The following is a 136,714-nucleotide window of genomic DNA, read 5'->3' on the forward strand; positions in this document are numbered from 1 at the left end:
GTGCATGACAGAGGATATTAAAAGGTGAGAGGGACAGAGATGGGGCGTCAGAATAATATGTAAGAGTCCCTGTAACCAGTACACCTGCTTCAGTGGTTAAAGCTGCCCACAACATCACATCATCAGTCAGCGTGCACCTGTTCTTACACGCATACACACACACAGCCCTAAAGACAGATACACACACACAGCGAGTGGTGGCAGCTAGGCGACGTCTAGGCCATGTAGGGTCAGTCATTAATAAAGTGCACCAGATGGTTTGTCTGGAACACAACTGTGTTGAATAGCCACAGGAGGGATGGATGGGGAGCTAGATGGAGTAGGAAGCCGAGACAGAAAGAGGTCTGAGAGAGAGAGAGAGAGAGAGAGAGAGAGAAAATAAGGAAGAGCAAGCATGTATCACAAGTATGATTGGGGATGCAATCTTATTTGACAACCATTTTTCGTCAACTTGTTGTTATTTAGTTAATGTATTTATCATTTTTGTCATATATATTTTTTATGTATGTTCATTTATTTTTGTGGAGGAAGTGAAATGTTGTGTGATGTTGACATGTTTCATGTAGTGTATTCAAACCGCTACTCCCACTAACACACACAACACAATAAGGAAAGTAACAGCTACATGGATGTGTTCATTGTGGGCCCTGGAGGGGAACCACACCCATTATAAATGATATTGGCCCCTATGAGCACTCACCTACCAAATGTATCAGCTGATGGGACTGAGGATTTCAATCTCCCCATTTTGCTGTAGGGAAGCTTGTGGTGTTTGCCTATGGTTTGAATTAACCTTACATCAGTAGCACACTGCCCTTTAAAAAGCAAGAGCAGATATTTACCCTTTCTTATCAGAGTGGGACGCAGACATGACAGTTTTCCTTTTCCACTCTTTGCCTCATGATTAATGGGATGCGAAGCAGATTTTTAGACAAACCTAATCTCATTCTAGAAGATTGTGGTACCAACATACTGTTTTCAGTGATTTACTGCCTCTCAATGTAACAGCCCTTGCAGGAAAGATGGATGTACTGTAAGGTGGTTTTGGACATACAAGCAGGTGCAGGTCACTATTGCTACCATCTAGAGCTGGTCATTTGGTAGGAGGTGGTGAGGCATGTCCACGGGATCTAGTGGTTTCTGACAGCGGCAGAAATTCTGTATGAGGGGTTTGTTAATTAAACTGTCAATACACCACATTCACCAGAATACAAAGAGTCACACCGTTTCACGAGTGAATTGTCAAAGTGTGTGTGTTCAGGGTAATAGGAGAGAATAGATAATGGGAATTGAAGGAGGTTGGTTTGAGAAAGGTTGCCTTGGATATACTGGAAAATGTTATTCGTATTGAGTAGTTTCTTATTTTCAACATTCTGTGGCATTTCACAATATAGCTTTCAACAAATGCAGGAAATTAGCTCAAAAATAGAAACTGAGGATGGCAAAGAGTACTATTTTTTATGTAAAAGTGACTGTAAAGGGCAGACTCTTCAGACTCTGTTAGTGTTGACAAGTTGTTTTTCACATGTAGTCTCTTTTGTTGCTTGGACACCGAGTTGGCTAGTGAAGTAGCAACATGACACTATTCCTTAAAAAGTGCATGTTCAAAAGATAATTTATTAAATCATAGATTTGATCATATACCTTTATTTTAATTTGATTATGTAGCACTAAGAAATGTAAATGTGTTCTATTGCTGTCTGATTTACAGCCATAACACACGGATAGATTGATCTCATTGTGTGGAGCAGACACCCTATAGAGCTGCAGAGTTTCCAGCTGCGATGTGGTCCAGGTGTTTTGTTTTGTATCTGTAGATCTAACTTATTAACTATTGTAATAAATGATATATGAGTTTGGGCAGATGGAAAGAATAGGAGACCACAGGGATGGAGGGAGAGAAGGGAGCATGTTGAGAATAAAAGGATGTGAATGCTATTAGCTTGGATCTCCATAATCATCCCCAGGTGACTAGAACTTAGCCTTGATAAATGGACTTGCTGAGTGGAAGGTGTGTGTGTGTGTGTTTGGATGTCCATTTGTATGCAAGGAGGAGTTGAGAGTGAGCAGCTGCTGGAGCAAAAGGGATTGAAAAAAGTGATAGAGAGGGAGATTAGCTATTCTAGTGGGACACTGTTTTTAATTTCCCCAGGTTGTAATTGGTTAAGAACTCCATTACCCACAAGGCAGCAGTGAGGCAGCTGTCAAAGTGAAGCAGCTGGCCAGCCCCTAGTAGCTCCATCTCCTAGCTTCAGTATCATTTATCTACGCCTGGACACCAGGCAAACACTTGCGTAAACACACACAAACATACGATACTTTCTCTTCTCTCAAATGCAGATACTAATTGTCCCACACACATATCAGGGGAGATAATAACACTCCACTAAAGGCAGTAGAACATGTATTAAGGTTGAGTTAATGGTTAAGTTTCTGTCTGGGGCAGGTATGTCTGCAGGTGATTAATGAGGACCTAGTTCACGAATAAAAAAAGGGATAACACATTGCATTTTAATGATCACAGTTTTTGCTTGCCATACTCAAATGCACGCAACCTCAATAGGTCACCACCAGTAGGGATGGACAGTAATAATGTTGTGCTGGATGTAAAAAAACAAAGATAACCAGTGGGCATCAGAATCAAAAAAGTCAATTGGTGTAGATTGTATAAAGACAGACTGTTGCCTAAGGGGGAATTCGGTTGATGCTGCAGATAGGAAATAGTTGTTACAATGCACACATAAAATATACAGTGGGGCAAAAAAGTCAGCCACCAATTGTGCAAGTTCTCCCACTTAAAAAGATGAGAGAGGCCTGTAATTTTCATTCTAGGTATACCTCAACTATGAGAGACAAAATGAGAAAAATTAAATCCAGAAAATCACATTGTCTGATTTTTAAAGAATTTATTTGCAAATTATGGTGGAAAATAAGTATTTGGTCACCTACAAACAAACAAGATTGCTGGCTCTCACAGACCTGTAACTTCTTCTTTAAGAGCCTCCTCTGTCCTCCACTTGTTAACTGTATTAATGGCACCTGTTTGAACTCGTTATCAGTATAAAAGACACCTGTCCACAACCTCAAACAGTCACACTCCAAACTCCACTATGGCCAAGACCAAAGAGCTGTCAAAGGACACCAGGAACAAAATTGTAGACCTGCACCAGGCTGGGAAGATGAATCTGCAATAGAGAACCGCAGTGACGCGTCGTAAAACCCGGAAGTAAGTTAGCATTTTTTAGCACTTCCGGTTCCTTCCTCAAAAAGCAATGCATTTTTTCCATAGGGTTTTGGAAAATAGCTCGAATTAAGGTCTGTGGTTGACACAAATTTAAGAGATAAATCACGTTTTGTTCTACGACATTAAATACATCAGCAGTGACCCCACTGGGGATTTTTGAAGAGTTTGCGTGTCTGAAAAACGATGGTTGTTACCGAATGGCTGAATAGGACTACAGAAATTGTCGAGGCCGTTGTACGTCATTATGCCGAACACGTAAACACTCCCGCTAAGTTTTCCCCCCCCTGTGTTCTGCTTGAAAGCAAGTACCGGTACCTGCCTATCTTTAGTATCTCTATATCTATATCTGACCATTAGAATCTGTATTTTTGAAATTGTCGTTTTTAACACCGTAGTTTTACAAATGATAGAATAATTAATTACCAGTGTTTTCCAATTTTACTCGGCAGTTCGTTTCGTTAGCTAACGTTAGCTAAAGCTAGCGCTACTAGTTAGCTACGCAATGGTTTGTTGCTTTGCTCCGGGTTGCAGCCACAGGTCTTCGCATGAAACGTGCTTGTTCTATCGTTTCCCGGCCAATGTTTTCCAAAGGAGAGTCTGGATTCGTGCCATGAGGTAAGCTGACGTTACATTTTTGTCCATGTCACGGTGAAATGTAAATGATGGATAGTGACTGTATCGCCGTTTTAGAGATGGCGCTGCTGAAAAGACCGCAACATAAGTAAAGATAATGAATACATCCTATTAAAACCTGTGTGGCTTATATGATAAGTCTTATTAGTACAAGCAGCATAACGTTTCACCATGTAACTAAAGATTGTAGCCAGGGAAATCAGTTTGACATATTGAATTAATAACAAATCACCTCTGGCTGGCAGAGAACTCTCGGCTCCATAGCTTCTCTTGGACGTAAAATCACATGTACATTTTACATTTATATTCAATTTAATATTCCATCCCTCACATACTTTTGTATATATAATAACTTATATTTTGTTTTTCTTGTTATGCTGCTGCAACACAAACATTTCCCAAATTGGGATCAATACAGTCATATCTTATCTTAATTAATTAAGAAATATAACTATTATAATTAGTATAGCAGCTGACACCTATTTTCAATATGGATTAATCTACCATTTATTTCTTTAGTTCAATCAAAGTGCAAGGTTATATCTTTAGATGTTTTGTTTTAGCCTATGTACTGTATGTCTTAATGCTCTTACAGTATATGTGACTTCCATGAAACTAATATTTGATATCTTCCCAACAGACAAGCTGACAGGAAACCTAACACTCTAACAACCACAACATTGCAAAGGCGAGTAAATGTAAATTAAAAACAATTCACAATTTTTGTATTTCTTCTTCCTTGCACTGAGGTGAAGCTGACCTTGCACTTGGTGCCAGTAAGGATGTTCCTCACGCAGGCTGAATGTTTCTCCTTCCTTACTGACACAGAAGCCCTTGATTTGCAATGCTTCACTAATTGTCATTTCCCTTGCTCCGTAGGGACACTTTACCTCCAGCACAGCGGAAGACCCTACCAGACCATCTGGAGATGCCCCCAACATTCCTGATAGGGAGAGCCACAAATCTGACTCATGGACCTGCATCTGGGTTGCAGTGGTGAATGCCCTGACGCCCTCACATTCATTCATAGTCCCCCACTGTAAAGACAAAACACCATCAAGGGCCTGTTGTTGCCCTAGCACCCTGGCAATAAAGGAAGCAGTCACACGCTTTGACCTCAGGAACGCTCCAAAGTTGCTGGCAGTCAACCTTCCTTTCCTGAACAAATGCCAGCTTGGGTTGGTTCGCTGACCAGTGGTAGCCACCTGAATTGCCCTCTGTTGCTCTTCAGACAATGCCATGCTTGCCACAATTGCTTCAGGTCCCTGATGCCCAACAGATTTGATCATTTCAGGAACAGTAAGTGTTTCCAAGCTGTAGTGTTCCTCTTCTGGCTCGGGGGAGAGAAGCCAAGAAATTCCTGAGAACCTGCCTCCGAGTCTGTCCCTCAGTCAGTCACGATCTTCGGAGGTGGGCTCTCTTGTCAGCGGGTTAAAGAGGATCACATCACTCCAGTTCTGAAGTCTTTACACTGGCTTCCTGTGTGTCAAAGAATAGATTTCAAAATACTGCTGCTGTTTATAAAGCACTGAATGGTTTAGGACCAAAATGCATTTCTGACCTCCTGCTAAATTATGAACCATCCAGATCTCTCAGGTCTTCAGGGACGGGTCAGCTTTCTGTCCCCAGAGTCAGAACTAAACATGGAGAAGCAGCGTTCAGTTCTTATGCTCCAAATATCTGGAACAAACTCCCAGAAACCTGCAGGTCCGCTGCAACTCTTACTACTTTTAAATCCAGGCTGAAGACTTTTCTTTTTGTCGCTGCTTTTAATTGAACTATTCATATCTTAGACGGCACTGTAACTTTTATCCATGTATTTTTTCTTTTAATGTTTATTTTATGAGCTTTTCTTTTTAATGACTGATTTTAAATGCCATTTTCTTAATGTCTTTCATTTTTTGTAAAGCACTTTGAATTGCCTTGTGTTGAAAAGTGCTATATAAATAAACTTGCCTTGCCTTGCCTAATAAAGATTTCATGTGACGCATACAATTGATTTGTTGATGGGAATTAATGTGAATAAATTAACTCTAGGTTAACGGTACTCTTGCTATCACTACTCACCTATAAACCTTGTCCCTCATGCTAGCCCTGACAACACCGGTAAGCACACCTCCATCTAGGCTGCACTGTAACGTGTCCTGACTTGTAGTGGTTCTCTCCTCTATCTACACTCTTCTTGTCATCTTTGTAAAACGATATCAGACTGGTAATTGACATAGCCATGACTTCTAGTTAAATTCAGTGTGGCTAAAATGAAAATCTTTGTTAAAATATGCAAGCACACGAAAGTCAAATTCAGCTTTATTGTCAAAAATTCTACATGTGTTATACATCCAGAAATATCGAAATATCGTTTCCCACAGTGTGACATGTATACATAAAACAAAAAGGGCCTAGATAAACGTGGTATACATTAAACAAAACGGGCTTAGATAACCGGGGTATACAGTTTAAAATGTTAATATATTTAAAGTGTTCAAAGTGCAGTTTCAGTGCAAGTCAGTTGAAACGATCTTAAGTTGGCGTGACGTTGAAGTCGTGCGACCCTGCTGCTGTACTGGCTTGTAGTTCGTTTATAGCATAACGTTAGCATTTCGCTTTTGGCGACTAGATTTATGATTCAAAAATTATAAAAGTAGGGTTGACATGTGGAGATTATCCGGCTGAACAAAACGTGATCCCTCTCTTAAATGTGTGTCAACCACAGACCTTATTTCGAGCTATTTTCCAAAATCCTATGGAGAATTTGCATTGGTTTTTCAAGAAGGAACCGGAAGAAGTTTACTTCCGGGTTTTACGATGCGTCACTGCGGTTCTCTATAGGTAAGAAGCTTGGTGTGAAGAAATCAACTGTGGGAGCAATTATTAGAAAATGGAAGACATACAAGACCACTGATAATCTCCCTCGGTCTGGGGCTCCATGCAAGATCTCACCCCGTGGGGTCAAAATGATCACAAAAATCCTGGAACCACACGGGGGGACCGAGTCAATGACCTGCAGAGAGCTGGGACCAAAGTAACAAAGGCTACCATCAGTAACACACTACGCCGCCAGGGACTCAAATCCTGCAGTGCCAGACGTGTCCCCCTGCTTAAGCCAGTACATGTCCAGGCCCGTCTGAAGTTTGCTAGAGAGCATTTAGATGATCCAGAAAAGGATTGGGAGAATGTCATATGGTCAGATGAAACCAAAATAGAACTTTTTTGGTAAAAACTCAACTAGATGTGTTTGGAGGAGAAAGAATGCTGAGTTGCATCCAAAGAACACCATACCTACTGTGAAACATGGTGGTGGAAACATCATGCTTTGGGGCTGTTTTTCTGCAAAGGGACCAGGATGACTGATCCGTGTAAAGGAAATAATGAATGGGGCCATGTATCGTGAGATTTTGAGTGACAACCTCCTTCCATCAGCAAGGGCATTGAAGATGAAACATGGCTGGGTCTTTCAGCATGACAATGATCCCAAACACACCACCCGGGCAACGAAGGAGTGGCTTCGTAAGAAGCATTTCAAGGTCCTGGAGTGGCCTAGCCAGTCTCCAGATCTCAACCCCATAGAAAATCTTTGGAGGGAGTTGAAAGTCTGTGTTGCCCAGCGACAGCCCCAAAACATCACTGCTCTCGAGGAGATCTGCATGGAGGAATGGGCCAAAATACCAGCAACAGTGTGTGAAAACCTTGTGAAGACTTAAAGAAAACGTTTGACCTCTGTCATTGCCAACAAAAGGTATATAACAAAGTATTGAGATGAACTTTTGTTATTGACCAAATACTTATTTTCCACCATAATTTGCAAATAAATTCTTTAAAAATCAGACAATGTGATTTTCTGGATTTCTTTTCTCATTTTGTCTCTCATAGTTGAGGTATACCTAGGATGACAATTACAGGCCTCTCTCATCTTTTTAAGTGGGAGAACTTGCACAATTGGTGGCTGACTAAATAATTTTTTGCCCCACTGTACGTACATATATATATTAGGGCCGGGACTCGATTAAAAAAATTAATCTAATTAATTACAGGCTTTGTAATAAATTAATCGCAATTAATCGCATTTTTAATCGCATATAAATATTTGACCTGAGAACAGTGAGAAGCAATTTTTTTTCACATGGATTTTAGTATACCATTGAATAATGACTGAATACATAAGCTTGAGCAACAAAACATTGTTTATTTTTTTCAAGATGGTACTTAACCAAGACCAACGGAAAAGTGCAATTTTTGCCATAAAGTGTAGCAATAGCATATTTAGGAATATAGTACATTTCAGAGATTCAGGTAGCCTATAGGTAGGTAGACCTTCTGTAAACTATAACACTTTGTTTTTTAAGTAAAACACAATACTTTCAAGTACATTCAGAACATTGGAAACCCTGACTATTAGAAAACATCTTTCTGTTGCTTCAGAGGCCATAACAGACTTTGTTGATTTACCAACAGTTGATTTAAGAAATCTAATACATTTCAGTCCAACTCTCTCAATAACCTTGGCCAAAACAATAAACAGTTCAACATAAAGTGCCAGTTGCACCAACAACATAATAAATAGTTCAACATAAAGTGTACTGTACCATTTAAAATAAAATAAAAAAGTGCCAGTGATTGACCTCAATCCCTCCTATTCTTCCAATATCCTGATGAAAAATAAAATCTCTCTGTTGCATAGGCCACTGTTTGATCAACGCGAATTGGGTGTGGGTCCTTGTACTCCGAGTCGGGCTAACGTCCACGCTAGCTTCCACGCTAGCTGCTATAGGTTTTGCATTGAGGTGATACTTGAGGCTTGATGTGCTGCGGTGATATGCGAATTCCTTTTTGCATAATTTGCAAACAACCGTGCTCTTATTGACGCTTCCATCCGTCCGTTTTTTAAAACAAAATGTCCCATTCACGGGGCCAACCAAAGCGGTCTCATCAGCTTCTTCGTTCACGTTTGACTATTGTTCACTGTGGTTTGTTGTTGTCTGAAGTAATGAACGTTAGTTGGTGCTCCAGTATAATCGGTACCCCTGAAACTCATCCAGTGAGAAACGTTCCGCGGTGCAAAAATAAGTGCAATTAAAATGCGTACATTTTTTTAACGCGTTAATTTGTGTGTAATTAATTAATCTTAATTAACGCGTTAAAGTCCCGGCCGTAATATATATATATTTTTAAAAAAATCTTAATAGATTACCAATAACCAGTGTATGGCTTATGTGAACCTTGAACAGTACATGTAGCAGATCTAACACAAGCTAATATCTGGAACATTATAATCATGTGTCCTCTGTAGAGAGAGAAAAGGTCACCACTCATTGTGATGCTTGAGGAAGTGTTAATACTTTGCTGAGAGGCAAAACCACACACAGGTTGTGCATAAAGTTTCTTTTTTTAGGAATACAACACACATACACGCCGTGGGCATAGGCTCTATAGCACTAACATCTGTCTGTCATCAGGGAAAGACAAACGGGCACATACTGGTGAACCAGAAGCTCTTACAGTGCAGTCTAAGGCAAGATCACTGTTACCTTGCCCCATAACACATTCCCACTCAACTCATACTGACATACATGTACCGGCTCATAGAGACACACTCAAAACCACAAACACACACAATTCAATGTCTCGTGTCAGGGAGTCATGCATTAAGCATTTTATCTAACATACGCTAACATTAAACCAATAGCATGACCTTCCTGGTTGTGTTGGAATACACAAATGACTATGTAATAAAAAATATTTTGGATCCATTTGAAAATGCCTTGGCATCTCATCTTATAATTCAGTACATTTATTTATTTTAATGTCAGAGAGATCATTGAGGGCAGGAGTCAGATAAAGTAAACAAAGTCAAACAATGATATACTGTAGAAGAATTCAAACAAAGTAAAATACAAATAAAACAAAGATAAGAACAATAAAATCAGCCTATGCCATTACACACTTACGGCCCGTCCACACAGCAGCGTTAAAAAAATCTTCCAACGTTTCTGCCCATTCACTTTGAATGGGGTGACGTCACTTGGCCTGACTTTTCGCCGAACTGCATTGCGGGAAGCAAAGCGGAGATTTCCAGGCATCTCAGGATTCAAAAGTTGAGCAATGTTCAACTTTTGAATCTTCTGAAGCTTCGGTGGAAGCGTCAGCCAATCAAATCATATGCCAGTACAAGCTCTAGCCAATCAAACCGCTACTTGTGTGTCAGGGGCGGGAGATTCATATGATTGGTTGTTGGTCGTGCTTCAGACACGCCCGCCGGCAAGCTTTTTCCAAAGCCGCTTTGTGGACGTACCGTTAGACACAGGACCATGACCCTGATCTGGACAGTTTTGATTCCTTTTAGTCCGTTGGTCTTTATTTGCTGGTTATTTTGACCAACATATTACTTTTTAAAAGTTTCTAGTAATTGTATCCATTCATTAGGTCAGGATAATTGCACCGAAGAATTGCATATTTTGCCTAAAACTGCAGCGTTGTGCCAATATTTTTACAAAAAAAAGATTTATGTTGAACAGCAGTGTTTTAATGAAGCCTGTGAGTTTACGTGTGTTGTTGGCAGCAGAGTGTGTGCTCCTGGGTTCACCGCTCCTGCATGTGTTTGGAGTCTGCGTCTGACTACAAGTGTACACATCCATGTAATGTCACTTCCCGTTAGACGCAGCATCCGTCTCTGGTGGCAACAACAGATGGACGTAATGGTAACAACCATCGTTCATCATCACTGCAGTGACACGTACAAACACACACACTCACACACATAGTGGCTCTGAATTTCTGGGATGTCACTAACACAACCCCAATGGCATGCTAGATTAACTTTTCGGGTTGATTAACCACATGTAGGCACGCTCACACATTTATACCTGTATACATATACTTTATTATGCAGCAAGCTAATAAAGCTCTTTCATTTTAAAATAAAATGGAATAGGAAAGAAAACACAGACTCACTGGTGTCATCACAATGTACCTTTTACAGGGTGTTTTTAGATAACTTAAGTGCTGCAATGTTTTTGATAGGTCTTTATTTGTGGCAGCTTGGATTTTTTTATTCAAATTATAGAAATTATGCATTTTGTTTTAATGTAGTATTATTTTTTTAATGGAAATATTGTATGAAAAGTGAAAGTTCATTGACCAATTCCGTGCTTTGTATGTGCGACAAAGGGATTATTGATATAGTTTTAACTACAGTAATCCAGGTTTACGCAATCAATTGAAGGAAAAAGCTGTTCAAACTTTAATAACGTACACATCTCTGTCGTCCAGTGGAGGCTTCTGCCACTGGCTACTGATTAATTCCACAGGTGCATGGGTGGTGTTTTGTAGATGAGAACATTTCCTTTCACTTCCACCCAGCCACCTTTTTCCATTTCAAATGTCCACCTCTTAACCTCCATGTAGAAAGGTGGCCACATCACTTCCTCTTTCATTCAGTCCTGCTATGTTCCTGTCTCTCACCATCGTGTGTTATCCTTTTGTTCTATCGGTCTTCTTTTTTTAAATTGAATATGCTGCTCCTATTTTCACATTGGCATTGATATTACCTTGTATCCGGCATGTTTTCACACATTTGTCCTTTTTGTACAGCATGTGTTTGTGTGAGTCAGTGTGGGAGCCAACATTGGTGAGTGTGCCTGTAGTGTGTGTGTTTTTGTAGGCGTGCGTGTATGTGTGTGTGATGGCTAAATTCTACTGGGAGCTCATCGGTGCCTGAAAAAATATTTCCTGTATTTCTGCCTTACAGTAACACACACACACACACACACACACACACACACACACACACACACACACACACACACACACACACACACACACACACACACACACACACACACACACACACACACACACACACACACACACACACACACACACACACAGTTGAGCATCAAAGTATACTGGATGATGGTGAGAGTGATGAAGGGATGGAAGGAGGAAGAGAATGGTGTTGAGGAGCAGTGATAAGAGAGATTCTCTCACCTAAGGTGCTCCAGGCAGAGAGAGAATGTGGAGGGACATACTTATAAGGGGGAGGATGGGTGAGAGAGTGGAGAATGATTAGTGAGAGTTTTCCCTCACCGGAGAGAAGCACAGGGAGCGAGGGAGAGCCCGGAGGGATAAGCGGAAAGGCAAAGAAAATGAGAGAAAAGAGGATTTTGAGATTCTGGAGAGCCTTTTGGCAAAGAGAGCAAGAGGGAATCAGGTGAAAACAAGAAGAGGATGGTAGACGGACAGGGCCGATGATTACAGGATTGTGTGGATCACAAGGGCCCTGGTTGAACAGAGAAAGGAGTAAGATGCGTAGAAAAGGGGGGGAAGAAAAAAATGTGAAGCAGTACAAAGACGGAGGGAATAGAGAGGAGGGTGAGGAGCGATGAGAAGTGTGTTCTCACTACTAGAGACGAAGAACAACTGAGAAAGTCAAAGTGGAAGTTGGCCGAGGGCAAAGAGTCTACTCTCCACCATTACACACTTCTACACCAATATGTTTTTTACTGTCTTTTCCTCATGTTTCTCCATTATTATTTATGTATATGTTATTCTCTTACCCGCTACTCTGTGGCACTTTTTTTTGTACCTTATCCTTTCCACTTTTACTGTTGAACGACACTAGCACAGCCTGTCGTGTCATTTTTCGTTAACCTTTGAAACTATGTCCATCTTTTCCAGCTTGGCCACACGCCTCTATGTATTAATAGATATTTCCATCCTTTTCTTTTTAACATCCTCTATCTGCATTTGACTGTCAAGCTATAATGATGCCTGAGTGTGATAGCAGAGCGACTTGTAGATTGTCTGCTCCATATGTACAGATCTGGCCTGAGGACATTGAATGTCGCTCTTTGCATACACTGAAAAGAGGGAGAGAACAGAGCATAGCAATGAATGCACAGTCCCTTTAGCTACAGTAGCGTATACATATATCCTTCCCCCTTAGCCAGACATGGCCTAATCAGCAAGCTAATTAGCACTCTTTGTAACTGCATCGGCCCCATGTAACTGATTGCATTAACAACTGCCACACATCAAACAGTCATGTCTCACTTGTGCATATCATTACACATTAAGGACACTCAAGGTTAAGGCCAGACTTTGAGCGGGAGTCAAAGGAGAAAACTATAAATATATTGTGACACACCGGGTGGGCATATACATTTTTTGTTCCCTCGGCTCTTCCATATTTGATAGATTTAATGAATACTTGTAGGCATTATTCTCAGCAATAGTGATTTTTTCCCCTTCTGTTTAAGTGACCTAAAAACTGTGTGGTGTGTCCATATGTATAACTATGTATTGTTTATTTATTAATCATATCTGCAAGACATGAAAGAGGAAATGCCAAGCAACAAAAATAGCTAAAAAAGGCTTAATCCTAGTCAAACAATTGCTGATGGGTTTAAGTATTTTCATCAGTGATGTAGGAAAATGTTTGGAAAAAATAGATATATAAACTATTTCAATTCTGATCAAGGTCTCTGACAGGTTATTTGTTTCTCCCATGCTCCACCGTGCAATACAGGAATACATTTAAATTAGATAGCGTAGCCATACTGAATGAATGCTATGAATGAATTACCTTGTTAGGGAGGGTTACTAAATATATCTTGATGTTACAACATTTCTGATACTAAAACAACTACTCAGGTCAAGTGTTATGTACAGGGTCTGAATATGAAGAAGTCACATTCTCAATGCCGAGCAGATTGTGTCATCACTTACTGTATGAATGGAATACTTTCCCAATCCAGATTAATTCGATTTGGGTATTTGTATTTATACTTCATCTACATCAAGCACCAGCTTTTTACATTGTTATTTAAACTGTAATATACATACATTATATGTTTTTGTATTTATTACATTTCTATTTCTCTCTTTGTTGTCAACAGAAAAAGCAGAGGACTAAAGAGCTGTCTCAACTCTTCCACTCTTACAACCCCTACGACCACGAGGTAAGACATGTTTCAGTATCTGCCTTCCTCAGTTTGGCTCTTCAATGTTTTTCTTTGCATTTGTTCATTTGTTAATGGGGGGAGCTTTAAGTATTCAGCCTCCTTCACCTCTTGAGCAAAAGCCTTCACTTGACTTTAAAGGAGTTGTAGGTCAGCATCATCATATTGTATTTATAGCTGTGATGAGTCTGTTGTCTCCTCAAGACGGACACCTCTTGTCGGCAATCGAGTGGATGAGGACAGCTCAAGTGTTTGTCACTGATTACATTGTGAAAATGTGTGTGTCTGAGAGAGAGAGATTGAATTCTGAAGTCAAAAATAAATCTCCTCTTATATATATATATATTTATAAAACGGACAAGTGAAATCAAGCAATCTGATTGGTTCTTAGCCATGTTATACTGAGCGTATACCACGGGTAGAATTGTAAGTTACTTTTCACAACAAGTCAGTATCCCTCCGCGTCTGAGAAAAACAGTATACCGTTGGGCTGAAAAGCAAACTGCCTGCATTCAAAAGCTTTCTGATGCGGGTCTTGAAACAAAGCAGAGAAATTATGACCGTTAGTGGCCACAGGTGCGAAAGCTCTCTCCAGAGCTACTGGAAGCCCAATCTCGGGGACCGGAGAAAGTGGAGCAATATTCTCGCCACGCCGAACCACGCCCCTTAGCTGTGATATAACGAGCATATACCACGGCCTGTCGTGAGCTATTGCTTAAATATATATATATATATCAGGGTTTCCGCTAGGACTTTTTGTTGCCGGTCAAATGTCCGGAAATTTTTATTTTAACGGACACATTTTAAACTTACCGGTCACGTTTCAAGAATAATAAGAATAAGAATGGTGTAGAAGAGTTTCCGTTAGCAGGTAATCACCGGACTATGACCGGATATGCTGATGTTTAAAACTCAGTTAATGGGGCTCATTTTTATATTGCTTCAGTTTATAATCGTAACAGATCGAAAAGTTCAGATTCACTTTTCATAAATGATGCGCTTCTCCAAACAACAAACAGCATAATTATTGCATTCAAAGAAACTATGTATAGTAGATAAAGTACATTACTCAACAGTTTACATTAACTTTGGATAATAACACGGGATAAACGGATCCTCTCTTTTCCCCTCTCCCTCCCTCCTGACAGCCCGTCAGTTTCTCATGCAGTCCGCTAAACAGTGGGCGGGGCTTCAGGTGATCATGCAGAGCTGCTTGTCTCCGTCAGACTCAGCAGCTGATCAGATCTCTCTCTCTCGTCCGGTTATACTTCACTCGCGTTTATGTCCATATCGATCAGATCCAGCTCTCCTGATCGGCCTTTATAGAGAGCACCGATCAAACTATTAAGAGTGAATATTGGCCTATAATGATCGGCGGCCAATCGATCGGAGCATCCCTCATTTCAAACCTTTATTTAATCAGATTGGTCCCATTGAGATCATAGATCTCTTTTTCAAGGGAGGCCCTAATTATTACCGGACATTTTGACCGGCAGGTTTTGAATTTACCGGTTTTTAATAAATGTTACCAGCTAAAAACAGGTAATTACCGGCTAACGGAAACCCTGATATATATGTGTGTGTGTGTGTGTATGAGCTCATACTGTATGAGGTTAACATCTGACAGCAGACTGAACATGCCTCTCTTCAGGCATGCTTATGATGATGAGACCCTTTTGACAGCAATGTGTGTGTGAGTTCTTATATAAAGATCTCCTTCCGAAAGTGACAAGCTCATGACAACAGCTGTCACCACGTTACTTTACCGTCATGCAAAGAAATATTATATTTTGACATATAGACTAGGAGATCATGTGTCTTAGCATATGGCTACCCACGTCCAAAAATATGTCCCTCTTACTTTTTTTGCTTTGTAAATAACAATGGTGAGTGATGTGTTTTGCCCAATGTCTGAGCAGTGGTGTGAAAAGCAGTTGTTACTTTCCTTTCCGGATTTGATGAAAAGCAGAATAGTGTAGAAAAAATGCTTCTACTGCAGAGTGACTGTTGTTAACAAGATGTTGATTGAAGCACACCTATCATTTGTCACACTGTCATTAAGCAAAGTTTTAGCTTGGTCAAGTCTCTTTTGCAGAGTTTATACCTCTGGGGGGGTTGTGCCTCTGCTGCTGTGGTTATATGTTACACTCTAATTAAAAGGATATGAGAGTGATCACGTTTCAACTGTGGCATGGACCTCTGCCTCCCACTCTTGGAAGCAAACACACACACACACACACACACACACACACACACACACACACACACACACACACACACACACACACACACACACACACACACACACACACACACACACACACACACACACACACACACACACACACACACACACACACACACACACACACACACACACACACACATAATAGTATTGCACATGAAACACAGATGCACATAAGTTAATGCCTACGCTCACAAACAAGGAATAGATCAAAGTTACCAGAGAATATATTTATAGTACATTGACCAGTTTGCATCAAATCAGATACTTCCTGTAGTATTTGTGAACATGCTCTCTACTCAAGTATGATTCCCAGAAGGAATTGCTTGTTTTTTGAAAGTGCACCGAGCGTGCTTTGCTGAGCTTCCCCAACCAACAAACTTTGTTGTAATCACTGGTTTGCGTGTGCTTTGTCACCATGCTGATTCATAAAGGCTTTGATCGGTTACCAATAGGTATTATAAAAAATAATAATAATTTGAACATTATGTTTTTAACAGTTGATTACCCTGAAGTTTAAGTACAATTCAACTGAACAACCAATACAAAAATTAGATTATAAATGTATATCTACATTTAAATAAATCATATCAAAATAATAAATACCAATAAAGAAGATAAACAAATATTTTGAAGCGCACTTCCACAACCTACTAAGCATATACAGTGGGGCAAAAAAGTATTTAGTCAGCTACCAATTGTGCAAGTTCTCCCACTTAAAAAGATGAGAGAGGCCTGTTATGTTCATCCTAGGTATACCTCAACTATGAGAGACAAAGTGAGAAAAAAAAATCCAGAAAATCACATTATCTGATTTTTAAAGAATTCATTTGCAAATTATGGTGGAAAATAAGTATTTGGTCAATAACAAAAGTTCATCTCAATACTTTGATATATACCCTTTTTTGGCAATGACAGAGGTCAAACGTTTTTTGTAAGTCTTCACAAGGTTTTCACACACTGTTGCTGGTATTTTGGCCCATTCCTCCATGCAGATCTCCTCTAGAGCAGTGATGTTTTGGGGCTGTCGCTGGGCAACACGGACTTTCAACTCCCTCCACAGATTTTCTATGGGGTTGAGATCTGGAGACTGGCTAGGCCACTCCAGGACCTTGAAATGCTTCTTACGAAGCCACTCCTTTGTTGCCCGGGCGGTGTGTTTGGGATCATTGTCATGCTGAAAGACCCAGCCACGTTTCATCTTCAATGCCCTTGCTGATGGAAGGAGGTTGTCACTCAAAATCTCACGATATATGGCCCCATTCATTCTTTCCTTTACACGGATCAGTCGTCCTGGTCCCTTTGCAGAAAAACAGCCCCAAAGCATGATGTTTCCACCCCCATGTTTCACAGTAGGTATGGTGTTCTTTGGATGCAACTCAGCATTTTTTCTCCTCCAAACACGTCTAGTTGAGTTTTTACCAAAAAGTTATATTTTGGTTTCATCTGACCATATGACATTCTCCCAATCCTCTTCTGGATCATCAAAACGCTCTCTAGCAAACTTCAGACGGGCCTGGACATGTACTGGCTTAAGCAGGGGGACACGTCTGGCACTGCAGGATTTGAGTCCCTGGCGGCGTAGTTACTGATGGTAGCCTTTGTTACTTTGGTCCCAGCTCTCTGCAGGTCATTGACTAGGTCCCCCTGTGTGGTTCTGGGATTTTTGCTAACCGTTCTTGTGATCATTTTGACCCCACGGGGTGAGATCTTGCGTGGAGCCCCGGATCAAGGGAGATTATCAGTGGTCTTGTATGTCTGACTAAATACTTTTTTGCCCCACTGTACCTGTCATGTTTAATTATACTGCTACACGCAGTACTCTTATTTTGATAATCCCTTATCGTGAAACAGGAAATAGCGAGCTAAGAGGCTCCGGCTTGATAAGTCAGTAAAAGTTTGACTGACTCTGTACGCTAGAGACCGGAGAATACATACACGGCAACTAAAGCTTCCCTTGTAACGTGTTTATATGGATTTATTAAACAGACTGCAAGTCACAACACAACCTGGCCGAGAGGGCTTTTAGGGAGGGGCAAAAGCGCACGCGCGGTCAGGATATATAACGCAAGACAAATTGAGAGCATCATTAAAGCCCCTGTCACACTGTCCCGAAATTGACACCAGATGGACACACACATATGGAATTGTGAATTTCACACGAAGATGGCCCCGAACTTGGTCAACAGCCAAGCAACAGCCAAAGCAAGTACGATGCCTACAGAAGGCCACACGATGGCACCCGAACCACACACGAAAATATGGTCGTAGACTTTACTGATGAGTTAGAATGTATCCAGACTCAACGTAAGAGATTGTGCCTCTTCGGGGGGGTGCTAACATTTAAACATAGACTTTATTCTTTACTTTCTCCGTCTTTATATGTAGATTAGAAGATATTACTTATCTTCGTCATGTTGTTTCCATAGCAACAACATCTTCCTGTCAACAGCATAAACAATCGGGCAGCTTCTTGTTTCCTTCGTATGGCACCGATGATCACACGAAGTAAAGACGAAGATGACAAGATTTGACAAGATGCCCTCACGCTGGACTTACAAAGGGCAAAATGGACACACAAATTCAACACGAAAATGAACCTTCAAAAGGTCCTTCAGCAATCTTTTGGCATGCCAAAGATTTTTCCACCGCTCACGAAGTTGCTGCCGGAGCCTGAGAAACTCCACCGACGGTCATACGATGGCTCACGAATGGCCCGATGTTGTTACGATCAGAACCGAATTTGAACATTTCCTTTATCATGTGTCCATCTGGTGTCAATTTCGGGACAGTGTGACAGGGGCTTTAGAAAAGGAATGCAGCAAAATAATCGTTTTATTTCGATTACGTTGCTTTCATAGTCGTTGCAAGCCAAAATTGTAGTCAAGATTAAAATACGATTAATTGCACAGCCCTAGTTACCACTCCCAATTGCAAGTTAGAGTTTTAAGGTAAAGGCTAGATTATGTCCCTGAATGTGTTGCCCATTACAAACCACTTCTAAAATCCACTTGCTCAAAGTTCATGCGTATATGTATGTGTGTAAAAAATAAAGAGCATAAAGGGGGTGAGTGTTTCATTCTAAGAAGACGGATTTTGTATGAAGTAACACTTAAAAGGCACTGTGTCTCTCACAGTTCTTAAACCCCTAACATCACTCTGAGCTGGTGTGAAGTTTGAGATCCTCTGGGATGAAGCCCCTGTCCATTTCAAAGTTGAGGCTAAAGATGAAACATGGCTGCAGTCAGAGCCCCAAACCTTCTGACTGTACTCTCAATACATATTATTTACACATCTTGTCTTATGAAAGGAACATTCTGTCTTGTTTTCATACTGTAGAGAACATGCTTTAAACAGTTATGTTGTAATATAAAATACAAATAAAGTTACTAATATAATTGCTACTAATACAAATAATTCCACTGCATTGTATATGCCGTATTTATGACTGCTACACAACATCATATGTTTTTAATCCCCAGCAGGGTAAATTGTCATCTAACCTTCTGACAACCTTGCCTATTTTATTTCCCTATATTTTGTGGATAAAATGTGTCAAAACTAATCCTGCCCTATTATATGGTATCTGTTAGCCTTCATACATAAATATTTCTAACATGTCAAGCAAGTTTCTTGTAAATCTTCCATGCAGCACAACTTACAGCAATGCTCCTCGAGGTCCTTTTTCCATAGATTGTGTAGATGTGCAAATAAATCCCCTTGCATTACATACCCAGATAGCCGTGAGATATGATTTAATGATAATAAATCTAATGTCAAGCATGTTTCCTCCCAGATCAGTCTCGTTTCTGGCTGTCCTTGCCCATGTCCACACACCGTGGAAATGTTGAGGCAAATCAGCTTGTATTAAGCCCATATAGCCGTTAGATAGAAATAAATGAAGTCTGATAATGTTCCTCATTTACATTAAATTCCCTTGGGTGTCTGGCCTTTCAGTTTACGGTTTATGTAATGATATAATGTGTTTACTAACATGCCCCAATCTGTGTGTGTGCCACGTAAAGAGAGATAAAGAGAGAGAGAGAGAGAGAGAGAGAGAGAGAGAGAAAGACAGCGCACAGACTTGGAGGGAAGGGAGAAATTGGTGTCTTAAAAGCCTTTATTGTTACTACTTGTCCTCCTATAGGTGTGAAAAGGTCATTAATAAAGACTGAGTCAGGGAAGGGGTGCTGGGTTAGTGTGGCTTTATTGTTCCATAGCTCAAGGCTACCAACCAAATGAAACAATGTTTTTAAATGGAATAATTGTTGAGTTTTTTTTAAACCATGCTTGTTTTCTAATCTCCCGTGGCTAGCTCGGAATCACAAATGTGGAAAATGGCTAGCTGAAGCGCAATTGAAATTACCTGTCAATTAGAATCATTTTTCTTTCTTTTGGTCCCATTGCCTTTTTTGTTCTCTTTGCCTATGTAAATTAAACTGCACTGTAACTATAAATATGTCTGAGGTAGATGTTGTCTTTTGTGTTCATTTACATGTAGACAATTATACTCATCTGGGGAGTGTATGTTTACTGAGACAAAAGTGTGTGTGTGTGTGTGTGCGCGTGCGTGCGCACGTGCGCGTTCCTGATGATTAATGTGAAATATCCTATAGCCAGATGGTGCTGAACAAGGCCCATCCGTCAGCAATGAAAAGACCAGTGGGCAGAAAGCTGGCGGAGCACTTTGTCTAGGGCCAATGCCCCGCACCGGACACACATACATACACACACTCAGACTCTCTAAGGCCTTGACTGTGTAATGCACTGAGCCATGTTGGAGCCTTGTGTTTTGTTTTGGAGTACAGGTTCATGCTTGTTTTTTTTGCTTCCTGTGTCCCAGTTGAGTGGTGCTGCCTCACCCTTAAAACAGCGCTGGTAAAGTTTTGACATGTACTGGCCTGCATCCTATTTTGGTCCCGAGACAGAGTTTGAAGCCCAAATAAATGCATTTGGTACCATTCTAGTTCATGATTTCTGTTTGGGTTTAAGAGTAAGAAATCTTTAACATCAATCAGTCACCTGAAAACCGCATCAAATTACAATTGACTAAGAATATACTTCTCCCAGATCTGCCTTCTTCACTTACACGTATTTGTTTAAGCCATAGCTTGGCTTGCTGTTTAAAACACCTTTTTTTGTATCCATATCTCTCGCTAGAATCTCCCACCATCCAACTAACAACAACAACGTCAAGCCTTTGGGCTCTGAAACTACGGGGCGGGACGAGGACAAATACACATGCGTTAATTTCACGTTAAAATAATTAGTGTCGTTAAAAAATGTTTGCGTTAGCGCGTTATCAACGCAACCACAACTGAGTTTTAGGCAGTCACAGAAGGGCCAGTGTTTCCCCTAGGATGGAGCCATAGCAGTGGTGCTAAGGCAGGTGGGCCCAGCATAATGTGAGCGTGGAGCGCGTGGAATTTTTTAGTGTGTGCTCGTGCGAAGTGCGCCCCGCCAATTTGTTTCTATGTGTCAGCACAAGAAAGGCTCTTGAGGCCTAGTACCGGGGCCGGTTCTAGACAATTTGCTGCCCTTGGGGAGATTTTAGGCGACATTTTATGTGGAAAGAATAAATGAAAAATCTCTACAAAAGACAAATACACTGCAAAAACAGAAACTTATTGACATAGGTAATAGACGTCAAAATGGCTTCAAATATATTCAGTATTGTATGAACCTGTTTGAATTGGGGGGTGGACGTCACATCCTCTAGGGGTGTTCGGGGGTATGCCCCCCCGGGAAGATTTTGTTTTGAACATTTTACAGTAAAATGCTTCAATCTGGTGCACTTTGAGCACAGACTTACTAGAAACCTGATCTAGGGGGCACAACTCTAAAACGCCCATATGAAAAAGATCAGTTTACATTTTAATAATCAAATAAGTATGTGAACATAACCAATAACCTACCAATAACAAATAAATGTAGCTTATTTTAATTTTGTTGTTCATTCATATCTTATTTTACCTAGTTAACCTAGCGCCCACCGTACAGGGCAAATTAAACGTGTAACCGGGGTGAAAAGGGTGTTACATTTACTTAATTATGAATGTTGTTACATCAAGGCCGAACATTTGGATGAGCGCCAACGTTCAAAAATGTTTTTTCCCTCCCAGAGCTACCAGCGCAGCGCCCCCCAGATCTGGCGTCCTAGGCGACCGCCTATGTCGCCTATGCCAGTAACACAAATACTACAAATCAACATAACAAACAATCAAAAATGAAAAATGGTCGCCACTTATTATTATTTTAAGAAAAAAGTTTTAAAAAAGTTTTTTTTTTTTTTGGGTACCTGGCTGGCGCCCCCTAGCATCGGCGCTCATATTTCAGCAGCGGCGCTGCGCCGCCAGTATTTGTATATAGGGGAAACACTGAGGGCTATTCCCCATTTAATTAGATAATTTTAAGCTGGCAACTTAACGGTCTGAGGCCTTGTTTCTCTCACCCCTGTTGTCTCTGTTCACATTACAACTAATTATTATGTTTATATCCATCAATGAGAGGAATTTGGACATTGCAACTGGCAAGCTTTCCTTTGTTTGTGTAGAGTGACCACTGTTTATTCGCTTGTGCAAAGGTGTGCATGTGTGTAGTTGGAAAGAGAACACACTGCACACTCACAGAGTCTCCTGTCCCTTTACTGCATCACCATGTCATCTGGTCTAAAGTTTTGCTCCCTGAGGGCTCTGGCCTTTCGGGTTGAGGTTGCGAAAGTCCCATCACGCTTTAGTCATTCTCAGCAAACGTGTGTGTGAGTGTCCGTGCATTCAGCTGTTTCTGGCAGAGATAATAAAGCCTCTCTCCCCTGTCTCCTCTCACCCCACACTGTCACAGTCTCCCGAGAGCACACACAGACACATACATACATTCTCCACGCTGTGTTCATAGGCCTGAATGACGGGGGTGACAGTTTTCCTCGCGGCAAGAGAGGAGGGACAAGCTGTCAACATGGCCCGCTGCACCTGCCCAGCCACACAGGCCGAGAGGGAGAGAAAACGTAATGTTGTAAACACAGGAAGATGTTGAGGTAGTTAAATCAAAGGCTTATGATGAAAGACAGAATTTGCAGAAAATAAAACACTTAATTACACTTAATAAACTTCCTCCCTTCAGTTATCCTGAAATCCCAGTTTGGCTCGTAGAAGTTGACATAATTATTTATCTTTTTTTTTAATTAGTCCAACAATTCTCTCTCCCCCCAACAGATCTTTTTTTCCCTCCTATTTTCCACTCTTTGCTAAACTGAGCAATTAGTATTCAGCTTTCTTTCCCTTTTGGCCATTTTAATTACTTTTATTTTGTAGAATGAGGTTTTTTTTTAAGCGGCTGTTGTTTTGCGTTGTTGTGAAGAGCTAAACTCCATCTTTGTGGAACTTGACATTTGGTTGCCACGCGTTTTCTCTCCTCTTCTGTTAATTAACTGACTATTTAGGGCAGGGAATTGTAAATTGTAAAAGATGACAGAAATGTTGGTTATGGTGATTTATCTTCTCGCCATGCTCTCCTAACTTGTCTTTCCACCTATCTGTCTCTTTCAGTCTATTCTGTGAAAGCCATTCTTTTTTCTAGCTGTCTTTAGGTTCAGCGTGGCTCTCACATAGTCTGGAAATGTCTTGAATGTGAAGGTATTTAAAGTCTTTAGTACTGTTAGTTGAGTTCTTTTGTTGTCACCATTCAAAGGCGGTTGATTAGGTTGCCATTATTTTCATGCTGATATCTACAACCATTCAGCCATCTCTAATTTGACAATTATGCTGGACTCTGCAATTCATGAAAATGTTATTATTGCAGTTGTTTTGAATGGCAATTAAGAATGCATTTTTAGACACAGATAAAACATCCTCCCTCTTAGTATCTCAGCACATCACTCCATTGTATCTCTTTCTCTCTTTGCTAATCAGGGGTAGACATTAAGGGTAAAATTCCACTCCGGGCCGGTGGAATTGCATTATCACTGGCCCCACCATTGTAACCACTGGCCCGGAGCATTCGTCCTAAAAAGATCGACTAATAATGAAGAAAATTAACACATTTGTTGCAATAGTAATTTATGCACTAACTACATTACTACTTGTACTACAACATTTGAATCATCAGTTCTTCCTCATTTTCCTCAATTGTTCATATTTGGTTTATTAAAATAATTATATTGTGGTCATTGTTAAAAAATGTTTGCTATTATCCATCCATCCATCCATCTTCTCCCGCTTATCCGTGGTCGGGTCGCGGAGGTAGCAGTTCCAGCAGAGAGCCCCAAACTTTCTTTTCCCTGGCCACATCAACCAGCTCTGACTGGGGGATCCCAAGGCGCTCCCAGGCCAGCAAAGAGATATAATCCCTCCATCTGGTTCTAGGTCTACCCCTTGGTCTCTTCCCAGCTCGACGTGCCTGGAACACCTCCCTAGGGAGGCGCCCAGGTGGCATCCTAACTAGGTGCCCGAACGACCTCAACTGGCTCCTTTCGACGCGAAGGAGGAGCGGTTCAACTCCGAGTCCCTCCCGGATGACCGAACTTCTCACCTTATCCCTAAGGGAGACACCAGCCATCCTGCGGAGAAAAACCATCTCGGCCGCTTGTACCCGCGATCTCGTTCTTTCGGTCATGACCCATCCTTCATGACCATAGTTTGCTATTATTATGAGTATTATTATTTTTATAATGCACTTTCTGCCTTCCTGTCATTAGGAGTTAGAAATGTAATGGCTATGTAATAGGTTAGATTATAACCTTCATTATCCTAGACTGCTTGGAAATTTCCCTATAGCCAATACATTTATATTTTTCTACTCTTCACTTACTTGTAGCATAGGTCGGCATTGATGTACAGAGCCGACAGAAGACCTTGTTTATATTGGCATCATATTGAGAGGTGCAGCCAGTGACGCGTCATAAAACCAAGCTGCTGGTTCCCTCGACAAAAAGCAATCGGTTCTATTTCGTCCCTACTGACCGTCAGAGGCGGTGCTTTTAGCACTGGATATGTCCATCGCACGCATGCGCAGTTCGAGTACCTAATAACAACAAAGTCACCTGTGACCCACGGGACTACGGCTACATAGACCGGCGTCATTAGTGGATCGGTTCCTGACTGACAGTCGGAGCTACGGGTTGTTAACGCGTCCTCCAGGAGCTGTGGCCGGCTGTGCGCTGTGCAGATCCTCAACGGACAGGTTTGTGTCAACTTGTTGCTGGTGATGGCTGTGTCCCCGCACCCTCTCCCAGCTAAATTGTCCTGATTGCTGTCTTATTTATTGTTTGGCTTATACTTTCTGGTGACAACAGTGTTCCCGCTTCCTCTCCCATAAAGTTGCCCTTATTATGCTCTTTTTGAAAGTTCTGCTTGTGGCGTTGTGCCCGAGCTATCATTAGCATTTGAGTCCCAGCTTTAGCTGCGTCTCTCATTCAATTTAGTATGGAAAGCCCAGTGTGCCATTATATTGCCCATTTTTTGTTTAGAGAGTAAGGTAAGTACTGGCCATAGTTAACTTACTACTGTAACTACGGTCCTAGGCCATGTAAGCACTGGCCATGGTTACTAATGTGACCATGGCCTACGGTTTTATGCGGGCTGTTCTATTCCATAGAAGCTAATTATCTGGTCTTAACATTTGTGTTTTGACTTGGTTGCTTGATTGTTAGCAGCAGCCGCTTGGCTAACACCTTGCATGTACTGTTAAGTATCATTATTTAACTCAGCCGGTGAGGGCAGTGCTCTTGCTCCCGCTCCCGGTAACATATGGTTTTGATTGCAGTAGCGCTATATCGTTGTATTTACTGCTCCTAGTACTAGACTAGCACTAGGATGATATGCAGAGAACAATCTTCACTGTGTGTGCTGTGTGCTCTGCATGTGTGGCCATTAAAGAGGATTTCATCCTCCCAATATTATATTATCTAGTGTGCAGCCGTTTGGCTGACACTTTTAGACACCGGCCACAGTTAGTACTGTAACTACGGTTCTAAGCCGTGTAAGTACTGGCCATGGTTACTGCTGTAACTACGGCTCTGTGCTGTTCTCTTCTTTAGAAGCTAGTTATCTGGTCTTAAACATTTGTGTTTGACTTGATCTTGCTTGATTGTTAGCAGCAGCCGTTTGGCTAACGTCTTGCGTGTACTGTTAAGCTTCATTATTTAACTCAGCTGGTGAAGGCAGTGCTCTCGCTCCCGCTCCCGGTAACGTATTGTTTTGATTGTTAGCAGCAGCCGCTTGGCTAACATCTTGCATGTTTTGTTAAAGCTTCTTTATTTAAGCTCAGCTGTTGAAGGCAGTGCTCACGCTCCTGGTAAAGGTATTGTTTTGATTGTTAGCAGCAGCCGCTTGGCTGACGTCTTACGTGTATTGTTAAGCTTCATTATTTAACTCAGCCAGTGAAGGCAGTGCTCTCGCTACCGCTACCGGTAACGTATTGTTTTGATTGTTAGCAGCAGCCGCTTGGCTAACATCTTGCATGTTTTGTTAAAGCTTCTTAATTTAACTCACCTGGTGAAGGCAGTGTTCTCGCTCCCGCTCCCTGTAACGTATTGCTCGATTCTTGGCAGCAGCCGCCTGGCTAAGCTGCCCCGTTAAGCTTCTTTTATTTAATCCAGCTAGGTGAAGGCAGTGCTCTCGCTCTCGCTCCCGCTCCCTCTGCCGGTAACGTGGGTGTAGTTACATTCCTCTTTGTGTTCGGCGAGTAGGAGCATTGCTCTACTATTTCCTTTCAGCAGGTAGCTGGGGAAGGCTGTGTTCTCGCGCCCACTCCCGGCTACGCTGCATCTGGCTACCTACAGACTGGCTCATTCATGTAGCGCCTGTATGGCTTCTCTTGAGCCCGAGGACGGCCATGACCGCTGCTCCCCTCTGCCTTGGCCTCAAGCATTTGAGGGAGGGTCTCACGCAAAGCGCCTGCATGAGCTGTAGATTCATGCCTCGGGCGCTCAGAGTGGCAAGAGTTGCAGAGGTGGTACCTCTCCTTGTCACAACTTCCTCCAGCTCAGTCTGGCCGTTCCCAGCGACTTGATGGAGGAATGGCTATGGGTTCACCCCCCAGGTAGAGGGCTAGAAACAGGCTGTCCTCTAAGGTGGGTCGGTTAGATGCCGTCATGGAGCAGACGGTGTGGGGGCCACTAGCTTGCCGCCTGGCCCTCCTTCGGTTGCCACACCTCTGCTTGAGGATGCCATGTCGCTGATGGCTCCGGATAAACCTCTTCTAACCCGCTCACCCCCGAGGAGACTTCCCACTCCTCTGCTCAGAGCTCTCTGCAGGGCACGGAGGACGCCTCCATGGCGGCCATTATTCATGCGGCCCTGGTACGCTTGCAGCTTCAGGTTCCGCAGGCCGACTCGGCTCAGGCTAGCGCCTTCTTCAGGCATAACCCTGCCCTCTTTTCACTCCCACTGTTCCTCCTTTAGAGGAGTACCCGAGGGAGCTCCATGCATGCTGGAGAGACACCAGGGCCCTCTCCCACTCTGCTGCCATGCAGGATCCGGCGAGGGTGGGGCTGGGTCGCTTGCCATCCATTGACCCTGCCATCGCCTCCCCGATTCTGGCTCCTGATGCCAGGTGCCCTCGGCCTCACTGCAGGGTCACAAACGAGCTGCTCTGTAGGGCCTATGACACAGCGGCACGGGAACTCCCTCTCCCATCTGATACTGGCTGTCTCTACCTCTCTGCAGCAGGTTCCGGCTGATCCTTCTTTGCTGGGCCTCAGTGAGGCATCACTGTAAGCCTTTGCCCTAATGTCTAGGGAATGGGGATGAATTATGTCCTTATTGGTGCAGAATCATCGCCAGGTTTGACCTGCTCAGTCACCACTACGGAGACATGTCCCCCGTAGTGTGCCAGTCGAGCCAGGGGAGCTGTTTGGGGCAGCTGCCCTGTAGCTAGGCAGCCCACTCCCAGCAGGCCCAGGGGCCCCTCTAGCAGCCGCTCTCAGCCACCAGCTTACAGTGGTGGTCTGCGCAGGTCCCAGCGGCCCACTCATCCACCTCCCAGGGGCTTTCGTGCCGCCGGCCTTCTAGGCGGCCTCGGGCCTTAGAGCCTTACCAGCTCCCCCCAGGGGGCTCCGGAGGCCGGGGGGTTAGGCCCCAAGACTCTCGGCAGCAGCTCATTTACTGGGCTGTCTGTACTTCCGGCCCTTGGGTGGTTTTCACCTTAACCCAGGGGTACGAACCGCAGTTCCGGCCACTAGCCTTCGGCCGGGCCAAAATGACAGTCGTCAGCGATCCGGCAGAGGCCCTAGCTCTGGCCCAAGAGTTGTCCGTCCTTTTGTCCAAGGAAGCAATCAAGCCAGTAGACCCTCTGCTTAGCCCAGGGGGTTCTACTCGGCGTACCTTCTCGTGAGCAAGAAAGTCGGCGGATTTCGCCAGATCTTGGACCTCAGAGGAATCAACAGATTCCTGAAGGTGCTGCCATTCTATATGCTGACCACAGCACATGCACAGGCGAAGTGGTTCTCAACCGTGGACTTGAGGGATGCCTACTTCCACGTTGGCAACATGGTGCCTTGTATTCAGTTCCTCCGGCCCTTGGGCAGACTGACGGCTGCCTCGGCCGTTGTCCCCTTAGGCCCGCTGTCATTGCGCCCCATGCAGATGTGGCTGAACAGCCTTCACTTGGACGCCAAGTGGCACAGTCACAGGAAAGTCAGGGCGTCGCAGCGCTGCCTCCACTCTCTGTCACACTGGAGGGGCAGGGCCCATCTCCTGATGACAGGAGACCGTCACCATAGGTGCAGGTCTCTCAGGGTGGGGTGCAGTACGACAGGGCAGGACCGTTCAGGGTCAGTGGTCTGCCCAGGAGGGTGCACGCCATGTCAACGTGCTAGAGCTTTGGGCTGTGCAGCTTGTACTCACGCACTTTCTACCCCACCTGGGGGGCAAGAATGTGCGTGTTCCTTGGGACAGCATGTACGCTGTTGCCCAGACAGCAGTCCCTTCTAGATAGTGGGCGTTCTCACTCCACTCTGAATTTATGTGGCTGCTATTTCTGCCCGACATATTCGGGTCGACGGCGCCACGGCAGGGTGCCACAGGTCGGTGTCCCTCTTCCTGAGAGGGGCTTTATGGCACCATCCCCCTAGCACCCCGAAGGCTCCGGCTTGGGACCTGCCCCTGCTGCCGGATGCCCTATCATCTCCTCCCTTCGAGCCCCTGGCCCAGGTGGAGCTTAAGTGGCTGTCCTTAAAGGCAGCATTTCTGCTTGCCATGAACTTAGGGAAACGAGTTGGAGAGCTACGTGCCCTCTCCATGAGCGATACATGCTTGAGGTGGAACTCCGATGGCTCGGGTGTTGCCTTCTGGCCGAACGTGGCGTTCCTGCCCAAGGTGCTTCCACTAGCCCACTCCAATCGGCCTATCCAGCTGGCGCGCTTTAACGTCCCACAGAAGAACGGCACGCCTGACTTGCTGTGCCCTGTGCGTGCCCTAGAGGCTACGCCCCATATACGACAGTCAGAGCAGCTCTTCATTTGCCATGGCGGCACGAGAAGGGGCTGCGCTCTCTCCAAGCCGCGGCTGTCCCACTGGGTTGTGGATACAATCTCACATGCCTATGGGGCCAGTGGCCGCCCCCCGCCGTCAGGGGTGAGATGTCACTCTACAAGGAGCATCTCAACGTCTTGGGCTGCCCTGAGAGGGGTGTCCCTGGAGACCATCTGCGCCGCGGCATCGTGGGCATCGTCTGGCACATTCTCTAGGTTCTACCGGGTCAATGTCGCCACTCCCCATCCTTTGGGCGTGGTCCTGTTGCCGAGCTCCGCTGCTTCCAGCTAGGTAAGCAAGTGTTCTGATTCTTCATGACATGGTTGGTATAGTCATCCAGTGCTAAAAGCACCGCCTCTAGCGGTCAGTAGGGACTAAATAGAACGATAGTTAAGGCTGTAACTACGGTTCTATGAGTCCCGGATGACCGCCAGAGTTTCCGGTCACTCAGAACTCTTGTGTGCTCGCGAGAAGATTCTGGGAACCGATCCACTAATGACGCCGGCCTATGTAGCCGTAGTCACGTGGGTCACAGGTGACTTTGTTGTTATTAGGTACTCGAACTGCGCATGCGTGCAATGGAAATATCAAGTGCTAAAAGCACCGCCTCTGGCGGTCATCCGGGACTCATAGAACCGTAGTTACAGCCGTAACTATCGATTTCTCCACAGGGTTTTGGAAAATAGCTGGAAATAAGGTCTGTGGAAAACAAACCTGTTTGATAAATGCACGTTTTGTTCGGCGCTTGGCCGGTTACCGCTGGTATTAAAAACATGTTGGCGAATGGTTAGGTGGCGCGATATTCTGTAGGGAACGAGCGCGCTCACAGGAGCCTGCTCACGCTGCGCTCCGCAGCAAACAGCTGTTTGCTTTTCACCCAACAAGGACAACCGACTCACAAAACGCTATGTTGTAGCGGAAACTAAACAATTTAACAAAATTGCTAGTCAAAATACCAATACCACAGGATTTTTTTTTTTTTTTAAACCAATATTTTTAGTGGCCCGAGCGGGCAAGTGGAAAGTACGTTATGCTGGCCCGGTGTGTCTAAATAGTGCTTCCGGGCAAGCGGGCCATTTATAATGTCGAGCCCTGCTAACGCTCTTGCTTTGTAACCTTACTCGGGGAAAAAGCACACACTTTCGTCGATAAGTGACGAGAAGCAGCAGATTTATACAGGAAAGCAATGTTGTTACTCGATGATATGAAAGTCTGACTTAAATGTACTAATCTTACAGGAATTATCAATCTGTTTAAAATTACATTTCTATTTTCCAAAGTTCCAATGACCCCACTTACAAATCATATAACATCAAGACAGAATTCATCCCTAAAGGATAGCTAAATCTAGAATGATATAATATTGCCCCACATGTATTTCACCTAAGTCATAAAGCTAAAAACAATCAAATGAAGTAGATGTGGAACAGACATGGATATTACAAAATTGGAATGCCTCTTGCTCAAGTCCAAAACTCTCTAGCATCCTGGTACAACTTCTTTTTGCCAGCACTTTAGTAACTACCACCATCTGTTTTCACTTTCAAGCCCTATTTTCTCTGTTAGATACGGAATTGGAGTAACAATTCATTTCCTGGGATCTGCAGGCGTTTATCTCCGGTATTTTATTTAAAAAATATGTCTGTTGTCTAATGAGTGTCTGTATTATTTAAAGGTTTTTATCTGCTCCTAAGTTTATAGACAAAACTATTTGGTTTTACATCTAAGTATTTCCTCCATGGCTTCAGATAGGCTATGATATTTATAGGGTAAAGCAGGGGTGCCCAACCTTTTTTGAACCGAGAGCTACTTTTAAAGTTGCCAGTCTGCCGAGATCTACCAGTCCAAATAGAGAGGCGTAGCCATTACTGACAGCCTACTACCAGGTAAATACACACTTCTACTTGTATAAAACTGACCTTTGTACGATGAATACTTCATAAAATACTGCAGATCCTTTATCTTACCTCTTTCTAATCTACACACATACAAGTATTTAACTGAAGCTACACAACAGTGTTGTTGATACAGAGTTGGAGTTTATTCACACGTCAAATACTACAGTGGGTAATGTTTTCAAGAAACATTGAACAGTGCTGCCACATATGACACAGGAAAAAAAGAAAAGACTCTGAACCCTTTCTTTGCCATTATATAAAAATAGTGTTGCTACAAAAGTATAAATTAGGCTTACTAATAAGACAACTCAGATCTGAAGCTACACAGGAATCCGCTGCCAAAGTGCAATAAAAACGACAAAATTAATAGAATCAAACCCTTTTTTTTGTAGTATAAAAAGAAATAAGATGCAAGCAACACTAGTTTCTTAACCTGAATTTATAATAGACTATAATCAATTTAAACAGAACAGATCTTGTTTGCAATCTTATACCATTTTGTACAATAATTATAATGAATAAGTTCAAACAAACTAAAACTTACAGCTGATTAAAAGCGGTATCTAACTTGAGTTTTTATTATATCAAAATCCTGTTGAAATGCTACTGTTATTTTTACTGTCCTCAAAAATCGCGTCGGGAGCCTCCAGGAATGCTTGATCGCCATCGACTGGTTGGGCACCCCTGGGCTAAAAGGTGAAATGTAGCCCCTTCTTGATCAAAGGCAACATAAATTGGAACAAATGTAATGAGGCCTCTGTATGAGTGAACACACTGATATTCCACCCACATGACAATGCTGGCTGACACATGGACACGGAAGACATGGTTTTTCTTTGGCTTCTGTACAGTACAGCACTATAGCCATGTATACATGCTCTCAATCTGTCAATGTTAGACAATACATACAGATGTGCGGTCCAACAAAAATGCAAACACATTGTGAGCCCCCATAATTACTCAGTCCATTTGGTGCCAAACAAACATTTGCCTTTGAAATATTGTCAGGTTCTTTATTTGTCTAGTGCCTCAGAAAAGTTGTACGAATTTACTTAGTAAAACTAGAAAAAAGGGATTAAAAAAATGGCTCAGTTGGCATGCTTGTTTGAAATAATTTGTTCTCCTTTAATAATAAATCTCAAGGAAATATCTGCTGTTTCACCCCATCTCTCTCTCACTTGCACTTCTCAAACTGACACAGTCTGTGCTGTAATGGCTTGTTGATTGCTTGATTTGTTGGGCCAAACGCATCAGCCTGTGAGTTATTCACACACATCAATTCAGACAAGTTCACACACACACACATACACACACACACACACACACACACACACACACACACACACACACACACACACACACACACACACACACACACACACACACACACACACCATGGGTCTGCAGCAACTTGTTTTTTTCAGTCATCTGTGACTGACATCTGAATGGAGGGGTGGCAGTAGGGAGTGTGTGTGGGGACGGAGAGGGAGAAAGGGACAGAGAACTGAGTGAAGGAGGGGTATTAAGCCTGTGTTGCTAAATGGTTTCCTAGACAGGAGTGTGAATGCTTCCTGATTCAGTCAATAGGCCTCCAATTCTACCAGCCTCATTCAGAAAGGTGAGTGGTTGTGTTTGTATTACCTTCTTTATCCTGCAGCTGCTCGGCTGGCTAAGTGGATTCTCTCCCTTTAAAGTAAATCAACCATATGGTTTGATTCAGTATGACATGCTCTGCTAACAGGAGGAGTGGGAGCAACTAGTATTGATTGAGTTGTGAAAATGTTTCCAATTACTTTTTCTTTTAAGGACCAAAATCAGGTTATGGTACCAGAGGAGATGTAAAAACAACTTGAAAACACTGTATTTATATTCAGTTGACACTCTTCTATCAGTGTCACTTCACTTATTGTAACATTTACGCTAGCCTTCTCTGTCATTTGCGTATCTATGTACTGAGCATTTCTATGTTTTTAAATAATATATAGAAAAGTGTTTTTTGGAACTTAGACCTCCTTGCACAAATGTATTAACTCAAAGTATTGCTTTGAAGTGAAAGTATTGCTCCTCCCTGATTGCCTGGGCCATTAACATGGGTCATCATTAATGAAGGCCATTCTGTAGCAGCTCACAGCTCAGCGTCATCACAGCTGATTATAGAGATTCTGTGTAACTGTGTCTTTTCGTTTGTTCGGGTACCCTGATTGTATACATTTTTTAAGTGTTTCGACTATCATTAAACTTCACTGTGTGTGAGCACGCTAATGTTGGAAACAAATGTTTTTAGGTATGCATTTATGCAGGCTTACCATTCCTAGTAATTGTTTGCCTGTGCCTGATTGCTAACATAGCCTGTCATTAGAAAATATTAAAAGTCTGATTCAACGAAATCTACTACACTCTATATGGAAATTTGATAAGCATGTGTTCAGGCTACAGGCTAAACTTGTCTTTCTTTGCCTTTATGCCTTCTTTTATTCTTTACTGGCAAAGTGGGTATCTACGTTTCTCGGTGTTGTGCTATGTTCAGTGGTTCAGTCCAAAGGCACCAAGGAAAGATGGTGATATTTAGGTACCAACAATAATGATTTAGTGTGTGAAAGTTATGTGTGTTTTAAATTGGCAATTGCATTCCCCCCTCCCATTTTAAATCACAGCTTATCACAGTATCACACATTCACAGTTGCACACATTTTGTCAATAAAGAGGACTAACTCAGCCAATGTCTTCAGGATGAATTAACTTTGCCTTGATTCATGCTAACTACATCAGGCCCTTTGTTAGCTATTTTAGCTTTTCATTTAACAAGCTGTGGCGAGCTTATCTTCCGTTGTAAATTACATGTTAACACTCATTGAAATCTTGTGTTTACTTATTGATTTATGTGGAAGTTGCACAGCCTTTATCTTGACCAATGTAAGTTTACAAGTTATCGACTTGCTCCATCCAAAACAAATCTTTTTAGTTTAATGTTCCTTTGTCAAGTTACCTTCATTGAATACCTTTATGACCTTAATATCTTAAAGGCATTATTAGACATTTTGCTGAACGTGTATTTTTGCCTATATAGCTTTACTGAACAATGAGAGCTGTCTTTAGAGCTGTTTTTTTCCATCGTGTCATCCATTTCCTAAAGACATTTAAGAGACAATTCACAAGTAACTTTCTTGTTTTCAGTCCCATTATTATTTTAAAAAGCAGACCACCGCCAGTTGGTTGTCAGTAAGGTATCCATTTTTCTCTTTCTTCCTGAAAACTCAACTTTTTACACAGGCAAACTTCCTTCAAAGTAGGTTATTAAGACGAGTTATTAAACCCTGCCCTTGCCATTCTTTTCAAGGTAAAGAGGTTTAGTGCCCGTTTGGTAGACCAATCTATATTTTTATCAGTGTGGGAAACCAACATAATCACCTAAGGCTGATAATATCAGTCTGACTTTCACTCCACATCTCCCAAGTCCACAGTCACAAATTAACCACGCCCGACCACGCGCACATCCAGGAGCTCAGAAAGATATAGGGACTATTTGCATTATGTATGTTTGTACTAGGATTGGGTTTTTTAAGTTACACATTTATTAGATTGTAAGATTTTTTTAGCAATTTACTTATTGGTACTGCCAACTATAGGTTGCACAGCTTCATTTGACTTTTCAACAAAAAAGATAGAGAGGTTATTTTAAGGCCCTGAAGCAAGAATGACTGACCAACATGACTGAATGTAAACATGAGTTTTACGTGAACATGTTATTTAAATTCTTGCTGGAAGGTGTGTGTGTTTGTAAGACTTGGACACACACACACACACACACACACACACACACACACACACACACACACACACACACACACACACACACACACACACACACACACACACACACACACACACACACACACACACTGTAAACATGGCCCTATAAATGAGCTGTGTGTATTGGGCCAAATGTGAAACCACTACTCCAAAGGCTTTATTCTCATTATAACCGAGTTACAAAAACTGGGGCACAGCAGGGGGGGAAAGTGATGCATTAACTGACTGCTGCAGTGTGTGTGTGTGTGTGTGTGTGTGTGTGTGTGTGTGTGTGTGTGTGTGTGTGTGTGTGTGTGTGTGTGTGTGTGTGTGTGTGTGTGTGTGTGTGTGTGTGTGTGTGTGTGTGTGTGTGTGTGTGTGTGTGTGTGTGTGTGTGTGTGTGTGTGTGTGTGTGTGTGTGTGTGTGTGTGTGTGTGTGTGTGTGTGTGTGTGTGTGTGTGTGTGTGTGTGTGTGTGTGTGTGTGTGTGGTAGAAATAATTTATAGAGTTTATATAAAGGCAGTCAAAATAGTGACAGCAAGTGTGTTTACTGTGCTTTTAAGCCTTGTTATGTTCTTTGTATGTGTTTGTGCGACACCGATTATTACCAAGTCTTCTCATCCTGACATCTTTAAGGAACTAAAGTATTTATTTTTAACCATAAATAGTAAGAATAACTTTTTTCCAGTTTCTGATCATTTTGAATCCCTTTTTCCAGCCCTACCCTGTATTTTTGATGTGATTTGATTGAGTCGTACTGTAAAGGCTGTTTTGTGGTTCAAAATAATATCATTGTACTGCAGGTGTGTGTGAAGTAGGGATGTGCATCTCCATCACTGATGCCGATGAGATGCACATCTCGATACTTGCCAACGATACGATACATTAACAATACATTTAAAACACCAGGCGATGCCATACGATACGATTCACCCCTGTTGTGATAAAGTTTGATACGATTTGATTCAACATTATGCGATTCGGGGTGATACGATGCGATTCAACACAATGCAAAATAATGATACTTCCATATGGTACGACAGAGGATTTTAGTTTTATTCCTTATATGCAGCAAATCATACATTAACAAAAAGGTGCTTTACATATTTGGTACTGCACATCCCATCATGCTGTTTCTTTTTTACCTTTTTGACCTTAAAAAACTCTCCAGAGTACAGTACAATTGTATAACACCTCACAGTTAAACAATGTTGTAAGGATGCATTGCCCATGATTAACAATGTGCAAATAATAACTACCATAGTGCAATGACCATACAGCTGCCAGCCTGATGTGCTTAACACTCATTCATAGGCTCACCAGTGAGCAGAAAGCAGTAGTTTCTATATGAACAATAACAAATACAAATAACCTTTCACAAACAGCTCGATCATAACTGCTTACAGTAAGGAAGACATTTAAACTATTATTGGCAGTCACAGGCTGCTGTAAGCTAAACACCACTCTCTCTGACATAACGGAGCTTACACACGGCGGCTTCTGCCCATTCACTTTGACTGAGGTGACGTCACGCTTCGCCGAACTGCATTGTGGGAGCAAAGCGTAGCTTTTGCTCGCTTCAAAAGTAGAGCAATGTTCTACTTTTGAAGCTTCAACGGAAGCGTCAGCCAATCGAATCATATGCCAGTACAAGCTCTAGCCAATCAAACTGCTGCTTGTGTGGCTTTCCGGGGGCGGGAGATTTAGGTGATTGGTTGTTGGTCTAGCTTCAGACATGCCCGCCGGCAAGCTTCAACGCACGCCGCCGTGTGTAAGCTCCGTAACACCTCACGGAGTGATTTAACTCATATGTCTAACTTTCAGGTTTTTCTTTTCAGCCGCAGACCCCATGTCTCCTCTTTATGTGCATCGCTAAGTTCCTCGTGTACTTTAAAGCGGCACGGCATTGTTTAGAATTTGCGAGCGATTTTTCAAGTTGTTTCTTGAAAAATCCGAAGTGTTGCCAAATGTTTCATTTCTAGGTATTTTTGGGTGCGCTGTGTTTGTCTTTCTCCTCGACTTCCAAGTGTGTTGATAACTGAAACTCTCGGCCTCCGTAGTGGCGAAGAAAAGATCAAAGATCGTCTCTGCTGAGTGCTGACAGGATGAGAGGATATTATTTGAACGCATCGTTTTTTTACGATGCAAAGACGCTACAATCGATGCATCGCGAGTTCAACCCAAACTATAGCCGATGTGCACTCTTTCAACCGGTGCACTCGCATCTTGAACGTTTATGCCGGTGCACCGATGCGAATCGGTGAATATTAACATCCCTAGTTTGTAGGGCAGGAGCTTCTTCAGTGGTCTCACAGACCATTTTCTTTTCTGAAACAAATTATATATTGTATTAATCAAATCAATGTCAAGTTCCATAGGATCTGCAATAAAACAATTAAAAAAGCCTCACTGCCCGCAACACTTAGATAGATGGTCTAGAGATGCACCACCAATAACACTTCTGCAGAACTGTAAATCTGCTGCTGACATAAAATCAATGAATCCGCTTGTACACAACAACATTTAGGTGCAACATACAGCTGCATTCAACAATGCTGAAGCATTGACCAAGCATGACCAAACCACATATCTGTTGGTAATCAACCAACAGATATGGTTGGTTGTTATTATTGTGATAACAATCACAATTGTTATCACAATAATAACAATTGTGATTGTTATTATTGTATTGACTCTTTAAAATTCAAAACAGTAGAAAATTGTTCCTAGACATTCATGTCATTTGTCAGAATGTAATGTACTGTAACTATGTCAAACAGCAAGGAACCCCTAAACCTATTCAACAAATCACCAAGGCATTTAGAAATACCTATTTCTCTGCCCTTTCATTTAATAATTATTCTTCCCCTTGAGTCACATTTGTTTTAATGTAAGTGCTTATTTTCTGCACAAAGATGTCTGCTGTTTTGTCAAGTGTATGTTCCTACCATAGCTCTGCTGTAAGAGTGATAATAACAAACCAACATCATTACTCACTGCTCTCTCAAAACACGTTGGACAGATGTGGAGAATAAAGAAGAGAATCCCTGAAAGATAAAGGGAAACAAATAGAAAGCACCTCAACGCATTGAAGGAGAGAAAGTGAAACAAAAGAACCTGAACAAACACCTCAGGATAAAAGGATGAACTGAATATTCATGGCATCAAACCAGAGAAAAGAAAACCCAACTTTGACACCTGTTCACATCTGTGGCCACCGTTTCATTTTTTTCTTGTAATCATAGGTAGAGCCATCTTTCAATGTGTTGCGTATAGATTAGTGTGTTTGCTTGTTGTGCTGAAGGCCTGTTAATTGGCTGTTTGGGGCTAATAAATAGCTGTAATTAACAGGCGTCGTTAGGTGAGGCAGGGGGGGGGGGGAAAGCTGTGGCAAACCAGTTATGGGAAAACAATGAAAAACAATGTGGAAAGGTTCACCTGGAACCGTGGTTCGTGTGGACCTTTATAATAAATGGGTAGCCCCACCTATGTGCTTGTAAGACATTCCTAATGATAGAACTAATAAATGTCATAAATCTCTTTTTTTCTTATTTATATGATAGATATATAGATGGGCCCCCCATCCCGTATCAAAGACATCCAGAATTTCAACTTCACCATTCACAGCCACACTCTATCTCCCCCCCTCACATCCGCAACCTCGGAGTCATTTTCGACAGTCAGCTCAAATTCAACCACCACATAAATCACATCACCAGGACCGCCTTTTTCCACCTCAAAAACATTGCCCGTGTCCGCCCATCACTCTCCTCCTCTGCTGCTGAAACCCTGATTCATGCATTCATCACTTCACGACTCGACTACTGCAATAGCATCCTCTATGGCATACCATCCAACCTCCTCAATAAACTCCAACATATCCAGAACTCTGGTGCCCGCCTCCTCACCCACACCCCGCTCCCGAGACCACATCACTCCCATCCTCCAGAACCTCCACTGGCTCCCCGTCCGTCAAAGAATCCACTTCAAAGTCCTCCTCATTACTCACAAAGCCCTCAACAACCAGGCCCCCCCCTACCTCACAGACCTGCTGCACCACCACACCCCTTCCCGCTGCCTCCGCTCATCAGAAGCCAACCTCCTATCCATCCCCACCCGCACCAATCACCGGACCTGGGGGGACAGAGCCTTCTCCGTTGCTGCCCCCTCCCTCTGGAACTCACTCCCACAACCCATCAGAGACTGCACCGACCTCACCACCTTCAAAAAACTCACAAAAACTCACCTCTTCAATCTGGCTTTTCATGTGTGATTGTTTTTGTATTATTTGACTTTAACTTTAACTATATATGTATTTGTTGTTCCTTTCTTCTCTTTTCTTTTCTCTTCACTATTATCTGTAAAGCGTCTTTGAGCACCTGTAAAAGTGCTAACAAATTAAATCTATTATTATTATTATTATTTATTATTATATACCACTTTTAAATCAGTATCACATAAGGAAGAAGTACAAAGTGAGACTGACCTAAAACTAATTTAGCCATCTTTTTGGCTAAAATTCCATGTTTGATGAGACATCATGGAATGTTAGGTCACGACAATTTCATGCCAATGTTAATTTGGCGTCATCACTTTGATTCTTAATCCTTTGACAGTGTGGTTATATCATTTTTAATTATCCACAATTACATCACAGTTGAAGTGTAGAATCGCTGCATAGCGGTATGTTATGTATCGTCGGCTATGACCAATGCGTCCGCTTCTTTGAAGATATATAGACAGCGTGTTGCAAGAACACAAGCTGTGGTGAAAACATACACAGGATACATGTAGTGGAAAGCAGATGGGCCAATCAATTTAAAGAGCAGTCAAATGCTTTTTCACACAGATGTTGAACTTTGCAGTAATCCAGTAAGAGCAGCTGATGGGCCCTGTTTTTTGTTATTCTTCAGCAGTGTCTCTCTTTCTCACATTTCTCCCGATGAAATATTCAAAAGTCTTCACATTCTGGCTGATTTCATGATAGGCCGTGTATGCTGTCCCGATTGGAAACAAAAACAAACGCTCTTCTAACTGCCATTTCTTGCTGATTCAACTTTTCCTCACTAAGCCTTTTTCTTTCTTTCTTTTTTCTTTCTTTTTTCATTTTCTTTCTTTCTTTCTTACTTGCATTCTTGCTTTGGCTTTCACTGCTACTCTCTGTTAGTGTTGATATATGAGAGCCCAGACTTGTCACAGCGAGTTTTTAGTTGTTTGAAGTCTCGCCAGGGGAAAAGTGGCCCATTAGACGGCACAAAAAGCCATCAGGGATTTTCTCTTTCTTTTGACTTCAGTGCCGTGGTTGTATTTCATGCCTTCAAAAAAGCTAATAAAAAGTGAATGGGCGCAGGTGAGGCTCAAACTCTTTCTTCGTCACATCCACTTATTTGATGGGTTATTGTTCCTGGTCTGATTTTGTTTTGATTGATCAGCAAAAATAATATGTTTCACTTCTAAATACGTTCTGTAGTCCACACTGTATTTTGTAGCACAAACGGAGCATCTGATCGGCTAGAAATACATTCTATCATTTAAGCCCTACTGAGAATCTCTGTGGCTTAACCACTGAAAGTCATTTTAATGAGCCTTGAGAATCTGCATTTCAATCATTCCCAAAACTTAACAAAAACGTGCGTGGTCACTTCATGGGTCGAAGCAGTGGAAGCTTGCTCTCTGTAAGTGAGTAAATTTACTGGTCCCTCTGACCAGGATTGAAGGTTTCTCTAAACATGTTCCTCCCTCAGGTTACTCTCTTTACCTAATTACCATAGCCATTGTACATACATTTACATAATTTGCATAAATCAACTATCAGAAGCATAGCAGACCCACGCACCCAATTAAAAAGAAAATGACCTAGACTTCTGTATCTCTCTCTCTCTCTACCTCCCTCCCCCTCTCTCCCCCTCTTCTTGATAACTTCCTTTATCATCTATCTCTATCCGTCACATGTATTTCTGTCATGTTGTAAAAATAAGTCCAGCTATGAAAGGAAGAAGAGGTGCCCTGAGGGCTTGTCAGACAACTCGATGACACGATGCTTCTGTTGAAAGAAAGCAGGGAGGATCAAATGCTTAATGGCCACCTGTGTGCGTGCGTGTCCGTGTGTGCGTGCGTGTGTTTTTGTTAAACATACGCTATTTGTTTGAAGTTGTCCCAAGTAGACTTGTAATGTAATGATATGTCCATAATGTGTAGAGCACTTAATGTACATTCCCAGGGTGCTTTGCAGGTTGATTAAGCATTAGATAAACAGATGAAAACAAAGTATCGGAGAGTAGCACAGCGTTTGGTAACAGTCAGTGTGGTCAACTTTGTAGTGCAGATGAAAATAATGTGAATCTTCAATAAGCCCTCCTTTGAAAAGCATTCAGTGATAAATAATTAGAAAACTATAAAGAGAAAGAACAATAATCAAGTGAGATGAAAGCTTTCCTCTTAGAGGACCCAAGACTGATAACACGGTATTTATCAGAGCACATGCATTATAGTATAGTATCTGCATTCATAGCAGATTAGATAATGTCTTTCTTAACAGGTTTTTCTCAAACCCACAATGCCGCAGGCCATGATGGTAATGCTCCAGTGAACCCTTTTTGACCCAAACTGTGTGTTTTGTAGCTGTACCATTGCTGACTCTATCTGTTTGCTGGTGATTCCCATGGCATCTGGCCTCAATTCCCATATATAATTAGCTTTTATTTATACATACATTATTTGTATAGCTTGTTGGAGTGTCTGTTTGTCCTCCCTTTCTCTTAGTCCATGCATTCCCTTAGAGATTTAGCAACTCATTTGTCAAGAGGGCCAGAGAATTGAAAGATGTTAAATAAAAGGGAAAGAGATAAACAGAGGCTCCAGTTTGAAGCGTCGTATATGGGCAATGACAACAAATACAAACAAGAGCCAGAAGAGACTGAAAGAAAGAGAGAAGCAGACCAGTTCCAGTCATCTCCTCTCATGCAGAAGTGATGCGCTGCCTTGAGCACGTTTTTTTCCAGGAACCCCAGCATAAACAAATTAAGTCAAAGTATCCCTACAGCTCTTTGTGTCTGCGCGTATCTGGAGATGTATGTGCATCTTTTTGTGTGTGTTCTGGATTCTGTGTGTGTCAGAGTGTATGTTAAGTAAACTATCACTGTGTGTGTGTGGTTGATATGCCTTTCCACGTGCATGTGTGTGAGTATTTAGTGCGTTTTGACTGCCGTACTCTGAGGCGGTATGTGTACAAGTCACTGCAAGGCCACATTGTAATCACATTGTTCGGAGAGTGTTTTTTCATCAGGAAAACACATGTAGTGACAACAAGTCCTCAAGCCGACAGTTGAAGTAAGACACAACCGGTGCATTAAATTCCCCATCGGCAAAAATAACAGTATAGACTATAGGGTAACTGTGTCCTCTGATAAGTGTTACCTTTTACACATTTGGCACCAGTGTTTTTTCTCTTTTTTTTTTCACTTGTATTTTCATTACACAGTACAGGTACTATGTAACAAAATGGTTTCTCTGCATTTGACCCATCCTAGTGTTAGGAGCAGTGGGCTGCCATTATGAACGACGCCCAGGGAGGAGCAGTGTAGGGAACGGTGCCTTGCTCAGGGACACCTCGGTAGCACTCGGTCTTGCCGGGACTTGAACTGGTGACCTTCCAGTTGCCGAGCCAAGTCCCTATGGACTTAGCCACCACTATGATCATTCATAGCATTAAGGCCACAATTATTTACTTAGTCTTGGCTAAATTGTCAGTTGTGTTTGGCTTATGATATATAGTAGATAATATAAACAAACTTTGTTATTTGTAGGGTGTTGATAACTATGCTTTTGGACTTCTCATAGTTTGTGTATCTACTGTAATGTAGCTTACATAATAAGTGAATAACCCTAGTTTGCATTGACTCACTGCTTAAGGCTTTTTTTGACCATGTGTGCCTGATTTCTTTAGTGTATCACATAGAAAGACGTAGCCATGACTGAATCCCTACAGTAATTGCATCGTTGCTGAACCGCTGATGAACTTTTAACCCACTTTTGTGTACTGGTTCCCTTGTGTAACATTAAAGATCTATGTATGCACTATTTATAGTGACTTACCTGGCTGTGCATCAGTAAAGCTTGGATATGAGTTGTTTACTAGTGCATTCCTAGGGTGAATTATACCTTTATGTAACCCCCTCTGCTTCATTGAAATGAGAACATTCCAGTTTGTGTCTTTGTCTGAATTGCTATACTGTTATCACTGTTGTAACAAGTTCTTAACATACTGTGGGAAAACCTTTAGCGTTGGCTAGGACTTTTGTAATGGTATTACGTTACAGGCATATGTTCTTTTTAATTTAAGTTATGTTTTTCCCTTTGGCCAAGAACACTGCCTACACTAAAGTTGTACCTGATAGGCCTCGGCCAGCTGTGCTTCAGGCTCTTACAGAATATGCAGTATGTTTTCTGTTTTTGTTCTCATGATTTTGATTATTTGTTTTTCGGCCCTTAGAAAAGTCAAAAGTCATTCAGCAGAAATGTATGTGATATGATAGCTTATTTCATGAGTAAATAACACTTTGCAGAGTAGAACATGGAATGCCCCTGGCCTTTATTGAGGACACAAGTTGTTTATGTATCTAATGTACCATATATGAGTGAATAACCTTTGCTGCCAAGTATGGATCGAAGTGAGAACTGTTTGGAGGGGTGTTGGAGGACAGAGGCTAGTTTACTAATCAAATGAAGTATGGCATCATTTTCACTTGCTTTGACCTGTTTATGGGTAAATGCTTGTTGACATTAGAGCATGGCCGTGTGTGCCCATTAGCAGCCTGGTATATGGAGTGGGCAACTGCCATAGGCTTTATTGGGTACATACAGTGGTGTTGTTTGTGTATCATGTTCACCACAGGCCAATATGCCAGTTGATATTTTGTTATCCAGGCCTTTTAACGGATGTGAGTAGAGGCAGAAATGTATTTGTTCTGACAAACAAGGTCACAGTAACAACGTATGAAGGCATTAAAAGGTCCTTTATATTGTTTTAAACTGTTGTGTATGCAATCAGTGAAACTTAGTCATGCTAACATGTTACAAAATATGTTTTGAAGAGGAATATGAGTAACATTTCTATTACATGCATCAACTCTACGTGCATGTCATGGTGACCAAAAATACATTTCCTACAGTCTTGTCCTGTGTCTCAAAAAAAGGTTAAAAGGTCACAGATTTGTTCTTTGTAATGTAATTTGGGTGGGCGGGCGGGCGGGCGGGCGGGCGTGGGTCGGTGGGGCAAAAAAAGTATTTAGTCACCCACCAATTGTGCAAATTCCCCCACTTAAAAAGATGAGAGAGGCCTGTAATTTTCATCCTAGGTATACCTCAACTATGAGAGACAAAATGAGAAAAAAAAATCCAGAAAATCACATTGTCTGATTTTTAAATAATTTATTTGCAAATTATGGTGTAAAATAAGTATTTGGTCACCTACAAACAAACAAGATTTCTGGCTCTCACAGACCTGTAACTCCTTCTTTAAGAGCCTCCTCTGTCGTCCACTTGTTAACTGTATTAATGGCACCTGTTTGAACTCGTTATCAGTATAAAAGACACCTGTCCACAACCTCAAACAGTCACACTCCAAACTCCACTATGGCCAAGACCAAAGAGCTGTCAAAGGACACCAGAAACAAAATTGTAGCCCTGCACCAGGCTGGGAAGACGGAATCTGCAATAGGTAAGCAGTTTGGTGTGAAGAAATCAACTGTGGGAGCAATTATTAGAAAATGGAAGACATACAAGACCACTGATAATCTCCCTCGATCTGGGGCTCCGCGCAAGATCTCACCCCGTGGGGTCAAAATGATCACAAGAACGGTGAGCAAAAATCCCAGAACCACACGGGGGGACGTAGTCAATGACCTGCAGAGAGCTGGGACCAAAGTAACAAAGGCTACCAGCAGTAACACACTACGCCGCCAGGGACTCAAATCCTGCAGTGCCAGACGTGTCCCCCTGCTTAAGCCAGTACATGTCCAGGCCCGTCTGAAGTTTGCTAGAGAGCATTTAGATGATCCAGAAGAGGATTGGGAGAATGTCATATGGTCAGATGAAACCAAAATAGAACTTTTTGGTAAAAACTCAACTAGACGTGTTTGGAGGAGAAAGAATGCTGAGTTGCATCCAAAGAACATCATACCTACTGTGAAACATGGGGGTGGAAACATCATGCTTTGGGGCTGTTTTCCTGCTAAAGGACCAGGGCGACTGATCCGTGTAAAGGAAAGAATGAATGGAGCAAAGGCATTGAAGATGAAACGTGGATGGGTCTTTCAGCATGACAATGATCCCAAACACACCGCCCGGGCAACAAAGGAGTGGCTTCTTAAGAAGCATCTCAAGGTCCTGGAGTGGCCTAGCCAGTCTCCAGATCTCAACCCCATAGAAAATCTTTGGAGGGAGTTGAAAGTCTGTGTTGCCCAACGACAGCCCCAAAACATCACTGCTCTAGAGGAGATCTGCATGGAGGAATGGGCCAAAATACCAGCAACAGTGTGTGAAAACCTTGTGAAGACTTACAGAAAACGTTTGACCTCTGTCCTTGCCAACAAAGGGTATATAACAAAGTATTGAGAGGAACTTTTGTTATTGACCAAATACTTATTTTCCACCATAATTTGCAAATAAAGTCTTTAAAAATCAGACAATGTGATTTTCTGGAATTTATTTTCTCATTTTGTCTCTCATAGTTGAGGTATACCTAGGATGAAAATTGGTGGCTGACTAAATACTTTTTTGCCACACTGTGTGTGTGTGCGTGCGTGCGTGCGTGCGTGCGTGTGTGTGTGTGTCAAATGAATAAAGAGAGATTAATTGGAATCTTACTCAGGCCCCAGTCGTGTGGCTTGTACCACAAATGGAAACACACATCACTGGCTCTTTGATAGCCTAGTCACTCAGCCATATGCCACCCAAGGGCCCCTTCATCTTCAACACAAACACAGAGTAATAAGAGACACACCAAAGTGATCACTTTTTCCTGTGTTGCACACAACTACATTTGCTTAAATGCACAAAGAGATAAAACAGACACTCTATGAAGTTCCCTCCCTCTTTACAGTACCTGCCATTTGAAAAGCTCATTGTGTATTTAAACAGTAGACAACATGCATATAGACCTGGCATATTGGTCCCTGGATCCCGGTTTGTTCAGAGAGCAAATCAGAGCTTACTATGCAAACTCAGCCTCTCTAAGAAGCACATTCAGGGAGGCAAAGTCAGTGGCAGAGACAATGCACCTAAAGTCAGACAGCACATACACACACCCATTTATGAACACATGCGAGTCAAATTCAAAACCGTACACAAAGACAGGGAGAAAGACACAGGCTGGTATAATGCATATTCAAATGATGTTAAAGCCATTTAGATTGGCCCCTCATTTGCATTGTTGCTATTAACTCACAATATGAGCTGGCTCTGCCTGCCAACATGCCCCCTGCCTCATCGACACACCACTTGGTCGATTTTGTGTCTGTGCTAGAATTCAAACTCATTCATTGACTACTTTCTTCACCTTTGTGATTCTGTTCTATGACCCTAATTACTGCAGAAACTGATACTTGTATAAATAACAATACAGACGGAAGCCAGGTTACCAAATGATACTGCTGTTAGTCGACACATCTCGATGGCCATTAAAACACTGCAGCCTTCGCTATAACTATTAATCAACCTAATTGCAATATACTAAGGAACCTAATTGCAATATACTAAGCGTGCTTTTGAAGTGGTTTAATAGGAACGGTAAACAAGATTGCTATTATGAGTGCATCCTGGGTTCCTAGCTGCATGTGAGCTTTGACTTGCCGTGATTGAATGCTGAGGGATTGAGCTTTTTGTCCTTCTGTCTGCTTCTGATGACTGTTGCTTTGAATGGCACAGCTGTGCACTAGCAGGCTAGCCTCTCAAAGCTCCGTCTGATTATTACCTGCTCCCTTTGATTAATGTTCATTATGTCTGAGTGTGCGTGTGCCTGTCCCCCCCCACCATAAATCAATCAACACCATTGAAGTGCTAATATTGCCCCCTTTTGTGAGCCATTTGCCTATTCAAGCCTCATCTTGCTAAAGCCAATCTGACTTTAAATTTATTTTGACTTATCTGTTTTGATTTTTGTTTCATTTGCTTTTTATATATTTAAATGATATTTTTCAACTGTCATATTTAATCTACAGTTGCAAGAAAAAGTATGTGAACCCTTTGGAATTACCTGGATTTCTGCATTAGTTGGTCATAAAATGTGTTCTGATCTGCACGTTTGAAGTTTGCAAAAGAGCACCTGGATGTTCCACAGCACTACTGGCAAAATATTCTGTGGACAGATGAAACCAAAGTTGAGTTGTTTGGAAGGAACACACAACGCTATGTGTGGAGAAAAAAAGGCACAGCACACCAACATCAAAACCTCATCCCAACTGTGAAGTATGGTGGAGGGAGCATCATGGTTTGGGGCTGCTTTGCTGCCTCAGGGCCTGGACAGATTGCCATCATCAACGGAAAAATGAATTCTCAAGTTTATCAAGACATTTTGCTGGAGAACTTAAGGCCATCTGTCCACCAATTGAAGCTCAACAGAAGATGGGTGATGCAACAGGACAACGACCCAAAGCACAGAAGTAAATCAACAACAGAATGGCTTCAACAGAAGAAAATACGCCTTCTAGAGTGGCCCAGTCAGAGTCCTGACCTCAACCCAATTGAGATGCTTTGGCATGACCTCAAGAGAGTGATTCACACCAGACATCCCAAGAATATTGCTGAACTGAAACAGTTTTGTAAAGAGGAATGGTCCAACATTCCTCCTGACCGTTGTGCAGGTCTGATATGCAACTATAGGAAACGTTTGGTTGAGGTTATTACTGCCAAAGAAGGGTCAACCAGTTATTAAATCCAAGGGATCCCATACTTTTTCCACCCTGCACTGTGAATGTTTACATGGTGTGTTCAATAAAAACATAAAAACATATAATTGTTTGTGTGGTTTTAGCTTAAGCAGACTGTGTTTGTCTATTGTTGTGACTTAGATGAAGATCAGAACACATTTTATGACCAATTCATGCAGAAATCCAGGTAGTTCCAAAGGGTTCACATACTTTTTCTTGCAACTGTATAGTGTGTTTGGAAAGATGGATAGACTGGTTAGTATTGTACTAATGTACCTTCTCTTGTTGATGTCTCCTCACAATCTGCCTATCTATATCTATACCGGGTCCATTTATCAGAACATTTTAATAATTTGGGACTTCTTTTTTTTGTGATCAAATGTTTTATTTATTTAAGCAGAAACACAGAAAAACATGGTACAAAACACATACGTAAAATGTGAAAGAACATACAAACAGTTAAATCCGGACGGTTTTGATGTAAGAATACATATTTATTGCCAGGAATACACGAATAAATGTAATGGAGTTTTGGCGATTAGGCCCCGTGGTGCGGGAGTATCATTCGGGAGGGGAGAACCGATCCGATGAAATCCCCCGGGGTCTAGACACTGGTGGTGGTGAATGGATAGTTGGGGTCGGTCTGAAGAGGAGTGGTTTAGCTTAAGCCTGGATTCAGAGGGGAAAAGGGGTGGAGGAGGGTTGCGTCGAGTCACCTGAAATGACAGCTGTCGGAGGGGAGAGCATATTTAAAAGGTTTAGTGGAGCGCTATGATAGGCTTGTGAGAATAGAGCGAAGTGATTGGTTAAGCTGGGGAGTGACGCCCCCAATCACTTATTGAGAGGAGAGAGAGTAGTAACATAGAAATAGTAAATGGATTAGTAAAGACGGTCTTCCTGGTTGAACTTGCACTGAGCTTCATTTCCCTTAAAAAACAAACAAAAATAAAATCCCCACCCTCCCAGGACCCCCGTGGGCTGGATCAAGTGTAAACAGGCAACACGTAGCGTCAAATGGCATATGTACATACAAAAAAGGGAGAGAATAAGGAATCAGAGCCGACTTTTCAATGACTCAGCCGCTGCAGGCCACACACCCACATCATCCTGTTTCGCCCCATTATAATTTGGGCCTTCTTTAAATCTTTTCAATCTAGGTAGACCAAATATAAACGACACTGCTGAGGCAAACGTCTAGATATTATAAGGAAAAATGCCATTTCAAAACATCTAAAGTGTCTGGTCTGAGGATGTTTGACTGAAGTTGGTGAAGTCAGAATTTGCCTGCCGGCCCTGGGTTTGCACTTCAGATCTTTCTGATCTATATTGCCTGTCTTCCTTCTTTTCTATGTGAGTTATACATTATTTGTGCCTGTATTCTCTCCAGATGTCCAGAATCATTCTCTATATTTTTGACACATATTAAATACATCCAGTATGTATGTGTCAAAGATATAGACCACACGAAAGTCTGCTCGAGTCTGCACTTTGTCCATACATCGGTCAGTGTGGGTTTGTGTCAGCGCTCGTTGTGCCTGTGGCGACTGAACAGCCATAATAGATTAATCTCCTCTCATGCTAGTAAGAGTGGGATGTTTAGGCTAATTATATAATCATGACACTAGATTATTCTTTATATTATTTGATGGGAATCCCTCTTTCAACCCTCTAAAGACCGTCCGTTTGGAGAGACAGTTTTCAATCTACACATTGTCTGCACATTAGGGGTGTTGAAATAAATCGTTTCTACGATGCATCGCCATGCGGACGTGGATGATTCTGCATCGATGCAGTGACAGAACCTAATCGATTATAGCGTAGTAACGTTGCTTCCTGATTTTCGGCCGTGGCTTTACAATAACGTTTTTTTTTTCTGTCACTTTAATATCAAATCGGTCGGTGACGCAGAGATCAGGGAACAGACGTGACAGCGGCGCAACGACACCAAACACGGAGCAGTCTGCTTTATCCAACAACACAAGAACACCAGTCCAGAACCAACAGCAGAATGACCCGCTCTGAATCAGTCCGTGTCGCTGCGGCTCAGAGACACAGGGATTTATGTTTTCAAAAAATACTCGCGTTACAATCATGTCAGGTTTCGATTTAATTAAGTCTTTTAATTAAGTTTTGGATTGCAGAGTATGAATGTCCTCTTGCTATTTTCAGTTGGTAAATACGTGCGTAAAGTTTGTGAAGGCAGGAGGAAAAAAAGCTTCCGCGATCACCATCTCCTCTCAGTTCCACCAAACCCCGCCCCCTCCCTCAAAATAATGAGTGACAGGCTGATATTAACCTGAGAGAAACTGTATTATTCACTTAATCACTGATTGAAATATGATGAAGGGCTGCTCGATTATGGCAAAAAATCATAATCACGATTATCTTTGGTCAATAATTGATATCACGATTATTAAAAAACGATTATCCGTTTACTTTGAAAACATCCATTTATTGAAAAAAGACATTTGAACAGTATGTTTTTAACAGTTGATTACCCTGAACTTTAAGTATAATTCAACTGAAAACCCAATAATACAACATTTTATAATAAAAGATTAATTAAACATTTTTAAAATAATAATCGCATTTTAATTGATATTAAAATATGAATTGCACAGCCCTATAATGAAGCTAACTTAATCTCATACATTCATGGGATTTATGTAACAGTAAGAAAGAGAATAAGTGTGCACCCACATGCAATATTTTTGTTTTTTATAATGCTGTTGCAAATACTACTGTTGTCTGCTGTGTTCAGACTCAAGTCATGTGTGTGATGCCACATTCAGGACATTCAGTGTCCTCTTTTAACAGAAGACCGTTGCTAGAAGCTGCAGCTAGACTGCAGAAGTATTAGTTTTTAGTTTTTGAGGATGGAACAATTTCACACAAAGATATAGGGAGGCTAGAGCTATACAATTGATTTATTTTGGTTTATAAATTAATGTCAAGGCATTTATGTTATTGATTTCTGAAGCACTTTCTAAATAATAAAAAGAGAGTTCATATGTATTTACTGCATGTATTCATTGATGAAAAAGAAGCCATGTGCAGTAATATAGAAAATTGAGGATGCAATGCATTGGTATGAATCTTGATGCATCGGGATATCGAATCGGTGACGGGATAATCGTAATCGAATCGAATCATGAGACCAGTGAAGATGCACAGCCCTACTGCACATAGGGTTATTCTGCAAATAAATTGCTTTCCCGCCACCCTGTCGAATTCCTTTTCTCTCTGACACATGAATACATTGAGACTACGGCCTTCACCTCCTGCTTCACTCACATATTGTCCATACATGGGGCTAATAAGCACACACATCACTGTTTGTTTGTCAACTCTTTCAGACCCTGTGGCCTATAAAAAGACCTTCTACATTAATCTCTGATTTTTTATGTCCACTCACAGTCCATATCAATCACAGAAACACATTAGGGATATTCTGTATTTATTCTGCAACCTTGGTAATGTGTGTACTTCAAATCATCTTTTTTTATTTTTTTATGAATGCATTTGGGTTCATGATCCCTGATTTAAATGTATATAATACAATGAACATTTGATGCATTTATGTTGCTTTAAGAGCATGCAAAGTGTAAAGGATGCATGGCTCTTAACCTCAGAATAAAAGTGCTTTTAAGCATTGTAGTTATATTCTTGTGACATCTAATATTTTGATGGCTTTGATTCAAGATGAATCCAATGCTTGCAGCACTTTGAATTATGCAGTGGAATAAGGATTTCCTTCGAAGGGACGCCAGACTGTATGGAATACAGTGTGTTATGTAAGCTCTTAAGGTACAGTAGGATTAACAAATGTATACAATTTAACATATACATCAAAGCGTGTAACTGTTTTTTTCTCTTTACTTTATAATAATGCATCGTGGAAGCCTTGCTGGCAAATCAGAATGTGAGGTTATATTTTGATGGTGTTTTTTTTTGTGTGGGACAAATCTGTTAACAGGGGTGTAAAATGTGAGTTTGGAAATCAAGTGATAAGAACATGTAATCTGCACATGTGACATAATAGCTCAACTCTCAGCTATGCTTTATCAATATAGCACTACACAGTGGATCCAATGAGATTTACAGCAGAGAGGGTTAGACTCGAAAAAAGAAAGAGACAAACACAAATAACTAAAATAAAGAAGAAAAACTGTCAGATAAAATATAAGTCTATTTCAAAATACATGTCTATTTTAGGGTTATTTAAGAGATGGGAGGTAATAACTAATAAACCGTCCATCTGGTATAGGATGCTGACATTCATATTATATTTTCCTTTCGCAGTCTTTTCTTGCTGAACTTGCCAGAATGGCCTCAAAGCCTTTGGGTGACCTGCTTCTCAGTATACATCATTTCTTTCGTCACCTGAAGCTTGCCATCTCCCCATAGGGAACTATATTCTGTGAATTTCATGCTTCCGTTGCTGTGTGACCTTTCATAAATACATGCAATCTTTACTGTCAGCATTTTGCAACCCAATGTTCCTTCCATGCTATACTGTGTCTATACAAGTAATAGCCCAAGGCTTTGGAGAGTTAACTCTACTACTACTTTTCTTTCTGCTCAATTCTGCCTATAGGAATTTCATCAGTGTCCTTTTCCTAGCATTAAGATCACCTGTCAGCATTTTTATTCGGCCTCCTCTTTGGCCCCTTATGAACAGAACAACCACAGAGGCCGTGTCCCATGATGGCTACTCCAAATTGATACCACTTTTCCACCTGTATTTCCTATTTCCCCTGGAGTAAAAACGTAATGTTTACTTGTTTACCTGCTTCTTTGCCTTCTTCACATCACTTTGTTCCTGATACTATAAAAAAATAAAGTCTGAGCCTACTCTTGTAAGCAGAATCTTTTCTCATTTGCCAGAAAACAAAATCGCTGTGCCAAATTAATAAGTGTTTTTATTTATAAGAAACCACGTTGAAAATTCGTTCTTAGAGTAATTCACAGTATGCTTATCTTTACAATATTATAAAAGATGACCCTGACTGAAGTGTTTCAATGTTCTTGGTCACTTAATAGCTCTTATTTGAAAACAGATGTCAACCATTTCCACAACATCTCCACTCCCTCACAACAGTTCCTTCCTGGCACTCACTTTTGGTTGCGGTCTTATAAAGCATTAGTAAAAAAAGAAAAAAGAAAGACTATAATGAGACTGTAAGAAGAAATACATTGTCTGAAGAAAATCTAATTGTCCCTCTTATTTTTCCTAGTTTCTGTATGCCCTTGCTTCATCTGTTGTGTTACTGTCCTTGGATACCTGAGTGAGCCAGAGGGAAAAACAGCACAGTACTTGACAGTCCATCATTGCACCACTTCAGAATGTACCATTCGTAGGACATATGAAGAGGACACAACCATTCACATGCACACACAACCTTCGTAACACATACACATACACACTGACACAGAATCATTAGCCCATGCAGGGAATGGGAATCAAAATGTTGAGCATCCAAAAGCGAACACTCTACATCACAGAGCACTCCAATCCCTTGTCAGTTTTCTGTAGGCACAAGAGAAGGAAAGAAGAGTGGTATGTGGGGTCCAATGATAGTTATTAGTGGCTGCCTTGACATTGGTTGTCATGGACTGAACTCGTTTTATACATTGTTCAGTTGAGAAGAAGTGATGTCAAAGATGAAAATGCAACAAGAAAACCAGTACTGTACTTGTGTTTTAAAGTTTTGTGCGGCAGAACAATATTATACATGATATATAAACCTTCCTAAAGGTCCTTACACACCGAGCCGATTTTCGGCGTCGATAGATGTCGGCCGTCGATGAGCGTTGTGTCGCCCAACTCAGATTGGTGTGTACTGCACCGTCGTGTCTTTTTGGCCGTGCCGACACCTCCCGCCTCCGATTCGAAATGAATCGGTAGGCTGTCGGCAAAAGAAATCACTCTGATTGGCTGTTCAGCTTAGCGAATCAGTGCATGAGAAGCGAAACGGAAGTGAGGGACCCAAAAAAACTATTAAGAAGGAACATCTGAGATTTCATTGAACTCCAGCTCTCGACACAGGTTGGGGAAAGCCCCATGAGCTTCTCGCTGTAGAGGGAAAATGGAACGCACACGCTATTTGTTGTTTGTTTATATCACGCAGTCTGTTCTTCTTCTCTCGGTGTATCACGCAGTCTGTCTTCCGGTTTTTGCCTCTTTTGAATGACGAATACACACTACCGACGCCTGCTGGTAGGGAGAGTTATTGCCACTCACGCATGCGCAGTTCGTACATGTAACTTGGCTGTTGGCTGAAGTCTTTGCGGTGCGTTCCAGTGCGAAACATGGCCATGACGCAGGAGACGTGAGCCGACGTTCCGTCGGGATGTGTTCTTTGGTGTCAGTTTGGTGTGTACAAGGCTTAAAGCTCATCAATAAAAATGATATAAACAAAATCTCTAAGTAAAATGCAATGTACACACTACCGCCTAAAAATGGATCATTCATTTAGATTTTCACCTCTCTGTAGCAGTTTTAACAAAAATACACAAAATAAAACCTATTATTCTTCATGGAGGTCCCTCACTATTTTGGCAATGTTACTTACCTGTCTTCGCTAACTGTTGGAATTGTAGTCTATACTACAAAGGCAGAGTTTAACACACACAACTAACAATGTCTTCCACCCTTTCTCCTTAGAAAAGCATTTGAATTCTGTCATTGACAGACTGCTGTTTTCCTCCTTCTTTCTCCTCTTGGCGGCTTATCAGTTCCCAACCAAATTCCCAATCACCTTTATCGCCTTTTTATTTGGATTTGCACAATTACTAAAAGTCGGGGGAAATGAAGCAAGGAGACTTAGATAGTTCATGCACCAAAGGTCATGAGCTGGCTTTTAACCCAATCAGGCATTAGGAGTACATGATCCTCGCCTTATCCCACAGACCCACCAGGATGGCCTCGCAGCTCGTGTTTTTTTCTCCCTTATCAAAACACATACATTCATTTCTCTCATTCTAATAGGAGGACTGGAGGGCCAGCCTTGAACAGCAATCAGACGCGTTTGCTAGATAGGCCTTCCTATGCATGTATGATTTGTTGGGTCTTCAGGTGTGGCCTCCAGTGATAATCATAATCATACTTCTATTGCCATGGCCTTAGTTTCAGCTGCAATTATAGATTAATGTGGATGTATGGATGTGTGCATTACACTTGCACTTCCTTACACTCTCTACCCCTCTCTCACTAACTCACAAATGTGCACATGAATTACACACACCAAGGCCTCCAGGTCCACAGGGACATAACGGACAATCAGCCTGACAATCACAGCTGAGCTCTGATTGATGCCGCAGTTGCCAACACACACAATTTTAGACACATAGATTCTGTAATTCCAAGGGCTTGATCCCCACAGGCACACACACACACGCATATTCTGTCAAACAAGCAGCTCAGTGGATGAATAAATAAAGAAATATGGAATTTTTGTTACGATTTCCAATCATTGTGGCTACGTGGTATTATATATCAATTTAAACCATTCAAACAGAGGATAGAAACACATGATCAATGCTTATACATATTGCACGTGGCATAAGAACAAGTATAGGTGTAGGCCAAGGGGCATTAGTTGCATTGTCTGTCACGAAGTGAGATCTGCAATATCTGCTGTAATGTAATGTGACATACATAAACCACCAGGTAGATCTCTGTAGGATTCATTTTTTAGGTTTCAACAAAGTTAAGATATTGTCCAGTTATTATTAAAACTTGCGTTTAGAAGTGACAAATATCCCTCTTGTTCTGTTCAGCAAAGTTTCTAACATTTTATTCTGTGCCAATACTTTGTCCCTGACTCTCTTTATTTTTTGGCTTTAAGGCATACATTTGTATAGGATAAAATAAACACATATGTTACTGTTTGTCTAATTTTGATTGTGTGTTTTTGTGTTTCTGTGCGTCTCTTTGTCTTGTATTTTAGTAACTGATGTCACTGAGGCTTGCATTATGTGTTTTCTGCCATGTCTCTATTTTGATATGATTCATTCCAGCATCTGAGACATTAAAACGCCTATAGGCTAGTGCAGTGGTTCCCAACCGGTGTGCCGCGGCACACTGGGGTGCCGCGAGCACTGTCCAAGTGTGCCGCAAAAAAACGTATTTTTATGTTCCTCATTTTTTTCTCACTTAATAAACTTCACTTCATATACACTTTATTTTATTACATGTACAATGGAGTTCATAAGCTAATAAAACATATATTGCTCAGATTTAGAAATATTAAACAGCTTAAATTCTCATAATTCACGTCAGCCGTCATTGTTTACGGTGTGCAGAGCAGCTTTTTATCCTTGCGCCAAATAATTTCAAGATGGACCGTTACGTAGTGACAATAAATAAAGAAGCACCCCAGCCCTCAACAACACAGGCAGGGATGACAGAACATGATGGAACAACAGTGCAAAAGAAGTCTAAAATAACATTAATATCAGCCACAAGTTTAAACAGCAGAGCTCAGGATGAACTCGCAGAGCTATCTATGGACCGCTCCCTGAAACTGAAGCACGGGGAACTACGTCTGGATATATTTTGGCTGCTTGTGGGACACGAGTATCCATCCCTCTCAGAGAGTGCCATCAAGGTGCTTTTACAGTTTCCAACCTCCTACTTGTGCGAGCTGGCGTTTTCCTCACTCGCATATATGTCAAAAACAAGACCCGGACCCGGCTGTCAGTGGAGCAGGACCTCCGCGTTGCGCTGTCCACTATCCCCCCACGCATCAAGAGACTCTGCTCACAAAAGCAGGCACAAGTGTAACGGTCTGAGAAATGTTTATGTTTGGATGTTAATTTGTGTGCCTTTCTTATAAATGTATGATTTATGATGTTGTCAATCAGTAGGCTATTATCTGGATAGCGAAATGCAGAATGTTTCATATTTGGGATGTGGTTGATGAGTCACATGACCACAGTCAGGTCAGAGGGCATTGTTTCATCCCTCCAATTCTATTAAGTTATTATTTAATCTAAGTGATCATAGGCCTGCCTCTTTTGAAATCCAAATGTAAAATAATAACTGTATTGATATGTATTCGTGTTTTTACACAGGTAGGCCTACTATTTTCAGCCAAAACAAAAGGGCCTACTTAGTAGGCCTGTTTATAATATTGAATTCATCATAGAAATGGTGTTGACATTTTTAGTCTGGTTCTTGTTATTATGTGTGAATACATTATTTTTTCTATAAAATGTTCTATTCAATTAAATACACATTTGAAAACCAATTTATGGTGTATTTATGTTTTTTAGTTTAAGCTCTGAAGTGGTTTTTAAATCTACAAAAAGTTAGGGTGCCTTGGGGTCGAGAAATATTTTCAGGGGTGCCTTGGTAAAAAAAAGGTTGGGAACCACTGGGCTAGTGTGTGTGTGTGTGTGTGTGTGTGTGTGTGTGTGTGTGTGTGTGTGTGTGTGTGTGTGTGTGTGTGTGTGTGTGTGTGTGTGTGTGTGTGTGTGTGTGTGTGTGTGTGTGTGTGTGTGTGTGTGTGTGTGTGTGTGTGTGTGTGTGTGTGTGTGTGTGTGTGTGTGTGTGTGTGTGTGTGTGTGTGTGTGTGTGTGTGTTTGTTTTGTGTGAGACATCTATCTATTTCCTCTGATAAACTAGATCTGTCACACTGGTGACAGAATAGAGTGTCTTTTCTGTTGGAAAGCTGAAATTGATGAGGCAATCAAGTGTGTATGTGTCTGATGTTGTGTAACTGTGCCTACAAACAGTTCTCATTCATAACACTCCGTTCGATGTCTCACTATGGGATGCGCCTCAATGCGTATGCAAACAGAAGCATCAATCTCATTACGCCAATCCTGATTGGCTGGTGATCTTGACGTCTACGTCAGGGAATCCACCCACCCTATAAGTAGCTTGCGCTACGACGCAGCGTCATTCAAACACCTCTTCTCGCTTCAGAGCACATCTTGAATTATCAGTAGCCGGGCTAGCTTAACGGTCCACAGACTGAACCCAAAGCTAACATTCGGTCGACGGGCGCTTGCCGGTTACTTTTTTTGCTTTGCAAGAAGACTGAAAAATATTAACACACCAGTTAATATTGTAATCTGCCTCGCCGTTTCTTTCTTTCGAAATTACGGTAAGGTTTGATTTTTTCTTCAAGCTAGTAACATACCTGTTGCTAGCTTTTCTTCCCTCCACACCGACACCACGGAAGCGAGGACGTTCTCTTTTCTCTCTCACACCAGAGGAGACGGAGATAAAAACAAAAGGTATTAACACACCAGTTAATATTCTTTAAAGAATAAAATCTACGCCGTCGTTTTTTCCTTTCGGATTAACGACAAGGTTGGATTTTTTTCTCAGTAACGTACCTGTTACTAGCGTGTCCACTCCACGCCGACACCCCGGCGAACAAAGAAGGACCCTTCTCTCCCAGAGACTCCAGAGGAGTCAGGGACTCGGAGGCTTGGCTATGCGGCTGCGGATTTAAGATCTCAGGCACAGACTCACACCAGGTCTGCTCGTCCTGCCTCGGGCTGGAACACGCCCAGGAGGCTATCGATAACCCCGGCTCGTGCGGGCATTGTGCCCGCTTCACCATTAAGAGCTTCCGCCGACGGCTAGCACGCCAAGCTAGCTTGTCTGGACTGGACCCCCTCATGTCCGCTGATTCGCCGGCCGGCAATCAAGACATGGTGGCGTCCGCCGCAGAGATTGAGCCCCGCGCTGTGTCAGGCTGGGGCTCAATAACAGCGGCAACCGCTGAACCGGAGCCCTGCGCCGTGTCAGGCTGGGGTCCGGTGGCAGCAAGAGCCGCGAGAGCGGAGCCCCGCGCTGTGTCAAGCTGGGGCTCCCAACTGGACCTCACCATGGTTCCACCCGCGGAGGATGTCTTGGAGTTGGACTATATGGAGAAAGAAGAGGATGCCTCTGAGTTCCTCCTGTCCGACTCGGATGAGCACGAGGATGACATCTTCGTTTCGCTTCATCGGCTCAGGCTGCAAAGCCGGGAGAGCCGTGTGTCAACGCGCTGCGTCCAGGCTGGACATCCCATGGCCTGAAGTGGCCAAGAAGACCTCCAGATCTCGCTACGAAGGGAAGCAATTGCCCCGAGCAGCGAGGACGAAGAGGCAGCTCCTTCCAGTCTTTCCGGAGATGCTGGACGAGGTGTCGGTCTCGTGGAGAGATCACCCTTTCAGCAACAAGGCCCCAATCCAGGGTGCCTCCTCCCTGGACAGTGACAGTATAGAGAGGCTCGGCCTGCTCCGCATGCCGCCCATGGAACTGCTGGTGGCAGCCCACCTCCAACCGAGGCTGGCTTCGACACCGAGCAGGAACCCCACGCTACCGGCAAAGGCAGACCTTTTTCAGTCAGCGATGACCGAACGGGCCTATAAAGCCGCAGCTTTGTCCGCCAGGGCACTCAACGGCTCCTGGCTGCATACCGCCAGGCGGAGCTCTGCGAAGACTTGTCGCGCAAACCTGAGCCTGCCGTGTGGGACGAGATTGCAGCGATCACGGACATTTGCCTCCGTGTGCAGCGCTGTGCAGTCCAAGCCACGGGCAAAGCACTGGGAATTATGGTGGTACAGGAGATAGCCAGGTGGCTCAACCTGACGAACCTTCCAGATCGGGAAAAAGAGGATGTTCTGGACATGCCTATTGTTCCCGAGGGCATATTTGGCTCCGCTCTAGCTTCAATGCAGCTGAGATGCAAATCAAAAAAGAAGGAAGACGAGGCTCTCCAGCTCTGTCTCCCACCTTCAACGGTCCCGCGGCAGGCCTTCACTCAAGCTGCCTCACGTCCTGCCCGGTTCAAGATACCGAAGCAGCAGAGACCACAGCCCGTCCCGGGTCCCCAGCCCAGGCACGAGGTGAGGGCGAGCTGGCCAAGAAGATCTCCTGTTCCGGCAGCTGCCGCTCAGGCACAACCGACCCAGGTTTTCAGCCACCAGGCGAGGAAGAAGAAGCGGGCGGCCTGACAGCCTCCTCTCCTCGACGAGAGAGCTGGAAGTTCCCTGTTCCCCAGCTCCAGAAGACGTTCCAGTGTTAGATGCTCATGTGTTTTCGGGGTGCCATCATGCCCCCATCTTCCCGCCGCCTCGAGTGATGCCAGAACGTCATCCTCAAGTTTGAGCCATAAGGGAAATGGACTTAACATCAAAAGACAGCAAGTTCCGCTGCCTGTTTAAGTCACACAAACACATGTCATCATTATTGTTTCCTAATAAATCATTTTCCACTGTCGTTTCCAGGCTTGAAGCCAAGGGCGCAGTCAATAAAAATGAAAAGAAAAACAATAAAAACAATAAACAGTCTGTCGTCTACCCCTCTTTTGAGAGCGGCTACGGCCTCTCTCAAAAGGCGGACATTAGACGGGATTGTGAAGGCACCACCGCCATGCGCAGTGTCGGCCGGGGTTGTCAACCTGGGGTACCACCGTGTTCAGACACTAGAGGGCCCCATAACACAACAAATAAAGACACAGAGGGCAGACGACAGAGATGTGACATCTCCGCTCGCTTTAAGGGGCGAAAAGTGGAAGATGCTCACAGATTCTGCTTGGGTTTTCAAGACAGTAACACGGAGCTACAGGCTCTAATTCGCTGTCACCCCCCCTCGCTTCTTGGGCATTCTGTATTCACAAGCCCGGGGAGAGTCGGCCCATATTCTAGAGCAAGAGATTTTCTCGCTACTAGAAAAGAAGGCTATATCGATAATACCCGCCGAACAGAGTCAGAGCGGCTTTTATTCCAAGTATTTCCTCGTTCCCAAACGGTGAGAGAACGGAATTCGGCCTATACTAGATTTGAGAGCTCTGAACAAATATCTCAAAAGATACAAATTCAGAATGCTCACTCACACATCTCTGTTGCGTCTCGTGCGCCAGAACGACTGGTTCACATCAGTCGACCTGAAAGATGCATATTTCCACATCCCAGTATATTACCCACACAGGAAATATCTGAGGTTCGCCTTTCAGGGTGTCTGTTACGAGTACAGAGTCCTTCCCTTCGGTCTGTCTCTTAGCCTGTGAGTGTTTGTACAGTGTACAGAAGCTGCGATAGCCCCGTTAAGACAACAGGGTATTCGCTTGGCAACTTATCTGGACGACTGGCTGCTTCTCGCACAGTCGGAGCAAGAGGCTATTACGCAGACGAATGTCCTCGTAAAACACCTGCTCGATCTGGGTTTCGTAATAAACACAGAAAAGAGCATGTTGTCCCCAGCCCAGACTGTACTCTTCACCTGAATTCGGTGCCCTTTACAGCCCGCCTGTCAGCAGAAAGAGTGAAAGCCTTCAGAGCTTGCCTCGCTCATTTCCGGCTACGCAAATATGTTCTCTTCAGATCATGTCTGCGGTTACTGGAGCTCAGGGCGTCAGCCATCCTGGTGGTACGACTGGGACGCTTACACATGAGGGAGTTTCAGCGCTGGGTAGCTGCCCTCAGACTGGACACTATGGAATGTGTAATGGCACTGCGCCACTGGCTACACCCGACTTCTCTAGTACGGGGCGTGCCTATGGGTGCTGTCCTATCGTGGAAGGTGGTGACCACAGACGCATGTCTGACGGGCTGGGGGGGTATATACGAAGGTCGACCTGTGAGGGGTCTCTGGAGCAGAGACCTCCAACGGTCACACATAAATTATCTGGAGCTTTTAGCGGTGTTCCTCACCCTAAAACGCTTTCTGCCTTTTCTCAGAGGACATCATGTCCTCGTGAGGACAGACAACACGACCACAATATCGTATATAAACCGCAAAGGGGGTTTGCGTTCTCTCGAGTTACACATGCTGGCACGCAAACTGATCTTATGGAGCTGCGGACGTCTCCTCTCTCTGAGAGCGACGCACGTACCGGGTGTGATGAACCTCGGGGCAGACCTGCTGTCCAGAGGTGCACCACTATATGCAGACTGGACTCTACATCCAATGGTTGTGAGTCAGCTGTGGGTGCGTTACGGCCGAGCCGCGGTAGATCTGTTCGCATCAAAAGAAAATGCTCAATGTCAGCTGTTCTTTTCAATGCGCGATTTAAACGCACCGTTAGATGTGGACGTGCTCGCGCACTTTTGGCCTCCGGTCCTTCTGTACGCGTTCCCACCCCTGGCTCTGATACCCCAACTCTGGCCAGAGTGAGAGAACAACGCCACACACTGATCGTGATAGCTCCGCACTGGCCTGCAATGTACTGGCTGGCGGAGATATGTCAGCTGCTGTGCGGGCAGCCGTGGCAGCTCCCACTACGCAGGGACATACTGTCTCAGGCGGGGGGGACGATCTTTCACCCACACCAAGAGCGCTTGGCACTATGGGCCTGGCCCGTGAGTGGTATAATCTGAATACAGTGGGGCTCCCTCAGAAGGTGATAAACACTATTCAGAGTGCAAGAGCTTCCTCCACCAGGTCTCTCTATGACTGTAAGTGGAGGGTGTTTGAGGAGTGGTGCCTTCCAAAGAGACACATCTCTTTTCAATGTCCTGTCGGGGTGATTTTATCATTTCTACAGGACCTAATTGATAAACACAGAGCTTTCTCTACGATCAAAGTATACCTGGCTGCTATTGCTGCATGCCATGTGGGCTTTGAGGGAAAGACGGCTAGCCAACATCCTTTGGTCTGTCGTTTTATGAAGGGAGCTCGCAGGCTCCTCCCTGTTTCCAGGTCACTGGTGCCCTTATGGGACTTGGCAGTGGTTTTAGATGGGCTCACTCGACCTCCATTTGAACCCCTGGAAGAAGCTGACATGACACACCTGTCACTGAAGACAGTGCTGTTACTGGCTCTGGCATCTGCCAAGCGAGTCAGTGACATTCATGCGCCCTCTGTACATCCTTCATGCACTCAGTTTGCCCCGGGGCAAACGAGAGTGTTGCTGAAGCCCAACCCTGCCTTTATACCTAAGGTGGATGGCTCATGTACCCCCATTGACATTGTGGCATTTCCTCTGCTGTGTCCAGTTTGTGCTTTACGCACCTATATGGACAGGTCAAAAGAGTTTTGATACAATGACCAACTCTTTATATCCTGGGCTAACCCTAAGAAGGGCAAGCCCGTTACCAGGCAACGGCTCTCCCACTGGATTGTGGAAGCGATTGCTCTGGCTTATATGAGTCAGGGTTTGCAGGCACCAACGGGCCTGCGTGCTCATTCTACTCGTGGACTGGCTACATCCTGGGCTTTGTTCAAGGGTGTTTCCATCCAAGACATTTGTGCAGCAGCGAGCTGGTCCTCACCGCTTACTTTTGTCCGCTTTTACAGGCTAGATGTCTCTGCTCCAAGTGTGGCCCGCGCAGTGCTGGGCCCCGTGTTGAGACAGGGTTCTACCTGTTAAGTTCTGGTTGTTTTGGTGATTGTCGAGATAAGCATGTCTAGCAATACGGGAGTTTCAATATCACATAGTGAGAAATCGAACGGAGTGTTATGAATGAGAACTATAGGTTACTTACGTAACCCCAGTTCTCAGAGTAACATGAAGTGAGATGTCTCACCAGACGGCCCTTCTTGCTAAGGCGAAGCGAGAAGAGGTGCTTATTTTGAATGACGCTGTGTCGTAGCGCAAGCTACTTATAGGGTGGGTGGATTCCCTGACGTAGACGTCAAGATCACCAGCCAATCAGGATTGGCGTAATGAGATTGATGCTTCTGTTTGCATACGCGTTGAGGCGCATCCCATAGTGAGACATCTCCAGAGCTGCCAACATACACGATTTTGGCGTAGCAGATACGATTTCCAGGCCCTAATTACGCCGCTACGCTTGACTTGAATATCCTACGCATTACCTAACAAATCGAAAAATGAATCGGTGAGCTGGCAGCCTCGTGCATGTGTTGACATCCAACCAGCACTAAAGCTCACATATAAGCCGTTTTATGATTCGTCCCTTGCGTTGGCAAAGAGCCAATAGGATCGGCTGTACTTCTTTTTTGTAATGCCCTCACTACTGTTACCAGGATGCTATGCTGTTTTGGCTCCCGCTGTTGATGAAGAATTCTATTCATGTAGACCAGTGCCGTGCGGTGAGGTTCGTAGCTGGCTTTCAGAGTCAGATAGGCCTATGTGAAAAATATGTGAAGTCAATAGAGTATATTAAAACATACCCGTACTTTTCGGACTATAAGCCGCGCCTTTTTTCCCATTTTTCGACGCTGCGGCTTATATAACGGTGCGGCTAATCTATGGATTTTTAAAGCTAACGGCCACCGCCTTTAACTCTATGGGCTCTATGGCCGGTCCGCGGACCCCCACCTTTAAGCGGCGGGTTCCAGCAGGAAAAGCTGGAGGTCGGAAAAGAGTGAGACAGGTAGCGCGCAAAAGTAAAAGTGGAACCGAGAGTGGTACGAGAGACAGAACGAGAGCAAGACAGACAGACATTACAAGAGCGAGACAGTTTGTCCCCGTACCACTGGTTGAAAACCGCTGCTCTAGATCACTGCCGGTACGTGCGCTGGGAGCGCACCGTTTAATTTTGAAAGTTGAAAAGTTTGTGTGTCTGAAACACTATGTGATACAGTACAGTTTACACAGCACAGTACATGTTCTGTAGCTACTATTGCAATAAATGCTAACACTTGAATACGTTATGCAAATATGCAACTTGTTTGTTGAAATGTTAATAAATGGGAGCTTCCTCAAACAGCCATCTCTTTCCCGACAATCCCCTCTGTGCACGAAGCCTTACATATGGTAATTAAACATTAAAACACCTGCGGCTTATAGTCCAGTGCGGCTTATATATGTACACATCATTCAATTTAGCTGCTGCGGCTTATATTCAGGTGCGCCTTATAGTCCGAAAATTACGGTAATTCAATTGGCAGCTTGCACATTGACTACTGGTTGTTTTTCATATTCTATATAACTAGCTATCATTACATGCGAATTGAACGCTTCCATTTAAATCGTTTAGGTTATTTAAGTCTCTTGAGCTAGCTAGCATAGCAACTAGATAACTATAGCAACCAAAAAACACAACTTTAGCAGCAAAGTTTAATTTCTCAAACTCAGCTCACCAATACATTAAAAAAAAAGATTGTTGGGTTCAAAGTGATCACAACGACGTTGTATGATGTTAAATGGATGACAGACATTAAACAATCCCCTCGGAAACACTCGGATATCAATGTAATCTTGGCTAATAATTAAACGTACTGGTGGCTTTCCATTCTTCTGCATTTGCATTGTTGTATTTTGTGGCAGATTCATCGGGGTAAATCATTATGGTTACATACTGTTACATATATATATATCGGGGTAAAACCATCAAGCATCTTTGTAACTCAGCAGGGAGGCATTATATACAGGAGGGGATATTTCCTCACTAGCATCTTTGTTACAGAGCAGGGAGGCATTATACAGGAGGTGCTAATTTCTCACTAGCTCCGCTAGCCTTTCTCTTAAATTCAACGGCGCGTGCCGTCTAACATAGACAATCACACTGTGACTGGTCGATCGAGTTATCTTCTGTCCCGTCGTATGAAACAAGCATTTTAGCTCAAGCAATGATCTCAGTAAATCGGGACGTGAAGTGATTAATGGAGTCTAGTGTCCAGGCTTTCGTACGCCCTCCTCATTGAGACAGAGATAGCCTACTGTTTGCCTCCCCTCTGCTTTTTCACCACGGGTTTATGTCAGATCAGCAAGACTACAACACATAGGCCTACCTAAAATACATTACCTACTCAATGGATAGAAAGGACATAATACGAGTGTCTACAAACATTTCACAGACAATGAGAGAAAAAGGCATGCGTTTAATCCAGTTTGTGAGGGATTGCTCAATCTGACGTGAGGCGCCGCTCTTTGCTGCCTTACCCCGCTTGTCTCCTCTCTGTTTGAACCATAGACTGGTTTGAACAGGTCACGAGCAAATTCAGCTATTTTGGTTATAAAATTATTTAAGATAATTGGAATCATACAAAAATTACATTTATAGCACAGATAAGTAGAAAATATTAATATCTGTTTTATTTCATTATATAATTTAACATATGTGTTGTGTTTTTATTATCTTAATTTCTAATGGACCAATGATAATTCGTGAATACACTATGCCCGCGAAATCGCGGAGCGAGCTGTCAGTTGAAGTCTATCAAAAATGGATGGTGAACGTACTTGTCCTCCGCCGAAAAAGCGGCGAATTTCTGAACAGCGCTTCAAGCTAGAATATAACGCAGAATGGCCGACCATCACCCGGTCGAAGCTGGACGACTTCCACGCTTACTGTATGTTGTGTAAGGCAGATTTTAGCGTGAGGCATGGGGGCCGACACGACGTTGAAAAGCACACCAGGACTGCTAAACACACGTCATACAAGGCGGCAGTGGAAGCTACAAGGCCCATCGCGGGCTTCTTTACGGTTGACAGTGACACCAGTGTCATAAATGCCGAAGTGCTCTCTGTGGACTTTCTGGTGGAACACAACATCCCGATCGCGGTGGCCGACCACATCGGGCCACTGGTGAAAAAGATGTTTCCGGACTCGAAAATCGCTGGTAAGGCTCAAATGACAAATAGCCTCAATTCATCTCAAGCATTCATAGGCATAGATTTATATCTGTATACTGTCACAATACACTCTACAATCTGTACAGACTAGCCTATATAAAACAGTTACAGTACTGCCCTGGTTGATAATCTGATTTAAATCTTGCAAATTAATGATTGCTAATTTATACTGATACTGTATCATTCTGATAAACATTTTTCATTTTATGTAAAGGTGAAAAAAAAATAGCCTAGGCCAACTTACTCTACAGAGGATTAATATCATGATTGTAATTCTGCAATTCTGTGTAATCTAGAGTATAATCATGATAATACAATTCAATATTTTTGTGATTGCAATTGCAGGAAAGTATGGGTCTGGTCGCACAAAGAGCAGCGCCATTGTTGGAGCCCTTGCCAAGGAGGATGCGTCTGTGATCACGGAGGCAATGAGGACAGCTCCATACTCCCTAGCCACGGATGGGAGCACTGACTATGGAGACTGTAAGCTGTATCCTCTTGTTGTGAAGTACTTTGATCGAGGACTTGGGCGTGTTCTGACAGTACTGCTATCTTTGCCAGAGTGTCATGAGGCATCTACTGGGCAGAACATATTCAAACTCATTGACAATGAACTTGAGAAACGTAGCATATCCTGGGACAACTGCATGAGTTTTGGGGCAGATAATGCCATGGTGATGCAGGGACTCAAAGCTGGCACGGCAGGCTACATCAACAAAAAAAACAGTGCAGTATATGTGCTGGGATGCCCGTGCCATCTAATTAATCTAGCTGCAGAAAAAGCTGCTGCTCAGCTTCCAGTGTCCATTGAAGAGCTTCTGGTGGACATATACTTCTACCTAGACAAATCCAGCAAGAGGAAACAGGGACTGAAGAAATTTCAGGATCTGTGTGGAGTGGAAATGAGAAAGATTGTTAAACATGTAAGTACGAGGTGGCTCTCTTTAGATAAATGCATCGCCAGGTTGTTGCAGCAGTGGCCTGCATTGCTGCAATACTTTGAGTCAGAACAGTCTGGGCACAGCAGCAAGAACAAATCCACGCAGAGCAGCAGCAAGGACAAGACCACGCAGAGCAGCAGCAAGGACAAGACCACTCACAGTGTTAGCAAGGACAAGTCCACGCAGAGCAGCAGCAAGGACAAGTCCACCCACAGTGTTAGCAAGGACACATCAACCCACAGTAGCGGCAGCAAGGACAATTCTCAGTTTGATTTGGCAGGCTATCTCTTTCGCCAACAAAACCTAGCCAAATTCAGTCAGGGAAAGAAAACACCAGCAGCTGCAACCACACAGCCCAAGACTGCAACGGCAAAGCCCAACACATCTAGCGCTGCACCCACTCGGCCCAAGACATCTAGCACTGCACCCACTCAGCCCAAGACATCTAGCACTGCACCCACTCAGCCCAAGACATCTAGCACTGCACCCACTCAGCCCAAGACATCTAGCACTGCACCCACTCAGCCCAAGACATCTAGCACTGCACCCACTCAGCCCAAGACATCTACCACTACACCCACTCAGCCCAAGACATCTAGCACTGCACCCACTCAGCCCAAGACAGGGGCACAACAGAGAGTGCAGAGGGCATGTCAACATCTGCAGGACCCAACATTCCATCTTTACTGCTACTTTCTGAGTGCGGTCCTGCCGATATTTGATGAGGCCAACACTCTGCTGCAGCTAGACAAACCCTGCATACAAGTACTACACAGGACTTTGACCACACAGCTGAAGAATCTCTTGAACCGATTTGTGAAGCCTCAGGTTATCAATGCAGCTGCTAAGGTTCACCAGGTACCATTTAGGGAACCAAGCAACCAGAAGAGCAATGAGACCTTGTTCATTGGGCAAAACACCAGAGACTTCATAGCAGATCACCCTGAGCTTGAGGAGCTGCAGCTGGCCCAGGTCTTCAGCGCTGTGCGGGCATTCTACATGAAGGCTGTTGAGTACATGGTGAAGAAGTTTCCCTATGATGACCCAGTGTTACGGAATGCTTCTGTGGCTGACATGTCTGCACGGGACAGCGCAGACTTCAATTCTGTGAGGTACTTCACAGGCAGATTCCCCTGCTTGAAGATGAATGCTGAGGAGATGGACAAGCTTGAGGGTCAATTCATGACCTACCAAACCGATGCTCTGCCAGAAAGCATCACCAGCTGTGACAGACCAGACACACAGTGGCACCTGATGAGTCAGCTGAAGGATGGAAATGGCCATCTCAAGTACCCTTTACTCTGCAAGGTAATGCTGGCTATCCTCTGCATCTTCCATTCCAATGCAGACTGCGAACGCATCTTCAGTCTTGTCACAAAAAACAGAACGGAGTTCAGACCTAGTATGGGAATGGAGACCCTGAGTAACCTCATTACCCACAAACAATTCATGGTGGCAAAGGGGTCTGTCTGCTACAAGCAGGCGTACTCCAAGACAACTCTTGCCAAGGCCAAGTCAGCAACCTATGACCATCTAAAGTGAGAGGTTGATCAGATGGTCATGTCACAGCCAAAGGTTCCCTTGAGTTGAACTCTGTTCTAAAAAAGGCTGTGTACAGGTTTTTCATGTGTTATTGTTCAGTATTGTTTCATGATGAATTCTGTTCGGTTAATAAAAAAAATTTTTTGTGTATGTTGGTGTTTAATTGTGTGCAACAGTACAGGGAAAAGGAGAAATTATACACAAAAAATTTACTTTGCAGAAAAACATGTCCTAATATGACCTAGATTGCATCTCAGAGCATGTAAAGTCTCTGGCTTCTGATAAGATAAGATAAGATAACTTTTATTAATCCTGTAAGGGAATTGCACATGTTATAGCAGCAGGGTGATAGGAAAAGGAATAGGGAACTATATATACATACAATTTACAGTAAAATAGAAACAGTTGAATACAAAAGATAAATAGAAATAAGTAAAGTAAAAATGAAATAAGGGGGCATTCTGGGGGCTTCGGCGGACCTCGGACCCCCCGCCGGAAAAAAAATTGCCTTCCTCCGCTCGGCATGCTACTACTTTCTATAACACAATGTTGGCAGCTCTGCATCTCACTTCACGTTACTCTGAGAACTGGGGTTACGGAAGTAACCTATAGTTTTTGTATACATAGATTCACGTGTGTTTGGTCAAAGATCAGCAGAGCACGAGTATTGATATTAGGGTCCATGTGTCATGTGTTGTGAAACTTAGTATTTGTGTTGCTACTGTAATGTATTCACAATTTTATATATATATATATATATATATATGTTTTAAAGGAGTAAAGTTTCACTATGCACGATATAGACAAAAAGTGCACACATCAACACATTTCTTTGACATTCATATTTGATAAACCAGTTGTAACCAGACATTAGAACATGTGTCTCATGCAGACAGTACACTATGTATTCATTGGTCATCCTTTTAGATTTAGTAGGTATATGTATGTTTGGGTAGAAATAGTATAAGTATTAATAGTGTGCTTTTAAGTTGTTCACCGACATTTCTGTGAATCAAAATGAACCTATTTTAAAAAACTGGGCACTTTGATGGAACTTTGTTACTGATAAATCCAATTTAATCCGATTTACAGTACCAGGTTGATCTAAGAAACATAAGTTACTCAGAAAAAAAGATTTGATAGAGAGATGTATTGTCTTTTGGATTAAGTAGCTCTTGGAAGTTTTAGTCAACATATTTAGAAGAGCCATGAGAATGTTAAAGAGTATTTTAGAAGAAACCAACCTGCATCAACATTGAAGGTTGAGACATTGTAATTTGCCCATTGCTGCTCCATTGTGTCTCAAACTAACTTTCACGTTTGACATTATTTCTTCCACTCAATGAAACGTCCTTGATTGACAGGGTACATTTTGTAACCTCAGCATTCCTGAAAACAAACCACAGGGCTTTGTTTAATTTGAGCACAGTAAGAGTGTCTTTCCCCATTATTGGAAAGCCTGTTCTGTAAGTACAAGCTTAGCCAGGAGTGCTTGTAAGGCTAACACTTAAGTTGTCGTTTGCAGTGTTTGTTAACTGTATCACAAGTGAGGTGAACAGGTTCATATGTTTCCTCTGGTTTCTAACTCCCTATTCCGTAGGTCTTTTGGGTACTGACTTACTTGTCTCTCCTTGCTTAAAAAAAGTCTTAGTCATTGACTCACATTTCTCCTGTTTACCTTGCTATCTAGTTTTCTTGGAATCAAAAGCTCATTGTTATTCTAAGTTCAACCATTTGTGTTCTTTGTTTTCGGGTGGGTGTGTGTGTGTGCGCACGTGAAGCATAGTCTTGTGAGCTTTGGGAAGGCTAGAAAAGGCCTGGGGGGGGGGGGGGGGGTTGTAGATTTGATGCAGGTGCACAGCATTATGTCCTGGCAAAAACCTCTCATATTTCAACAGCCCTGTTCAGAGAGAGAGAGAGAGGGTGGGGGTGACTCTGAGAGCCAAGAAAGCATTAAAGGTCTGGTGTATAGCCTCAAGACACACACACACACACACACACACACACACACACACACACACACACACACCGTTTGTGAAGTTCCAGCCCAGTGTGTATTCGGTGAGGTTTATCAGGGTAATTGTTGTTAAACTTGCCTAAGAGAAGCTCAGTGTTCTGGTTGTGACGGGATCTTTGTTTGTTAAGATATTATGATACTTTAGTTGGGTCTGTGTGCATAATTTTCTATGTATCATGCTATCAAAGTTCCTCTTGGCAGAGACACACACACACTCACACACACAAACAAGAAAGAAGGCTGAATTAAAGCCAGGGTACATATTGTACCTAATTTGTCTTACTCTGTCATACATTATGCATCTGCTTTTTTTTCGTCATTCATTTATTCTAAAACTTGCAAAAAGTCATACAAATAGAGTTTTTTATTGTATAAAACAATCCTCTTTGCTGCTGAGAAATATTTAAGGTTCCAAATGTTGATTTAATTATGTAAATACATCACCTAGGATATTTCAAGTCTGTGTTCAAACATTAAACACCTTTAAAATTACACTTTTGGCAATGCATTTAGCTATTTATATGGAATTTAAGGCTTTGAGTAAGATCAATATTAACTTGCAGACTTGTAGTGTTTTCTGCTATGATATTTAAAAGGCTAACAGACTGCTATAGTTTTTGGTTTGAGGTTTATGTCATGCATATTTGCAGAAACAAAGTATTGCTTAGACATGATGTATGTGAATAAAAAAAAACATGAATAAACATAACAGAAATAACATTTTCCATATATTCTCTATTTCTATCAAACACACCCACTGCACTATTTCAGGTGTTTGGATAATGATACCATGTTTCCCTCTAACAGAAGTCTGCAGTCCACTGTCTCACTTCCAATAGTTCATGTCTCTAGTTCTGGTTAAAGCTGAAGGAGTCACCTTCAACCATTCTTTCATAAATTGTCATTCATTTCCAAATCTCTAAAGTTCTTAATTGCACTATTTCCTTCCTTTTCTTCTCTTGATTTATCCTTGTGTAATCAACATTTCAAAGGCTTTACCTTAACCAAACTGCATGAATTATTCCTCATCATAGTCTTTTGTATGTTATCAAACTTTCAAGTGGCCACCAATAATTCAAACATCGTGACTAATTTGAGATCATAGATTGTTGGAGCCAGTCGTATCGGATTGTAAACCTTGCAGCAGTTAACGTTTCCTTTCTTTAGTGCAGCCAGCTAGATAGTGAGTCAGTCTCCTAGCTGCCAAAGTAGCTATTTCCTGATATCATTACACTCCTGCAGTGCAGAGCATGAACAGACAGATAAGGAGTCAGATTTATGACTGGAAAAAGTACCTTCCGCCGCTACTGATGGCTGAGTTTGAAAAAGACAACAGGGTGTGCATGTGTGTGTGAACATGTAATTGGTCTAGACAGCTTTTCAAAGGCTTTGCGGGGGACAGATTTGAAACAACTCTCACACAATTCTGTTATTTAAAGAATAAATGGCATGAGTCATTTAGAAAACTGCTTTCATTTGCTTTAATACCTTCCATTTCAGTTCATTGTGATCTATCTTTCCATCCTGTCTTCCTAAATGTCTTGAGTTTTTAGTGCATTTCCCTGCGTTATTTATTAATGTTCAGGCCTTGTTGTACATTTGAATAACTTTGATCTGTGTTGATTTTACATCCATCACCACCAACATTTAACCAAAGCAAACCTTAATCCCCTCTGTCTTTGTGGCAAACACTCAAAAGTTTGAGTCTCTTTACTCTACTTTGGTTTTGACTTTGAGGGTAGAACAAAATACCAAAACCAACACGGCATATTGTCTTCCTCTTTCAAGAGGCTTATTCAAAGAGAACTTCCCAAAGATCAGAGCATCTCTCTTTAGCCCTGTTAAATCACTCCCTGCAACGATTGTTTAGCAGGATACAAAACCAAATCTGTTACTGCAGGGGGCTACACAAGTCTGTGTGTGGGGGTCTGTTGAACGGATGATGATTGCGAGTACATGTGCTGCTAATTGTACATATATAATTTGTGAGCCAAAAGACATGTCATATTCCGCCATTGGTAAAAATCAGTGGGTCAGAAATAAATGTACAATGAGTGGGACAATGCAGATTAGCTTTGGTGTTGCACAAGCCTTCAAGCCACTCCTTTGGGGGTACAGTTATCAGATGGCTTTGTCAAACACTGTGGTCAATTGTACTAATGATAAAAAGCTGCAAACAAATGGGGATAAACACTTTTTGTAAAAAAAAAAGACTAATGTATGGTTCGATGATACAATTACATTTTGAAGTTTTTTTTAGGACATTATCTTGTTATCCTGTTGTGAGAGCAACTTGCAGGTTTTTTTTTTTTACTACATTTATGCTTAACCTGAAAATTACAATTAAAAAAGTTAATGCAGGATCTGATATGTTTTACAAGACATACTGTAAGGGCAGAAATTCAGAGGGAAATGAGCTGTTTTGAGCTCTGCTACTAAAAGCTGCTTTTTTTAACGTCATACGTCAAACGCGTCATATTACGTCACATGGGGGAGCAACTTTCTCGGACTCCTTCTCTGCCCAATCCGCGGTAGTAGTTTATAGTTGGTTTGAGCGGTTGTGATTTAGTGAGCTGGTATTTTTTCGGTCATTTTACATTGCATTTCACCATTTGTAATCATGGTGAGCTGGAGTTTGTGCAGGTTGCACTCCATTATTTCGACTTTCTTATCTCATAATTATGACTTTTTATCTCATTATTTCGACTTTCTTATCTCATAATTATGACTTTTTATCTCATTATTATGACTTTTTGTCTCATAGTTTCAACTTTCTTATCTCATAATTATGACTTTTTATCTCATTATTTCGACCTTCTTATCTCATAATTATGACTTTTTATCTCATTATTTCGACTTTCTTATCTCATAATTATGACTTTTTATCTCATTATGACTTTTTATCTCATTATGACTTTTCATCTCATTATTATGACTTCTTATCTCATAATTTTGACTTTTCAGGGGGGTTTGATTCACTTCTGTGCAGGACCGCCATAATGCACGGGCTGATCTGGGCTGAAGCCCAGGGGCCTACGGCAGAGTCCTGCATCGGGTCGGGTATCCGCGGGTACCCGACGGGTGAACCGCAAAAAAGGTGATTTGCGGGTGGTATTTTTTCAAACGCTTTTTTCCGGGTTCGGTTCTGGGTAAAACAAAGATGATGCGGGTCGAGTTGCGGGTGTTGCATAACAAATACATTTAAATAATAATAATTTAGTTTAATGTTTAAATCCTCAGACCTCTCCTCCGCGGGACCGAGCATAATCATAACCTCTGCAGCGCATCTATCTGCTGCTGAGCTCGCCACATTCTGAATGGCTGAGGTGAAGCTCTCTATAGCGGAGAATACAGCATTTTCAATAACTCTTCCTCAAGAGCGAAATCCAACGTCTGGGGGGCTTTTGGTGTCATCCTAGATGGAGAAAATAACCAACATCCCAGGCTTTTTGAGCCAAATATGCAACTGCGTGTGTTAATAATTGCACGTTTTCACTGCTTATATATATGCGGGTTCGGGTCGGGTTGCGGATCTTGTGCCGGCGGGTCGGGTCGGGTTGCGGAACTAATTGGCAATATGTGCGGGTAGCGGGGCGGGTTCGGTATTGCACGTCGAGGGTGCGGGGCGGGAGCGGGTCTTGAAAATCAGACCCGTGCAGGACTCTGGCCTACGGAGATCAGGGGCCTATCATGAGGTTATGGCTAGAAAGGATCCGTCTTGTGTAAAACTCTCGCGAGAGTTTGCAAGTCACGTGGCTGAATGTTTACGTTTGGAAGGCAGCCTTTCAGTTACGATCGTTAATCAGTGGGCCACAGGCAGCAAATGATGGTGAGAAGCTAAAATATCTATTAATTATGTCAATGAAAGGGAGTGTGATTGTTGAAATAGGGTGTTAGCGGTCTTGCTGTTCAAAGAAGAATGACAACACTATAGATCACCAACACTATGGTTTATTTTGTATTCACAGGCTAGTCAATGTTGTCGCAGTAAAAGTCCCAAGATAGCTCCTGGTGCAATAGAATGTTCCCTTTCAGTATTTTACTATTATGTCTGATGTTTCTCTATTAATATTGCTGCTGCTTTAATGTGTATGTTGCATGTTACTGCTGTAGATGTGTTTCCGAGCCGCTCCGATTACAACGAGAGTTACAACAAGAACGTGACGTCATATTTACAGAAGACGGATCCTTTCTAGCCATAACCCTATCATGAGCCAATACAACAACAAAAAAATGTCTAAAATATATTTTTTTTATTTCGGATCTTTTATTTTTATTTTAAATAAACAAAGTCTTGGCTTTCAGAATATTACACTTTTATTTCCAAAATCACACGATAAATACATTTTTGAAGCTTGTAGAGGGAAGAAGACATCTCTCCCTCGCCACTCTGCTGTTCTGCTGTTCCCCTCCCTTCGCTGAAATTATGAATGTAAGGCGTATAGTAATCATAGATAACACGGCAGGGTCCGTTACAGTTTGTTTTCATCTGGTTTCAAATAAACAAAGCCTTGGCTTTCAGAATATTAAACTTGTTTCGGCAAATTCAGATGATAAATACAACTTTGAAGCTTGTAACGGCATAATTACAAGCGGAGAACGGAGTAACTTGACGTCACAGCAGGCATAACAACAGCCGGTGTTTCTCGTGAGTGTTTTCCCCGGGAAACAAACACAATACACACAAACGCAAAAATACACAAACACACACATGTATACACACACACACACACACTCGTGAGCTTCCCCCAGACCAGTAATTCAAAAGAAATATCTTCCCTCCGTAGTATTTTGATCATTTGCTCCGCTAATCAATCAGATCGATGGATTCCAGAGATTTTTCTCAAAAATGATGACTACGAAACAGTCAATGGGCACCACTTAACAGCCAATCGGAATGAGAATATGTTTCACATGTGACTTATTCAAATTGCGAGAGATTGAGTGACAGATGAAGGTTGTTTAGGAGAAAATGTTGGAGAAGAAAAAGTTTGAGAGTGGTGCTCAGAAAAGGAAATTGTTGAGGGAAAAGGAGTTTCGAGACAAGCAGCTATTACAAAAAATGCCGAAGCTTACAGGTTATTTTAAACCTGTAAGCCAGGATGAGGAGGAAGGACAGATGAGTTCTGTACCGAGCGGCAGCGGTGCCAGCCGCGGGGCCTCGGAGCCAAGTAGGCCGTCTGGTTCTGATAGGGATGGAGTAGCGGGAGAGGAAAAACAGACAGGAGGGACATTATCTGTTGGAGGAGATGGAGAGGACGACGAGGACTTGCTACGTGGAGCGGAGCCAATGGCAACCGGACAATGAGGGAGGCCCGATACGTCACTCATCCGGAGGAGAGGACCAGGCGCGCGTAGAGCAGAGTGGAGAAGTGCGATCACAGAGCCTGCCGAGGCTATAAATGACTTAAATTTGTTGTTTAAATAGGGGGCCTACAAAGCCCCAGGGCCTGATGGCGGGTTAAGGCGGGCTTGCTTCTGTGTCAAAACTAGAATTGTGATCCATGTTTATTCATACGTTAGACCGGCCGCTCTCCCCCATGTGACGTCACACGCGGGAGGTCACGTGGGGAGACTTTTTTATGCGGAAGTAAAAATTTCTCACAAAAATGGCGCCAGATGTCACTGTAGTGTATATTTCTGTATATTTTTTTGAAATTTAGTGTATTCATCATTTTCCTACACATTTATTCACTGGTGTCTCTAACCTGCAAGTTGCTCTTTGACCACAATGATTGAGTTGTCGTTTATAACCTGCCAATTAATGCTAAAAAATAACTAATGCTGATAAGTCCCACTAATTAGTAGTTTTTTTAGTGTTGATGCATATTAATAAATTAAAGTGTGTAATGATTATATATTTGTAGCAATATCTGGGGATACCTACACCCAATGAGCCGCAAATTTTATTTAGACTAGGCGCCATCATAGCTGTTTGAATGGTGTCACAATGTACCTCCTTGAGCACTTTACATTATTGAATTAGAACATTGACTCATAACCTGGAGTCGAATGGATGAATAAAATCCTCTACACTATGTCATATAATATCAATATACAGAATATAACATGATGATTTAGTGTGAGCTTTAAAGAGTAAGCATTTTTTTAGAATAGGTCTTGATAACGTAGTTTTTCCTTGTTGTAGCTATAGGCTGTGTGTGTGGCACTGTGAGTTTAAACGTCTCTTCATTTGTATTAAGACCACAGTCGTGCTGAAGGACATTCAAATAAATTGAATGGGACATTTTTGTAAAGGATATCCATCCTTAACGCGTTGCTTTCTTAAATTCATCGATACCATAAAAGATTTTAAATCAGCCTATGCCTACTACTTTGGTGTTATTATTTTCCTTTGACACTGACTATGAGCTCTCATAATTAATCCTATGCAACAGGCTGGCCGCTTTTCAGTAGAAACATAATCCACTTCCACTTTAAAATAAATAAGGATGCCGTTATAATTTTTGCGAATTGCTCCTGTGTTTGTGACTAAAATTCACAGTTCTTTCATTATCCCTGTTGTGATGTGGATTTATTATTAATTAAACTCATGATCCCACAAATCTGTAGTGAATCTGCTGTTTATCATGGGATGTTATCTCTGGATGGCAAAGTAAATAAATGTGTCGCAATGCAGAGACATAGACATAAGCACCTTGGTTGGTATTCTGTAAGAAATGTCAATACCTGGAGTAAATACAAATCTAAATGCAGCGCTCTCATATGCAGACCCCTACACTGCATACAAATAAATACACACAGCGCATGGCGTGGTGCACAGAAGTGTGTGCATCTCATGAACTTTGCATTTAATGAATTCACTTCATTCTCATATAAGTCATTGGTCTATGCCAGGGTGTGTGCATGCATGATCATCCTCTTATTTCACAGTTCAATCAACATATTAGGATATACTTTAATCCTCGATCATTGCTCCTCACTGGTTGTTTAGGGCTGGATTAGTTATCATTAAGTCAGGCAGATTCACACAAATTCACATCGTACACATCACATCTAGCCTTCCGTTAATCCAGATCTCCCTTCTGGTATACAGTGTGTTAATTAAATCTAAATTAAAACCTTTAGAGGCTTTGTAGAGAGCTAAATAGCTCATGATGAACCATCATCTACTTAACTTTTAAAGAGAGCACTGCTATGTGTGTTTGATATTTACTGAATTGAGTGGGAGAATCTGTGAAGAAATGCAAACAAAAGTCATGTGTTAGTGGTTGATGGTTAACAGAATGATACAATCTTATCAAGCAAGTTATCTTTAGGTTTTTTCAAAACATATTTTTTTCTTTCTTAAAAATAATTACAAAACTATGAAATGGTCTTATTTGTTACTAGATGTTAGGCTTAGTGCAGAGACATCAGCCTTCAGTGCAAAGGATTTCAAACAAAACGCCTGATTCAAATGTTTGCCATCCAATAATAATGTTCAAAGGATATTTTCTTTACACCCTATTTCTGAAAATTGCTCTGTTTGCAGGAAACAGTGATTTATTTGGTCTCCTTTTAAGTCTGTCAGCATGCCTGTGCAGGTGCTGTCTGTGTTGGAACACACACAAACACACACACACACACACACACACACACACACACACACACACACACACACACACACACAGTAAAATCAGTTTTTTTTTTAAAAGGAGTGGAGGATGAGAGGGAGTTATAGTGGAAGCAAGAGAGGTATTAACAACAAAGAAAATGCCCCGAGATAGGAGAGAGGGATGGAAGCAGAATGATAAGGAGGGAAGAAAGGAGCAGAGAAGATGAGTGTCTGCAAAAATGGAAACACCCTGAGCAATGTGTCAGAGCCATGACTTCTAAGGCTCTGACACATTGCTAAGGAAATGATCAGTCAGCACAGTTTCACAGCGCTCATCACTGACAGAGTTGAAATGCAAATACTGCCCACTGAGCTTCCAGGACACTCTGTACTGTATGTTGCTGAAACCCAGGTGTGATGGTTCCTTCTGTGATGGTGCCTTACATGACAAGATCAATGGCTTGTCTTTATAACAATTTGTCATGGCAAAATAAATGCGTTGCTTCTCACCTATGACATTGTTTTCAGTTCAGGTCAATGTTTTAAATACATCCAAGACTAAATGTTCATCAATCAGGACACTTGAGGAGATCCATTCGACCATGCTATCAACAATATTGACTTTGTTCATCCATGTGACAAAATATATTTCCCTTACTGTCAATCCAACAGTGGTTGTATTCATGCCTGACTAAACCTTCAAACCTTTGATTTTTCTCTTTCTCCCTCTTTGAGTCAACAACATTTTTCTACAGAAAATGACTTCCTTTGATTGTGTCTCTTACAAAATGTCTTGATTGGGTGGCCTTGTTGTTGTATTTCATTTTCTGATTTCCTGAATAGTAGATTTGCTTTAAGTATTTTAATAGTGTCTTGTATAGCCTTGTTAGTTTTGATAGTTCGATAGAACTCAATGTTCTCCCAGCCAAAGCACTACAATTTAAGTATCTTGGCAACCTTGAGATTGTAATTAAATGGTGAACTGCACCAACAGAAAACATGAAAAAACATGAGAGCGAAACTTTGATTGAATTGGGATCGTATTGAATGTTGTGTGACAAAGGCAAACTTGCTTGTGTTCAATAAAACCTTAGAATTGACTGAGCCCCACATTTGGCCTATCCAACACAATACGTCCATTCATAGCCAGTGCTTCCATATGAACAGTAGATACTCATTCATATTTACTGTTCATACTGTAAACAAAAATAATTATTTTCCAGTGTTTTGATATAGTCAAATCAGTAAATATTCGAATAAATATGGACTCTTTCTCACTCTAAAGAACATTACTGGCAAGAAAAAAAAGGGCACTTATGTGATCAGACAACACCTCCCAAAACCAGATGCAGAGATACTTTTCTTTAGAGATGAGACATAAAGAGGGTCCTAAATGATTAGCAGGGATATTTATCCTGTTGTTTTGCTGAGGTCAGGTTAGGTAGTTGGCATACATCTGAAGACATGCATACATACAGATATATAGATAAAACCCATTTGTACTAATGTGGCTTAAAAGACAAATGTGTTATTAGTCAATAAACGTTTCGATATGTGTTGTCTGATAAATGTTTTCTCTCTTTCTCTGTCTGTAGGTAGGGGAGAGGCAACATGTGCTGGTGACAGAGGAGTCATTTGATGCCCAATACTATGTGTCTCACAACAAGTTCTACCAACAGGTAAGATAATGGTTCAAATTCTTTAATAAATGACTTGTGTGCTTAATCTATACGACCAAGCGGCAAACTCTGGGGCAAACTGCTGTTCATCTATTGGCCGATAGGAGATGGCTGCAGAAAGGAGCAATTTCCATAGACCCCCGTGTTAAAATGCCCAACTTTACAGCAGAAATAAACATGTTTCTACCCCTGGATGCAATACAAATTATTCTGGATATAGTTAGATTCCACCTTCATGACAATGGATCAAGGAGTGCATTTTTTTATAACCCCTTTTAGCAATATTAGGTTTTAACTTTTTTTGCATAAATTAGGGAATGGTCAGGTCTCTGTGGTGACTGCTGCTTCTAGCTTTCTGTCCCTCTGCTAGCTCTGTTAGCTCCAGGATGGCTGATCCGGGGAACACAACTTGAACTCGGACGTGTTTGTTGTGTTGGTACCTTGTGGAGTATCATGGTGGCCCCACTCAAAGTTATGTGATGAGGCCCTCTGTTTCGCGAGTGTCGACGGGGGGGGTGGGGGAGCACGCGCGTGAACTGCAAGCACTGGAGCCTGGCACGCTTGCACTAATTGCGCATAAAGGTGCACCGCATTTGCGCTTCAGGTGAGGCCCCACGCAGTCTGCGTGATCGGCGTGTAGGGTGGGTCGGCCCTGTGGAGTATTCTTCATTTAAATATCGGACTTATCTTATGCCGCCTCGGCTCCGCCTCTTTGCCCTTATTTGGAGCAGGCGGGAGTTAGACTCTGACATCACTGTCGAGACGGCAGCGGCCGACTCCGCCTACTAAGGGCTTCTCAGCAACTCTGCTGAAACCTATGGGTGACGTCACGGACACTACGTCCATTTATATATACAGTATGTATACGACATATGTAGTTATCCAACATTTTGTGATCAAACTTAAAATAAATTGTCATTGGCTGGCATGGATATCAGCATCTGCGAAAGGACAATTCAACACACTTGATGTTTGTTGATACTTTTGCATCGGATGAATCCTAAAATAGTCAAGTTGGCCTACAGACTCTTTCCCCCATCAAAATAACATACATTGAAAATGCAGTAAATTAATCTGTGTTTGATGATTTTTTTTCGTATGTGAAGCTAATCCAACCCTCCCTCATTTTCACACTTAGCAAATCAGGTCAGAAGCTTTGCTTTGCATGTCACAGAGCACTCACAGCAGGTGTCAGAATCTTAAGCTTGTATTGACTAAAGTAGGTTAGCTATAACATCACACACACTCACAAATACACACACACACCCTGCGGTGGTCATGAGAGCATTTGGCTGCTGATAGCGGCAATACTTTTAGCTTTTTTTTACTATACTAACATTAAGGTCAGCCCTAAAGACATGAACATTCCATCCTACACACACACACACACACACACACACACACACACACACACACACACACACACACACACACACACACACACACAACTGTTCACATACACACACATATCCGGATGGCTTCAAAGACCCTCTCTCAACCTGTGAAAAATTCACTTTAAAACATCTTCAAATAAATCAATTTCCTCCTGCTTTAACCATCATCAGAAACATGTTTGAAGTTATGCTTTTTATTAGCAGGGAGGGCAGGGGATGGTAATAATTTTTCCTCCCCTCCTTTCCTCCTCTTCTGCAGGCTATAAACTAAAGTTACAAGTGTCACTCGGTTCATGTGTCTGTTGTGGGGTGCACCCCTCTTCATGCACGTGTGCATTGGTGCATATGTAGGAATGTATGTCATGTGTGTCAGTTGACTGTACTCCAGAGGACAGCAAGCTGACATGTTTGATGTTTTTCCGCTGCCGTAATTTTTTTTTGGACATTAAGTATTTTGCATGTACTCCTAAATCAAACTGACTTGAAAAAAGAACATGAAAACACTATGTACCAATGTGTTCCTGAATCTGTCCCCCCAAGGGATACACCCCCGTATGATGTATACTTTATGTCTACATCTACAGGACACAGACACATACAGTACACTGGAGGCAGTATACACATTACCGATCTCTGAATTACATTTAAAAGTTGTATTCGTGCAACATCATTTCACTTTTTTCTCACTTTTATGATTATTTTTAAAAACTCACTATTTATTATTGGTGCTATACTTTCATCAACCTTTAAACTGAGAGATTAAACTTAACTGCACATATATCAAACAAATTCCCAAATATGTAATAAAAGAAACATGTAGAGAAAGGGATTGGTTTGTTAAGGGGCAAAATATGGGAAGGTCAGGGATCAGGGCAGAAATGAAAAGAGTAGTGGGAGCAGGAGAAAAAGGACTGAAGGAGGGGGGAGGTGGTTGTTGGTGCGTGGGTGGAGGGGAGTGGGGAATAAGGCAGAGAGAGTTATGAGTGTGAACAAATGGCCTAGTTTCACTTTTACACTATCAGATTGATATCTATCCTAACGGCTATAATAGGCACCCATCCCGTGTGTGTGTGTGTGTGTGTGTGTGTGTGTGTGTGTGTGTGTGTGTGTGTGTGTGTGTGTGTGTGTGTGTGTGTGTGTGTGTGTGTGTGTGTGTGTGTGTGTGTGTGTGTGTGTGTGTGTGTGTGTGTGTGTGTGTGTGTGTGTGTGTGTGTGTGTGTGTGTGTGTGTGTGTGTGTGTGTGTGTGTGTGTGCGTGGCAGACTGAGGAAGTAGGAGGAGGTGTTTCCAATGAAAACGGACAAGGCCTTTCATCATTTAATCATCCTGTAATGGGCATCAAATGACCCACACACACTAAACCCACTCACCTTCCTCCCCCACATCCCTGCTGTTTTACCTCTGCGCTCTCAGCCTGGTTGCAAGCCACACACACACACACACACACACACACACACACACACACATACACACAGCGTCCAGAGTGTCGAGCAGCAGGTGTGTTGATTAGGCAGGTGTGGCGCTGCCTGTGTGTCTGTTCGGCCTGTTCTCCATTTCCTATCATATTCCACCAGCTGGATAAAGACTGACAGATTAACTCTGAGCCAGGTTTGTTTCTGCTATCACAGCAGTAACACTCCCTCCACCAGTTCACATCTATTCACTGCCCAGTCAGTAGCTTAGCCCCACAGAGCCTTGTAATGGTTAGACAGACCCCCACATGATCTGAGTCAGCATGCACCCACCCTCCTGAAGTTTATCTGAGCAACACATAACATCCTCAGCAGCTCCCAGGTTACTGTTGGGCTGCGGAGCCTATAGAGATGAATACATCATCACATTATTATTGTTAGTATAAAACCATCTTTGAATTTGTTTAAAAATGTCATAACTGTTTCCAAATTGCTCAGCTGTTTATTCAGAGAGGATTGCGTAACTTTTTACATCAAAAGGTGAACAAAGGGTAATACAGTGAGATGTTATTTTTTCACTTGAGTAATATAATAAATCAGTGGTTGTTCTCAAATAAATCCTTTACTTTAGTTGTGACTAAAATTGTAAATCCGACCAATAATCACACCACAATAATAATAACAGTTTTTGATAAATCTGAAGTAAGGCAAAGAGCATACATCATTGTCTCTCTGTCAACTCTGTGCTTAGTTCGGAAATGGTTTTAAAGGAAAATCTTTTAGTATATGAACTTTACTTACAGGAGTAAGTCACTAAGAACACATTTCAGGCACTAATTATAACTTGTTATTTTCTCTTCCTTTCTGCTATGATCAGTAGAGATGGTTTGTTTCCATGGTGAAATAATAAGACAAACCAGCAAATCCCGGTGGTTTTATCTCACAGCTGTTGCCGTAGTTTTTGACCTTGAGGGCATCCATAAATGCAACTGAAAACACTCAGCTCTGTGCTTTCTTTTAAGCAAGCAGGGACTAGCTAAATAAAAAAGGTGAGTGAGTATTGGGGAACAGTTTTGAGCAATATTTAATTGAAAATGTACATGATAGATGTGGTGAAAAATGCAGATGGATGTTTATTCTTTTGAATGGATGGTTGTTTAGGTCTACCATTTTACGTGAATGATGGCAAGTTGCTGAACATATCTCACCTCTGGTCAATAAAATACACTCATTGTTCAATGAATAAATTCACAAAGGTTTATGAATGATTAATCGTGTAACTTTGAAAATGTTCTTAAACTTTATAGTGACATTAATTATAATGTCTGGTTCCTGTTTTGCAGGTGCTGGTGCCTATGAGGACTGAGTTCAAAGGGAAGATGATCGAGGTGGACATTTACGAGGCAGGAAAACACTTCCTGAAAGGCCGACCAGTAGAAGACAGTAAGCCCTTCACTGCCTCCATTGCTGCCCCGTTTCAGAAAGGAGAGGTGTCTGGCCTGAAGAAGGTAAACACAGACACAAACATACACACACACACACACACGCACGCACGCACGCACGCACGCACGCACGCACACGCACACGCACACGCACACACATGCACACATCCAATCACTTTATTTTCCTGATTTGTGTAAACGCAGTCAGCACTTCATGGCTGTACAAAGGATAATTAGTTATAGCATATATAGCAGAGTTTACTTTAAAACTTTACTACGGTTGATTTAAAAAAACAAAAATAAATTGCACCACATTTATAAAAGTAATGTCAGGAATGTAAAACAAATGGTTGTCTATCCATGTTGCCATATCTCTGAGTTAATGTGTTATACCTCTTATATGTAGTCACTTTTTCTTGATGAAATCAGTAAAAAGTTCATTGCAGTATATTTAACTGCTTTAAATCAGTTGCCAATGTGGTATGTGTACGGCATTGGTGAACATGAGTCTACCAGATGTGTACTGCATTTGTTTGGGCTAATGACATGATTTAGCCTGCATCTGTCATGCACTGTATGTTTTTTCCTTATCAAAACCATAAAAAGTGTGTTTACAACACACTATTTAAGTTGTATTCAGTCAGCAAATGAATAACGTGTGTTTGTGTGAGTGTGTCCACATTTTTAATCCATTCTGGCTTCTACAGTTTGTGGAAAAGCCCCAGTGTATCAGGCGTGAGATAAGTAATTTTAGATAAGCTGTGGCTGGCTAAACTGTCCTCTGTCTTCTTTTCTGCCATAAGCACACACACACACACACACACACACACACACACACACACACACACACACACACACACACACACACGCACACGCACACGCACACGCACACACCATGTTAATGTATCTGTTTCACTGCATGTTATTTTTCACTCTGACTAGCTGGAGCTTATAGCTCAGGACATGGAGTCACAGAGCAGAATATGATACACTTTCTAATTTCACACTCCATCAGCCTTTACTGCCAGAAAGAGAGGGAGGGGAAGAAAGGGAGAGAGGGAGAGAGATGGAGAAATGGATGGAAGAGAATGAGATAAAAAGAGCAAAAGAGGAAGGTTTCACAGGAAGCCATGCGATGAAAAGTTCAGAAGTGGAGAATAGACCTTGTAAAACTAGATGCCTCATAAAGCCTGCAGCCCGTCCAATGCACAAGCTTTCCCACCACTTACTGTCCCTCTCCATCTTTCAACATTCTTCAACATGTTCACATGCACACATTCTTCATACTGTTATGCACACTGTTTCTCACACACTGGCATACACTATGTCTAGTCCATATATTGTAAATACCTTTGTCTGGATATTTCCTGACAAGTACCAAGTCCCGGGGTCCAAATGAGTTTCAGAAGTTTTTCTCAAAGGAAAATGTCATTATCTCTACACTCATTGTGCTCTAGATCAGTGGTTCCCAAACTTTTTCTATCAGGCCCCCACTTTTGAGAAAAATTAAAGTCGGGCCCCAAATCAGGCTCAGTGGTGGCGCCAGAGATTTATTTTGGGGGTGCTGTGAGGTAGCTTGACGTTTCATAGAGGGTGCTCAAACATTTAGGGTTTCCCATTAATATACCAGTCGCTCCAGTGGAATTTTCTACTGCAACAATCCCCACGCATATACACAGTGTGACAGTTACAATGAAGGCTCGATAATCAGCTCACGGCATATAGGTGTAAGCCGGGGTCAAATGCTATTTATATAGGTGGTGTGTGGACCTTACATAGGGGGGTCCGGGGGCAAGCTCCCTCGGGAAGATTTATTTTTAAATATTGAAGTTAAAAGCATCAATCTGGTGCACTTTGAGAGCAAAATGAAGAGATCTATGGATACATCTCTCAACACCCATATGAAACTACTTTTTCTTTATGGATATTTTACAAATCATCCTTTTAAACGTTATTCTTTTTTTAATGTCATATAGTATTTCATACCTGTTTTTCATGTATTCTCTTATTTTTTTATAACTATAATGATCATATAAACGTGTGCCTCGGAAATAATTGTTTACATTAATGGTGACCAAACGTTTGAGACCCACTGAGATAACACTGAGAGAGTCCTTTAGTTCACTGAGCCCCTCAGTCTGACAGGAGAGGACTCTCCTCCACTTAGTTGTTGAAAAAACTCCTCATATCCGTTAACGTAGCTCGCTAGCACCAGAAGCTAACAACAACGATCTCCGGTACCGGTGCGCTCTCTCTCGGGGAGGGCGTGCCCCCCACTTTGGGAACCACTGCTCTAGATGAAATTGCATGTTCAAACCTCAAGTTTGAAAGAGGAAGAAAAGAGTGTCTTTGTCACTTTCTTAATATTTGGGAATAACAAAAGCCGAATAGGACACAAAATCTCTTTCTATCGTTTCACACACCTAGTGTCTGTGAACACACCTGGTGCTTTGAGGTTTGGGGTGTGTACAAAATGTACTATAGCTATTTGTTTAAAGTAGGTTGAGACTACAACAACATTTTCAACCACGAAAAAGGAACTGATAACGAGTGTCATAAGTGTACTTGAAATTGTGACAGCATTTGAGTGGAGAAAAAAAGGAGGCAGCCCAACTTAAGATTTAAACCACATACAGATAGAGAAACAGACCAAGGTGAGTGGCAGTTCAGCGTATGAACATTTGTTGTAATACAGTTCAGGATTTGAAAAAAAGAATTCTCTGCTGTCCACGGCTCATTGCCAATTAACATACTGTTATATTACGTGATCTCCAGTGATGCCGCTGATGATCTGTAACCCATAGTCCTTATGGCCAGCGATGTCAGCTCTTAATGACACAAGAGTGGCACTGGAGCACCATGCTAATAGATAAGTGAACTAATGGCTTGGAAACAGCAGTATTATGGAGCTATTTCAGGGTCATACATTTTGAAAATTAAAAAAAAAATACAATTTATTTGAAAGTTCAAGTTTTTATCCTGAACTTTGAAAAATACAATGATGTATTCAAAAATAAAAATAAGTATTTGAAATCATTTTTCAGGTTGAATATTATTTTTGATTCAGTTCAGCAATTTATTAATATTTATAATATTTTGATATTTGAATCCTTATTTTTTTCAGTTGCAGATTTTTCGTTTTCAGATTCAAAACAATTATTTTTTCAGTTTCAAATCTTGTTTTTTCAGGTTTCAAACGTTTGGCCCTGATGTTGCTTGGGGGGGCGGGGCTTGGCAAAGAGTAGTTTGGCATCCTGAGTGACAGGCCTCCCTCTGTCATGTTGCCTTCATGGATGTTAGGTAGCGCGAGAAATATAACTCAATACTTTCTATACACAATACTCCTGTGATTGGTGGGAAATAAAACTGATACCAGTGTGAAAGTTCCGTTAAGCGAGCTGTTGAGCATCGTAGTTGGCAACAATCAAGGTATAAGCGCAATAAACTGTGCTAGAATGTGAAATTACGCATCCGCAACGAGCCAGCAGGTTGTTCTGGTGGACAACCAGAACCAGACGCCATCCCCCGCTGTCTCACGGAGAGATACCGCAGGTCCTTCCTTCCTGCAGCGGTCAGACTATACAATCAGCACAGCCCCTAGACCCCGCACAAAACAACACAGACTATAACACCTCTTGTTGATAAATAACAACTATGTGCAATAGATGAGAGTAACACCTACGTCATTTCCGGGCAAAAATTATGGCCCCGCTCACTTTTGGGGGAAAACAACGCTGTCATTTGAATGGCGGTCAATACAAATTCTGAAGTTTTTGCCCATCCGATCAATTTTTTTTGAAAACCGTGGATTTTTGGATCTTCAAAGAGCTCGATTACGATGGCCAGTCAGGCAAACAATTACATTCGATCATTGGTAATCGACAATCGGTCTTGATATATGGTTAAATTAAAATCAGTAGGCGAGGCTGTAATTTCTCCAGCTGTTACTCTCATGAGTGAGGCGGAACATAATAGTTTTATCATGCCAAAAAGCTGCTGTGTCGTTTATTGCTCCTCAAACATTAAAAACAAATCCACAGTTACGTGTTTCTGTAGTTCTTCTAAGAAGAAAGGACAGTAACAGAAGATCTCTGTGGCTTCAGGCTCGATCGCCGTTCAAATGACAGCCGTTTTTCCCCCCAAAAGTGGGCGGGGCCGTAAAGTGACATAGATGTTACTCTCATCTATGAAAATCGATAGCCTACTGCTATATTTAACCATATATCGAGCCCGATCGTCGATTTCTAATGGCTTAATGCAATTGTTTGCCTGTCTGGTCATTGGAATCCGGCTCTTCGAAGATCCAAAAATCTCCGGTTTTCTTACATTTCCGATCGGATTGGCTAAAACTTCAGAATTTGTATTGACCGCCGTTCAACTGACAGCATTGTTTTCCCCCAAAAGTGGGCGGAGCCGTTATTTTTGCCCGGAAGTGACGCATTTGTTACTCTCATCTATATGTGCAATATATATATATATATGCCGTTAAAAACTGTGCAATATATATACCTGGCTGCTAAATCAGCAGAACTGTTACATGGTGTGTATTATGTAAAATGTGTAACTTTAAAAAAATATATAATTTCTTTTTTTAATCTTTAATACTTTTTTTATGCATGCTTTAGGTAACATTAAGCTGTCTTTGACTCTTCTCTGCTGTAACAATGTATATGTATCCCCTGTGGGACTAATAAAGGTATTCTGATTCTGATCGCAAAAACCAAGCCAATACTATGCTGCGTTCATGGAGCTACGTGGAAGTGGGGAAGGACATTGCTTGATTGCGGATACATAATTTCACATTCTAGCACAGTTTATTGCTCTTATACCTTGATTGTTGCCAACTACGATGCTCAACAGCTGGCTTAACGGAACTTTGACGCTGGTATCAGTTTTATATGACAGAGGGAGGCCTGCCACTCAGGAAGCCAAACTACTCTTTGCTAAGCCCCCTAAGCAACATCAGGGCCAAAAGTCGGAAAGTGAAAAAAAAAAGATCTGAAAGCGAAAATAAAAGGTCTGAAAGTGAAAAACGATCTGAAGGTGAAAAGCAATGTGAAACCTGAAAAAACAATATTTGAAACTGAAAAAATAATTGTTTTGAATCTGAAAACAAAAAATCTGCAACTTAAAAAAATAAGGATTCAAATATCAAAATGTATAAAAGTGAAATCTGAAAATAAATATTTTATTCAAAAAAATTGCTGAACTGAATCAAAAATAATATTCAACCTAAAAATGATATCAAATACTTGTTTTTATTTTGAATACATCATTGTATTTTTCAAAGTTCAGGATAAAAACTTGAGCTTTTAAATAAATTGAATTTTTTTGAATGATCAAAACTTATGAACCTGAAATAGCTCCATACAGCATGTGTAGGTTACACACACACAGCTCCCTGGTATATGTGATGTCCATGAAACCGATGAAGTCAGCATCTATGTAAATAATATTATTGCAGGTGAACAATTCTAATTGAAAGTATGCATGCACACACATATATTCAGTAATACCCTGCAACAGCAAACCCCTGTATACACACATACATAAGGGCATGCATCCATGCACACAGACACTGGTTGAAGGCTTATACATATTTGAAGCACATCTTTGTCCTTTGAGTTTCTACATGAGTCCACCCCACACTGAGCTGCATGTGTATGTGAGATGAATGAACGGTTAGGGAAAGGCAGATAGATGTTCACCCCCATGTCTTGCAGCAGAGTCTTTAATTACAGGCTTTTGGCAGCGAGCTCGATAAAAACATAAAGGACCAAGAGGAGAGAGATTGCGTGATGAGGTGCAATGATAGCTGAGTAGCTGATAGAAGGACGTAGTCTGAGCTTTTTCGTTTCCTCTAAGATGCAGAGAAGCAATGTAAGAGAAAGTGAGTATAAGAGAGTTGCAGATAAGTGGGTGATTGGATAGGCAGAGGAACCCACTAAGGTCTGTCATGTCCATTTGTCGAAAAAAGGAACAAAGTGAGTGCACTTCAGCCAGCATCCATATTGCAGTGTAGGATTGAAGAAATATTGCCATATAGATAGATGGATGGATGGATGGATTCATAGAGGAACGGCTTGTGAAAGCTTGTGTGGATTGCTTAGGAAGGACGTACCCAAAGTGGAAAAAATAGATACAATGATGAGACATGATGACATTGATGCACTGATGGATGAGCAGATGAAAGGATGCATGGATGTGTGAATATATAGACAGGTAGATGGATGGGTAGTGAGGATGGACTCATAGTGATCTGCTTGCACACTGTTCTTCGTCCATGTGCATCCCAAGACTCTTTTCTTTATCCACCATGACATGTTCTTAATGGTCTCATTCCATAGAACAAGACCAATGTTTAAGAGGGAGAAAAATTAGCTTTGTATTGGCATGGATGACATCCTTTCTTCTGTTCTCTCTCTTACTCTCTCTCTCTCCGTCTGTCATGCCATTTATTCACAGAAACAGCACTTTCCACAGAAGGGGAAGGACAGTAATGAGTCTTTTAGTGGGACACAATAGCAGAGAAAGCACTCAACAACACGGTGCAGGAAAGAAAAGGAGAAAGTATCTTCAGCAGTACTCATCCTCAGATGAAATTAAATGATAGAAGAGGCGGTGGGGGGAGGCCCAAAAAACATAACAACAGTGAAAGGGAGTACGAGCAGGGTAGACGGAGAGATCAGGAGACAAAAAGCAGCTTGAGAGCCACCAAATAATCAGGTCCTTTCACAGCATACTTTCTCAAGGGGACTGAGAGAATAGTGAGAAGAAAAGGGCTCTGCTCCTTCCAGGGGAGCAAACACAGCAAACTGACAGTTGGTATGAAGGACAGAAATTACAAAGGATGAAGCTGGGAGAGAGCTCGAGATGGAGGGATACAGGTAGTGAACAATGTCCCTCCATGGCCACACATTGACACTAAAAAATGGAGGCGAATGGAAAAAATCCTTGTTGTTGTATTACATTTATTTGTTCCCTTTCTCTGGAGCTGATACTCTTGTTTTTCCTACCCTTTTTTGTGTTTAGGCAAGGCAAGTTTATTTATATAGCACTTTTCTGTACGCGACAATTCAAGGTGCTTTACAAAACAAATTAAAATACTTTTTAGGAATAAATACAGTAAAAACACATATATAATGGCATTTTACAACAGGCATTACAAAGCAAAGATAATAAAATAATCAAAATAAACACCACAGGTATACAATACATGTTTAAAAGGCATACCGTAGTTCGAATATGAGCATCTGAATTACAAGCAGCGGCAAAGAGATATGTTTTTAGTCTCCATTTAAAAATAGTAAGCGTTTCTGCGGACGTGCATGATTTGGGTAGTTTGTTCCAGAGTGTCGGGGCATAATAGCTAAATGCTGCCTCTCCATGTTTTGTTGTTACTCTCGGAACCGATAGCAGACCCGTCCCAGAAGACCTGAGGCACCTTGATGGCTCGTAATTATGTAGGAGTTCAACAACATACTTTGGTCCTAAACCATGTAATGATTTAAAAACTAGCAATAGTACTTTAAAATCAATTCTTTGGCCGACTGGAAGCCAATGTAGAGATTTCAGAACTGTTTAACTTTTTTTCCTCTGGTTTTTCTTGTTTTATATCTGCCCGTTTTGTATTACTTCTACTTTCTATCACATCTTTCCTCAGAATTCAGTTGTAATCAGTCCAGTTCATGTTTGTGTGTTTGTGTTTTTTACTTATGTAAATGAATGACAAGAGAAATATAGAAACACAGATTGCGTGGACGTGGTAAAATTGTAACTGTGTCTTTGTCTACTCTAGTACAAGCTGAGTGGGCGGGATTGCTGGTATTTTGCATCATTATGTTTACAACACAGACACAAGCTTACATACACTACAGGTTCATTGGTAAAGCAGAGATTATACATGCACATATACACAGACCCTTGTACACACACATTAATGCACACACACACTTGTACAAAAGCGCAGTCCCCCCCGGTGGTGCGCATGGCAGACTCCTACTAGCCGCAGGCTATATGAGACACTGGCTGTACACACACAATCATGATGTCGACAAAACACACACACACACACACACGACCGACACAAACATATACACACTCGTACAAAAATCTGTATCTCACCCCAAACAATTGAACTGCTCTGTGTTGACATGCAACTGTTATGGATTGTTGCTTTGATGTTGCGTTATGCACCCATCATGTTGTCATCTGTATTGTCAGGAAAAGAACAAAAATCAAAGATTAGGCGGTCTTTTCTGGTGGGGGTACAGTTAATCCTCTCAAATCTTTATTTTTCTCCATTATTTAAAATGTCAAAAGGTTTTGCTTGGCCTTTGCATGACTTTGTTTACTCTAGTAGCAAATAATTTGTTTTTCCTTCAAAACAGCAGGCGTAGCTATTTTAAGCAATTCATTTAGCATGTCAAATCGTATTACATGGCCTCCGCTTTGTGTATACTTCAAGAACCAAAGTCACAGTAACAAACGATGTCAAGCCATCACAATTCAGTCTATTTTCACTATTCTTACCTAACATGTCAAGTGGCATTACGCGGCCTCATTCTGTTTTGTTTATTTAAAATCTCAAAGGGTTTTATATGGCCCTTGCTCTGATTTCACTTTGAACCAAGGATGGAATATTAAAATAACAATGCACTTTGCCAATAAACTGTTTAGGAAAAGTAACTTCGTGTTTTGGAATTTTTTTGTTCCATGTTTTCATGAAAATAGCCTTTCACCAGAATGTGCATTGTGGACAAACTCATTAGCAAAGCTCTTCCACAGATGAGTCACCCATGGCCCAAGTTTTCCTCTCAGCAGTTATACATGGCCTGAGGTGACTAAAGAGTTCAACTTGATCATTGTCCCACATGACAGCAGCAGACGTGAGAAACCCTCAAAAACACCTCCAGCCCTAAAGGGGTGTGTGGTGCAGTGGGTTGTGCATTGGTGTTCGGATCAGGGGGTCACAGGTTCAAACCCCACTGCAGTCAGCATGTCGTTGCGTCCCTGGGCAAGACACTTTACCCCAAATTGCTCCTGTGGGGATTGCCCACAGTATTTGGATAAAAGCGTCTAAAAAGTGACATGTAATGTAATGTAAAGGGTTTCGCATTCTGTCCCTTCTAGTGTTCGCCTCACATGCTCTCAGAAAATGCGGTGCCGCACAGCATTTGGAGACAGGACCAAACCATTACATGTAAATAGAGGGGGGTGTACAGAGGCTTTGGATAATTAACTTTTTCGAACAAAAAAAGTGAAATGAATCGTAAGTTTAGTGAGTACATTATCAATATAATGTTATATTAATGTTAATTATTGATGATTGATGAAAGGTTACTTAAACATTTTTTCTTAATGTTCTACAATGTTTGGGGCCCCTGTCAGTCACGGGCCCTTAGAATCGTCCTAACTTTTCACCACCTTATGGCGCCCCTGGTTACTTAGTAAGCATTTTGGTGTGGCTGAATAAGGTTCAGTGGAAGTTCTGGTCTTTCAAAACCTCCACATCCAGTCATCAGTTTAATGATTGTTGGCAGTCAAAAGTTTAATGTAGGCTTTTACTTTGCACATATTTTACTGGTTTTGAATCGTGCATATGGTATTCCCAATAGTAGACAACAGGGAGGACTGTCTACCCTATTACTTAGTGTAGGTGTCTTACACCAGAGACACCTAATGTAATGGTGTATTGTATTATGTCAAATTAAAACTGAAATATGTCCTTGGTTGTCTAACAACCACCTCAGGCCTTTCTCTTCTTTGCTTGCAGGCATATATACAATATTACTGAGGTTACATGAGACATTTTTTCTCAGTGTCAGCTTCTCAATATAAAACGGATATTTTTCATGTGTGTACCTTTGTCTCTGTATCTGTTATGTTTGTCCGTATACCTTTCTCCTGAAAGCATCTGATGTCTGTATAAGTGCCTTTTATGTGTTCAACACATAAACCTCAAACTATACACACAATGTTTTTCTGTATTTAGTTAAAGCAACTGTAAACCTTTTCTATGAGAAAACAACTTGATACATCTGTGTGTGTGAGAGAGAGAGTCATGTCAGTCTGATGCTCATATAAAGCAACTGTCTATCAGCTGGGGGGTGCTGCTGGTTTGGTGATGCTCTGGTGCGTTTCCCACACTGCGGCAGAGGAAGCCCTGAGTGAGCAGGGTGACTGGTTTCTTTAATGATGTTTTGGGTTTTCCTTATGCAGCAAGTAACACTGTTGTTGAGTGAAGGCAGGTCTGCACCAATGGTTTTTAATGGCACTGTCATGGACTTTTTATAATCCTGCTAGAATGTTCTCAGCATTACAGTTTTTTAGGGCTTAAGAGCCAGAACAAAACTTTGTAAGTTAAATCAGGAATTGTCTTTGAATTTCTTTTTCAGAGAACTTTAAAGGCCTTGGATTTAAAGTTCTGTTCACATCTACTGTGTGTCAATGTCATTAACATAATGATAGTAAGCAAAGTGTTGGCTTCACAACAGAAGATAGTTCTCACTCCCTGTTTGTATTTTGGTACACAGACCTGATGGTATTGATTTATTTTAGGGCCTGCAGACACTAGCAGATGCACTGTTGTGTTTTTTCTTCTGTTGACTTTGCTGTAATTCAGTCTTTCTGTTGCGTAGTTGTAGAAAATAAAAACTAGAAAATCTGAGTTTCTTGAATCATTTTATTGTTGGAAAAAATTGAAACCGAGATTAATATGATAAACCTTTTCGTTTATTATTTTCTGTGTTACAAAGTGAAATGTGCCTCTGTAAACTTGTATGATTTGTGTGCAAAAGTCAACGTGTAATAACACACATGTGTCATGGAGAAACACATCGTGACATAGTGTAACTTAATAATATGTTGGAGGTTTTGTAGCTTGAGTGTGTGTAAAGTTACACACATTGGAAAGAGGAAGACAAAGAAAACATGACCCAAGTTCCCCACTGAGCTTCTATTTCTCTTTTTGAGTCTCATAGTGTTCCAACAAAGTACCATAAATACGACTTGTTATCGCTCTTAATGTCTCCCTCATCCCTCTGTCCAGCTCCAAATACGGCTGCAGCTCTTTGTGATTGTCACTGTGGCTTTGTCAAATCACCCGTGACTAAATAGGCTGTTACAGTATCTGTTTAGACGCACACACACACACACACACACACACACACACACACACACACACACACACACACACACACACACACACACACACACACACACACACACACACACACACACACACACACACACACACACACACACACAAAACCACTTCCATAGTGGTTGTGTGTGTCTAGAGTGACACTGACAGCTGGTGAGGATCATGGGAGAAACGTGACCACTGTGTATTGTGCTTTCTGGCTCTTGTGATGTGTTGTGTGTGTCTTTGTGTGAAAATATCAAGTGTTTTGGTGAAGTCTGCACTAGACTTTTAAATGTGCTTGTTTGGAATTAGAGCAGAGTTTTTCAGAGGCAGACAGACATTTGAGAGTCCTGGAGTTTGAGGGGAAAAGTATCTCGCTGTGCTCTCCAGCGCTGTACCCCCAGTGCGGTGTTAGATGATTTTCGGGGAGGATTATTTCATTCGGTTCTACCGCTGTGAGCATAGAGACAAAATTACCCACCACAGGCCTTCACGTACAAACACACTTACTCACAAATGCCAGCTTTCTTACTCTCTCTCTCTCTCGCAGACATATGCACATGCTCAGCTGGCCACCTAGCAGGTGGTGAACTATCATTGAAAGCCACATCTCTCATTTTTTTCCTGCCCCTCCCCTCATTTCTTGTCAGTTTTTCACTTTTCTCCCCCCCTGCTCTCCCACTGTGCTGACACACACCTACTGGCACTTAGATTTTCACTTATCCTCCCTACTAGTAATAGATTGTTCGTCTGTACTATTCAGTCCCTCGCCTGGCATCCCGTTGTGAAAAGACACCTGCAGAGAGACAGATGAATAGACGGGCAGAGAGGAAGGCAGTTTGTAAATGCAGAGAATGATAATGGTTTTGACTCTCACCTTTGTTTTTAATTCACCAGTCCTTTTAGTCTGTTTCTTCTCTTGTCTCGCTTTAATCACCATTTCATTGTTTTCTTCTGTGCTATTATGCTATTATCTTAACGGTGTGAATTATATTGAAGTCTTTCAGTGTACTTTCTTGAGGTTTCTGTCATTTAGACATTCATGCTAATGAAAAGTGATGAATGATGAAGAAACTTTCTTGCTGTCAGTTCTTTCATCTTATAATGAATAAACCAGGGTATAAAACCTGTTAAAAGGTGTTACACTGTAATTTGACTTAGAACTAAGTGATTTCAACCCGACAGAACTAGCTGGATTCATTTTTGATCACATGATGGCAGTTAAGAGGCTCATTGACAAGTAGCACATGCACTATGACAGGGACTTGACCTGGCTTACACCATACAGCATAGCAAAGCACACTTACTGGATTCCAAGCAACAAGGCAGCAACAAAAGATGATATTACTTTCGCCATGAGGGAGTCCACAGATGATGCTAACCTTAAGCAAATGTGGACACATCCGCCAGACCTCTGTTAGATTTGATTGTTAGACTGGACTTTTAGATCTGATTCTTCCTCCGCCTATTGTCTGAAGTAACTGTAAATGACTTCTCATAGATGTGTCACGTAGGCGTTGCCGGTCACAGTATCCCTCCTTCATTGTGTGTAGTAACAGAGGAAAGCATTCAGAGACAATGGTGAGGAGAAGAGTGGGTGGCAAGGTAGTGTTCCCAACCATCAGAGGACAGGGCGCGGGAGTAATGTGGAGGATAGAGAGGCAGAGGACAGATGCTAAAGTATGAAACTACACCAGCAGCCATGTTTGTTTGAATGCAACTCGTGTAGGCGTGCACAAACTCTGTTACATACAAATACATAGTTTACATATGAGCATGCGTTTGTACTCCACAAAATCTGTCATACTTTAAATTGTAATTTATAGGTCAAAAGTTCTGTATGCATACAAATGCTCTACAAACTTTTCAACACTGTTTCTGAGTTTTTCAGAATTTCCAAATGAAAACTTTTCCTAACTATATCAGATGCCAAACCAATAGATAACAAGCACAGCCAGGTGCTCCTTAAGTTGGCTTAGCATTCTACTTTGGGAGGATGTGGAGAGACATCGCACTGTCAATCAATAAAGAAGAAATAAGTCAGATTACAGACAGAAGGTAAACGGAGACTTGAGTAAAGGTTATCCTGGAGAGAAGCTGATCAATCGCTCAATATCTCCCTGCATAATCTTCCCCAATGGTGATAAGGAAGTGTACAAACCGTCATGCACGAGGACACATATAGGAACGACAGCAAGGTCATCCTGATAGATGTCATACCCCCACAGATGTTGACACGTGTTGTTTTCTCCTATCCCATCTGTCTATTGCTCAACTCAAAAGAGACACAACTTGTGCAGGATTATTAACTTCTTAAGTAACGTAAGAAGCAAAAACTTTTTTTTTTTTTCTTCCTGGGTTAAGAAAGAAAAACTATTAAAACGAAGGTGTACAAACTCGAGATAAATAAAGTGCTTTGGTTTTTGATTTATTATGATCCTGCCTTAAAATGTCTAATTTAAATCTGTGTGAAACGACAATATATTTTTGTACACATATACATAAAGTTTCAACTTAATGTGCCCTGATAGTGTTACATTTTACAGGTTATATTTAGGTTTTAATCACTCAGCCATTGAAACTAAGTTGATACTGGACAACATGTAACTGCAAATTAAGATATTGGGGGGTGGAATAAAAAAATGTAAACAAGCATAAGTAGTAAGAAAAAGTGAAAAAAATATTAAAATATGAGATAAACATGGGAAGTTAAGTGCAAGTATATGGCTTAATGTTAAGAATATCATAATCATAATAATTTTAACAATCATAATGATATTGAATATATGGTCAAATATTTTGCAAAACAAAAGTTCATGTGGACGGCTGCTATAATGAATATTGTACAAATAAATGTAAAGCATATTTGGGGTGGATGTCAGGGAGACGTAGGGCTGGTTAATGATGGTTTCCATCTGGATTATATTAACACCATCATCTTAAAGAATACTTCATTTTGATGTTACTCCCATCACAGCTGCTTTCACTGTTTGTTCTTTTAGTTTTGAATCTTCATGTTTTACTATTAGCCCCATTCCCAACACACCACCGTATAATGTAGCCAGAGCACTCCTTGCTTTAACTGCATACCTAAAGTGGCTGAATTGTCCATGTTGCTATAAGAAGTACTCGTGTTATACTTGAGCTATACTTGATATGGAAACATTGTTCCAAAGCAATGTGAAAATGGTGTTCTACTGAGAGATTAACTCGAGCACTATCACAGTCCGGAGCTACGTAACTGCATCACAGTGCACCTTCCTCAACATCAGCTTGATTCAATAGACAGCACTCTGTAATAATTGGATCACTACAAAACTGCATTAACTGCTTTACACAGAGATAATGGCGTCCTAATTGAAATGCACTCATTTGCATAAACTAATGTCTGGGTTTAGGAATGCTTCCATCCACAATATATTGGAATAAGGAGTGGATTTATGTTTATCATTGTGTTTGCAACTTTCAAATGAAACACAGTTATAAAGAGAAAGTAGATGGAGATAAAGTAGTAGTAGCAGCAGCAGTAAATGATGTCACCACATCCTTATATCAAGTGGCATCAACAGATGTGTTTCTAAATGATCATAAGGATCAGCAGCAATGACCCACAAAGGCTGGTAATAAAACCACTCAAATACATGTATTTTTCATATTTTGTATTTTCCAAGGGCAGAGTAAATGTGATTTATTGGATTAATGTGTTCAAATAAACTCCAGATATTTGTTAAAAAACATAAACTGTATTCTTTCCTCCTCCACTTTTCTCACCATTGGTCTTCCCCATCTTTCACTGTCACATCCTTTTAGCTGTAGATGTCTTTTTAATAGTCCAACACATTAAGACTGAACAGATTCCTCTGATTACAGACATGTGATGCGTTGGATCACTGACCACTACGCTGTCAAGCCTCCATGTTTGATTTGTGACTGGCCAGTTGATTTCATCTCAACACGATCGACTAATTATGAATTATGGACAGATTTGTGCTATGAGCTGCAGCGATCTGTGTCCAAAGTGTGTGGGAGACAGCCCTGCTGGGCCTTAGTGCATATGTTTAAGCACATAGGAGAAACATTAACAAGATATCACAAGAGATATTCAAATGTTACTACTTTAACTATTTAGCTCCCAGTGAACTCCTTGTGAAGTCTGGCAGGGAGTCTCAGCTTCAGTCAGAGTGCAAAGTTCCTGTGCCTCTACAGAAGGTCGATGTATTCCATTAAAAACACCAACAATCATCGTCCTAATGAGCAGGGGAACTAGGCCGAGACCCTTATGTCCATAAACATGCAGAACTAAGAGAAAAAAGCAGTTTTCCCAACAAGAAGTTCATAAAGTAATGTAATATGATCACATCGTAAGGTTGATAATAAATAAACTACATGTTAAACACGTTTATTTGTATGTGATTGTTTTTATTTTTGTTCCCCCCCTCACAGGAACCGATGGCCAATGGCTTCCAAGGTCCCTCTTCTTCTTCAATGTCTTCTCCATCTCATTTGTTGTTCGGCTCCTACAGTGTGGACAGGGAAGTATTGAAAAAGCTGATCATCGGGGTCACTCTGGTAGCAGCCGTCTTGTCCTACATTGTAGAGAAACTGTACACATAGAGTAAATGCAAACTAGAAGAAGGTGGTGAAGCAGGTAGAGCAGCCCACACCGTCTGTTGGCAGCAGCTGAATTTAATTGATCAAACTGTCACCTTGAATCCCCCTTAACATAAACAATATACATTGTCTTTTTCAACTGATTAAGTCAGTGTCACCTTCACAAATGTATTAGTTTATTTAAATGCTCTGTGAGAAATCTCTTGTTTCTGATACAGTTAGATTGTTAATTAAAGAGAGACCTTTTAAATAAAGGATATAGTTTTACTGTTCATTCATTTTACTCAGCTGGCTCCAAACAAAGTGATGTCAGGGTCGTCTTATGTCATTGAAGGAAGAGTAACTGCATGGGCAAAGACAGTCTTTTTGGTACAAATAACACCCAAGTTACATTTGATTTGAATTATAACCCATTAGAAGTTCCTATACTTTCATATTTCTGTTTGATGTTAGGGTAGAACATTTTCTAAGTGTTGGCTCTTTCAGGAAGACGCTATGCTTGCTTGTTCACTGATGGCTGCAGCCTGACTTTGTCCATAGTTTGGTAATAAGTGTTTTGGATCATGTCTTTGGGTCTATGTTGTTGTTGCAGGGATAAATTAAGCACAATTCTATTCGTCAATACTCGTGGAAAAAACTCTGTGCCAGAACAGAAGTGGTGGTGATGATGATGATGATGATGATGATGATGATGATGATGATGATGATGATGATGATGATGATGATGATGAAGCTGTCAGTCCCTGAGTGATTCTGTGTAAGAGTGTGTGTAATACTTTGGTTAGGCTTATTTTGAACCTTCATTTCAAAGTATTTATTTAACAAGAGACATGGAAAGTATATTTTCAGTCGACTGATAGCATTGTTTTGAGAATGTATCACTTACCTGTAGTGGTCTTTAGCTGATCTCCACTTTTTTCCCATTTCTGCTGCCAACCTGATACAATGAAGGTGAACAAGGACAAATGTTTAGGAAATGGTATGCATTGCTAGATATCACTTTAGGGGAATGAGATTTGTTTTTGCTTCATAAGACATTCAGATGAACTGTCCCTGTAATACAAATACTCAGTTTTTCTTTGGGTTAGTTGTGTTGTACAACGTCTGAGTCAAAATGTTTTTATTTGTACTAGCATTGTCTTAACCATCGAAAGCTGTTAATAAAGATTTAATAAACACATTTTGTGGCGTGAAATGATGGATCACTGACTGATTGATTGAATTATTAACATACATGACATAATACACTGACTTTTTTGTAGCATACTATTTGATTTTGAAGGGAGAAAACCAAGGCATGAACGTTTTTGTCAAAAAAAAACACATCAACAGTTCATCAAAAGTACTTAACTTTATTTATTTTGTCCAGAAATAGAATAAAATCAGAGTTCAGAGTTCTTACAATAAGTAACCCTGATCTGTCTCTCAAACTTTTCCAAGTTGCGTTTAAGACACTGCCTGGAAATTCCTTTAAATTAAAGATTAGGAAGATGCAGAACTATATACTAAATACTAAAGTAGTTTCAAATTAAAATTGGAGGATTCCCATTTTTCTAACATGCTCTGTATCACACACTAACAGTCAGGAATAGAGTCTGTTGTGTTTCTCTCTGATGTTTTCTGTTTTGAGGTAGAACAGCCCCAACATGTGCTCTGAGATTTCCGAAAGTTAATAATGCATGCCCCAATTTGTGTGTCGCATTGCACTGGCACATGTGTCTCTGTCAGTGTGTCTGCATCTTTCATGTGTGTGTACATGCCCTGCATACATTCCTAGTCACAAGTGTCTCTTTCAGCTCGTTTGTGAGCTTGTTTCTGTGTCACAAGGTGTGTGTGTGTGTGCTGTCTGATATAGTGTCTGTAGTTTCCATCAATGCTTAATTTAGCAGAAAGTGTGTGTGTGTGTGTGTGTGTGTGTGTGTGTGTGTGTGTGTGTGTGTGTGTGTGTGTGTGTGTGTGTGTGTGTGTGTGTGTGTGTGTGTGTGTGTGTGTGTGTGTGTGTGTGTGTGTGTGTGTGTGTGTGTGTGTGTGTGTGTGTCCTACACACACAAACACACACACACACACACACACACACACACACACACACACACTGCCTTTGTATTATCTTAGTATATCATGCATTTGACCCATTCTGTTGACACCTACACATACATGCATGCACCCTGGCTTTTTGGTTTCTAGCTGGAGCATGTCACACACACACATATGTATGGACAAATGTTGCACAACAAGAACACTTGCACACAGGCACCAAAGCTTTATATTACCTGATCAAATGAAGCGTGTCTCACACACACTCACACAAGCTAGCTTTGTATTATGTGATCAAATGATGCGTGTAGCTATGAAGCCTGCTACATCCATCCAGCAGTGCCCCATATTATTCTGCACTCATCCATACTGTCTGACAGTTCTTTTGATGCTTTGTAAGCACATTTCCTCCCTGTGTATGTCAGTTACACTGCATTGTTCTCCAATGAAATATGGATGCAATGACGCTCTTTATGTTTGGGAGATCATCACTTACTATGAAATATTGAGGCTGGAACCATGGAAAGGAGATCATTATTCACTTGGCATCATTCACTTCACTTGTTTCTAATAAAAGCAAGAGTTTCTGAATTCTCGTCTTAGTTGCAGCTGTTGGCAATTTGTCATCTGCACAGTGAAGTCCTTTTGATGCGAAACGGAGCGACTTTGGACACGAGACAAAATGCAAGGGAGGTTGAACATAAATGCACTTGCCTGTGTCCTCTCTCATTTATCATGTCATTTCATTTAATTGCTTTAAGGGTTTTGCATTCAAGTGGTTCAGCTTGCATGAGAAAGGCCTTTATGTTTTGAGACCATGTGTTTTTATAAATGCTGAGATGCCACATTACAACATAAAGGGAAGTACCTCAGGGTAAATCATGGGTTTGTTTTGAAAATGTGATGTTGACATCTTATCTTAACTGGCTTCACTTGTACATCAAACTAAGGTTTTGCACACATAATATTAACAAAAATAAATGTAACTCTTAACAATTTGGTAAACCACTATTAAGAGTGTAAAGCTCAAGAAAATATGAAGAATTTGCCTAATAGCAGTCTGATTTTAAAAACAATTATCAAATGCTGAACGGTTTGTAAAAGACAAAAAATATATATATTATGCGTCTGGAAAGGTAAAAGTGCTTCTATATTTTATTGCCCAAATTAAATATTTTTAATTTGGATACTCAGATGGACTAATTTATGAAAAACCTCCAAATGACGCCACCCTGCAATAAGTGTGTGTGCATCAAATAAGCCTTATTGCTTAAGCAGAGGGATGAACACATAAAACATTATTATTCGTGTCTTAATGGTGAAAACGTTTCTCTGTTCAGCACATCACTCTGCTACTTTACTGATGCAGTGGTCATTATCCTTAAAAAAATGGACGTGAGCCATACATTATAAAACAATGGATTACCATCAACAGCATCTCGTGTACTGAAATAAGATCATCAGATGTGATCCCCCAGGACCCAGTAAAGTAAGAGCATGAACAAATAGCTGCTCTTCTCCTGTAGCTCGGTAATTATCCTACATGCTGAACTGAGAAAAAGTTTGGGAAACACATTCAACTTTAGACAGATTTCACAGAAGATCGGTTCAGTTCTAACAATCCCTTTTTTAATTTTTACAATATACACATTCATTGGTAGACGATTGAATTGATGCCAACAACTGGCATGAGTGTAGCTACTGCCGAGGGTCTTGACAGAAGCTAACATGTAGCAACTGACAGAGCTCCTCATTAGCCACCATCACAGGCTGTGACCTTTTCATTTCTGCCTAATGAAGTGAATTCCTCAATAACTTCTGCATCCATTACTTAGACAATATTGCTGGAAGTTTTGCGTGTGTGTTTGTATGGATAACTTGATATGGAGAAGCAGTCACATAAATCATTAATTTTAATAAAGTGATTCTTTTTATGGAGTCATTTGAATCTGAAATATCAAAATTCAAAGCATGACTTTTCAATAAACCCAATAAATACTCTACAGTTCCCCATTTTTTAATATGCAATAATGAAATGCAGGGAAATGTGAAGACAGAAGGGTTTTTTCATGGAGTGATTCCTCTCTGCTGAGGTTTGTTATCTGGGTGTTACTTTTTTCATGCAAGCAATCAGTAAATTGTGGAGAGAAACCCTGACATAATTACAATGTTGATGTTTGTCAGGTGAAGCCCAATTTAGCTCAGACAATTTACCATGCTGTCAGCGTGCTTCAAAACTGTTCCATTAAAAGTATCATCCTTTTTTCTCTGTGTGTTTTAGCTCATCATTTTTTACCAGCTTCCCACTACATGTCACTCAAAGTGGCAGCAGCTTCTTCAGAGATTACAGCGACAATAACGTTGAAGGTGCAATTAAAATATTTAAAGGTTCAAAGCTTTGGCATGGCATTTACTTTAGCATTGACGTTAACTGACATAAAACATTAAAATACTACTCTGTGTGTGTAGCTGGAGAGAGGAGGTGTTCTTAGCCCCGGGGCAGACACAGTGGCCGTTTCTTAATGTTGAGTAAAGCTGCTGCAGAACCACTATTTCAAGTATACTACGTCATCGAGTGGCGCCGAAGGACTGTTTAAATGCCCAGCATTCGGCGCCACTCGATGACGTAGTATACTTGAAATAGTGGCTCTGCAGCAGCTTTATTGAGAAACAGCAAGTAACATCAGTGAGTGACACTACCTTACAACAAAGGCCTGGCTTGTGAAATGTTAATAATGTGTGTTCCTGTGTCGCTGCCCCACCTGTACCCTGCTGTAAAAGTTAGTGCACTTTCTTGACTTGACTAACTTCAGAATCAGAAATGGGTTTATTGGTAGGTTCACACATGGAGGAATTTGACTTGATGTCATGGTGCATACATAAAATATAAAACAAAAACTCTCCATATAAAACAAAAAATCTAATATAAAACAACACTGTAGGGACACAGTAATAAAATATAGATAGATGGCAATATAATAAAGCAGTAATTTACAGTGAAATAGAATGCAGTGAATTATAGAATATTAAATATGAAATAAGAAATATGTGCAGTAAGCAGTATTTGAACATTGTGTGCATTAATGTAATGCATAGAGTCTACGTTGTGGCTGAGGTAAAGTGTCAGTGGGGGCCGGGCCTTGTTCAAGAGGCCGGTAGCGGAGGGGAAGAAACTGTTCAGGTGGCGAGAGGTTTTGGTCCTGATGGAGCGCAGCCTCCTGCCAGAGGGGAGGGGGGTGAACAGTTTGTGTCCAGGATGTTCTGGAGGCGTGCAGGTCGTGGAGGGATGGCAGATTATAGCCAATCACCTTCTCTGCAGAGCGGATGACCCGCTGCAGCCTGCCCTTATCCTTGGCTGTGGCTGCAGCGTACCAGATGGTGATGGAGGAGGTGAGGATGGACTCGATGATGGAGGTGTAGAAGTTCACCATCATTGTCTTTGGCAGGTTGAATTTCTTCAGCTGTCTCAGGAAGAACATCCTCTGCTGGGGGAGGGAGCAGATGTTCTGCTACCATTTGAGGTCCTGGGCGATGATGGTGTCCAGGAAGTGGAAAGACTCCACAGCAGTTACTGGGGAGCCATACAGAATGATGGGGGTGGATGGGGCTACGTTCTTCCTAAAGTCCACAACCATCTCCACTGTCTTGAGAGCGTTGAGCTCCAGGTGGTTGTTCCTACAGCAGGTCACCAGATGGTCCATCTCCCACCTGTAAGCAGACTCGTCCCCACCAGAGATGAGTCCGATGAGCATGGTGTCATCTGCAAACTTCAGGAGCTTGACAGACTGGTGACTGGAGGTGCAGCTGTTGGTGTACAGGGAGAAGAGCAGAAGGGAAAGAACGCAGCCTTAAGGGGAACCGATGCTGATGATCCGGGGGTCAGAGAAGTGTTTCCCCAGCCTCAGGTGCTGCATCCTGTCAGACAGAAAGTCTGTGATCCACATGCAGGTGGAGTCGGGCACGTGCAGCTGGGAAAGCTTGTCCTGCAGCAGAGCCGGGATGATGGTATTGAAGGCAGAGCTAAAGTCCACAAACAGGATCCTGGTGTAGGTTCCTGCTGTGTCCAGGTGCTGGAGGAGGAAGTGAAGAGCCATGTTGACAGCGTCGTCCACAGACTTACAGTATACAAGGGATATTATGAACATTTTGTTCTTATGTATACAGTTTGCATACAATAAGCTCTAAATGCGTTCAACCGTATAAAGAAAAACTGTAATGAAATATTATTACAAAATTACATTTTTATATTTTGTTATGTTTTTCTGTTACATTCTTTCTAACACTTCTCTTCACTGGTCATACATTTGCCATTAGTTTATCAGTTCCCTTGTCAGAAGAACATCCTATTATGTCATGTGAATTGTACACAGCTTGTAAAAAATGAGTAAAGAAAATATCATCAGTTGTGCTTAAAAAATATTTGTACTAAACCATTCACCTGCAATTTGTGAAAAAAACGGAGGATTCCAATTCCATGCATCTAGACCCAAGTACAATTGGTGGATGCAAATGCAAGCCCCCATGGGTGTAACCAATTAATTTTTGCAATATTGGTGACCAACATGCTTTGCTGCTTTCTGTCTCCACGTCCCACCCTTTTTCTGTTTTCCTCTGCTTTTCCATTTCTATAGGCTGAGGTCTGCTCACTGTGTACTAAGCACTTCAGTGCCTTCTGGAACAGAGGGGAAAATGACTTGGCAAGCATATCCATTCCTAATCGTGTGTGTGTGTGTGTGTGTGTGTGTGTGTGTGTGTGTGTGTGTGTGTGTGTGTGTGTGTGTGTGTGTGTGTGTGTGTGTGTGTGTGTGTGTGTGTGTGTGTGTGTGTGTGTGTGTGTGTGTGTGTGTGTGTGTGTGTGTGTGTGTGTGTGTGTGTGTGTGTGTGTGTGTGTGTGTGTGTGTGTGCACGCGCGCATGCGTGCGTGTGCGTGTGTGTGTGTGCACACATGAGTCTTCATGCCAGCTTCGTCCAGGCATTTATTTTGGTGGCCCTTGTGCCTGCATTCAGTGATTGCTGTGTTTTATCTGCACACATACACTCACACTAACACACAAAAACACACACACACCCCGTTGTCGTTGCAAAGCAAACTGGGAATTCACAGTCTGCCGTGCAAGGGAGAGATTGGCTCTATTGAGTGTCTTGGTGGCTTGCCAGCTCTATGTGTATGTCTTTGTGTGTCTGTTAGTGCGTATGCGTATGTGTGTGTTTGTGTGTGTGTGTGTTTGTGTGTGTTTGATGGGCTTATACATCTTTGACTTTGAGCGGTTAAGGGTGTTTGTATTCACCAGTGGGACGGGGGACCAAAGTAAATATTTTAGCTCCACAGCAGCATTGTTCTTGAAAGCTGTTTAATAATCACACTGAAACATGGCAGCGCTGCCGTTATTACTTGGTGTTAAAAGTTGTTATTAGTTTGAAGACAGTTTAAAGACATCACTATCTGTTTAGCTTTGGGAAATATTGCTTTAATGCAACACTCACTTTGCAGAACTGAGTGAATTGAATTGATGATTTCAATGAAGATATTTGGGCACTTGTGACGTAATCCTGAAGGGATTTGAATCACTGTCTTGAAATCAAATATGTTAGAAGTTCAACTATCAGAAATTATGGAAACTTAATCTTAAAAGAGCTTCTCTTTGAACTGATCAACTACTCAAAGTGTCCTTTCCTTTAGTAGTTCAGCAGACAGCAGAAACATACAGTGGAGTGTCAATAAGAAACTTTAACAAACTTTGGTTTCATTCAGTGGGTTTCAGCCAAATCAATATCCTCATGTTTTCCATCAAACAGTGGTAATGTGATTTTAATCTATTAAAACAGGAATAACAAATAATGTGAGAAGTGACCTTGAAATGTCATGGCTGTCTTTCTCTTAACTGTGTTTGATTAGAGTACTCCACATCATGCTTTTAATGATGTTGTCATGGAAATAACTGTACATTGCATGAGACTTTTAAGGGCTGCTTTGTTGCCATGGTGAAGTGTTCCTTTTGTGTCATCCATACATAACACAATACTCATTTACATACCTACATTGTTAATGTTTGATGGCAACCTTCTCAGATATACCAAAGGAGAGTATTATTGTGGCCAGGTTCTTGTGTTTCAGACTTTTTTTACCAGACAATGTATATCTGTCACACCACAATCCATCCCTGCAATCTTGGACCAGAGCAAGACGCAATTTTTTTTATCCAAACAGCAAGTCCATCAGGATTTAAATAAACAACTTATTAAAGTATTATTGTGAAGTAAATGTTAATTACAAAGTCAAATGGTTATAGAATAATGAAACCATGTGAGTTTAGACTGGTTCCCTATAAGCTTTGCTTTCAGGAGTTTCGCTAATACTTTTGAAGGTGATAAAAGAAGAACCAGCACTTTACCGTGGTAGAGAGGTTTGTGTGCCCTGATGAACCTGGGGGCTGTGTTGTCTGGAACCTTGTGCTCCTGGTAGGGTCTCCCATGGCAAATTGGTCTCAGGCAAGGGGCCAGACTAAGATTGGTTCAAAAGACCTCATGAAAGACGACACAGGAAGTGAGGATACCCGGCCCAGAGGAAGCCCGGGGTCCCCTTCTGGAGCCAGGCCCAGAAGGAGGACTCGTCGGCGAGCGTCTGGTGGCCGGGCTTGCCACGGAGCCCGGCCGGGCACAGCCCGAAAAGCCAACGTGGGCAACACCTCCGCTTCTCCGTCCCGCGGGCCCATCACCTACGGGAAACAGCGATGGGGTCGGGTGTGCTGCCAGAAGGGTGGCAGTGAAAGCAGAGGGTCTCGACGGACCAGACCCGGGCGACAGAAGCTGGCTTTGGGGACGTGGAACGTCACCTCTCTGGGGAGGAAGGAGCCGGAGCTTGTGCGTGAGGTGGAGCGTTACCAGTTGGATCTGGTTGGGCTCACTTCTACGCACAGCGTCAGCTCTGGAACCTTACTTCTGGATAGGGGTTGGACTCTATTCTTCTCCGGAGTTGCTCAAGGTGTGAGGCGCCGGGCGGGTGTGGGGATACTCACAAGTCCCCGGTTGGGTGCTTCGTTGTTGGAGTTAACCCCAGTGGACGAGAGGGTCGCCTCCCTACGCCTGCGAGTTATGGGGGGGGGAAAACTCTGACTGTTGTGTGTGCTTATGCACCAAACAGCAGTTCAGAGTATACAGCCTTCTTGGAGACCCTGGAAAGAGTCCTGTATGGGGCTCCTGAAGGGGACTCTTTAATCTTGCTGGGAGACTTCAACGCACATGTGGGAAATGATGGAGACACTTGGAGGGGCGTGATTGGGAGGAACGTTCCCCCTGATCTGAACCGGAGTGGTGGTTTGTTACTGGACTTCTGTGCTAGTCATGGATTGGCCATAACAAACACCATGTTCGAACATAAGGATGCTCATAAGTGTACGTGGTACCAGAGCACCCTAGGCAGGAGGTCCATGATCGATTTCGTTATCGTATCATCGGACCTGAGGCCGTATGTTTTGGACACTCGGGTAAAGAGAGGGGCGGAGTCGTCAACTGATCACCATCTGGTGGTGAGTTGGGTCGAGTGGCGGGGGAAGCCTCTGGATAGACCTGGTAAGCCCAAACGTGTAGTTCGGGTGAACAGGGAACGTCTGGAGGAGGCCCAAGTTCAGGAGGCCTTCAACTCACACCTCCGGCTGAGCTTTTCGGGCATTCCTGTGGAGGTTGGGGACATTGATCCAGAGTGGTTGGTGTTCAAAGCCTCTATTGCCGAAGCCGCGGTGGGGAGCTGTGGTCTCAAGGTCTTAGGTGCCTCAACGGCGGTAACCCTCGAACCTCCCGGTGGACACTGGTGGTCAGGGAAGCCGTTCGACTGAAGAAGGAGGCCTTCAGGGATTTGTTATCCCGGGGGACTCCCGAGGCAGTTGCAAGGCACCGACAGGCCCGAGGCTCTTATGCAACGTGCTGCCGAGGCAAAGCAATGGGTGTAGGAGAAGTTCGGAGAAGACATGGAAAAGGACTTTCGGGCGGCACCAAAGTTGTTCTCGAAAAACTGTCTGACACCTCCGGAGGGGGAAGCAGGGAACCATCCAAGCTGTGTACAGTAAGGATGGGACGTTGTTGACCTCAACTGATGGAGTGTTAGGGTGTTGGAAGGAACACTTTGAGGAACTCCTGAACCCGACAACTCCGCCCTCTATGTTAGAGGCAGAGCTGGAGTATGACGGGGGATCGACACCAAGCGGCAAACTCTGGGGAAGAGCCGGGACGCCATTGCGGAAGTGCCTCAAACTGCAGTTCATCTAGTGGCCAGTAGGAGCAGTTTGCAGAAGGGAGCAATTTCCATAGACCCCAATGTTAAAATGCCCAACTTTAGAGCAGAATTAAACATGTTTACATCGTGGTTCAAAAAACCATATTCTCTGTATAGTTAGATCCCCCCTTCATGAATATGGATTGGGGGGGGTGAATTTTTCCTCAACTCATCTGTTTAATTAATATTAAGCCTTAAAGCTTTTGCATAAATTAGGGCGTGGTCACTTTGATGGACATGTACATGCCTCACTGTCAGCTAACAGCAACTTGTCCACTCTGCTAGGCTACAACCATAGAGGCTACAACGTTAGTTAGTTGTAGTTACTGTACTTGACCCATTAGCTTTAGCCGTGTTCATGGTGATTATGCCTTTTAGGGAATATTGTTACAAATACCAGACAATTAAAATGTTGTGCTGTGCGCTTGAATGTACTAACAGAACTTCCAAGAAGTCTAAAATGATAATATTATACATGTCCCGTTCACAGGTGTTTGTGTGCTTGGTAGCTTAGCTTGTTACTTATTAGCCAGCTAAGGACGTAACCCTTTATACTTACATATACATTTTAGTTTATGATTCAGCCTTGGGTAAGACTTTTATAGTCTATGACTATGACGCCCATAATGCTAAACGGGAGCAAATGTTAATAAGGGACCCAATTATCCCAGTGGTGGCCGACGGAGCTAACGGAGCCGCAGGGGGCTAGCTCCAGCCGGCGTCTCTCACCAACAGAACAATTGCAAACTCTACCTGAGAAAAAAGTTTGAATTTCTGTCTTTTACTGCTCAACGTAACCAAATAATTAACTTTTTTTTCTCTAACTGAATAGCAAACCATTTCCACCTTTTTCGGCCATTCTAATTGAAAAAGAAATGTGTTTCAGATGGACGCCCAGTTGGTCCGCCACTTAAGGCAAAAGTGAAATAGCTCAACAACTCTGGCCTGGTTTGCCATATATATATATATATATATATATTCTGTAAATACATCAATTAATTGACTAATATTGAATTGCTATATAATTCAGTCTGTTTCTTTACGGTTAAGAGGTTACATTTTAAACATTTCAACATCTGCTACATGGATATGGAAATAGATATATTGATGTTTCCCAGACGATGTAGCCTAATGGCTTTGGCGATCCCCTGATGTTCATTGTGGTGCAACCATGAAATTGACATTTTCCGGTTAAGTTGAAATATCTTGACAACTCCTGGACGGATTGCCATAAAATTTGATACGCACATTCATGTTCCCCTCTGTATTAATTGCCATCATTTTACTAATCCCCTTAGTGTTCATAGATCACCATCAGATAACAACTACTGACATTTTCACCATTATCATTTGTACGTTGTGTTGAAATCTTTATTTGAAAGTGAGCACACTAACAGTTTAAACTAATATGTAATTATGACACCTATTAAATGTATCAGCATGCTGACATTCACATTTAGTGCTCTGGACAGACACACAGAGGCTTGTTAAACCTCATCTAACTCAACAATAGGAAACACAAGCGAATAACATATATTTATGATGTTGTTCTTACTCTTTGTAAGTTTATTTTACCCTCCTCCATGTGTTCTAATACTTTGACACACCCATGTAATTAACAACACAATTCCTTCTCCGTAAGGGCTTATAGTAAATGTAGCTCCCTCTCATATTAGGACATGACCTTGTCATAAAATCTTTAGAATGGAGGAAGAAATCGATGTAAAGTCATGTTTGGACTCCGGAAAGAGGCTGCCAAGTGATGTTTGATGGAATTATAAAGACAGACACTCACACACTGAGGGTTAGGAGATCCTATAAATGATGGTGGAACTAATCTATTGGCTGCTAATTAGAAATGAGGGATAGGGAAGGAAGTGGAATAGATTTGATCATGGGGGGAGGGAAAAATGATTTGAGAAAGAGCTATAAAAGAGCAATAAAAGTAAAAGCGAGAGAGAGAACAAGAGTCACAAGCTTGAGACCTCTGGCAGTTTCCTGCCAAGACTGACTAATGACAACCATCACTAATTGAAGACATGTCACACTGCTGAACCACATCACAGTCAGATGTTCAGACTGAATGGGCTTTTTCAGGGATGATGACTCAAGTGTTGATTACTTGCATCATGTCTCAGATTTGACTTCAAAAGCATCATGTGGAAATGTACAAAAAAACGTATTTAAAGATTGTGTTCACATGAACTCCCAACTAATAAACAGTGCATGTATTATTTCCTCTGTAAGAACAACTTCATAAGTTGAACCGTACAAACTCTATGAACAGTACAGTGTGAGAAAAAGTTTTTAGAGAGTACTTGTCCATGGACAAGTGAGTTAGGCAATTTACTTGTCCGAATACATTTTTCACTTGTCCAGAATGGACACAAATTGGGGCCACTGGAATCTTCTTCTTCGCCATCGTATTTTACATTTTCCCACGGTTTTTACGACACCGCTAACGTAAGTGAGCGGTAAGATTTTACTGCATCACACATAGGGTTGGGTATCGTTTGGATTTTAACGATTCCGGTTCTGCTTTTCGATTCTAGTCATTTTCGGTTATCGATTCCAGTTCTTTGAGAGGGTAAAAATAAGTCCCATGACAAACTGGGAGAAAAATATATTTATGAAAACATTAAGTCAAATCTGTATTCCTATTTACGAATCACTTCAGACTGTTTAATTTCTTACGGTTACTGAATACAATTATATAAAAATAATCTTTGCATTGTTTAGTTAGTTCTAAGTGGTGCAGTTTGAGAATGTACAATTGGCCCAGTCTCCTCTGATGTTACACTGCAACCTGCCTGTGAGACAGAGTCCAACCACACAGTCTGTGTGTCCAACACATGTCCTGCAACACACATGCTGTAACCTTCCTGTGAGACAGAGTCCAACCACACATGTCCAACACATAGGCCTAATAATAATAATAATAATAATACATTATATTTATAGCCTATAGGCCTAGCGCTTTTCTACAACTCAAAGATGCTTGCATGCTTACACATATCCTGCAATACACATGCTGCAGCTGCCCAGCTGCTCACTGTTTGTAAAAGTAAATAAATAGTATTTTCATTTCATTAATGTACTTTCTATACCCTGCTTCATAAACAATACTGACATCCCTGTGCTCCTCCGAGTCTGGGGGTCCGGGGAAGTGAGTACAGCGCGAGGACACAGGGAGGCTGCTTCACTTCATAAAGGAAATGAGGGTCAATATTAAAAACACAGAAGCTAAAACGCTTAATAACCATCATTATGTGTTAGAGAAAGAACATAAGAAAGTTTGAAAAAGATGAGGCTGTTAAACGGGCAGCGGATCTGCTGTGTGTAGAAAGAGAGAGAGAGAGAGAGACGCTGAGCTGCACCGTGCAGCGATCAGCTGATACGGAGCATAGAGAGAGAGAGCTGCGGTCCGCGGGGCTCGGCCTCGCCTCCTGTCCTCACAACTCTTATCAATCCCGGGACCGGACAATTGTTATTTGTTCCTACTCGGAACCAAGTTTTGCTTCCCAACTCTGCCACTGTGCTACACTTCCCGCCCCTCCCCGCCCCGCCTAACTGTTCAGAAAGCGGCGAGATGCATTTCCTTAGGAATCGACAAGCAGAACCGAAACTAACATTTCTAAACGAACAATGGCGGACACGTACAATTTGTGAATGAGTTCTGCCTTTTGTAAACTGAATTTATCAATAATTTGTCAATAAATCAGGGCGAAAAACGTCACTTGTCCGCCGGACAAGTCAATTGAAAGATCTACTTGTCCGATTTTGTAAATAACATGTCCCGGACGGTGGGACGTGTACTTTTTCGCACACTGCATACTCAGTATGTCCTTACAAGAACTCTGCTGTTTTTCTCAGAAGCCAAGTACATATTAGCCCTGTAGAGAGGAATTAGATCTTGCCAGTTCAGTGTGTTCTTCAGTAATCAGTGTTGAGAAGCGGCTGCGGACACTCTTTCTCATTAGAAACAAGAATGAAAATATGCTCCAGCTTTAAGTGCAGACCTTACCTTTTGCTTTAAATGTATTCTAAAACTTAGGTAAGGCAAGTTTATTTATATAGCACCTTTCAACACAAAGCAATTCAAAGTGCTTTACAAAAATGAAAGACATTAAGAAAAATGGCATTTAAAAACAGTCATTAAAAAGCAAAGATAATAAAATAAACATTACAGGAAAAAATACATGAATAAAAGTTACAGTGCAGTTTAAGATATGAATAATAAAAAGAAAAGTTGTCAGAGTTGCAACGGACCTGCATGTTTCTGGTAGTTTGTTCCAGATATTTGGAGCATAATAACTGAACGCTGCTTCTCCATGATTTGTTCTGACTCTGGGGACAGAATCGCTGTGAACGCCACGGGGCAGCCGTAACGCGGCGCAGACGGACCCAGTGGAATACAGGGGTTACGATAAAAGCATGGACAAGTTTTTCCAAATCCTGCTGTGACATTAGTCTTTTAATCCTAGATATGTTCTTTAGGTGATAGTAAGGTGATTTAGTAACTGTTTTAATGTGAAGGTTGCAACTCAGGTCAGAGTCCATGACTACACCTAGATGTCTGGCTTTATCTGTTGTTTTGAACATTGCAGACTGAAGCTCAGCGCTAACTTTTATACGTTCTGCCTTGGCTCCAAAAACCATTACCTCAGTTTTATCTTTGTTTAATTGGAGAAAAGTTCTGACACATCCAGTTATTGATTTGTTCAATGCACTTACACAGTGTTTGAATTGGAGCATAGTCTCCTGGTGAAATTGCTACGTACATTTGTGTGTCATCCGCATAGCTATGGTAACTTATTTTGTTATTTTTCATTATCTGAGCCAGTGGTAGCTTGTAGATGTTAAAGAGAAGAGGCCCCAAGATGGAGCCTTGAGGAACCACACATGTCATATTTTTCAACTCAGATGTGTATTTACCCATAGAAACAAAGTTGTTTCTGTCCTTTAAGTAGGATTCAAACCAATTTAGAACTGTTGCCGAAAGTCAACTTACTTTAATTGTTAGCTCAGGGGAAACTACTTGACATGTCCATCTGACCCATTCCTTTCCAGTTTGAAGGTGAAAAGGACAGTCCAGTGACAACCCAGTGTGTAGTATGGTGTCCATTGAGGTGTAATAAAAGTTCATTTTTGTTTCTGAGTGAGGAGAGAGCTGCCAATCACATATTGTGCAACCTACTCAAAAAGAGGTCCCATGTACAGTTGCAAGAAAAAGTATGTGAACCCTTTGGAACTAACTGGATTTCTGCATAAATTGCTCATAAAATGTGTTCTGATCTTCATCTAAGTCATAACAATACACAAACACAGTCTGCTTAAGCTAAAACCACACAAACAATTATATGTTTATATGTTTTTATTGAACACACCATGTAAACATTCCCAGTGCAGGGTGGAAAAAGTATGTGAACCCTTGGATTTAATAACTGGTTGACCCTCCTTTGGCAGCAATAACATCAACCAAACGTTTCCTATAGTTCCATATCAGACCTGCACAACGGTCAGGAGGAATTTTGGACCATTCCTCTTTACAAAACTGTTTCAGTTCAGCAATATTCTTGGGATGTCTGTTGTGAATCGCTCTCTTGAGGTCATGCCAAAGCATCTCAATTGGGTTGAGGTCAGGACTCTGACTGGGCCACTCCAGAAGGCGTATTTTCTTCTGTTGAAGCCATTCTGTTGTTGATTTACTTCTGTGCTTTGGGTCGTTGTCCTGTTGCATCACCCATCTTCTGTTGAGCTTCAATTGGTGGACAGATGGCCTTAAGTTCTCCAGCAAAATGTCTTGATAAACTTGAGAATTCATTTTTCCGTCGATGATGGCAATCTGTCCAGGCCTTGAGGCAGCAAAGCAGCCCCAAACCATGATGCTCCCTCCACCATACTTCACAGTTGGGATGAGGTTTTGATGTTGGTGTGCTGTGCCTTTTTTTCTCCACACATAGCGTTGTGTGTTCCTTCCAAACAACTCAACTTTGGTTTCATCTGTCCACAGAATATTTTGCCAGTAGTGCTGTGGAACATCCAGGTGCTCTTTTGCAAACTTCAAACCTGCAGCAATGTTTTTTCTGGACAGCAGTGGCTTCCTCCATTTTATGACCAATTTATGCAGAAATCCAGGTAATTCCAAAGGGTTCACATACTTTTTCTTAAAACTGTATATGTGTTGCTGCCAGATCACAGGTCAAAAAGAATTAGTCTCCTACTTTGCATGTGAAATAGCTTAGTCAGGTCTTTTCCAAGCTCATATTATTTTCCCCAAGTGTAATTTATTGATTTTCTTTCATATGAAGTGAATTAGAAAAGTCAAGACTTGGCCCGGTCAGAACGTTATAATTAAATTTACATGAGCAATCAAAAACTTCAACATATGATTTAAAAAGATTATTTTTTTTATATTTTGGTGCTAACCTCCAAATGTACAGCAACGTATTGACACCCAAATCATAACCATGCTTTTGCTTTGCTGGGATAAAACAATGCCAGTAAAAAATCAAAGTATCTCATCATATTGACAAATGCATCTCTATAAAACATGAATATTCTTATCTGAACATTTTGCTTACTTACTCTCCAATCCACCCTGATGATGTTCTATAACTTGGTCATCATTAATAAGAGTCCCCTGACATAAAGTCATTGACTGATACATGGAGGCGTCTGTATCTTATAGAGAGATGCAGCATGTTGCATAAGAGCTTTCCAGCAGCAACCATCATTTATCACCCCCCCCCCCCCCTCTTCCCCTACTATACATCAGTCCTTCTCCTGTTTTAATTTGTTTACGTTGTTACTTTGACATCTTTCTTCCTTTATTCCTCTCTCTAATCTGTCTCTATCTTATTTTCAGTTACTGTCAGACTACATTTCTAGACTTTAAGTCTGCTTTTTAAAATGTTTTTGTGTGAGAAGCATCCACATAGCGTTTTTTTGAGAACTCTGTCCACCGTTAAACACACAAACAACATGAAAACATGAAAACAGCCAAACTCTTGTTCTTCACCCTCATTTTAATTGACATGATCACAACTGCACATCCCTGGCAGCATCTGGTGAGGAGAGAAACAGGTAAAAATATAGGGGAGTTAAATGTCTTGACCCTAGTTGGGCTAGCTTAGGTTGTTGTTTGCAAAAGCTTTGTTAACCTGGAAAACACTAAAAAACAAAGCAAGGGTTTAAGATTTATACATTCTGCCATTCTGGACAACGGGCTGAAATGGAGACGAAGAGGTGCATTTAAAAATGTAACAGGCCTAAAGTGGACGCACTGTGAGAAATAGAGAAGCTTACCTGCCCCCATAAACCCCCCTGTGGAGCGCCAGCCAGTCCACTTACAACACAACACATTAACTTATAGCTAAAGTACTTCTCTGGAAGGCCCTGATAAGAGGGAGCTTTTATTTAATAGACCTCTTCACCTCATGTGTTTGTCAGAGTGAGAGAGTAGAGCTGTCACGGGTTGACTTAATATCACAACTAATTACACACACGTGGAAGCCCTTCATGCCTGTTTTGCTTCTGCTTTAGAAGATTTATCTTTTTGTTTCCGAGTTGAATGTAGCGTTCTCTGACAGTTTGTGTGGCAGGCTGTCTCTCCCCACACGTCGCAGAACAACAATCACACGTATAGAGTCAAGAAGTAATTCACAGGGCAGCCTCACAGCGAGAGGAGTCAGATACAAATAATGAACAAAAGAATAAAAATAATAATGGCATCCAAGTGTCCTTAAGACATTTTCATCACATTTTAGTGTCATGGGGTTTTTCACTCTGTGTTTTTCTCTCTTTTATCACTAACGCTGTCTTTGCTCTTCCTTGTTCATTTCCTCTTTTCTTTCTTCCTCTCTTCCCTGCTCTTTCCTTTTCTCTTCCTCTCCTGGCCGTCTTCTTCTTTCTTGACAGCTCCAGTTAATTTAATGTCAGCTGAGCCAGCTCGCCTCATCACTTTGAGACAAACAGACCTGAGCACAGTGTGAGAGCGTGAGAATGAGGGGAGAAAGAGAGGATAGACACAGACAGAAAGCAGAAAATCAAGATCATTTAATAACGAAAAACAAGTATATTAAAACAAGTCAAACCCCAAAAATAAAGGAATCAATAATGTATAACAAAGTTTAAAAATGTCCGACTGGCAGCACTGACACACCACAGTTTGCTCTCCCCCAATCCTTTGCCTTTTACAGAAGAGGCAATTACAATTTCACAGGTTGAAATTAAAATCCCCCGTGGTATGTGTATGTATTTCTGTGTGAGTGTGCATGTGTGTACTCCATGAGATAGAGCAGGCTGTCAAAGTGATTTCAAGCTGTTTATAGCCTAAGCTCACAAAATGGATCCTCGTGCAGCAAAAAAGGGGAAAAGAATCTAAATCTCCTCTCCCCCCTTTCTTTAAAAAAGAAAACTAATTCCTTGAATATTAATTGCCTGGCTTGACGATCGGCTTATTTGTTTGTGATGAGGCTGCAAAAGAAAAGTACCCATAATCCCTGTCTTTATTTCTCCCTCTCTCTCATGCTGTCTACTGTCTGCTTTAATCTTCCTTTGTACCCCTCTCCTTTGCTCTATCTTCTATCATCCTCTTTCGTGGTGCATGTTTATTCTCCCGTAGATTTGTTTTCTTAGAAAGAGAAGCATCTAGGAGTCGATGCCGCAGTGTCATCTAATGTCTATGTTCTAACATATAATATCTGGTCATACTTTATTTACATCCCTGAAGATTTATGGCCCACGTCAGGTTTCGTTTTCAAGCCCCAGAGTGCAGCTTGATTTATTCCCATGTATCTCCCCTTTCCAGTTCCTCTCTCAGATTCCTTACGGCATACTGAAGGCTACAAGCGCCATATAATCTCTCTGAGTGTTTGTATCAGTCATCAGCGTTTATAGGGTATCAACCTTAATTCATCCAGGGAAAGTCAACTGAGCACACTGAGCTTTTATTACAGCAACACTGATTCACATTCACAGCTAAGGACTGCAGAGTGTACTTACTCCTGTTGTTAACTGAATCCTAAACGCCTGGCTGAAGAGCACTGTTGCTAGTGAAGGATGGAAGAGGAGAGTTGGGAACATGACATGAGTTCATTTTTTTATTTGATTTGACACATTTGACTTATTTAGTGGCTTAAAAGAGACCGACCACTCTGCAACCTGTGGATGCGCCTCTCCACAGCTCTGACATGGGGTTGGATCTCCATTAGATATTCTTAAAGTAATCATGCCCTGTGTGATTTTCACAAATTCACGATGATGCCAATGTAACTTGTAATTTATCAACATAAAAATGGCCTATATGTCTTGGTAAAACCTTCAATAAAAGTTCAAAACAGTATGCATGTAGCAGCTGCTGAAACACTTGGCCATGCTATCCTAACATTTTGAGATAAAATTATTTAGAAAGAAAACAATTTAGGAAGAGGAGCTATGGTTCTTACTTGACTAGTATTTCAGTATTTTTAGATTGATTAAGACTCATAGCAATGATGTTACTTGGCTTTCTATAATCAGTTTTTATTTGAGCTCTTCACCTGAGTTCAGGGCATGCCAGCGCTGATGTGGCATGATGTTCCCTGTAGCATAGAGTCTCAGGCATGAAGTTGCATCACCAACATTTTTGGTACGCGTATTCCTTTGAATTGGACACTCAGTTATTAATGAACCCTTCTGTCATCCATAGCCATGAATAGGTCAGGTCAGAATCATTTCATTGCCATTTCTACAGTGTAGCTTCGTGCATACGACGATAAAACCTTTGAATCTTGAATCTTGAATGTATAATGTACAACCGTGGATATTTTCTCACTGACATTAGCCTCAACAAATGTCCTCCCTGTCTGTGGAGCGTGTGTGTGTTGCGTAAGTGTGACAGATCAGTGTTACAAGGAACTCAAACTGACTCACTTATTTTCCTCCTGGCCTCTGTCTTTTTACTGCTGTCTCTGTACATTAAGGCAGTGGAAGTGGTGCTGTGCAACTTGGTGTAAAGGCACATTTTTCACTCGAGTTAAAACATTTCGAGCATGAATCTTTACCCCCTACGGAGAATGTTCACTTCCACTTGTCTTTGCATACATTTTTATCACCTCAAAAATTCACTTTACACATCGTAGCAACGTAGGGCAACTGCAGGGCAGCGTTCACACTTTGCTACCGCTGATGTGACAAACTGAACCTGTTTCAGCCTCGACAACAGAGAGAACAGGTTGCTTCTCTGCATGAGCAGGAAAAGAAAACGAGTGGGGAACAGCAGATAGAAATCCTGCAGCACCTGGGAGAAAAGTGATTACAGAATGCTTCGAGCAGGGAGCGGAAATTGCTGCCGCTCCTCTCCACTTACTTACCTCGCTCTGCCTTACTCTGACATGGGACTTGAGCACGGTTGACTTAGTCAGATCTCAGGCAAGGCTCTCTTCAAACCTGTCCTCGGGAACCAGTTTGAGTCCTCTTGGTCTAACCTATAGGGATCTTATGCAGAGTTGGTGTCAAAGCCGAGTTGGTGTCAAAGCAGTGGACTCTGGGATGTTTCGTTAAAGGACATTCTTTTCTGGCTGTTTATTGGGCTACAGTAAGGAGGGATGATCCATTTATGAAGACACTTTAGAGTCTAATGGCAGCCATGAAATGTGTAGAGAACATTACATTTTGGAAAATAAGTCATGGCCAGCCATGTGTGTCAATCTTTTAGTCGTCTTCATTAATATACACTTTTACCCCCTGTTGAATGCAAGGTGTAACTGACAGTTCTGATGTACTTTCATAAGTCTGCAGTGGGGAATCATGCTCTCCGGTCCTATCATTTATTTTCACCATCTGCTACGCCAGCCCCACCCATGGGACCTGTAATGTAGTAATGTCGACTAAATGCATTGCTAAGCAAATTTGATTAATTATGTGCACTTCTTGGTGCAAAATCCCACAGTAACAACATTTTCTTAGAGCAGAAAAATAATATAAACACTCCCGGAAGATTTGGGAGACTCCAGAGAAAAACCCAAACCACAACAAGCAATATAACATCTCCAAATGTTGTGTTAAGTGAGATTGCAGTGCTTGTGGTAAATGAGTTTTTGCAGGGCGTTAATGTATAAACCCAGCTGAGCGGGGCTCACACGTTGCAGAGCATCGGCTTATGGAAAACATATTTTACCCAGCATGAGATGCTGTAGAAAACAGGCTCTCTCTCTCTCTCTCTCTCTCTCTCTCTCTCTCTCTCTCTCTCTCTCTCTCTCTCTCTCTCTCTCTCTCTCTCTCTCTCTCTCTCTCTCTCTCTCTCTCTCTCTCTCTCTCTCTCTCTCCATAGTTGAGTAATATCGTTAAATATTAATCTAATATTAGATGCTGGACGATTAGTAACAGCCCATTTTGCTGACCTGTGCTTTCTGCTTTCATGCTCCATGCAGTACATGTGCGTGTGCGTGTGCGTGCGTGTGTGTGTGTGTGTGTGTGTGTGTGTGTGTGTGTGTGTGTGTGTGTGTGTGTGTGTGTGTGTGTGTGTGTGTATGCTCAGTAGTTTTAAGGGCATTAAAGTGTGAAAGCGTTTCTAAATTGCTCTTAAATTGCTCTAGGGAGGGGTTAGGTGGATATATGCCCCGCAGGGCTAATGGAGGGAGCATCACTCTTCCATATAGAAGAAGAAACTGCAGACATAGGTATACATGCTGCATTCTGCGTGTATACTTACGAGCGAACGAAAGGGCACACACCACTTTCCCCTTCGTCTCAGCCAGACTGATCACCCTCCTCAGATAATCTTTCTCTTTTCTTCTCCTCCTCTACTTGCTCACCTCTTTTTAAAACTCATATTCATTCTTCCTCTCCTCCTCTCTTCCTCTCATCGGTATGAAAGAGGAGAACTTGATTTCTCCCACTCGCTCTCTCCCCATCACTCCCACCCCACTTTTTCTTTATCTGTCTCCTTACCCAGTCAGGTTTAATCCTGTTAGTCACGGTAGATATATGGGGTCCCGCTCACTCTGTTTGACTCTCTTCCAGAGAGACATTCCCCAGAGAGACCCTATGGATTCAGTTACGCACACACACACAGAGCACACAGAGCACACAGAACCACACACTCCTGCAGAAAAACAAGAGTTTACAAAAATACACATATGCATACATTGCATAAAGCCACTTCCACTATTGTAAATGGCTGGATCAAAATAGGGTTCATGAACTAGAGAAAGTGGTGGCTCCATCTGAATACATTACACAGTACATTATGCTGCCTTTAAACAACTTATCCTTATACTTTGGCTTTCACTGTGTCTTTGATGCATGAAATGAAACACTTACCCAGTAACCATCAATGTGACCACAATGTTACAGAGTTCTAAAATCATCTTAAGTATATTTCCGTTTCCATCTTTGTTACTTTGTAACCGTTTCTTTAGATTTTCTTTCTGGTCAGGAAAAGTTTTCCATACTGCCTCATAATGTTTCTTTAATTGTACATTTGGTTACTGATATCCAACACCAGCAGTAATTCGTTTTATTTGTCTTAGTTTCTAAGTGTTTTGATACAGTTGTATTGGGAAGTATGTACTCTATGAATGCATGTGTGTTTTCCCTAAACAGATCAAGGGGAAGTCAGACTCTAGATCTGATTCAAACTGAAACAGCACAGGAGATCCCGCAGTAGATTGCTGTTTTCATGACAGCCCACTGAAATGTTGAGATTACTCCCTTATTCCCTGAGATAACTGCACCGTACCAGATCATTAAACCTAGATTTCTCTAGTGTGTTAGTGTTCTGCAGTGAGGGTTTCAAATATGTGGCTTTATATACAAGCGAAGGTTTTAGGTTGTAAGTCATTAACATGCCTTAATGTTCCCTATAAAAGAGTAAGGAGAAATGCACTGTGTGTCGGAGCCTTATAGTGTGCAGACTCCCTGTGTGCATGGGAGTTTTGTTTTGCCTGGATGCACGTACACTTAGTCCCTCTTCATTCCATTAACACCAAAACTGTAATATGCCTGTGAGCTATATTCATTGGATGATGCTGACCTCCGACCTCTGACCTTGTTTTACTAAAATTGCTCCCTTTTGACAAGAAAAACTTGGTTTTCATTCAGTCAGGCCTAGATCTGATTTCTCCATTTACATTTTTTCAATTTTTGTTTTTAATTTCTGGTTTCTGCTCCATTCATTTTACAACTATCGATCTATTTTTCTTTCTCTCCTTACTTCCCACCCACAGTACAGTATTTGTCCCTCAGGTTTTCAGTAGGGGCAGTTATCTGCCTCATGGACTACCAACAGTGTGTGTGTGTGTGTATGTGTGTGTGTGTGTGTGTGTGTGTGTGTGTGTGTGTGTGTGTGTGTGTGTGTGTGTGTGTGTGTGTGTGTGTGTGTGTGTGTGTGTGTGTGTGTGTGTGTGTGTGTGCACATGGGCCCCATTCTAATTCAGGCCGTGTCTGGGGGGCCCCCCTCTCATTTTAATTAAGGAGCAGATGCACTACCCCTGTCCCGTCTGCCATCTCCTTTTGTGTGTGTGTGTGTGTGTGTGTGTGTGTGTGTGTGTGTGTGTATGTGCGCGCGCGCGTGCGTGTGTGCAATTGTGTTTTTTCGACCCAGCGTGCCCTCGCCATGTGCCAGTTTTAAGCCATATTGTTACCAGGACTGTTAGAATCATCCGTATGGAACAGGAATTAGCAGGCAGGAGGGAGAAAGGGAGCACGTCTACACATCTACTTATATTAAAAGAAAGAAGCGAGGAAAACACATATTTTGTTTGTAATTGTGCAGGAAGTAAAGATAAAAAAGACCATACCTTATATTCTGATCTAGAATTTGACAAATGAAGAGATTTATTATAATTATAACAGTTTCTTAGGGGAAATCCTTACATTTTTCACTAAGAGCGGTGTGTATGTATGTGTGTGTGTGTGCGTGTGTGCGTGTGTGCGTGTGTGCGTGTGTGCGTGCGTGCGTGCGTGCGTGCGTGCGTGCGTGCGTGCGTGCGTGTGTGTGTGTGCGTGCGTGTGTGTTTCAGATAGAGGCAGAGACCAGGCTGTGTATAAATAAAGGCTGTGTGAGCGCTACAGTAATCCTTAGCATTGCCTCCTATTGCATCAGTTGACAATCAACAAATGGAGTCAGCTATAGCCAGCTATTAACTTCAGTGATGCATGTATTAGAGACTGGACATAAACACACACAACAGATGTTAACAGGGGGCGAAAGAAAAGTTCAAAGGGAATGTATATCCATCCATGTATCATTTATCTGCCAGCCAGAGAAAGACTTCATTCACATACTGGTGAAAGGAACATGTATATCTCATGATGGCGCTAGAAGATAGGTCATTGGTTAGAGAAATACATGTTCTAGGGGACATAATTACCCTTACAAAATGTCATGACATTAATCCAGTACGGCCATCTTTTTCAGACAGTCCAACTAAAATAAAAAGAAATTGGCGTCACTCCAAACTGAGCCAACAAATAGATAAAAACAGTCTTTCATTACAGGATCACTTAAATACACACAGAGCTTGATTTAAAGGTCCCATGTCATGGCCATTTCTACTGATCATAATTCCATTGTTGAGGTCTATTAGAATAGATGTATATTGTGCAATTTTCCAAAATCACATTAGTTTCTCATACAGCATCTCTGAATAGTATGTGTATTCACTCTCTGTACTAAACGGCTTGTTGGAGCTCCTACCCCCCACTCCCTGTGAGCCCAGTGGCAGCGAAACCCAGCCCGAAACACACACACACACACACACACACACCTGCAGCCTGGCTGGGAGTTTGTGTGTGTGCTCAGGCTGAGTTCTGCACTGTCTCGCCGACCCCACACCAGTGAGCCAGCTCACACTGTCCCGCTCCTCGCAGCAGCGAGCCTCGCAACGTCCCGTCGAGTGTGTGTGTGTGAGGAAGTCCGCGGATTGGTCCAAACGTAACGGCTCCGCGGAAAATCTCCAACGAGGCGTTCTGGGGCAGTATAGACAGGTCTTTTCTGTGTTAGAGTTTTACTCGCTACAGGGTGTACTTTGAGGGTTTGTGACCGTTTACATGCGTAAAAAGCTATAACACACGAGGGGACGGGTAATAACCAGAAAAGCATGACATGGGACCTTTAAATGAGAATTCTCTTTCTCACAAGTGCAGGAGACACATAACTACTTTTATTGCTGTTAAAAATCAAGGCTAATTTTTATTGTGACTACAACATTAATGGACTGCCATACAAATGGTCTTAATGAAGTTGTTTGGCAAACAAAATGACTTTACAAAAACTCAGTGTGAAAGCAAACATGTCAACATTCTCTCTACTTGCCTACTTTTATTTCATCTGTCTGTTTCTGTGAACATAATGGTGAACATTTTATTTTGTGTGTTGTCACAAACAAGAGGAATGGCATAGCTTCTGTGTGAGTGAGGGAGTTTGTGTGTGTCTAAACAAATGTTTGTTGTTGTTTGTTGTTGTTTGTTGCCTTAGTTGAAGGAGAGATTGAACCTCACTGGTTGATGTAACAGAACTGTAATTGAAATGTTGCCCTACCACATGTTTTTTTTGCTGTATTATGCCCAGAATCTCTCTTGTTCTTCCTTTCTCTCTAGGCGCACACACACGCCGACAGACACAGAGTTTTCACTTAACTCAGGATCTATGTGTATCATTGTGTGTTGCCAGGGCATTACAGTATCTGCAATCCCCTTAGCCGACCGCATCACAATAACAAATGTTGCTTGGTTTTTCCTGTTGTTTTTTGTAACATATAGCAATTATAATCTTTGTAAAAGAAAACAAATGAAATCCTGTTTTAATTTAGAAACATTTGGTTGTTTAAATGTATAGGAAAGCTCATATTTGGAGAGGTGCTCTAATGCAAATAAAAATCAATAAACTACAAAAGTTTGACTTAATAAAATATTAAATGAAACCTGTGATCTCTCTCACACACACCCACCCCCACACACACACCCACCCCCACACACACACACACACACACACACACACACACACACACACACACACACACTGAACTCAGATGTTCATAATCCTAGCCCTCTCTACTCCTTTCAGCTCTTTCTCCTATGGATCTTTTGATGCCTACCATGTTTCGGATCAATACACTGACTTTCTTCCCTGTTGGATTGTACAAAGATCTGTTGTCGAAACAGGGCCTGTGGCAGGTCTGCTGGAAACACACACACACACACACACACACACACACGCACGCATGCGCGCATGCACACACACACACACACACACACACACACACACACACACACACACACACACACACACACACACACACACACACACACACACACACACACACACACACACACACACACACACACACACACACACACACACACACACACACACACACACACACACACACACACACAGACCAGATGCTGACAGGAGACTACACTGGGATATATTGACAATAGAGCATTCTGCTGAATGAACCCTGACCTCCTGAAAACCAATATGACTGGCAGATTGACCTGGGGGGGAAGTGATCTGATTGGCAGATTTTTTATATATTGACGTTCTTCTTTCCGTAATGTGTGTGTTTGTATGTCTGTTCAGGACTCAGACAGTTAACCCATTGCTTCTCTCAAAATACAATACATCATTAACACCTAGAGAAGTTTGATCATGTATAAGATTTACTACAAGGGTGTGTGTGCAGAGAATTTGAGAACAAACTGATATCAAATCACAACTCAACACACTTAAGGCAATTATTCAATCAATAATTCATTCAAATAAAAAGATTACACAGAAAAATTAATATTATACTGTAGATTAAATAAAAACACCTTTGTAAGTGCGACATGAAGGGATTTCCTAGTTTCCAGGTCCGAACCCAAGCCCTACGTGTTAGTGGATCTACCACTATTTGTGTTTTAATTTATTGCCAATGTATTCAAGGCCATAAATGCAAGCAATTACCATGTTGGATGTAATGAATGTATCTCGGTCATCTCTCCAATCCTCCCTCTGCACAGTGAGGCTCCTTGTGATATCCACTTGGTATTATCTGTTTGCTTATTTGCTAGAGGGTAAGAGACACGGCCTCACTCACAGCATGATACCTTTGATACATAATTACAATCCTAACAGGATTAAGGAAAGTAGCTGTAAGAAAAATGCTATTTTAGATAACCTTTTATCACACACACACACACACACACACACACACACACACACACACACACACACACACACACACACACACACACACACACACACACACACACACACACACACACACACACACACACACACACACACACACACACCCACGTACAATCAGCAAACCAATTAGATTAATATAATGTTCCAAGGGGTGGGCGATGATGTGTATTGTTTAGTATTAATACTTGTGTCTCAATAAGAGAAAAATAGTGCAGGTTAATATACCGTGCCCTGCTCGTGAGTTAATTCTTCATATCAGTAAGCACAGTTTAACCCACACTGTTCACAACTGACATTTTACATTTATAGTGTCACATTCATTAAACATTTTTTAAATTATGAGTGGAATTAATGAAATTCTAATAAGGTACATATGTTTATCTTCCAAAGCAAATAAACAAGTTGTACAAGTCGTGTTTAGAGCTGTATCTAGATATGATTCCATAATGAACACCTAAAATGTCTCTTTATACAGTATGTTGTTTCAAAGTAAAAAAACAACTGTATTGCTTTTTATTTTCTGCATTTCAGATGTTGCATTATAAAATAGTTTCAACAGCTATGCAACCATTACAGAATCCTCTGAGCTTCCAGCACAGCCCAATATGTAAAATGTGCTTTTGGACACTCTAAGCACATAACTGCGTCAAATAATTTGCACGAGACTGCCTCTGATATCCACAACAAGTGTATTTCACAATATTGTTACACAGCTTTTTATTCAGCCAAGCAATAATAGAGCTGCTTTTGGGTACACTCTCATCTGAAAACAAAAGTATACTGGTCTTTGGCAGAGGCAGTTATTCATTATTGTCCCGGCCAGCCAGTCACACCTTAGACATCAACGCTATTTTGATTCCATGATACACAAATTACATTAGGTGTCAAAAGAGATGCAATTAATAAATAATAATAATAATAATAATAATAGGCTACCAATAATAATTCAAGAATAAGCAAAGGTAGTCACACTGCGAGTGACACAACCCTTGTGAATATTGCAAAGTACAAACCATCTCCTCGTAATCATATTCATCATATTAAAATGCCTATTTAAATATTGCTGCTCATCCTCGCTTCAACTCATTGTGTGCCTCTTGTTAATTCATATTTTCTGCTTTGCTTGATATGATTAAAAAACCAGAGGGCTGATTTCTAAAACAAAATCCTTTCCACCTGGTGCGTTCAGAGGAACTTCTGAAATCGAATGAACCTGCCAAAACATTTTCTTCATTGTTTATCTGGTATAATGTGCTTTAGATTACTCTTAATCCAATAGCAAATGCTGGTCAGGCAGATGTTAGGTTCTGGAGATTTCATGAAGTTTCGAGGAGTGTTTACTTACTAAAATCTGCATTCAGAACCACACTGGTGAGACCATTCAAATTAGAAAACATCAAGGGAGTGGAAGTGAGCGATAAGCCTCTCCATATTTGAAGATCTACTTGTTTATTTAACAAGTCCTGTACGGTAGATTGCACACGACACAGAGTTTGCGTGATTGACTACCAATTGGCAAACAACATGGCAGTGCTCGTCAAATCATTTTTTACAGCAGCAGTGAGAGAGAGACTTTTGATGTCAGGTCCATGGGTGCTAGTGCTGCCTAAATGCCAAATGCATTAAAGTAAATATAGCTATGGTCTACTATTTTCTACAATTTTACATTTCTTCTTGTCTTGGTGGCCATGTGGCTGTTCTGATGTCCTGCTCTTTGCATTCAAAGATCTTTATCATGTTAACATATTTGAAAAAAAACTGTAAAATACCATCTGTTAGGTGTTTCCAATATGGAACCTTTACCTTAACCATAACAACCTCTCTGTCGATAAAGAACATCTTGATGTAATCTTAAATGTCAAGAGTTGACATATTCATCTGGAAGCAATCAATAAGTGATGTAAGTCTAAAAGCATAACTTTGAATGACAACAACGAGTGTACACTGTGAGCCTTATAAAATCACCATGTAGTTAGAGATTTTGTACAAAGAGGGACTTTTATCTCTTGTATCTGCATTTTGAACACTTTTTGCTTCTTGCTTGGCATTTTCTTCAGAAAATAATATTCTAATAACTAGCTTTAGTCAAGATGAAAAAGGAAAATTGACACAATTTGTGCTCCTCGACGAGCCACATCTAATTCCGTTCTCTATTTGGCAAAATCAATGCGTGCTTTCTTTTCCTCGATCCTTTCCAAACAGAGAGATTCAACACTTATTGCCTCATTGAGAGACTGAGATTTTGCTATTCACTTTTTGCTTTTATTCTCCAAGTACAATTTGTAATAATTTGCCCAAATACTGTGGACTTCATTATCTCTTTTTGCTGGGAAAACCATGACTACTATGAGAGCTAAATTACATTCAAAGAAGGTTTAAAAACATAGTTGCACTTGATCAGAGCAATACTAACCCAGGAGACAGAGCAGAGCAATTACAAAGGAGGAGCCGGGGAACTGAGCTCCATTACGCCGGGAAGACACAAATATAAGGATTTTGGGAACTTTTGCAATCTCGCTTAGTTTCAGAAATAATTGATGCTCTATGACCAGTGTGACTGTCAAACCATCAAAAGGCATTTTGCTTGATGAAAGCAAGAAAACAAGAAAAAAAAAAACTTCAAAGTGTTTAGGATGTCAGATTTGTGGAAGACTTGAAAGCCCTGCATATGAAAGATATTGTGTCCTGCTAACGCCAAGAACACTTTAACATTTACTGTACATAGGGGTAGGTGATCAAATTTGATCTCTTGCCTGAGAAACCTCAAAGCACTTGTTTTGGAAAATGATATTCATGAAAAGCAGTGAAAAATAGAGTTGCACTTGATCAGAGTAATGATGACCCTGCAGGCAAAGCAGAGCAATTAAAGGAGAGTCCAGGGGAGAGATGAGAACTATTAAAAGCCACAGAGGACCTCCTCTTTCCCCGTCTCTATTTCTCTCTCAGCCCGGCTAAGAAAGCTATACACTGATGAAAAACATTGCTGGGAATACTGGAAATTCACTAATTACAGAGAGGGGGGGGGGGGGGGGGATGCAGATCCCCTGTGCTTCAGAGACATTTCCTGTCCAATTTAATATGTTGCATCAGTTATTTTGATCTGCTGTTTCTTGCATAAAATTGTACATTTTTACATCAAGTCACAATTCCACAGGGCTTGCTGATTGAACCCAGTCCAAGTCGAGTAAACTGGGAGAGAAACATGAAACTTGGCAAAGATATGACTGTGTAGGCTGTTATCAAAATGCCTCATTGTCACGGAGATAATGACCATGGGTGCTATATCTAGTGTGAGCTAATGTCTAATTATTATTAATCTCTATATTACTGTTGGCTAAGAAAATACTAATTAATAATTGTACCTGGCATACCATGTTTTTATTCTGGTTTGGTCTGAGAAACGAGAGAAGGGAGACTCGCAGTTGAGTACCACAAGAAACACTCATTTTAAAATGCGGATCTTGGTGGGATTTCCCCTTAATTCTTGTTTGTCTAAGCTTTTACCACCACACATTACTGCAAATGATGGTAAAGCTTGGTCTCTGTTGTCCAGCAGACTTTGACATTACATGTTTATGGTACAAAGGCAAGGTGGGCCAACAACAACATTATATTACACTGATATTTGACTTTTGTAATCATTACAAATCCACATCAGAGACATTTTCAGCTGATAATCACATTGTATCAATGCATCACATTATGTGGTGCTGCTGGATCTCAAACCTTTAATTACATTTTTTTCTCAAGCTGAAAATCCAATTTTGCAAACTGGGCCCATGGCTGCCAACAGTAATAGGTGTTCTACCAATTATAATGCACTACTCTTTATATGAAATTTAATTAACAAATGTAAAAGTCCTACAGAATACCCTGTGCAAACTCAAACAACTCAAAATAGTTTTAGTCGTTGGTCTAAAGAACTTTAACAAATGTGGCTTTGTGTTATCCCCAAAATGGCCTAGCAGGTCTCAACAACAACATTTAAACAATGTCGTTTTCATGGTGTTTTCAGAATGTACAGTACTTTCTGTCCCAGTTGAGTTTGCACTTAACGCTTTGGCTAGGACTGCTTAAATGAGAAGAATGATCATATCCTCTCAAATTAAAGTCCAACCTTGGTTCTTCAGGTCAGTGCAGTTAGTTCAGAAAGCCACAGAGACTCATTCTAAATTGCCGGTGTAAGAAAGGTTAACTCAACAGTGTCAAGCATCAGCATTATTTAAAATGTCACTGATACGATGAGGACACCTTCCTATGATGTGTGTGTTTGTGCATGTGTGTGAGTGTGTGTTGGATGATGATCAACCATGGCAGTTGTAGAGAAGAGCTATCATGGCCTGGCCTTAAAGTCACGTTTAATTGGGGTATTCCCTCAAGTAAATAAAAAAGTGACATTTTCTCTTGGTGCCTGGACTGGAATGTTAAAAACTGATGGGCCGAGGTCTCTGAAATGTCAAGGAGGAATAATTTCCTCCACATACTCTGCCAGCTTTTGTACCTTGCGCCTGCTCTGCTCCGAGAGACGGAGAAAGGTCATCTGCACGTTTGACTCATTTCATGTCAACATTTGGCTAAGAATCAATGGCTGCATTCCGTGATCAAAGATAAGTAGGCCACTGCGGAAATTTCATCCTTTACTTGGCTCACAGAACTTCAGTACTTGATACAGAGATACATTAAAGCTTAGATGTCGGATTTCTACCTCCTTCTTGCATCATCCATGGTTAGGTGTTTCTATCAAAGACTTACAAATACACACACACACACACACACACACACACACACACACACACACACACACACACACACACACACACACACACACACACACACACACACACACACACACACACACACACACACACACACACACACACACACACACACACACACACACACACACACACACACACACAGAGAGACAGACACACACACACACACACACACACACACACGCACACACACACGCACGCACGCACTGAAAGCCCCCCTGGCACAGTAAACAACTTTAAGCACCCTGGAAAACAAACAGATAAAAGCACGCCTTTGACACGAAAACATGACAATTTCCCTCTAAGAGCCTCTCAGAAAAATAAAATCCTGAGAGAGAGAAAAAGGCTTTACTGACAAGAACAGACATTATTGACTAAGTCCATGTTATTTATCATCTTGCATAGCTTCATGGCCGGCTTTAGGCCAATGCGCCATGAATTACCTGCTGCAACATCAAAACACTCTCATGCAACCATTCAGCCATTCGAGAGCTCAAAGCGTCTTAACAGAGGCAGCATGTTTGTCCATTGGCTCGTAATGAAATGATTTCAAAAACCAAGAAATGCTCAAAGTGTTCTCTCTCCTCCTTCCGCTTTGCTTATGTGTTTAATATCATTTTAGATAATGCTAATCAAATCCAGACTGATGTTCGATGCATTCACTGACAAGGATTTGTCAGCACTGTTTTCTCTCTAGAAGGGACTTAACATTCATAATAGAGTAGAAACACCTCTCCCCCTAAACCACTCCTTGTTTTTGGATTTAAGACTTATCGTTATGTAGGCAGTAGCATTAAGTGGAGGCTTTCTCAACCTTTGCTGGCAGTGTTGTGGAGGTTGATAATCTATGTGGATTGCAGAATACTTCTTTTGTTATAATGTGCACATTGAATCACCTTACCCAATACAAGAGGTATTTTTGCATCACAGCTGAATAGCCAGTGTAGCCCACGATATGATAGACTCATCATCATAATTTGGAGTTCATTTTTAAAGAACCGCACAATAAGATACTCGTGTAAGATTAAATGGTTTGTGTTGGTGGAAGCATGACAGGAAAAGAAAAAGCACAAAAGAGAGCCTTTTTGTATTGAACGCAGCCAAGCACTTATATCACAGAACAGATTTATGGAGGATTTTAAGGAAACAGACAAAACACAAAACTGATCAGAAATCACAAACAACTCCTGACTGTGTCAAACTCCAACGGTGTTGCAAGGCAATGCAAACAAACCAATTTGAGAACGTTTGCGGCAGAACCTGAAATTTAAAAGCAATAAACAATCAGGAAGATAGACAGCCCCCAAAATTAGATACACACACTAGAGGTCTATTATCTCATCTCCCAGCTAACAAGCATGTGCTTGATTAACAAACAAGGGGCTTAACAAGCTCTGATTGTTTAACGATGGGTTACATTAGGGGATGATTTTAAGACCGATGATGTATTCAAACTGAAGGGGACAATCTGAATGCCATCAAGAAAACACCATTACATTTGCAATAATACAAATTTTAATTTCATGATCCTACATCTGGATTATACCTCTAATGTTACCTTAAAGTCAACATGTGTGATCCAAATATTAAAAGACAGGTAGCCCTCAACAAGATTTCACCTGTCAGTGGAATCACATCACTCCTTTATTGATGATGGATCAATCAATTCAGGTCAATAACAGCGTGAAAAAAACATATTATTGCTTTAATGTGTTTATGCCATTTGCACTCACACTCTGATCATCACAAACTGCACTCTCTCAAAGTGTTGCAAGTGACATACATTGACCGAAAGACACCAGTGGTTGGAGGAGCTTGTACTAAAGGGCTGCCTTGTGTTCTTTTCTTCTTTTGTTCTGCTGTTTTCCATCAAACAGTGACCATATATAGGAGGCCAATGAGATGAAAGAGAGACAGAAAGGGATGCCTCCGGGCAATTCAACTACTCTCAACTTCTTCAGGAATGTCAGTCGTTTGCAGACAGCAAAGACAAAAGCTGTATGTGATGATTTAAATAGCTCTGAGAATGAATGGATTTCACACTAAAAGATGAAGTCCTTCTGTTTGTCTGCAGAGAGACAATGATTATAAAGGAATTGACCACTTTCAGCTCATATAGTATCAACCTTTCCATCACAGTTTTGAGCTGACAAATAGTCCATTTAGGCTCCGTCCACACGGAGACAAAACAAACAAGTCCATTCAACAAAATTCTTCCGCCCACACGAGACCGCTCAAAAACGCTGGAGACGCTGTAGTACATATGCCGGGCCTGTAAGTGGCGCTGTACTTCCGCCACAAAATACGCCAAAAGCAGCGAATAAGACTAATGACGATCAGTGGCGGCGCTAGGGGGTGGCTACTTGGGCTCAAGCCCCGGATGTTTTCTGAAAAGCCCCGGATGTTTTTTTTCAAAACGTCTCGTGAGTAATGTGCAGTACCGGAGTCCAACAGAGAGGCAGCAGCTGCGACAGTAGCCTGCATACTGCGTAGCCTTCCCTGCCCTGAAGAAGAAGTGATCCTTCGTTAGTGTGAAGAGTCTGCTTTATGTGTTCCGCAGTATCCCGGCCCGCTGCAAGGCTCCGGCGAGTTCACAGTTCATGAGCGTGCTCCACTAGTCTCCAGACCTACCCACTTTGGGAGCCGTTATCAAAGGGTATCGGATTTGGGCTCCGAATCCGCAGCTCCGTTTCAGCCTCGTGTGGACGAACTGTTAACGTTCTCTACGATAGAGAACGTTAGCGAATACAACTGATATCGTCTCCGTGTGGACGGGGCCTTAGTTGACAAGCGGCTTGAATTACTGTGGCACTCACCAGTTACTTACATAATAAGACAAGTCAGGTGTATCTTCTTCAAAAATGACCGATCCTTTTAATTCTGCCCATATGGACATGTAGTTGTCAATAAAATGACAATCATATGAATTTGCTGCACTTTTACTTTTACGACCCAAATTTTCATCGCTTTTTGAACATTCCGACTTGTTTTTGTTATGCTCTATGACTGTATAAACAGAGAACCTCTATAATCCAATCATTTAATAACTGCAGGCCAGTTGGTGTTATCGCAACTTCATGTCATTTTCAACATGAAAGTAAAAACCCTGTGTCGAGATAAAAACAAGTCGGTTTTGTAATTTCAGTGATGATATCATGTCACAGGAATGAATTAAGAAGGGGGAAAAAGGGACATATTGTGGGTTATAGGAGATATGCCTTACTGCTCTGATGGTACAAATTCATCATGTTTGTCACAACTGGAGGATGATATTTTTAATTGCTACAACCTTCGGTGCCACCGAAGCCTGGGCTGCCTGGCCTTCAGGGACTGCAGAAAGCTTGTCTGTCTGTCTGTCTGTCTGTCTGTCTGTCTGTCTGTCTGTCTGTCTGTCTGTCTGTCTGTCTGTCTGTCTGTCTGTCTGTCTGTCTGTCTGTCTGTCTGTCTGTGTTTGTGTGTGTGTGTGTGTGTGTGTGTGTGTGTGTGTCTGCATGCATGTATGTGTTTGAATGCACAGAGGCTCTACTGCAATCAGGATAATTACAGAAGAGGTGTTTGTGTGTAACGTGAGTCTCCATCTTCTTATGAAGCAGGGTAAAGAGATATTACGATGTTTAATTAGTAGCTACAGATAGGTCTCATCTCACAAGTTTGTGAGAGAAACTGCAATATAATAGATATCATATGTCCTTAACCTTCTGTTACACATTATGAAATTGCATATGACGGACTCTAGGAGGTTCAGAAAACATATCAGTTAAATTATGTCTGTTAAAATAAATAATATTGAGAGAACAGCAAAGTAGAACAAACTCAGTGAAATAATATGTGCATACATTTTGCATTTTTGACTTGATTAAGAGACTGTACCTGCCATATTCACTATTCTTCTTTTCTTTACGGCACAGCTTTTCTCTCCACGCACATTAGGAACCCCCCCCCCCCACGCCACACACACACACACACACACACACACACACACACACACACACACACACACACACACACACACACACACACACACACACACACACACACACACACACACACACACACACACAC

General features: G+C 41.7%; 2 protein-coding genes and 1 long non-coding RNA gene across 3 annotated transcripts; all 3 read left to right on the top strand.

Annotated features, from left to right (window-relative positions):
- The first annotated feature begins 3,504 nt into the window (after positions 1-3,504).
- Positions 3,505-6,005, top strand: LOC307046131. The gene is made up of 3 exons (XR_013810074.1): positions 3,505-3,859; positions 4,518-4,565; positions 4,757-6,005. It is a non-coding gene; the product is annotated as an uncharacterized lncRNA (long non-coding RNA).
- Positions 6,006-13,707: 7,702 nt separating this feature from the next.
- Positions 13,708-101,572, top strand: LOC307046825 (threonylcarbamoyladenosine tRNA methylthiotransferase-like). The gene is made up of 4 exons (XM_079693470.1): positions 13,708-13,833; positions 80,305-80,388; positions 84,537-84,701; positions 100,225-101,572. Exons 1-4 carry the CDS (start codon positions 13,723-13,725, stop codon positions 100,393-100,395), a joined length of 531 nt encoding a protein of 176 aa, XP_079549596.1. The 5' UTR covers positions 13,708-13,722; the 3' UTR covers positions 100,396-101,572.
- Positions 65,750-69,696, top strand: LOC307047185 (uncharacterized protein). The gene is made up of 2 exons (XM_079693955.1): positions 65,750-66,638; positions 66,997-69,696. The coding sequence occupies exons 1-2, from the start codon at positions 66,242-66,244 to the stop codon at positions 69,132-69,134; spliced, it is 2,535 nt and encodes an 844-aa protein (XP_079550081.1). The 5' UTR covers positions 65,750-66,241; the 3' UTR covers positions 69,135-69,696.
- Positions 101,573-136,714: the final 35,142 nt, after the last annotated feature.

This window comes from Notothenia rossii (genome assembly GCF_949606895.1).
Source record: "Notothenia rossii genome assembly, chromosome: 7".
Taxonomy (NCBI): Eukaryota; Metazoa; Chordata; class Actinopteri; order Perciformes; family Nototheniidae; genus Notothenia; species Notothenia rossii.

Coding starts and splice junctions, on each gene's coding strand:
- LOC307046825 (XM_079693470.1), top strand. CDS start 13,723: ATGTTTTTGTATTTATTACATTTCTATTTCTCTCTTTGTTGTCAACAG. Junction 13,834..80,304: donor ACAACCCCTACGACCACGAG/GTAAGACATGTT, acceptor CTCTGTCTGTAG/GTAGGGGAGAGGCAACATGT. Junction 84,702..100,224: donor AGGTGTCTGGCCTGAAGAAG/GTAAACACAGAC, acceptor CCCCCCTCACAG/GAACCGATGGCCAATGGCTT.
- LOC307047185 (XM_079693955.1), top strand. CDS start 66,242: ATGGATGGTGAACGTACTTGTCCTCCGCCGAAAAAGCGGCGAATTTCT. Junction 66,639..66,996: donor TCCGGACTCGAAAATCGCTG/GTAAGGCTCAAA, acceptor TTGCAATTGCAG/GAAAGTATGGGTCTGGTCGC.